Source organism: Capra hircus, chromosome 4 (genome assembly GCF_001704415.2).
Source record: "Capra hircus breed San Clemente chromosome 4, ASM170441v1, whole genome shotgun sequence".
NCBI classification, from domain to species: Eukaryota; Metazoa; Chordata; class Mammalia; order Artiodactyla; family Bovidae; genus Capra; species Capra hircus.
This window is the reverse complement of record NC_030811.1, coordinates 64,642,336-64,784,100: the sequence shown is the minus strand read 5'-3', so window position 1 is coordinate 64,784,100 and position 141,765 is coordinate 64,642,336. Positions and strand designations below refer to the sequence as shown.

Sequence of the window (141,765 nt, the reverse complement as noted above, 5' to 3'; positions counted from 1 at the left end):
CTTGAAATTAAGAATGGTGTCTTTTTCATCTATATCATTCCCATGTGTGTCTAATACTATACCCTGGTACATAATAGATATTTAGTAAATATTTCCTATGTGAATAAATTTAATGTGTGATCATTTCTGTGATTTGTTTGACATTGTCTTCTCTTGACTTCTCTCTTCTTCACACTTATCATCCATAAAATTGGGGCAATAGAATAAAGAAATGTTAAGTGTGAACCAAACACCAGGCTGTCACTGTTCCCCCCACACAATGTTCTCACAGTGTCCAGTGTTTTAAATTCTCCATGATCTGTATTATTTTCAGAATGCTTAGAAGTATTTTGCATACCAAGCGGGAAGAAAACAAAGAAACTGCAGGATTTTGTACTTTGCAGAGCACTACATTACACTTATATCATCACATCTTATTTCTCCGCACAGTGCAAGAGAGAAAGTCTGTCATCAAATAAACATTTAGCAGTTTCTGCAACACTGTACCCAAAATATATAGCCATAAGGAATAACAATGATATGTGAAAGTGTAGATATAATTCTCTGCTCATGAAGTAGTATTTGCCTGACCTGGAAAGTATACAAGGAACATAGTCAATGGGTTTTTTTCTTCAAAGAAAAAAATACCTTCATGAAGCTATCAAAAACACTGTATTTCTATTTTTCATGAAATATTTACAGATAATGACAGGTTTAGTGAAATCATGTAATCAGCAATTTCTAAATTGTTACCATTATAATTACTGTTTATTTGAAAATCCTCAGAGAAAGACAGAAGACAAGTCTCCAGTTTTGTAATGATCTGAGATAGTCCTGCCGCTCTTCTACACACCTGGGCTGATACCAATGTAAATCAGATAACGCTAATTTGAGCATATTGATGAGGGTCAAGCATTACTGTTCCTTTAGCTAATTTTTAAAAAAAATTTCCTCCCCTTGGCACTATTACTATCAACAGATTCTCATCCTTGCAAACACAAACATAACGCTAAAGAATAGAAACCTCCTCCATCATGTTTCTAATGTCTCATCTCTCTTATTTTAAGATCCTCTTGATTGCCATTTCTAATAGCTTTGTCTGATGGATTGTGAGAATCCTTCTATAGTATATAAACCCTTGTACTTAGGTTCTAAAAACCTGAGTTCAATCGTTTAGCTACTGTTAACGGGAATCACTGCTCCTTTGAACTACAATCTCCACATCTGTAAAGAAAAGGCGATAGTTTGGTGAAAGGGACCTTTAAAAGTCATTGCTAGAGCTGCTATCAAAACAAAACCAAACTTCAAAACAATCAGAATATAAATGTTGGCAAGGCTACAGAAAAATTGAAGCCCCTCTTCTCTGTTGGTTGGAATGTAAAACAGTGCAGCTACTATGTAAAAACACTATGATAGTTCCTCAAAAAAATATAAATGTAATTACAAAATAATCTGACAATTCCACTTTTAGGTATATACCTAAAAGAACAAAAAGCAGCATCTCAAAGAAATATTTGTACACCCCTATTCACAATAGTCAAGAGATGGAAACAACCGAAGTGTCCATTGACAGATGAATGGATAAACAAAATGTGATATACACATATAATGGAATACTACTCAGACTTGAAAACAAAGAAAATTCTGACACAAATAAATAAATCTTGGGGATGTTATGCTAAGTGAAATAAGCCAGGCATACACTCAAAAAACCAAAACAAAACACTATGTTATATGAAGTATCAAAAGCATTCAAATTCATAGAAACAAAATGTATATTATTTCATACTTGCTACAAAATGGATGAAACTGGAAAACACTGTGCTAAGCAAAAGAAGCCAGTCACAAGAGTTCACATACTGGTATAAAATGTTCAGAAAAAGCAAATCTATAAAGACACAAGACATTAGTGGTTGGCCGCAACTGGGATGGGGGAGTCAGATGGTATGATCGAAGCATGATCATTAAAGGTCATATTTTTTTTAGGTGATGAAAATTTTCTAAAATTAATAGTGGTAATGGCTGCACAATTCTATACTAAAAACCATTAAATTGTACACTTTAAAAAAGAAGTAGAATGGTTGTTGTCAGTTGGTAGGGGGAGGAGGAAATGGAAAGTAGTTGTTTGATGGGTATAGAGTTTCCGTTTTGAAGATGAAAAAGTTCTAGAGCTTGGCTGCACAACAATGTGAACATATTGATTACTGAACTGCACCCTTAAGTAGTTAGGAACTAGAACAACAATAAGATATCACTACACACCCATTTCCTGGAGAAGGAAATGGCAACCCACTCCAGTGTTCTTGCCTGGAGAATCCCAGGGACGGAGGAGCCTGGTGGGGTCCCGTCTATGGGGTTGCACAGAGTTGGACACGACTGAAGCGACTCAGCAGCAGCAGCACACACCTATTTGGAAAAGGGAATGGCAGTCCACTCCGATATTCTTGCCTGGAGAATCCCATGGACAGAGGAGCCTGGCAGGCTACAGTCCATGGGGTTGAAAAGAGTTGGACATGACAACATACACACAAAACCCTCCCACCCACATGCCTGTTAGAATGACCAAAATCTAACACTCATCTGCTCTTCTTTTGCTTCTCACAATCCCTTCCTTTCCCCCAGAATGAAGGTCTTATGAATGGAAAAACCAGCATAAGGAAGGAAATTTTCTCAAGGCTCCAAAGGCAAGCAGGGTGACAGTTAAGCTATTCTCTGGAGAGTTCAATAGACAACCAGTTGGAAGAAATGTTCCCCCCCTTTCAGCCCTCTTTGCCATAAACAGAAAGCTAAGGGAGTAGGTCGAACTAGTTCTCTTTCTTTCACATGTGGACTAAATTGTAAAAGAGGTCCAACTTCTCCTCAGTTGACCCTATACCTCCACCTGCCGCCACCACAGCCAAAACCACCTTCTCTATGCTGGCCCCCCTTATCAGAGAGTGTCTCTCCACTGACCAGCCCTCTCCTCACTGCTCCTAAGATTCGAAAAACCAACATTCCAGATTCTAAACATTTTCCCCCTCCATTCCTCATCCCTCTTCTTCAGAAATCAAAGGTTTTTCTTTCTAAAGCTCTCACACTGATGACAAACTAGCTAACATGCCATACTGGTTGACGCTAGGTTTTATCTCCAGAATAACTCCCATTTTAGTTACTCCCAGTATTCAATGCCCAAACACAAAGTAAAAAATTGTAAACCAAAGGCAAGAATGCCAGGCACTATGTTACATCTGCCAAATTAAGGGACCAAGCAGTCTTTACACTGCCTTTCAAATCACATCAAGCAATTAGCAGCCTGCTTTGCTATGCATGAGCTGATTTTACTCTCTTAATTTTGCTCAGGCAGTTATTTGCTCATCACCAGAAAAACCAGCTGGGTTCCTGAGAAAAATAAGATGGTAGTTAGTGATAAGATAAAGTCTAACCTCTTCTTAGTCCAGTTTCATCTGCCTATAGCTGGCATGTGCAGAAGCTTTGTGCATGTTGCTTCAGAGGTAAACTTCCACAGCTGACTTCTATGTAGACACCTCATTCAAGATGGCAGCAGCATATTCTGCATACAGCAGCCACTCGGAGCACCTCAGTCTGAAGTGTGGCATGACCAGCAGAGCCACACCTGAGCCACAAGAACTCGCCCCTTCTCCCCACAACCCAGGAGAACCCTATAAGGCAGCCTCGCCCATGGGCTATTGGGAAGAGCTGTGCTCTATTATGCAAGCTCGTATCTCCCTATTCTTTCATTGAAGAATAAAGCTTTCTTATATGTATACATAGGGACTTTCCAGGTGGCTTGGTGGTAAAGAATCTACCCCAATACAGAAGACTCAAGAGACATGGTTCTATCTTTCTGTTGAGAAGATACCCTGGAAGAGGAAATGGCAACCTCTTCCAGTATTCCTGCCTGGAAATTCCCATAAACAGAGAAGCCTAGCAGCCTATAATTCACAAGGTCACAAAGAGTTGGACACAATTGAACACACACACACACGTATACACATAGCTGATCCACTTTTTTGTACAGCAGAAACTAACACAACATTGTAAAGCAATTATGTTTCAATAAAAAATAAACTAGTATGTAAAAATAGAAAAAAAGAATAAAGCTTTCTTTTGCTACCAAACGGAACTCTGTCTCATTCTCTGGGCTCAAATAACACCAAGCAGGAGGACCATTGTTGGGGAGTGACTCAAGAGGGTTGGTAATCCTTTCAATAAATACTTATTAAGCCCATGCTGAGTACAGGATACTGTGCTTTGTGCATTTCCTCAGCAACTCTACACAGAGCCTTTCCCCACTGCTCACCAAAATGCCAAAATAGACACAGAAAGAAGAAAGCAACTACCACACTGGTAATCAAGACAGTAGCTGACCTAACTCTGGTATGTGGGGAAGAGTAATGCTAATTTCAAAACAAGGAGAACTTGATAGAGGCATTTTCTCAGAGAAAAGCACATAACATTTACCACCTTCATTATGTGAAAAAGATGTTCTTAGAGAAAGCTGGGGGGAAAGCAATGAATAGTGCATTGCTTTTAAGGCCTGGATCCTAACAGAACTTAGCTGTTATTCAGCTGCTAAGTAGTGTCTGACTCTTTGTAACCCAATGAACTGCAGCACACCAGGCTTCGCTGTCCTTCACTGCTTCCCGGAGTTTGCTCAAATTTATGTCCACTGAGTCGGTGATGCCATCCAACCATCTCATCCCCGGTGGCCCCCTTCTCCTGCCCTCAATCTTTCCCTGTATCAGGGTCTTTTCTAATGAAGTTGACTCCTAGCATGAGGTGGCCAAGGTATTGGAGCTTCAGCTTCAGCATCAGTCCTTCCAATGAATATTCAGGGTTGATTTCCTTTAGGATTGACTGCTTTGATCTCTTTGCTGTCAGGTGACCTGGGTTTGATCCCTAGGTCAGGAAGATTCATTCCCTTGAGAAGGGAATGGCTACCCACTCCAGTATTTTTGCCTGGAGAATTCCAAGTACAGAGGAGCCTGGTGGTTTTAAACATAGAATACAGCAAATTTTTTGCACAAGTAATTATGATTCATGATAAAAAGTGTTTTCCTCTTCAATGTTACCATTATCTCCAAATAGAGTTTATTTACCTCTGGGTTGAAAATATACAATTGAACGGGATTTACTTTCTCAATTTTTATATTATACTGCTTACCTAATCCTGTATAATAAAATGATAATAAATTCAACATATTGAAGCCAGATTTGCATAGATAATTGCCTAATTTATGCATTCCTTTTTTGATAACAGCATTTCATGGCTGACTCACATCCAGTTTAAAGTATGCTAACACTCCCAGGGCTCAGTTTCTTTCCAATATTGCCATTGAATATTCTTTTTCTGTAACTGATTTTCACTGATTTTGCCAGTCCTAGGCTTTAAAAATAGTATCTGAAGTGCAGAACAGTTGCACAGTCAATACAATTCAAATAAATTCAGCTTTTTTAAAAGAGAGAACATCTCAAAAATGTAAGCAAAAAAAAAATTTGCTCTGTTCTCAAGCAAATTTCATGTTTAAAAAAATTATCCTGATGCATTTGAACAAATTAACAACTCCCAAAGATGAGAGTTAACTGGCATAAAAATCACTTGAATTATTCCACCTGTAGAAAAGAAAATGCAAGAAAGACAATCACAGATTTAAGGCTTAAAGGATTATTTTTAAATGTATATCAAATAGCAAACTTGTCCAAAATGTATGCTCATTTATAAATGAAGAAACAGAAGTGTAAAATAATCATTGATCAATATAGGTAGAAGAATAGAAGTTTCTGAAGTTAAGTCTTTTTAGTTTGTTTTGTACTCCAGCCAGTATTCCACTTCTCCATTTAAAATGCATTGCCAAATAATCAGAATGCAAAGAAAAGGAACGTGAAGACTCCAAGCTAAAAATGACATAAAAACAAAACAGGAACATATAAGCTAGTAGTTTAGGCATAATCATGTTTGCAAGTAACAATTTTGTGGAAGATAATGAACTATCATATGGGTACAAAGAACTAAATGTTCAATACTGATTCTCTAAAATAATGTTATGAAAAATGCTCATTTTGACAGCCCTGTGTCCTTTATTAAACACTGTCTGCCATAACCCAGATGTAAATCTGACTTAACTTTTGATACAAGATAGCCTATGAGAATGCTGCTGCTGCTAAGTCATTTCAGTCGTGTCCGACTCTGTGCGACCCCATAGAGGGCAGCCCACCAGGGTCCCCCATCCCTGGGATTCTCCAGGCAAGAATACTGGAGTGGGTTGCCATTTCCTTCTCCAATGCACGAAAGTGAAAAGTGAAAGTGAAGTGAAGTCACTCAGTCATGTCCGACTCTTAGTGACCCCATGGACTGCAGCCTATCAGGCTCCTCCATCCATGGGATTTTCCAGGCAAGAGTACTGGAGTAGGGTGCCATTGCCTTCTCCTAGAAAAGCTAAATGTCAGGATTATGCAGAGCCAAAATTAGCTGAGCATGGATTAAAGTATGGAGAGTTATACCCCAAATTACTAATAGTAGTTGCCCCTGCACAATGGAAATAGAGATGAGGAAAGAGAATTATCACTTTTAAATTCATGTATTTCCCATTTAAATTTTTTGTTTAAATTGATTATAATAGTCACATATTACTTTTATAATTTAAAAGGTACATTACTGAAATTTCTGACCAGGTATCAAATAATGTTGCTTCTCAGTTGAAACAGTTTTGACTTAGAGAAATAGCACTTACTGATGATCCACAAATTCCATTCCCTGAATCCTATCTCAACCTTTCTCCCTCCAGCTGGACATACCAGTGCCCCCGTAGAAAAGTCCCAGAACTGTTGCCAGGTAAGCTATCATAGCATGTGAAAAAGGAGGAGTACAGGTAGGAGAAATTCTTTTAGACAATCCTTACATTCAGAAGAGTGAGTAAGAGAAGCAGTTGTGAAGACAGTGAATGGACCCTGAATCCAGATTGCCAAACAGAACTTCTTGCTTAAATATTGTCCTGCATGCCCAAAATACCTCCTCATTTGTTTGGGTTTTTTATACTTCAGTTATTACACCATAGAATTATACTATAGAATCCTCCCCAAAAGATCTTCCTCTGGCTTATATCTTTCCTTAAAACACAAATTCTTCTTGAAAGGGTAAATGTCTCTCCACTCTCCACACATTAGCACATGTTAGCTTAAACACATGTGCTCATGACATCCAGATGAAACTAGACTTCCTGATGAGACAAAAAGCATGAGAGAAGGTAATTGACAATGGGAAATCTAGATGTTGAACTGAAGAGGACTTGGTACAACTGAAAGCATATTTGCCTGGGACTTATAAAAAGGACCTCAGAAAGTTATTTTAAAAAATAGATGTGCCATAAATGAAGGTAGTGGATACCAAAAAAGCTGTGGACTGCTGAAAAAAGCACCTAGTGGGAAAAAATGCTCTTTCTGTTTCCTTCCCTTTCTTCCCTTCTTTCCTCTCCTTCCTTCTCTTTTACTTCAAATACTAAAGTGAGTATTGTGCCATATGTGAGTTAGATACAATGGCCTAAATAAACTTCAGCTGAAGGTCCCTTTTCCATCTCTAGATCTAAAATACTCACCATCACCTCCCACAGCCTAAACACACAATCGTTTGGCCACTTCCAGGAAAGGGTTTGAGAAACAGCCCATTGAAGCCTGCCAGATAGAAATAGATTTTGTCAACGGTATATCTGTGGACTGGATGTTTATGTTTCCTTCCCAAAATTTTTATGTTGAAGCCTAATCCCCAGTATAATGGGATTTGGTGATAGGACTTTGGGGAAGTGATTAGGCCATGAGGATGGAGCCCTCATGAAAGGAATAAGTATCCTTATAAAAAGGACCACAGACAGCTTCCTAGCTCCCTCCCCCAGTGTGAAGTTACAGAGAGAAGCTGCCATCTATGGACCAGGAAGAAGGGCTTCACCAGACACCAAATATGCCATTGTTTTGGTCTTGGACTTCCTGCCCTCCAGAACTGTTAAGAAATAAATTTCTGTTGTTAGAAGTCATCCTGCTGCTGCTGCTGCTAAGTCTCTTCAGTCGTGTCCCACTCTGTGAGACCCCATAGGTGGCAGCCCACCAGGCTTGCCCATCCCTGGGATTCTCCAGGCAAGAACACTGGAGTGGGTTGCCATTTCCTTCTCCAATGCATGAAAGTGAAAAGTGAGAGTGAAGTCGCTCAGTCATGTCTGACTTTTCATGACCCTATAGACTGCAGCCCACCAGGCTCCAGTTAATGGCATTTTTTCATAGTAGCCTGAACGCAGTAAGATAGGCATGAAATTTACTTTGAGAGGATAAAATTACACCCCAGAGGGACACATCTGAAAAATAATAGATGGCTGATCATTTTGCCATTGTGGAAGTGAAAACCAAGGAGAAGAGCCAAGAAGCTAAGGCTAGCTGGGGGTGGGGGTGGAGGGGGGGGCAGGGGGCGGGGACTATACCGGGATGGGATGAAGGGACCAGAAGAGAGAAGAAACCTTGAGCAGGAGACAAGAATATGGAAGATGCTATTATGCAATCTGAGTCCTCTTCCTCAATTCCCTACTACATCCTTAGGAAACTATCCACTTCTCACTATTGGAATTAGCTCTATTTTTTTCAGGTAAAAAGTTGAGGGAGGTAAGCATAAGGTAAAACAAAGGCTTTCTCTTGGGGGCCTGCAATATTCCACTTAAAGATAGAGGAGTATTAATATTTATGTTTGTGACAAGATAAAAAGTTGTTTTTATAGGGTGATGACAATTTAAGTAACTTTTCCAAGTATTGTTTTTACAGTGTTTTACAATACAACAATATTTTGTAAATAGGAAAGAACTTTGAATTCGAGTTCACATATATATTGTCCAAGGCATGGGAGGTTTCCAGCAAGGTCTTCTCTCCAGCCTGGCTTGAGTCACAATACCTCCGCCAAAGTTTCATATTACATTCGCCCACAGGTTTTAGAGCTCTTCAGAACAGAGAGATGAAACAAGACTCTGAGCTGATCCTTCTGCGCATCCCAGAGAGAAACTGAGTCATCCAGAACCAGAGATGGCTGTGTCTTGTAAAACTGAGGTCATGAAATTCAATCAGGACAGCCAGGGACAGAGAACTCACTATACACACCATCAAAAATGGTTGATAAAGTGAGCTGAATGAAAGAGTGACATTCACTAGAGGTGTTTTCTTGGTTTCCCTGAGTTGCTTCTCAACTGAGGACACCTAATACTTTTAAAGAGGATAGGGAAGAAAAGTGGGGTGACATACGAACTAGAACAGTCAATTCAAATCCAGGCATCCCGGGAGTAGCTAGGAAATATTTACCTATAATATATAGGCCATGGAGCTTAAATACAGTTTTTAAAAATAAATTTCAAAAATCTTTGAATAATTTTTGAACACCAGTTTATATTAACTTCCCTCAAACTTATGCTTTCCCAGCTATTTCATCTTTCTTCCTCTCAGTATGAGTGCCCTAGAAGAACACCAGCATTCTGTTGAAGCAAAAGTAGTATTAAAAGCAGTCTCATAGACAATGACATTTATTAAAACAAAATCCAGATGACTTGGGGGAAAATGGGGCTTAGGCAGCTTCGGGGGACACATCGGTTTCCCTTGTAGCCTTTGTGATTCCAATTTCAATTTTTGTAATTCATTTAGCATATTAAGATAATGTGAGAATTACAACTAGAGTTTCGTAAAGCGTGCATGCTAAGTCACCTCAGTTTTGCCTGATTCCTTGCAATTCTATGAACCTTAACCCTCCAGGCTCCTCTGTCCATGAGATTCTCCAGGCAAGAATACTGGAGTGGGTTGCCATGTCCTCCTTCAGGGGTTCTTTCTGACCCAGGGGTTCTTTCTGATCGAACCCACATCTTGTATGTCTCCTGCCTTGGTAGGTGAGTTCTTTACCACTAGTGCCACCAAGAACCCCCTAAAAGGAGCATTAAAATGTGTGAATATCATGGAATTGTGGAATAATAGAGCCAGATGGTCTAGATTCAAAATCTCAGCTCTTCCCCTCACTAACTGCATGGCTGTGGACAAGTTACTAAACCTCTATGTGCCTCAGTTTATTCATTTATAAAGTTGGGATAGTAAGTTCAGTTCAGTTCAGTTCAGTTCAATCGCTCAGTCATGTCCAACTCTTTGTGACCCCATGGACTGCAGCATGCCAGGCTTCCCAGTCCATCACCAACTCCTGGAGCTTGCTCAAACTCATGTCCATCAAGTGGGTGATGCCATCCAACCATCTCATCCTCTGTCATCCCCTTCTCCTGCCTTCAATCTTTCCCAACATCAGGGTCTTTTCCAATGAGTCAGTGCTTCGCATCAGGTGGCCAAGTACTGGAGTTTCAGCTTCAGCATCAGTCCTTCCAGTGAATATTCAGGATTGATTTCCCTTAGGATTGCCTGGTTTGAGCTCCTCACAGTCCAAGGGACTCTCAAGAGTCTTCTCCAACACCACAGTTCAAAAGCATGAATTCTTTGGCACTCAGCTTTCTTTATAGTCCAACTCTCACATCCTTACATGACTACTGGAAAAACCATGGCTTAGACTAGACAGACCTTTGTTGGCAAAGTAATGTCTCTGCTTTTTAAAATACTGTCTAGGTTAGTTATAGCTTTTCTTCCAAGAAGCAAGTGTCTTTTAATTTCATGGCTGCAGTCACCATCTGCAGTGATTTTGGAGCTGAAGAAAAAAATCTGTCACTGTTTCCACTGTTTCCCCATCTATTTGCCACAAAGTGATGGGACCAGATGCCATGATCTTAGTTTATTGAATATTGAGTTTTAAGCCAGCTTTTTCACTGTCCTCTTTCACTTTCATCAAGAGGCTCTTTACTTCCTCTTCACTTTCTGCCATAAGGGTGGTGCCATCTGCTTGTCTGAGGTTATTGATATTTCTCCTGGCAATCTTGATTCCAGCTTGCACATCATCCAACCTGGCATTTTGCATGATGTACTCTGCGTATAAGTTAAATAAACAGGGTGACAATATACAGCCTTGACGTACTCCTTTCCCAATTTGGAATCAGTCTGCTGTTCCATGGCCAGTTCTTGACTGTTGTTCTTGACCTGTATACGGATTTCTCAGGAGGCAGGTAAGGTGCTTTGGTATTCCTACCTCTTGAAGAATTTTCCACAGTTTATTGTGAGCTAGTTTGTTGGGATAGTAAGTACCTACTTTTTAAGTTTGAATAAATTTAATAAATTCATATCAAGTGCTTAAGACATAGTCTATCATGTAGTAAGACCTCAACAAACATGACCATTAATATTGGAAGCATCAGATTGACTTTTGTGGCACTTTAGAAACTCATAGTGTGATTTACTTGGAGTTGTAACCGGAAGGTAGGAAATAAGGCTGCAGAAAAGGGCTATCTTTACTTTCACAATTATTTTGAGGGTTGTTCAGCTTGTAAATGGAAAAATATAAAGGCTTCTTTATAATATAATGATCCTATAATAATAACCATGCACAAAATTTATAATTTACTTATGAGTCACTGAGATTAAATTATCAGTGTGAAAATTGAAGGAAAAAAGAAATAGAAATTTTATTTGCTGTTAATGAAGTGAATTGTAGTGTTGGAAATGACTTTCCACTTGCTTGCATAACAATAGCAAGGGCATAAATATTAAACAATTTCTAGTCTTGTATTGTGGAGAAGGCAATGGCAACCCACTCTAGTACTATTGCCTGGAAAATCCCATGGACAGAGGAGCCTGGTAGGCTGCAGTCCATGAGGTCGCTAAGAGTGACTTCACTTTCACTTTTCACTTTCATGCATTGGAGAAGGAACTGGCAACCCACTCCAGTGTTCTTGCCTGGAGAATCCCAGGGACGGGGGGAGCCTGGTGGGCTGCTGTCTATAGGGTCGCACAGAGTCGGACACGACTGAAGCGACTTAGCAGCAGCAGTCTTGTATTGGAGAAGGCAATAGCAACCCACTCCAGTGTTCTTGCCTGGAGAATCCCAGGGATGGGGGAGCCTGGTGGGCTGCTGTCTATAGGGTCACACTGAGTCAGGCACGACTGAAGTGACTTAGCAGCAGCAGCAGCAACAGTCTTGTATAATTTTAGGTTCCACCATAGTTAAAGGAAGCAAAAAGGAAACGTATTAAAAACTTTGCAATAAGCAAAGAATAATTTTTAACACTAGAAGAATTGTTCGTTTTACCTGACAGTTTAATATCCTACATAAAAGTGAGATAGAACCTAACACATGCCGGTAAGACTGGTTGGGTGAGAAAAGCTGATATTGAACAATTACATAAAATGACTCTTGGCAAACAAAGAAAAACCAAAGAATGACTGCAAATGTTCCACTGCCGGTAATTTGATGCTCCTGCAATAGGTGAATAAAATAAGAGAGGAAATTGGGATGCTCTTAAGGAAACGCTAGAGCAGAGCTGTGAGTTAGAAATACGAGGTTGCTTTTAAAAAGAAAAATCAGAAATTTTCCAAATAACATGGATTCCCAGTATTGCTTAATAAGTACTCTGGATGGAATAATACTATAATCATCTCTAACTTCAGGTTTTCTTGCTGTTCCCAAAGACAAACACATGGGACTTCTGGTTTAAGGGGATAGCAGAACCAAAACGCATGGGAAAATCACCCATTTGAAAGGCATTATTGCAACTGCAATATGTGTTAACTTTTAAAAAAACACAAAATGATGAAAATAACTGGATGTTATCAAGTTCAGATAGTCTAAACTGTGCTCCCAAACTTTGAATTGATTCATATTAAATGATTATTTTAGTAGTTGAAGTAGGAACTACAAGTGTAGTAATACAATAGAACAGATTTTAATTAAAATATCTCAATAAGAAATCTAAAAGTTAAAAATAAGCAAAATAACAAAAAGCATCTAAAACCAGAGTAGTCTTCTCTTTAGTTTAATCTCATACTGATGTCTTAAGTGTACCATCTTTATGCTTCTGACCTGTTAATATTTCTGTTTTGTCTCATTTTTGCCTCTTTGACTTAAAATAAATTTTAAATGTAATATTTTGATTTAAAATTTTTCCACTTTCACATTTTTACAACTCTTTTAATTTGTGCTTGAAGTTAAGGAACCTTCAAAAATGTTTTCATACCTTGAATGAGTAGCATTCCTCTTATTTACAAAGGGTCTTTACTCTGAGATAGTTGATACCAGAATTATATTTAAAAGAATCCAAAACCCAGAGTACCAAATGAATAAACATGCATTTTCTACAATTCATCATAGATCTTAGGGAAAACAAATAAAAATTTTCTCTAGGAAGATAATTAAAATAAATTGAATAATTAATAGTTATATGGGTTCATTTTATCCTATGATTCATAACTTTTTTCTGAGCCAAAACTTTTACTTTGGAAGGTTTTATGATTAACTTCATCTGACCTAAATCAAATTTATCATTCTGAATTAAGATATCAGTATAAGAAAATTTAGTAATCAATCTTTAGTTTATTGCAGTTATCAAATCATTTATCAATGAATAATTTAGGTCAGTTCAAAAGAATCATACCTTTCGTCTATTCATTTCCCAAATATATATGGTAAGGAGTAGCAGTAATTGTAAAATATGCTACCAGTAACTTAACTTTATTTTCACAAATATCAACTTTATATCAAATTGTTTTTCATTTTTATTCTTTTCCTCACCTGTTAAAAAATAGAATAATATACACTGTCAGTTACCTGCATTCATGGCCAGATATTTTAATGTCGGTTAATTAGTGGATCCATATATTACTTGAGATCAGCATCAGCTTCTTCTTATTAGGCATATATCTCATCAAGGTAGGTATGTCAGATGATTGCCAAAACAATTAAGTGTCTTGAGGGCAGATTTAATGTTTCCTTATAAAATAAAATGCCACACAGAGAGAAGTCACTCAAACAATAAAACAATACAAATTTGAAGCTAGAGTGTTTTAAATTCTAGGAAGAAATAGCATGAAATGCAAAAATGTATAAATAGAATGTCTTTTATGTGAAAATACTGCAGGCTAAAACAGCTATATTGAGACTTGATATTTTATAAGTTAGGGCCCTTCTGTAGGTATACAGCCAATAATCTCCATATTTCAATATATTAACAGTTTATATCCATGAAACCAAAGTCATAGAAGATAAATGCGTATCAGGCGCAAGTAGACAACTCAATAGGTACAATTCTTAAGGCAATTAGAATTGGTACTATCCTGAGGGAAAAGGCGGTTGCCAGGGACATAAAACCAACTGACTGGCCATGTATGGCACTCAGATGCTTTATGATAACCCTGAGTGCATGAGGGCACACACAGAGGAGCACACACAGAGGTACACTGATGTATGTGCAAGAGCTCAATGGATGTTGCCATGGAGGCAGCCAGGAACGGTGTACAGGGAACAAACAGAAGGACATGAAAAGAGATGACTGTGCCGCACGTACTGAGAAAGACACCTGTGAGCTCCTCTCTGCTCATTGGCCATCACTATGGAGACAGCCCTTCAAAGCCCACAGGAAACAGAAATTTGATTCTGGTTTAAACATGCACACACACACACACACACACACACACACACACACACACTTCATAGAGGTGAGTATCATCATAAAATATATTTAAGGTCAATTTCATAAGCTGTTTTCAGGAACAATTACTAATGTACAGCAAGGAAAATCCCCTTAGACAGAAAACATTGACATTATTCAATAATGATGGAGAGAATCTTTTCTTCCTACCCTGCTATTCATTTTGAAAAGTTACCCATTTCACTCAATTTTATCTCTAGCTTACATGTCAAATACCAATACCACTGAATCCCATTAACACATCATTCTTTCAAGTAATGAATACAACTCTGTGCTGCACAGAAAGTACTTAGAGACCTTGAAACCTTGATGTTTGGCCAGTAGATATAGTTCAAGTTTTATCAGCTCTGTATGCATTTGGTAAATGTTTTTCAGTGGTGCATTACCAACAAGGCTCCCTGGTGCTTGGTATCCTGTTATGTAAAAAGAAAAAAAAAAATCGGTTGAGCTTTAACCAGCTGCTCAAGAGGCATAAAGGAAATCATTGTTTCCCAAGTTATCCTCTTCTGCTTTTCTTTTGAATGATAGTAGTTTGCCCTTACTCAATTAACAGTATAGCTATCATCTCTTGAATTCTTTCCCATTTTTCATTTGCTAAATCTCGTTATGTTAAACTGCCTAAGCTTAGATTTATCCTGGTCCCACAAAATACATAGACACATACAACTTGGTATAAGAAATATACATATTGCAGAGAAAAATACAAAACTGATGTCTTTTGAAAATATGGAAATTAATCACCACTGTGCTCAGTCATCATTCATGCCCAGCTCTTGGTGACCCCATGGACTGTAGCCCACCAGGCTCCTCTGTCCATGGGCATTCTCCAGGCAAGAATACTGGGGTGGGTTGCCATACCCTCCGCCAGGGGGTCTTCCCAACCCAGGAATCGAACTGGGGTCTCCTGCATTGCAGGCGGATTCTTTACCACTGAGCTACCAGGGAAGCCCTAATCAGCACTACTTATTGACTTTAAAAAGTACTCAGAAATTAAAAAGTGGAATACCTTATGTGAAATAATTAAAGGATATTTCCTTCCCTTTGTGACACAACACTGTTAAGTAATAAATTGAGGAAAGTGCATGGGTTTGAATTTTCTTGACATTTCTTATTAGGTAGAATTGCCCCAGGGGCTGAATTCTTTAGAAGTCTGAAACAGGCTTACAATACTTATATTTGAAGTGACTTGGAGGTAGGACACAGGGGTGTAGTTTATTACTCTTTACAAGGACTATTCTAACCATGGAATGGAACTTGTTCAGTTCAGTTCAGTCGCTCAGTCGTGTCCGACTCTGCGACCCCATGAATCACAGCACGCCAGGCCTCCCAGTCCATCACCAACTCCCGGAGTTCACTCAGACTCACGTCCATCGAGTCAGCGATGCCATCCAGCCATCTCATCCTCTGTCGTCCCCTTCTCCTCCTGCCCCCAATCCCTCCCAGCATCAGACTCTTTTCCAATGAGTCAACTCTTCGCATGAGGTGGCCAAAGTACGCTTTAGCATCATTCCTTGCAAGGAAATCCCAGGGTTGATCTCCTTCAGAATGGACTGGTTGGATCTCCTTGCAGTCCAAGGGACTCTCAAGAGTCTTCTCCAACACCACAGTTCAAAGGCATCAATTCTTCGGCACTCAGCCTTTTTCACAGCCCAACTCTCACATCCATACATGACCACAGGAAAAACCATAGCCTTGACTAGACGGACCTTAGTCGGCAAAGTAATGTCTCTACTTTTGAATATACTATCTAGGTTGGCCATAACTTTTTTTCCAAGGAGTAAGCGTCTTTTAATTTCATGGCTGCAATCACCATCTGCAGTGATTTTGGAGTCCAAAATAATAGAGTCTGGCACTGTTTCCACTGTTTCCCCATCTATTTCTCATGAAGTGATGGGACCAGATGCCATGATCTTCGTTTTCTGAATGTTGAGCTTTAAGCCAACTTTTTCACTCTCCTCTTTCACTTTCATCAAGAGGCTTTTTAGTTCCTCTTCGCTTTCTGCCATAAGGGTGGTGGCATCTGCATATCTGAGGTTATTGATATTTCTACCAGCAATCTTGATTCCAGCTTGTGTTTCTTCCAGTCCAGCGTTTCTCATGATGTACTCTGCATAGAAGTTAAATAAGCAGGGTGACAATATACAGCCTTGATGTACTCCTTTTCCTATTTGGAAGCAGTCTGTTGTTCCATGTCCAGTTCTAACTTTTGCTTCCTGACCTGCATACAGATTTCTCAAGAGGCAGGTCAGGTGGTCTGGTATTCCCATCTCTATCAGAATTTTCCATGGTTTATTATGATCCACACAGTCAAAGGCATTGGCATAGTCAATAAAGCAGAAGTAGATGTTTTTCTGGAACTCTCTTGCTTTTTCGATGATCCAGCAGATGTTGGCAATTTGATCTCTGGTTCCTCTGCCTTTTCGAAAACCAGCTTGAACATCAGGAAGTTCATGGTTCACATATTGCTGAAGCCTGGTTTGGAGAATTTTGAGCATTACTTTACTAGTGTGTGAGATGAGTGCAATTGTGCGGTAGTTTGAGCATTCTTTGGCATTGCCTTTCTTTGGGATTGGAATGAAAACTGACCTTTTCCAGTCCTGTGGCCACTGCTGAGTTTTTCAAATTTGCTGGCATATTGAGTGCAGCACTTTCACAGCATCATCTTTCAGGATTTGAAACAGCTCCGCTGGAATTCCATCACCTCCACTAGCTTTGTTCGTAGTGATGCTTTCTAAGGCCCACTTGACTTCACATTCCAGGATGTCTGGCTCTAGATTAGAGATCACACCATCATGATTATCTGGGTCGTGAAGGTCTTTTTTGTACAGTTCTTCTGTGTATTCTTGCCACCTCTTCTTAATATCTTCTGCTTCTGTTAGGTCCAGACACTTTCTGTCCTTTATTGAGCCCATCTTTGCATGAAATGTTCCCTTGGTATCTCTGATTTTCTTGAAGAGATCTCTAGTCTTTCCCATTCTGTTCTTTTCCTCTATTTCTTTGCACTGATCGCTGAAGAAGGCTTTCTTATCTCTTCTTGCTATTCTCTGGAACTCTGCATTCAGATGCTTATATCTTTCCTTTTCTCCTTTGCTTTTCGCTTCTCTTCTTTTCACAGCTATCTGTAAGGCTTCCCCAGACAGCCATTTTGCTTTTTTGCATTTCTTTTCCATGGGGATGCTCTTGATCCCTGTCTCCTGTACAATGTCATGAACCTCATTCCATAGTTCATCAGGCACTCTATCTGTCAGATCTAGGCCCTTAAATCTATTTCTCACTTCCACTGTATAATCATAAGGGATTTGACTGAGGTCATACCTGAATGGTCTAGCAGTTTTCCCTACTTTCTTCAATTTGAGTCTGAATTTGGCAATAAGGAGTTCATGATCTGAGCCACAGTCAGCTCTTGGTCTTGTTTTTGTTGCCTGTATAGAGCTTCTCCATCTTTGGCTGCATAGAATATAATCAATCTGATTTCGGTGTTGACCATCTGGTGATGTCCATGAGTAGAGTCTTCTCTTGTGTTGTTGGAAGAGGGTGTTTGCTATGACCAGTGCATTTTCTTGGCAAAACTCTATTAGTCTTTGCCCTGCTTCATTCCATATTCCAAGGCCAAATTTGCCTGTTACTCCAGGTGTTTCTTGACTTCCTACTTTTGCATTCCATTCTCCTAGAATGAAAAGGACATCTTTTTGGGGTGTTCTAAAAGGTCTTGTAGGTCTTCATAGGTCTTCATAGGTCTTCTTGTAGGTCTTCATAGAACCGAATGGAACTTGAGAGAGAGGCAAAAGAGAGTCACAGGTAGCAAAACTCCCTAATTTACTCCTGGCAACTTTAAAATAGAAATTCTACAACCAAGGGAGGCACATGTTCTATTGCAAAAGTAAGAATATTAATAGAGGTATAAATTACTGTGGAATGTTCTGACTCTTCCCTCTAGCTAGGTGGAAGGGTTATGTCTTCTGCCTGAGAAAGAGAGCACTAGAGAGAGAAGGCAAAAATAAGGGTAAACTTGTCCACCAACTCTATGCAACCAAACATTTAATACAAACACTTCTGTCATCCAAAGGCATAGCCAAACAAGATAGTTGATGACAATGTAGCTGAGTCCTCACTGAAAGTCATGATGTGCTCCAAATTATAAATTTTCTTAACTTGGGATCAGCCTATATTTGGAAATGATAAAGTTCTATTCATGTACTTGGGGTTAGAAGCATCCGTGATCCCGGGGTTCCTCAGCATTTGCCAAATATATCTGCTACAAGCTGCCTACACAACAGTGGGACAGATTAGGAAGCAACAGAACTATTAAGAGGATTAAGACTGAGAAGTGTGCCTACATGGGCTCTGAAATATTCCGCAGTACCTAACTTTATTTATTTGATGCCTAAAAATTTTGACTCAACCTTTAAACATGTCTGGTATGGTATTTTTAATCAGAGGGGGATATCGGGTTCAGTGTAAATATTAAGTATTATTGTCTATACAGGTCCTTTTATACTAGGATTTGACCCAAACGTTTAGCAAGTTGAAGAATGGATTGTGAAGCATATTATCACATTCCTTTGATTCTACACACTATCCTCAGAAATTTCATTTGCAGAGTAATCTTTATTTTCAAGAACTTATTATATTAATAACAATAATAACAACTTATTTCATGCTATCATAAAGCTGTAAGAAAAACTTTTAGGGAATTGTTTAACTTTCCTGTAGGGGGTCTAACACTCTTATTTTAAGTTATTTTGCACAAAGATCATTGATATTTTCTAAGTTAATTGGCTTTTCATACTCTAAATTTAGTTACCACTATAGATATTTTCAGTTGAAAAAACAAATAAAAACCCTCTAGTGGTTATTTCCAAGTTACATATCTGAAATTTTTGTAATTAAACAGCCAATAAATGGGAGTACCTAGGCTATGGCTTCCAGATCCAAAAACTCTGACTTTCCATTACTGTATAATGAAAATAAAACACTTATTTATAACAATTATGTTACTTCTATAAAACATTTACACACATTATGATGTTATCTTTCATGTGTAAATATAGCAAACTGTCAATATTCCTACAAATATGTTCGTCAAATCAGTAGGAAAAGACACAGAAATCACAATAACAGATAAGAAAGGGCACGAATGAATCAACAGTTCACATAACATGATGACTGGAATACTGTTCAACCTCACTAAAATTTAAATATGAAAAATGAAATAATATTTTAGCATATTATAGTTAAATCATCCAAAATAAATAGTGGTGTATCTTCAGTTCAGTTCAGTCACTCAGTTGTGTCCGACTCTTTGCAACCCCACAAACTGCAGCACACCAGGCCTCCCTGTCCATCAGCAACTCCAGGAGTTCACCCAAACTCATGTCCATTGATTTGGTGATACCATCAAACCATCTCATCCTCCATCGTCCCCTTCTCCTCCTACCCTCAATCTTTCCTAGCATCAGGGTCTTTCAAATGAGTCAGCTCTTCACATCAGGTGGCCAAAGTATTGGAGTTTCAGCTTCAACGTCAGTCCTTTCAATGAATACCCAGGACTGATCTCCTTTAGGATGGATTGGTTGGATCTCCTGGCAGTCCAAGGGACTCTCAAGAGTCTTCTCCAACACCACAGTTCAAAAACATCAATTCTTTGGTGCTCAGCTTTCTTTATAGTCCAACTCTCACATCTATACATGACTACTGGAAAAACTATAACCTTAACTAGACGGACCTTTGTTGACAAAATAATGTCTCTGCTTTTTAATATGCTGTCCATGTTGATCATAACTTTCCTTCCAAGGAGTAAGCCTCTTTTAATTTCATGGCTGCAATCATCATCTGCAGCGATTTTGGAGCACAGAAAAATAAAGTCAGCCACTGTTTCCACTGTTTCCACTGTTTCCACTGTTTCCCCGTTTATTTGCCATGACGTGATGGGACCAGATGCCATGATCTTAGTTTTCTGACTGTTGAGCTTTGAGCCATCTTTTTCACCCTCCTTTTTCACTTTCATCAAGAGGATGTTTAGTTCTTCTCCACTTTCTGCCATAAGGGTGATGTCATCCGCATATCTGAGCTGATTGGTATTTCTCCCGGCAATCTTGATTCCAGCTTGTGCTTCATCCAGCCCAGCAATTCTCATGATGTACTCTGCATAGAAGTTAAATAAGCAGGGTGACAATATACAGCCTTGACGTACTCCTTTTCCTATTTGGAACCAGTCTGTTGTTCCATGTCCAGTTCTAACTGTTGCTTCCTGACCTGCATACAGGTTTCTCAAGAGGCAGGTGGTCTGGTATTCCCATCTCTTTGAGAATTTTCCACAGTTTATTGTGATCACACAGTCAAAGGCTTTGGCATAGTCAATAAAGCAGAAATAGATGTTTTTCTGGAACTCTCTTGCTTTTTCGATGATCCAGCAGATGTTGGCAATTTGATCTCTGGTTCCTCTGCCTTTTCGAAAACCAGCTTGAACATCAGGAATTTCACGGTTCACGTATTGCTGAAGCCTGGCTTGGAGAATTTTGAGCATTACTTTACTAGTGTGTGAGATGAGTGCAGTTGTGTGGTAGTTTGAGCATTCTTTGGCATTGCCTTTCTTTGGGATTGGAATGAAAACTGACCTTTTCCCGTCTTGTGGCCACTGCTTAGTTTTCCAAATTTCCAAATGGTGTATCTTAGAGCATACAAATTTATAACCTATGATAAAATCTTTTTAAAGATTGGATTATTTAGATCAAAGTCTGAAGAAGTACAAATACTTGGGTAAAATTTGAGAGCATCTTTGTTAAATATAGCAGTTATGAACCTTAATCCAATTATATTCCCTACAGATTTTTAAACATTTTTTCTTTTTTAATTTATTTCTTAATTGGAGGAATGTGACACTCTTGTGTTGGTCTCTGCTGTATGATAACACAAATCAGCCATAATTATACATATATCACCTTTTTCTTGAGCCTCTCTCCCCTGCTCCACCCCTACAGATTTAATCAGAGTATTCATATTCTCAAGTTTTGAAAGTCCAAATTTCCTCAACTGTTGGAGTTAAAATTTTACTGCACCTTTTCTCATTTTAATAGTTATCTATGATCTCAGCCTACCTTTGACTTAGCTAGTGAATTCCCCAGAGGCTAAACTCTTTTTGCTTCAGAGTTCTAACCCTTCCTTCCTTACAGGATTTGACAGAAAGAGCCCAAGGTTGAATATGTCCTATATTTCCCATTATAACTTCCACATGACAGCATTTTTCAAATCAGCAGAAAAATTTCCTCTTCTGACCATGTTTCTTTTTCATGCCCATTCTTTTCCCTTTTTGAAGCCAGGGTTTGTTTAAATCCAAATGTGCACTATACTTTGGCTCATGTTGCATTTTCTCTCAGTAATAGGTATAGCAGGCTTTAAATCACTCATAAATGTACTTGTTTTTGTCGTCATTTAAAAGGGCATGTCCTTCTCATTTCAAAACAGACTATAACATACATTTAAACATATATAACATGGTTTCTTTCTCTATAGCAATTAAATAAACTGTCCTCACAGTTACTCAAAAGCACAGATTCAATCTGGAGTGAGTAGTCTTTCCATTCTCCAGGGGATCTTCCAACCCAGGGATCAAACCCAGGTCTCCTGCATTGCAGGCAGATTCTTTACCAGCTGAGCCACAAGGGAAGACCAAATCAGTGCTACTAGAACACAAATTACAAATTCAGAAATTTCATCATATTTCTTAGTGATATGGCTATATTAACTTTTGATATTGATAAAATAATGTTGCTTACTTGGAAACAAGATAAAATATTTTTGAACCCACACTAGCTTACCAGATACTTTCAGTGATTGAAAATAAGCTCTGAATTTTCAGTAGCTAAGTTATTTTTTAAAATCCTTATTTGCATGCATGCATACTAAGTTGCTTCAGTCGTGTCTGACCCTGTGTGACCCTATGGACTGTAGCCCACCAGGCTCCTCTGTCCTTGAGATTCTCCAGGCAAGAAATCTGGAGTGAGTTGCCATTTTCTCCTCCAGGGGATCTTTCCAACCCAATGATAGAACTGCATGTCTTAAATTTCCCACATTGACAGGCAAATTCTTTACCACTAGCACTACCTGGGAAGCCCCCAAATTCCTGTTTATATAGCATTTAATAGTAAAATTAAAGATTCAGATTACCAGGTGGGTATTCTACAATTCTGATTCTATCCATTGAGAGATAGGCTCAGATTCCACAGTTAAGAGCCCAGCCCTACAAGACTGCCCCTCCCCTCATCTGAGATACTGGTCAGTCACAGGTTCAAGTTTTTACCTGTGCTTTTGACAAATTGGCTACAAACAGGAGGTTCCAACAACCTCCTCCAACTCAAGAATGCCAATCACAAGCCCGGGTTATCGTCTGTATGTTTGACCAAGGGGCTATAGACCAGAGGCTCCAAAAAGTCTCTCCCTGAGTTTGAATGATTTGCAACAGTGCCTCACAATACTCAGAAAACCTGTTTACTCACTAGATCATTGGTTTATTATATAGGATACAATTCAGGAACAACCTGATGAAAGTGATGCCACATGGTAAGGTATGGGAAAAGGGCTCAGAATTTCCATGCTCTCTGGAAGTGCCACTTTCCCTGAATCTCCACATGTTTACCAACCCGGAAGCTCTCCAAACCCCATCCTTTTGAGTTTTAGGAAGGCTTCATTACTGGGAGATGGTGAAGGACAGAGAAGCCTGACATACTGTAGTCCAGAGTCAGACACGACTGAGTGACTAAAAGCAACATTACATAGACATGATTGATTAAATCATTGGCCATTGAACTCCAGCTCCTCTCCCCTCCCAGCAAATCAGGAGGGGGAACAGAAAGTTTCATCCCTCTGATCACCTGGTTGGTTCACTTAGCAAACAGCCCCCGCCTCAGGTTAGCCAGCCAAGTTGCTTCAGTCATGTCCGACTCTGTGTGAACCCACGGACTGTAACCCACCAGGCTCCCCTGTCCATGAGATTCTCCAGGCAAGAATACTGGAGTGGGTTGCCATTTTCTTCTCCAGGGGAATCTTCCCAACCCAGGGATTGAACCCAAGTCTCTTGCATCTCCTGCCCTGGCAGGCAGGTTCTTTACCACTAGTGCCACCTGGGAAGCTAGGTTACCAATGGCTTTCCAAAAATCACACCAAGAACTTAACAAAAGACACCTTTACTGCTTTCATCATTTAGGAAATCCCAAGGGTTTTAGGAGCTCTATTCCTTTATTCCAAATGAAAACTAGATGTATATTTCTTATTATTAATCACAATATCACATAGTTTACAAGTTTCAGCCAAAATAAATATTCAGTGCCCTTGAAGAAGAAAAAGATACCTGCATGTTTACATATTACAGGCATTCAAGACTTCATAGACTCTTTGTTTCTCGATTCTAGTCCTAAAGTAGGATTAAGCTGAGTATTTCCATCCTTAGGACAGCCTGATCTGATAATGGATGGGAAGATAATCACCCCCATTGAACTATTCTCTAATTTCCAGAATCACATTCTTCATTTATCCCTGGTTCATGGAGAATATCTTGTAAAATTTTATTTACAACTATCAATATTTGTAGCTTGGCCAAAATAAAAGTATGACTACTTAGGACACAAATTCATAATTAGCTGGACCAGTTTTTTTCCCAAGATTTTTTACCTTACCTTTGAAATGGTGGGAGCATATTCATGAAAGACCAATACTACATATGTACAACTTTATTGCTTCTTATTTCAGAGGAAGATGAATTTTGCTTCCCTTCTAGGTTTTACCAGTCTGCCTCTTTCTAATCTCAGTAACTTATTTTTTCATTAAATGTTTATGTGACATTATTTTATATCAGCTACTTAGCCAAATCCTGAAAATATAAAGGTAAACAGGATATGAGGCTTGCTTTTAAGGCTCTTAGAATCTAGAAGGAGATAAAACATGAACTGTGGTGTTGGAGAAGACTCTTGAGAGTCCCTTGGACTGCAAGGAGATCCAACCAGTCCATTCTGAAGGAGATCAGCCCTATGTGTTCATTGGAAGGACTGATGCTGAAGCTGAAACTCCAGTACTTTGGCCACCTCATGCGAAGAGTTGACTCATTGGAAAAGACTCTGATGCTGGGAGGGATTGGGGGCAGAAGGAGAAGGGGACGACAGAGGATGAGATGGCTGGATGGCATCACTGACTCAATGGACGTGAGTCTTAGTGAACTCCGGGGGTTGGTGATGGACAGGGAGGCCTGGCGTGCTGCGATTCATGGGGTCGCAAAGAGTTGGACACGACTGAGTGACTGAAATGAACTGAACTGAACTGAACTACAATAAAAGATAACAGGTTTTTGGCAAGAAATGTGGACAAAGACCTAGGAGATCACAGATAGTGCTATAAGAGAATTAATACACAGAAAGCTCAGTTAAATAGAGTCAGAAAATTCCCTGGCAGTCAAGTAGTTAGGACTCCCCATTTTCACTGTACAGGGCCCAGGTTCAATACATAGACGGGAACTAAGATCCAGCAATCCTCCAGATGTATTGTACAACATGGAAAATATGGCCGAAAATCTATAATAACTGTAAATGAAGTATAACCTTTAAAAACTGTATAAAATTTTTTTTAAAAACCCATGTTCCTATGTTCTGGTGAGAAGTGGTCTTACAAAGGTCCATTGCCTGATTCTCAGGGACTGGGACTCACTTTTTGGTCCCTACTTCTACCCAGGCTTCCTAGGTGACACTCCTTATACAACAGACCCTACCTTGATTTCAGTCACTACAGGCTGAAATTTGCTGCTCCCCATTATAGATCTGGGCTTTCCCAGTGGCTCAGCAGTAAAGAATCTGCCTGCAATGCAAGAGACCATGAGATGCGTGCTTGATTCCTGGATTGGGACGATCCCCTGGAGGAGGACATGGCAACCCACTCCAGTATTCTTGCTGGGAAAATCCCATGGACAAAGGAGCCTGGCAGGCTACAGTCCATAGGGTTGTAAAGAGTCTGACATGATTGAGCACATACACATTATAGATCTATTTGGTGGGAGATGGAAGGAGCTGTCTCTTCTCTCTGTTCAGTTGTAACCTGGGTGCTTGCATTTTATGCTCATTTTTTTCCCTTAGCCCACGGTAAAAGCAAAGAAATCTTGTCTTCAAAAGGTCCAATTAAAAACCTAGAGTAAGGCTAATGGACCAATTAGGTTATGTTCTCAGACTTAAGTCTTGAAATAATATGTCAGAAAGTCTGACGAATCGGTTAACTTATTACTTCTTCCTCAAACTGTTCACAAAATTTCAGTGTTTCATAGTTACAAATGCCAAGCTTTTCAAGACAAAGAGTTCAACCACAGTAAAATGCTGTAAACTGTCACAATTCTCTTTCTCTTTTGTCCAATATGGCACTGGCAGTTTGGTTGCTAAGTCATGTCCAACTCTTGCGACCCCGTGGACTGCCAGGCTCCTCTGTCCATGGGATTCTCCAGGCAAGAACACTGGAGTGGGTTGCCATTTCCTTTTCCAGGGGACCTTCCCAACCTGGGAATCGAACCCAGGTCTCCTGTATTGCAGGCAGAGTCTTTACCAACTGACCTACAAGGGAAGCCCTATAGCCATTATGTAAATAAAATATACATAGCTAGTTTGTCCATTCTGCTTAAGGTGGAGAAAAAACTTTTATAGGCTACCTTATCCTTTTACCACTGATTTTGTGGAGATTCAAAATGTGGTACATATGTCCGTATATCTACTGACCATTTCCATGTCAGGGCGTGCATATATGTTTAAGATAACTGAAAACTGTTAGAAATAACATGAAAATTTGTAAGTCCAAGGGTTACAGAGTAAATATTAAAAACAATGTTAGCTTTGCAATATTTCAGAAACAACCAGATAGAAACTGTACTGGAAGAAATTATCCGATTTACAAGAACAGTAACAAGTTTAAATATTTAACTATAAACTTTCAGGAAATTTACAGAATCTATATGCCTAAATGTAAAACTGCACAGGAGAGTATATGGAAGAGTTTAAATAAATTGTTATGCACACTATTCACTTGTATAAAAAGGAGACGATATTGTCATTTCCTTTCTAAATTACTCTGTAGGTTAAATGCTGTCATAAAACACCAAACAGATTTTTTTTTTAAGCTGGACAAAATTATACTAAAGATCATTTGGAAAAATAAACACAAAGATGATGAAGAAAATCCTAAAAGGGAAGAGTAAATGGGGCTAGCCCTATTAGCTCTTAAGACAGTCATGTAGCTTCCATAATTAAACAGATTGGAACATGAGAAGAAATAGATCAATGAAACAGAAAAAGTCAAGTAGTGCACAGCGTGCATAGAGATTTTCCATTATGTTAAAGTTGTGTTTCAAATCAATGTGGAGTAACTTCTGAATGGTAAAAACTAAAATTATAACTATAAACAAAATCAAAGAATATGTAAGAAAAAATATGTGTAGCATATTTACAAAGAACTCATAAATTAATAAGGAAAAATGATCATTTTGTGAGAGATAAGTGGAATGATTTTATTTTTCCTCTAGAAAAAAGCAGCAAAATGATGCCTATCATTATTTTACACAAAAACGATTGTGGCCATGAGTGAAGATGCTTAGAGAGAGATGGGGAAGGGAGTCTCTCCCCTGGTCCCCTGGAGAAGGAAACGGCAACCCACTGCAGTATTCTTGCCTGGAGAATCCCGTGGACAGAGGAGCCTGGAGGGCTACAGTCCATGGAGTCACAAAGAGTCAGACATGACTGAGTCACTAGCATACGCTTCTATGGTATGTATTTTTCCAATCATATTCAAGTATTTATTCATTTAACGTGTCAACATATTACCTGGGTAATGGAATTTTAGGTCAGCCTTTCTTTTCTTCATTTTCATTATTTATTTATAAATAAATGCATTTTTTTAAATTAGTTACTTCTTCTCTCCATTTATTGAGGTGCTCATGTTGTCAGAGAAACACTGATTACAAAAAGACAGCCACACAGCTGGAGAGATGTATCAGGAAAGGGAGTTTGTTGCCTTTATTTTTATTTCTTCTCAACTGGGCTTGAAGGAGACCGGACAGAAGGGTTACAAATTTGAAATTAGAAGGTTCAATGGGGGTGCAAGAGAAACTGTGGGAAAGAAAGAAAAAGCTGAGTGCTGATGAGTGGCACCCCCTTCAAAGAGTATTGTTTCTGGAGGAGGGCATGGCAACCCACACCAGTAATCTTGCCTGGAGAATCCCCATGGACAGAGGAGCCTGGAGGGCTAGAGTCGATGGGGTAGCAGAGTTGGACACGACTGAGCGACTAAGCACACATGTAACTGTTATTTTTAACATTTTAAGGAAACTGCTCTATATTGTCTGTAATTTACCCTAAAATACCCCAATGTGGATGGAGAGATATATGAATCTCAGTTTAATTTTACCCTAGAAGTAGGTAGAGGTGTTAGTCACTCAGTCGTGTCCAGTTCTTTGTGACCCCATAGACTCTAGCTCACCAGGCTCCTCTGTCTGTGGGATTCTCCAAGCAAGAATACTGCAGTGGGTTGCCATTTTCTATTCTAGGGGATCATCCTCACCCAGGAATGAAACCTGGGTCTTCTGCATTGTAGGCAAATTGTTTACTATCTGAGCCATCAAACAGGTAATTATCACTGAAGTGTCCCAATAAGGAACATACACTTCATGGGTGGTCAGCTGGATTTTAATGGCTCTAATCAAAACAATCCAGAAGCATCTACACTAGCCTTTCAAATATCTTTATCTCCAATCAGCACAGCAGGCTTTGTCAGAAGTAGTTTTTCACTGTGAAATGAATGGTGTTCATGGTATGTGCATTGGCTACAAATGTACAGATTTTCATAACCTAATATCTAAGCAACCCAATATCCTACGCCTTTTAGAAGAAAGCCCTGATTTATGATTTATGAGTACATTGTTTGGCTGCCTAATGGCAGATTTTCTCACCTAACTCTAAGTAAAAGTTTAGCTATATTTGGCATTACAATATAGCCATATTCATCTATATTGAAGTTTATATGCAAGATTCTGTCAGAGTGCCTAAAATGATGCAGTTTATAAAGCATCATAACTTTTTCCAATAAACATTGCTATGTAATGTTTGTATTTGTGACAAATTTGGACTTGCCTTCACTGTGACATTTCACTACACAGTGAAGCTATGGGGGAAAAGACCTATAGTCTCACCTTACTTATCTATACCAAAACTTAATTATTATGTATGGCCAAATTTCCTTAGGTCAATTTACAACAAATTTATAAAAGGGGTCATAGGGGTCAAAGCTCTGAGAAGGAGAAAGCTTGGAAATAACCTCAGCATGGTATCCTCCTTCCCAATTATTATAATTAGATTCCAGAAATATAGACATAGGAAATCTCAGATTTAATCATGACATTGATGAGGGTCTTTGTAGCTGTTTATTAAGCTTCTGAGATATCTATCCTCCTTTTTCTATGTCATTTGAGATCACTATTACATTCCCAATTCTCCATCCCAATGAGCCTCTTTGTCAGGTGTATTACCAACTAATCTCTGGAGATAATGCTGAGTATTCTGCTGATTTCTGAATTTGCAATATTCAAGGGCTTGTTTAGGGCCTTTGATCATTCTGCTAAAAGCCCTGAAAAACTCTGCTGGCTTGAAAAATGTCTGAATTAGCAGTCAAAATAGAGCCTTCACAATGTAAATTTCCGTTATTCCAATTATCCACATTTAGCATTGCCAAGCAACCTGAACTATCTGAAATAATAGCTGAACATTTGGGCAAAGTTTATTTTCTTGCTAACTTTATAGGTATGTGTCACTTCTTAATCCCCATACAACCATCCATTAATAACTTATCCATTGTACATTTATTAATTAACTCTTTATTAATTAATTTCTTTTAGGTCTGTTAAAAAATTATTTTTTTCAAATCTAATGTAGTCTCTAGACTAGCTCACAAAAATTTGAATACCCTGCCTTTGCAAATCTAAATCTTCTGTGTACTTGATAGTACTAAATCACTCCAGCATTATTAATTCAGAATTATAATCAGACTTGTTTCAGCCTCATATCATCCTTCTCTAGGTCTCTTCACAAAATAAATTTAATGTTTTCATCTAGAAATAATTGATTCCATACCTTGCCATGAAAACAGAGGTCTAACAATTATTAGAAATAAAATCTGCAGAAGACTGCAGAGATATCTAGTTCAATATCCTTCTTTAGAGGTAAACAGTGTTCTCAGAGAGGTTTAGCAAGCTTTTCAGTTATTCAGCAACTTAGTATCAAAGTTGAATTATTCAGAACCCAAATTTCCTTCCTCCCTTAGGCCATCTCCCCAAGGATAACACAGCCCTTCCTTTTTCAATTGTTTCAATCACTAAGAGCCAACATTTCAGCAATGGAAATATGGTGAAATTGAAATAAAATCTATATCAAAATTTTAAACTTTATTGACTATATCTAGAAATATACCCTAAGGAATAGCAATATTAATTTTCTGACATTTTTAACAACAACAACAACAAAAATGCTATCTCGTCTATACTCTCTTCTGTTTTTTAAAAAATAATTTTATTTATTTATGTTTGGCTGTGCTGGGTCTTCATTGCTGCATGGACTTCTCGCTAGTTGCAGCAAGCAGAGGCTACTCTCTAGCTGTGGTGCACAGGCTTCTCACTGCTAATTCTCCAGTTGCAGAGCACAGGCTCCATGCCACACTGGCTTCCAGTAGCTGGCACGTTGGCTCATTAGTAGCGGCTCCCCAGTTCTAGAGAACAGCCTCAATGGTTGTGGTGCCCAGGCTTAGTTGCGCTAAGGCGTGTGGGATTATAGGAGGTGGAGAGAGCCATAGTCTTATTCTCTTTGCTTTCTTTGGAGTCATCACATAAAGTTAGGAACCCGAAAGATCTTGCTCTGATTGAGCCACTCCCGAAGCATCCTTTTCATGTTCCATTCATCGTATAATAATTTTGCTTCTAACCCTAAAACGGTCCATTTCTTTCCCTGTCCTTTTTTTCAGCTTTATATAAATTGAAAAAGAATGAACAAATAGGTTCATAAACAAATGAGACTGTAATCTGGGTTCTTCCATCCTGAAGGTAATTTTTCAGTTATATTCATGCCTTCTGATAAGTGGCAAAGAACCTGAATGGTACTACTGTATCTATATGACTAACTGACTCCATAGCATCAGAAATGATGGTGATAATATAGGTTATGGGTGTGTGGTAAATCACTTCAGTCCGTCCAACTCTGCAACCCTATGGACTGTGGCTCACTAGGCTCGTCTGTTCCTAGGGTTATTCAGGCAAGAATACTGGAGTGAGTTGCCATACCCTTCTCCAGGGGATCCTCCCCACCCAGAGATCAAACTCACATTTGTCTCCTGCATTGGCAGGAGGGTTCTTTACCGCTACCGCCACCTAGAAAGCCCAATATAGGGTATGCTACCCAGAAGAATCCCATGGGCAGAGGAGCCTGGCGAGCCACAGTCCATGAGATGACAAGAGTTTGACACAACTTAACGACTAAACCACCACCCAGAAAAAACAAGGGTTTTACATCTACCAAATTATGCACAAAATCTAACATCTGCTAGAACCTTTCAAGGTGCAAAATAACTTAATGTGTTAACATATACAATAACTTAGAAATGTCTAAATATTGTTAAGTATTGCTGATTAATTTTTTTAAAATTTAGCTTGGTATTTTCTTGTTTTATTTGATCATGCTTTTATTTAGCTTTTTAGTACCCCTCTCTAAAAAAATTCTGCTATTTTTGCTATGTAATCTGCACTGTCAATGCAACCCCATCTCCCATTCTCATAGTGTAGTCTTTATCATCTTCAAGTACCAGAAATTAACATCTAACATTTTCAAACAGAAAACTCTGTGTTGCTACATGCATGAGACATGATACACTTGGAGAAATGACTACCAACTGAATTCATATATGGGGAAATGAAAGATGTCAGTTTAAAAATAATTTCTTTCACTTCTTTAAGAACTTTCTGTGAACAGCTTCTGTGAACTTTCCTCATCTGTATAACAGGGATGCTAAACTATATAACCTAAGATCTAATTAGGAAATTAAAATAGCCACTTCAATGTCTATACCATGATATATCATGTTAATATAATCAGATAATAATATGGTCCAACAATTTGTTATGCAGCAAATGCATCTCTCCTTATATGCTGCTTTACTAAATTCAGTTTTTTAATAAACATTCATTTGCAAAAGCTCTATAAAGATGTAATTATGAGATTTTCCCATTATGGTGGCAGGTCTACAGAGGAATGAAGTGATATTCTCTAATTATAAGATTATAACACATGTGAGGTGAGAGACATTATGGTAAGCCTAACAGGTTGCTGTAAAGTATTCAGAATTTTAAAGATGACATAAGGTGGACATTCTATGAAGTCGCAACTAATACACATTATTTCGCTTAGATTTTTGAACTATTTCCTTTGTGTAGTTAGAACTGGAAAAAAAAAAAACTGACAATAAATCAGCATTATCCCATATACTGGAATACTCAGGGGTTCCCAGGTGGCTCAGCAGTAAAGAATCCACCTGTCAACATGGAAACCGCAGGGATGTGGGTTTGATCCCTGGGTCAAGAAGATCCTCTGGAGGAGGAAATGGCAACTCACTCCAGTATTTTTGCCTGGATAATCCCATGGACAGAGGAACCTGGAAGGCTATAGTGGGTGGGGTTGCAAAGAGTCGGACACAACTGAGCAACTGAGCCCAGAGCAGACACAAACAGTAAGCAAAACATCATATATTACTATTACAAAATTATATTAAATCAATTATAACATTGGGTTATAGATTCTTATGATAAAATATTTATTTTGCTAAGCAATACTAGCAATATAGGAAAGTGAACTAAACAGGAAAAACTAAAACTCCCCCCTCCCTTTGTCAAGAGTACACATAGGAATGATGGTAAAAGATTCTTTATTCTGTAATGTTTGGCTTTTAGTGATGCCTACCTCTGAAGATAATCTTGAGTGGCACACATGAATCTAAAGTAAGTTTGATGCCACATTTTGAAATACAGTGAGATATTTATTGCATTTCACTGTCAGTCCATGTTTCTAGAGAATTTCAGAATCATTCAAGAGTTCTAAAGAATCAGATCCTATCTTCTTATTTGTGAATATGAATTATTTAAGAATAAAAAGAACAGGGAGAGGACAATAAAACTTAAGAAAAATGATAGTATTACCTGGTCAGAGAAATCTAAATAGCTTTTAGTTAGAAACCCTAGTAATTAACATCATGAGTTTAATAATGAATAGTCAACAAGTTTTCAGTCTTGATGTATCAGACCTCTTGGGCTACCATAACAAAGTACCACACTGGTGCCGTAAACAATTCATTTTCTCTCAGAAGTCCAGGAGCAAGGCACTGGCAACTTTTGATTTCTGGTGAGACCTCTTTGTTTGACTTGCTGAGAGTCACCCTCTCCATGTATCCTCACATGGCCTTGCCTCTGGGCATGTGTCTGCAGGGAGAGTGAATGAGCTGTGGTGTCTCTTCCTGAAAGACACAGTCCTGCTGGACTAGAGTCTCACCCTTGTGACCTCACTTACTCATAATTACTCTTTAAAGGCCATATGTCTAAGTAGAGTCACATTGAAGGTTAGGCATTTTTTTCCTTTTGGGCCACACTGTGTGGTTTGTGGGATCTTATGTCCCTGAACCTCTGCCCTCTGCTGTGGAAGCTCGGAGTCTTAACCGCCGGACCATCAGGAAAGGCCCTGAGGATTAAGCTTTTAACCTAAGAATTTTGTAGGAACATGATTTAGTTTTTAATATCTGGTATCCATTGGAAATCCCTCAAGATATTGATCTCTCTACTTAAGGTCAAGCTAGCAATAATTGGCATGAGACACCTATTAACTGTGACAATCACAGGAAGTTTATTCTCAACTGGAAGAAACATCTCAGTATTCTCATATTATGACTTTTATCCTTTACCCCCAGAAGAATAATACAGAGGCATTACAACATAATCTAGAGGAAATACATTTTAATACATTTTTCCTATTGCTTAGTAGTATTCCACTGTATAAACAGATCATAGTTAGTTATTAAACTGTTGTTGGCCATTTGAATTATTTCTGCTATTAATATATGTGTTTGTAAGTATTTGTATGGATATGTTTCCATTCACTTGGTTAATTATGTTTCCATTCTCTTGATTAATTACTTAGAAATAGAAATACTAAGTCACAGGATGTGTATATTTTACTTTATAAGAAGCTGCCAAAACTTTTTTCAAAGTGGCTCTATCATTTAACACTCCCACCAGTAATATTCCAAAAGGATGGTCTATATCCTTGTTGACATTTGGTTGTCATCTTTTAAATTTTGGCAATTTGGGGATATGAATGTTATTTCATTGTGTTTTAAATTTGCATTTTCCTGATGACTAATGAAATTTATCACTTTTCATATGCTTCTTGTACTTTTTACTTATAGAATTTCCATTTGGCTATTTTATATCATTTCACTTCCCTGCTGAGATTTGCTTATCTATTCACTCATTTTGATCACCTGTTTCCTAAACCACGAACATCTTCATAATTATTTCTTTAAAGTACTTGAAAGCTAATTTTAACATCCAGATCAACTTGGGATCTCTTTCTATCGATTCTTTTTTCATTTGACTAGGGATTATACCCTTTGTTCCTTGGTGTGCCTATTCCTTTTTTATTGCACACTGGATATTGTGGGTGATACATTCTAAAGACTCTAGATTTCATTATATTTCTCTGAGAACTGTTAATTTTTGTGTGACTAGACAATTAGGTAACTGGCTTATATGCATGAATTTGTAGAGGCTTGATTTGAAAGAAGCCAGACACAAAGGTACATTTACAGTATGATTCCTTTTATAAGAAGCTGAAGGACAGGAAAAATATTCCTAAGATCACACATCAAAGGAATGTGAGCACATTCAGACATCAGTTGTATATGGGAAGTGAAGACTGACTGGAAGGGGAGCAATGTAATTTCTTAGAATGATGAAAATATTCCATAGTTTATTTGAATTGATGTTTACATGGCTGCATCCATCTATTGTAACTCACCAAAGTGTATGCATATTTTCCTCAATAAAAATGGGTGTCAGAAAGTATCTGGAAACTACATGTTAACTTGCAAAATTTAAAGACCTCAACACCATTAGAGAACATGGACCTGTTGCATCTAATTATCATCTATGAATAATTATCACTGAGTATAGTTTTCCATGCAATAAATAGAAATAGTAAATGTAGGAAGCAATGAGGGGAAAAAAGGAACAAGAAATTTTCCAGTCTTACACAGCAATGCTTACTTGGAAAAGGGAAACTCCAGATATTTTCTGTTCCTTGTTCATATTCTTTTTGCCTTCATGATTCAAATTTACATCCTAAGTGGGAGAGTTTCAAATCATTCCTCTCCTCTGGGGTGGATTCTGTGTCTAGCTAAAGAGAATAATTCATTAAAATATGGTTCTTTATCTTGTATATTTGTTTTATTCTAAAATACTTTAAGTTAAAAAGGCAAGTAATAAAAAAAAAAGCAAATATTGACACATTGAAAGTAAACTTACACTCTGATAGAATAAAATGCCGCTAGAGGTATATGGTCAGGGAAAAAAAAAAAGTAATAAGGAGTATTCATCCTAAAGCAATGGTTCTTAACTCCTGCTGTACATTAGAATACTAATTTAAAATACTAAATACCAAGGCTTAAGACTCACTAATTGAAGCAGAATCCTTGAGTTATTATTCTCACTGAAATAAAAGCTTCATGAGGGAGAAGTTGTTTTTCGTTGTTTTATTTTTCTTTCTTTTTTTCATTCTTATATCCCCAGAGCTTAGAACAGTGCCTGGCACTATTATGCTCTCAATTTTTGATGTACAGATGAAGGATACACTAGTTATTATAAACCAAGGACAATCTTGGTATTGTTCATACAGGCAGGATTCTTCTAGATGATATAGAACACAGAAATGTAAAGCAGTTATTTTATTAAAAAATAGCTGGTGATTTGTACTCATTTTAGCCAAAAATTACTAAGCATTTACTGAGTATCTCCTATGTGTCAGGAATTATGCTCAGAGTAAGGTATACAAACGTGAATAAGGCATGGCCCTGCATTTGAGAAATTCCCAGGCTTTTGGGATTCATGGTAAAGAGAAAGTCTAGTACAATAACGTTCATCTGTTTATTCATTAATTCATTATACTGGCTAAGTATTTACTATGCGCCATGCACATATGTGCCAGGATATGCTGTGGCAAACAAGGCAAATATGATCATTCTCTTCCCATTTACTGAAAGAGAAAGATAGTAAACAGGGGGAAATACGTACTTGGTGATAAATATCATGAAGAAAATGATAATGATGCTGCGATAGGGAATTTGGTCAGGTAAAAGGCACTGTTTTGTACTTGATGGTCAGGAAATACTTTTCTAGGGAGAAGCTTTAATGACGAGAGGAAGCCAAAAATTCAAAATGCATAGAGAATTTCTAGCAGAGGAAATATGTTCAAAATATTTGAGGTTGGAAAGAGTTTAACATGTTTGAGGGCCTGAAAGAATCCAATGGCTAAAGCATAAATGAAAAGTAGAACAAGTTAAAAGAGAAATAATAGATGTTGTTATTAAATTCACAGCCTGGTAGGTCATGGTAGAAAGTTTGAATTTTATTCTAAGGGCAATATGAATCTATAAAATGGTTTTAAACAATAAATGGCATGATACAACTTATATGTTTAAAAGATTAAAAGAATTTCCTTTTCCAAATGTAAAATAGATTGGAAGGTGGACAAAAATAGAGGCTTCTTAAAGATTAGTTAGGAAGTTTTTACAGAAGTCCAGGTGATAAATTATAAAGGCAGTGAATTAGAAAGTTTCCAAGGCCGATGGATAAAAGTGGGCTGCTATGAATATATCTGAAGAGAGGTTTGACAGGAGTTGGTGAGAAGTTAAAATGTGAGCAAGAAAAAGGGAAGAATCAATAAAGACCAAAGCTTTCAGATTTACAAGAATGGGAGGATTGAGGAAATAACTATATAGATGGGGAAGAATAGGTCAACTCCAACATTTAAAGCTTAGGTAGAAAACGAACCAAGGGGGAATAAGGAATAACTAGAGAGGGAACAGAGAGTTCTACAGCATGAGGGATCTCAGAATCCAAAATTCTCCCTAAAAGAGGAGAGTATTTCAATAAGGAAGAAGTGATTAAATATGTTCAATGGGGCTAAGGGCAGAGAAGTAAGTATCCACTGGATATTATAAAACAAAAGTTGGTGATCTTGACTAAAGCAATTTCCGTAGAACTTTTGAAACAAAGTTCAGATGAAGGAGGTGTTGTGTTCAGTTGTGTGCAACCACATGGACTGATGCCGACTAGGCTCCTCTCTGTCCATTGAATTTTCCAGGCAAGAATACTGGAATGGGTTGCCATTTCCTACTCCAAGGGATCTTCCCAACCCAGGGATCAAACCTGCATCTCTGTGTCTCCAGCCTTGGCGTGTGCATTCCTTATCACTGTGCCACCAGGGAAGCCCTGAAGAGTAAATAGGAAGTAAGGCAATGAAGGGGCTTCCCTGGTAGCCCAGCTACCATGGGCTTCCCTGATCACCCAAGGGGCTTCCCCTGGCTCAGATGGTAAAGAATCTGCCTGCAATGCAGGAGACCCAAGTTCAATATCTGGGTTGGGAAGATCCTCTGGAGAAGGTAATGGCTGCCCATTCCGGTTTTCTTGCCTGGGAAATCCCATGGAGAGAGGAGCCCAGTGGGCTAGGGTCCACAGGGTCCCAAGGAGTTAGATATGACTAAGTGACTAACACTAACTAGCTAAGGCAATAAAAGAAGCAGGAGTAGATAACATTTTCAAGATGTTTAGTTTTGAAGGGAAGCATAAGAATGGAATGAAAGTTGGAGGAAAATATTCAATCAAGAGGAGATATGAGAGCATATTTGTACAGTGATGGGGATGTCCTAGTTCAGACAAAGAGATTGATGGTTCAGAGAAAGAGGGAGTATTAAAGGGGAAGTCTGAGAAGGGAGCATGGTAATTGAGGAAGTCCTTGAGAGAATGATGGCCTGTGGAATCTAAGTTGGACAAGGAAGGGAATGAGGAAAGTAGGAGATTGCAGTATGATAAAGCTAAACAAAGCAACAACAAAAATGAAAACTAGAAAGAGCAATGAATACCTGTCCCTCTGAGAAGCAAGCGTACTTGGAAAAGGAAGAGGACAATCCCATGGAGACATAAGATTGAGCCAATGTTGTATTGTCTTCTGAGGCTATAATGGAGAGTGGAGGCGGTGAAAAGAGATGAAACTTGAAAGCTGGTTTTTGGAGGGTACTGCGTGCCTGCCAAAGAATTAGAACTTAATTTGTTGACAACCGTAATTATTAAGACTCTTTGAGTTGCAATATAACAGATATCTACTTGGGTGATATCTATAATGAAAGGGGATGTAAAAATAAAGATACAAATGTCTTACAGAATTCAAGAGTGGAAAAGCAGTTACAGCCTGGGAAGGGCTGGAATTTAGCATGCATATCGTCACTCATTTCTCCTTTTCTTTCCTAGTTTATTTCTTCTCCATTTCACATATTAGAGCATGGTGACTCCATTGCTCAGAAGTATAACCTTTTTACAGGAGGGAGAGAGATTGAGCCAGTTCAGGTATCTACTCCTCCTGTTTCAGCCAACTATAGCTAGAGAGTGGAGTGTCATTCAATAAATATAGTTTCTCATGGCCCATTCTTGTGGATCAATAGCTGAGCTCATAGAAGATAATGTTTTTAGAAGTTAAGTAGGCAGCCCTCAAGTCATCAAGATATGTGAAGATTTTTTTAATATGAAGTAATATGATCAAATCCATCATTTAAAAAGATAACTCTGGCAGCAATATAAAGAATATATAGAAACAGAGACAAGTTAGATTCAGAGGTAAGTCCAGTTAAGAAAATACCAAGAAAAATGCCAAGCAAAAAAATAAAATGAATCTGACTTGGGATAGAAATAGTAGCAATGGAAAGACGTGTATGGAACCTTAAGAGGCAGAATGGATCAAACTTTAATATAAGTAGTGAGGAAAGGTGAAAAAGAAAAGATTACTCCAAGATTTCTAGCTTGGGCAATAGGGTAAAATGATTGCTGATAACTGTGACCAAAAAAAAAAAAAAAAAAAAAGTCGAACAATAACAACAACAAAAAACAGGTTTTGAAAGGGTGATATGAAACCTGAAGAGTTACAGTTAATCCAATGATACATCCGAAAGTCAAGAAAGGATTGAAAAATCAGTATTTGAGAGATACAAAGACAATATCTGAAACACCAGTACTGCATGACATCACTCGGGAAGATCATGTAAAGTGGGAAAAGATAGTGGTTCCTTTGGAAAACTCCAGCAGAAGAGATGAAACTAGGAGAAAAATAAAGAGGAGGCAGAAACATAACGGAAAAAATAAGACATAACTGTGTCTGAGAAGTCAAGAAAGAGCTTTACAGGAAAGAAAAATGATCAACAACATCAAATTCTGCTGGAAGGAGAAATAGGCTGGGAGCTGAAAAGAGGCTAATGTATTAGGTGATCACATGATTGCTAACCTCTCTCAGAGCAATTTCAGTAGACTGGTGGGGGTGGAATCCAGATTGCAGTGGATTGAGAAGTGACTGAGAGAAGAGGAAGTGGAAGCAATACTTATGACCTGCTCTTTCCAAAAGTCATCTATAAACTAGAATATATATCAGTATAGAATGATTTATTCTATTAATACTTATTTTATCACTATACTGGATTGAATGAAAACTAAATAATTGACAAAGGTACAATTGAACCATGAACTCCTTTCTCCCAAATATCTAGAAATCACTTTATCTTTAAATAAATTAATTCTGTGGCCTTTTAGAGAGGTAGATCCAATGGTATTATATCTCATCTTTATTTTCACTGGTTTTCATGCCATCCTCTTTAATGATTTCTCCCATCATCATTCCTTTTTACTCCATCTCAGCTCTCAGACACATGACCTTTTTGTCGATCTCATTAAAGCTTGTGCTCATTTTCTCAAGTTTCCTATCAATCGGGGTAATTGCTTCCTACACAAAACCCAGTCTCCTATTAACTGGCTCATTACCTTGAGTTAAAGGTTCAGAAACTTCTTCAAACTGAAATCACTGCAGTGTCCTGAAAAGAAACTACTTTTGAAGATGCTGACACATCTATAAGCCAAGACATTTTTTTGGATTGAATTCACTGTTTTATAGATCCAACTTATTCTTTGTCAAGTTCTTATATTCACCGGTTTTCTTTCCTCATTGTAATGGTTTCATTTTTTACTCTCCAAGTCATAACAGTTACAAACATATGGAGTAGTAGAGGACACGGTAAAGTGTCTGCCTGCAATGTGGGAGACCCGGGTTCAATCCCTGGGTCGGGAAGATCTCCTGGAGAAGGGAGTATTTTTGCCACTCCAGTATTCTTGCCTGGAAAATCCCATGGATGGAGGAGCCTGATTACAGTCCACAGGCTACAGTCCATGGGGTCGCAAAGAGTCGCACATGACTGAGCAACTTCACTACTACTACTAAAGGACAAAATCAGTACAGCTCTGCCCGATTGTACCTTTGCCTGTGGTTCAGAAAAGGTATCCTATTAAAATTCCTCTGTCCAGTTGAAGACAATTGGGTTAATAAGTATTTCTCCTCATTATTTGCAGGCTAACTAGTTTTATATTTGCATTTTCTAGGCTTACCTCCAGAGAAGGAGATGGCACCCCACTCCAGTACTCTTGCCTGGAAAATCCCATGGACGGAGGAGCCTGGTGGGCTGCAGTCCATGGGGTCGCCAAGAGTCGGACACGACTGAGGGACTTCACTTTCACTTTTCACTTTCATGCATTGGAGAAGGAAATGGCAACCCACTCCAGTGTTCTTGCCTGGAGAATCCCAGGGATGGGGGAACCTGATGGGCTGCCGTCTATGGGGTTGCACAGAGTCGGACACGACTGAAGCGACTTAGCAGCAGCAGCAGCAGCAGCAGCAGGCTTACCTCACTGATGCTGAACATCCTAATAACCATTGCTTCTTTGGATCAGTGAGAAAGACCAAGAGACATAAAGTGAAAAAAGAAAGATTGAAAAAAAAATGTAATAAAATAAATGATCCAAGTTCATTATATCTAATAATTAAAATTATTCTTTAGCAGCACAAGTAAACATCTCATCAAATAGAATTTTTTACACAGCATCTATGTAAGTTCAAGACTACATCACTTTGAGCAGTATAATATCTCCTAGAAAGAACTAAGAGCTAAGATGCCCCAGTATTCAGCTGCCCTTACTATCAAATCGTTATTTAGTATATAGCATATGGTGGGCACTGTGATATAGAGATATGGACCTTGGTTTGTGGTTTCAAGAACTATCCAGTGTGTTGAGGAGAAAGAATATGTTGTCTATAGGAAAGTAAATAATAATATAAGACACTATATTTTCAATGACAAATGAATATTACAGGTTATAAGAGCTACCAGGTTTCAAAAGGAAAGGTTTACCATACCAATATGAAATAATTAGAAAAGGTTTCACAAAGGAGAGTGCTTCTTGTGTAAGATATGGGAGGAAATATAAGACATAGGTTAGCAAAAAGGCATGGGGAAGGCCTTATAGGCAGAGAAGATAGCTCAAACAATGATCCAGAGGAGAAGTAGAACTACTCAAGATTACATTAGACCAATCAACCCTGAAGAAGGCCTGGAAGTGTCTTTTATGCTCTAGAGGAAGTAGCAACCAAGAAATAAGTCTAACTACCCTGAGCCTGCTGCTTCCCAGTGGGGCTAGTGGTAAAGAACCTGCCTGCCAATGCAGGAGACATAAGAGACGCGGGTCTATCCCTAAGTTAGAAAGATCCCCTGGAGGAGGTAATGGCAACCCACTCCAGTATTCTTGCCTGGAAAATCCCATAGACAGAGGAGCCTGGCAAGCTATAGTCCATAGGATCACAAACATGACTGAAGTGACTTAGCACACACGTTCGCACCCTGAACCTGTGATGCTGTGAGAAGCCCCAGGTGAAACAGCACCAATTTGCCAGGAACATGTGTGAGGTCATCTTGGAAGTGGGTTTTCTCCCAGTAGTTGAGCTATCCGCTTGATACCATCCCTCAGCCCTGCCTAAATTTTGGAATTTTGAGCAAAAATTTATTGATACTATTTAAAATCATTAAATTTTGGAATGAACCACTGCCTCTTTTCTTGATATGGGTTAAAATTATAACAAGCAAAATGGCTTCACTATTATTCACTTTCCCACCTTTGTCTTCTCCATCACATAGCATTTAGTCTTTATCCTCAAAATCCATATCATATGATGACTGGTTAATTTATTTTTTAAAAAGGTCAAAATATTCCTTCTAATGGTATTTATCTTTTAATAAAGGAAGATAGGAATTAGGGATATCTTTAAGATGCAAAGGCTGGAAAGGATAGAGAGTGGGAACATAATAAAAAAGAAAGAAAAGGAAAAGTATAAAATCACCATATAAAAGCCCCAAGCATCCAATTTAAACTATATGGCTTTAAATTATCTAGTTCACAATTTTTCTTTGCTTAATTTCTCTACTTCAAAGTGCTGTGTCACTGAATGTAGGTTTTTTCAATTGAGCAAAGTTAATTACTAACTATGACTGTTTTATAAACCTCAAATGCCAATTTTTTATAGGCTAAAATCAACTTAGATAAATAACTAACAAACAAAAGATTTTCCCCATCTAATGCTTTTCCTAAAACATGTAAAGTGAATGAAAGGGTAAAACAGAAATGTATCATACTTCTCTTCAACTAGTCTGCCATTAGTTATCTTTAACTAGACTGATACTTTAATGGGAATTTTCTTTCTCCATTTAGGAAAACATATTCTCCTAAAATTAACTAGCACATATTTTAATTCAACACAAAAATCCAGTCTCTATCACTATTGACTTCTAAGAATTAATCCAAATTATGAATTTAAAACGCTGCCTGTCATTTTCTATCTTAAAGTCATGGACACTGTTAAGAGACATATTTAAGAATTATTTGATATCTCTTTCAATTTTATATATCTTCTCATTTAATGGATATGCCAAGCCCTTTCTATTTTTAAACTAAATTTATCTAGGTAGCAACATAAATAACTAGTTTGTATCAAATTTCCACTTGCTTTATTTTATAAATAGTACATAAATAAGAATTCCAATGGTTTGCATCCTCTAACTAGTAACTTCAAACTTTATGAAAATACAATCTCTCTCTTTTTTTGCAACCGAAGACACAACACCTAGCAGAATGTCTGGCATATAATAGGTGCCAAATATATTATTTTTAACAGAATATACAATAGAGAACATGCATTTAAAGTGTATAGTGTGATAAATGTTTATGTCTGTATAGACTCATAAAACTACCACCAAAATCAGGATAATAAACATATCCATTGCCCTCAGAAGTTTCTTTATGCTCCCTTTTAATCCCTCCTATCGGAGAAGGCAATGGCAACCCACTCCAGTACTCTTGCCTGGAAAATCCCATGGATGGAGGAGCCTGGTAGGCTGTAGCCCATGGGGTCGCTAAGTTGGACACAACTGAGCGACTCCACTTTCACTTTTCACTTTCATGCATTGGAGAAGGAAATGGCAACCCACTCCAGTGTTCTTGCCTGGAGGATCCCAGGGATGGGGGACCCTGGTGGGCTGCCGTCTATGGGGTCGCACAGAGTCGGACACGACTGAAGTGACTTAGCAAAATCCCTTCTATCATGACTACTGATCCACTTTCTGTCACTATGGATTAGTTGCATTTTCTAGATTCCTATGTAAGTGAAATAATAAAGTATGCTTTGTTTTCTCTCTAGCTTCTTTCACTCAGCTTTATTATTTTGAGATTAATTTGTGTTGTGTGAATCAATAGTTATTTCTTTTTACTGCTGACTAGTATTCTATTGTCTGGCTAAATCATAGCTTGTTTATCCATTTATCTGTTGAGAGACATTTGTTTCATTTGGGACACTTGCACATAAAGCTTCTGTGAACATTCATGATATGCTTTCATTTCTCTTGGGTAAATACTTAGGAGTGGTATGGCTGGGTCATATGGTAGGTGTATGTATAGTTTTTTAAGAGAGTGTCAAACCTTTTCCCAAAGTAATCACATCATTTAACATTTGCACCTGCATTGTGTGAGAATTCTCCTTCCTCTATGTTCAAGCCGATACTTGGCATGGGCAAACTTTTAAAATTTAGTCATTAGCACTGATGTGTAGCAGTAGCTCCGTGATTTTAATTTGCTTTCCCCTAATGACCAATCAAGATTGCTGGGAGAAATATCAATAACCTCAGATATGCAGATGACACCACCCTTATGGCAGAAAGTAAAGAGGAACTCAAAAGCCTCTTGATGAAAGTGAAAGAGGAGAGTGAAAAATTTGGCTTAAAGCTCAACATTCAGAAAACTAAGATCATGGCATCTGGTTCCATCACTTCATGGCAAAAGATGGGGAAACAGTGGAAACAGGGGCTGACTTTATTTTGGGGGGCTCCAAAATCACTGCAGATGGTAACTGCAGCCATGAAATTAAAAGACGCTTACTCTTTGGAAGGAAAATTATAACCAACCTAGATAGCATATTAAAAAGCAGAGACATTACTTTGCCAACAAAGGTCCATCTAGTCGAACCTATGGTTTTTCTAGTGGTCATGTATAGATGTGAGAGTTGGACTATACAGAAAGCTGAGCACCAAAGAATTGATGCTTTTGAACTGTGGTGTTGGAGAAGACTCTTAAGAGTCCCTTGAACTGCAAGGAGATCCAACCAGTCCACTTAAAGGAGATCAGTCCTGGGTGTTCATTGCAAGGACTGATGTTGAAGCTGAAACTCCAATATTTTGGCCACCTGATGCAAAGAGCTGACTCATTTGAAAAGATGCTGACCCTGAGAAAGATTGAGGGCAGGTGGAGAAGGGGATGACAGAGGATGAGATGGTTGGATGGCGCCACAAACTCAATGGACATGAGTTTGGGTAGACTCTGGGAGTTGGTGATGGACAGAGAGGGCTAGCATGCTGCAGCCCACAGGGTTGCAAAGAGTTGGACATGACTGAGCAACTGAACTGAACTGAATGACCAATGATATTGAGCACTTTTCCATGAACTTTTTGCCAATTATTAGCCCAATTCAAGGTCATAAAGATTTTTATCTAAAAGTTTTGGTGTTAGGTTTTATATTTAGGTCTGTATTCTATTTTGAGTTAATTTTTATAAATGGTATGAGGTAGGGATTGAAGGACACTGTTTTGCACATGGATGTTCAATTTTTCCAGTAACATTTGTCAAAAACACTATCCTTTCTCCACGAAGTGAGCTTTGCAACTTTGTGGAAAAATCAGTTATCTGTACATGTATCTGTCTATTTCTGAATGTTCTTTCCTGTTTCATTGATCTGTTTGTTTCTCTGTAAGCCAATACACACTCTTGATTATTTTGGCCGTATACTAAGTCTTGAGATCTCCAACTTTGTTCTCCATTTTCAAAGTTGTTCCGAATCTTCTGGTTTTTGCTGTTTTTTTTTTCCCCCATATGAACTTTAGAATCACTTGTCAGTTTCTACCAAAAGAATGGCTTGGACTTTGATTGGGGTTACCTTGAATCTTTACATCAATTTAGGGAAAATTGACGTCCTTAGCAATACTGAGACTTTTGGCCTGTGGCTGAATACATCTTTACTGAATAAAAGAAGAATTGTTAAAGTTCAGTTTAAAAATAAAGAATTTTCAGAAGTCTAGGTAAATTAGAAATATCATTTTTATTAAAATTTTATGGCTGGAACTTTTGATTTGGCTTTCCAAAAAAAATTCTAATTGTATTTTTATTCTGAAGGAGATCAGCCCTGGGATTTCTTTGGAAGGAATGATGCTAAATCTGAAACTCCAGTACTTTGGCCACCTCATGCGAAGAGTTGATTCATTGGAAAAGACTTTGATGCTGGGAGGGACTGGGGGCAGGAGGAGAAGGGGAAGACAGAAGATGAGATGGCTGGATGGCATCACTTACTTGATGGACGTGAATCTCAGTGAACCCTGGGAGTTGGTGATGGACAGGGAGGCCTGGCGTGCTGCGATTCATGGGGTCGCAAAGAGTCAGACACGACTGAGCAACTGAACTGAACTGAACTGAACAGTTGACTTTGGGAAATGTATTGCGGTTGACATATAACATCTTGTAATCTCAGATCTAGTATGAGATCTGTGTATGAGATCTATGGATGAGATCTGTGTTTTCTAAAGATCTTTTCTTTAGGAAAAGAAAAACAAAAGATGATTCAGTGACAAGCTATTAAAATCTAAAGGGAGACTGATGCACATTCGATAAAAGAAAGTCTAAATCTAGCTTCCAGCATCCAGGAAAATTTTATCAAGTCCCTTAAAAACAAATGATATCTATCACATTTATTTGCTTTTGTAATTCTTTAACCATTCAAAACATTTTCAGTTTATGATTTTCTTTTATTCAGACAACTGTGAAGTAAGAACAAGTCACCATCATTGGCAGTAGAGGAAGGTGAGGAACCCAGTAGAGAACAGATCACCAAAAGTCACAGTGAAGGCTAGTGAAAACTGCCTTCAGGTCAACTAATTCTCTTCTGAGATGTTTCTTCACTAGACATTTCTATACAAAAAACAGGGCTCACTCCAGTTGTTCAAATAGACAAGGTACTTCTTAAAGGATGTCAGTTGTCCCCTCAATCTCCAGAAGGACCAGTGAGGAAGACTTACAGACCACCCAGCCTGGATCTACACCTAAGTCAGACCCAGCAACTAATGTGCTAGGTCAGATCTCACTGTCAGCTACTAATGTGTTAGCTCTCACCTCACTGTTTTTTGCCTTAAAAGGCAAATGTTGGACAGTAGAAGATAGGACTTCGGTTGCTATTATCCTAAAAGACCCACACCAGCACAGTCTCCCTCAAAAAATCAAAAGTTTCCCTGTAGCTTCTGCTTCATCGTTCTGCTCTTTTCTGAACAGACAGCTCATTCCAGAGAATATGATTAGCAGAGTCTAGTCATTTATTTGGGCCTGCATTCATAATAGTGGAAATTCTACAGACATAAAAATGATGTTTAAAAGGCACTGAGTAGCTTCAACATGGCAAGGTACATCTCACAAAGCATTCTTAAAATCAATGTGAGTCATAGAATTACAGTGGTTTCGGGCTGAAAGGGATCTTTTAAATTGCCAGTGTTTTCCAAATTTTAAGCCATGACTCATTAAAACACTATAAAAATCAATGGAGTATGCTCCAAAGTTTTAAAAATTAAAATAGAATTGTAAATATCACCAGGGATTGCACTTAGGGAAAGTAAGTACTGTCTGGTGATAAAACATTTGTCCTAATTATATATGCATGTCTCTATATATGTATATGTACAATATAGATATACTTATACATATGTATAATATATATTTATATTTGTATATACAGTGTATATTTATATACACACATTTTACATCAGGACTTGGGATATGTGTGTGTGTGTATATATATGGGATATATGTATGTACATATATCCCAAGCCCTGATGTAAGATGCGTTTTTTTTACTATGAGTCATGGTGAACACAAAAACTTGGAAAACACTAGTCTAATCCAACCTCTTCATTTACATTAAAAGGAGAAAAAATAAGGCTCAGAAAATCAACCACCTTGCTCTGTTAGTTAACATAAAGATGGAATCAAGATTCAGAAAATCTCTCAGTCCTACTCTAAGGACAACATCCATCAACTGGAAGAATGCTTCCCATTTCCTAGGTAAATCTCCTCCTACATTAGCCTTGCTGTGGTAATTAAATGAACTGTATAATTAGTATCTCACAAAAATATTGTGAACTTTATAGTTGCAGTTGTGAGGCAATAGTTAATGGTTACCACTTGCTGTAATTAATACTAGCCAAAACATTCTACATATTAACTCTGGAAAGACAGTTAATCTGTGTTATTTTAAAGATTTTTATGTTGGTAGATATGTTAATTACAGGGAGGACATTATACCAGTAACTATAAACAAATATTTAAATAAAATAATTTTATTTTCAATAAATAGAAAGAAATCTAAAGTTATGATCTGTCATGCTGAAGGAAAATACACCACTGAAGTTTTTTTTCTTTTTCTTCCCAATTCTCAGCTATGTTTGTTTCTATCAAAAACATTAAATACATTTTCCAAAAAAAAGTTTATATAATTTGAAATGAAATATGAAAAGCAAAAGCTTTTCAACATTTTCTCTACATGTACCAAATTAATGATACATCTACATTTTGAAAGCTCGAATTACTAGAAGAAAAGTACTTAAACTTCATGGATATTTTTATATTAATAGATAAAAGCTATAAAAATAAGATATAAATATTTTTAATAACACAGCTTTTTATTTTTCTTGTCCTTATTTTAACTGAATTGCTAAAAATTCTTTTCTAAATAGCTGTGAGCTGAATATTTGCCCAGCTTGGAATATCTCTTTCTTCAATAATAACAAGTCTTTTGCACTATTGTACACCATTGTGTATTTTATAAATATAAATTTAATATGAATACTTCTATTATACATTAAAACCTAATTGCTTTTAAGATTTTAGTACCAAGGATTAAAGCTTTCGATAAAGAACCCTAATTTCCATTGTGAAACCTCCCTCCTATAGGAAAACTCAATAAATGTAGCAATGAAAAGTACAACACTTTTGCAAAGTATGCCCAGAATCTTTCTATTTGCTAGTTCAGTGCCACCACCCAGATTTTGATGTGAATTTTACAAGTTTACTTTTCATCATCAATTAATATGTTTTGAATTCATACTGAAAATAGAATGCACTTTATTTTTACATCTTGACTCTTCTCATTGTCTATGGGAATTTAGTTTCCTTACAAAGAAGACATACTGTTCATGGGGTTCTCAAGGCAAGAGAATCCCCTTTATTTTGGGGGGCTCCAAAATCACTGCAGGTGGTGACTGCAGCCATGAAATTAAAAGACACTTATTCCTTGGAAAGAAAGTTATGACCAACCTAGACAGCATATTTAAAAGCAGAAACATTCCTTTGCCAACAAAGGTCCATCTAGTCAAGGCTATGGTTTTCCCAGTAGTCATGTATGGATGTGAGTGGGATTGTAAAGAAAGCTGAGTGCCGAAGAATTGATGCTTTTGAACTGTGGTGTTGGAGAAGACTCTTGAGGGTCCCTTGGACTGAAAGGAGATCCAAGCAGTCCATCCTAAAGGAGATCAGTCCTGGGTGTTCATTGGAAGGACTGATGTTGAAGCTGAAACTCCAATACTTTAGCCACCTGATGTGAAGAACTGACTTATTGGAAAAGACCCTGATGCTGGGAAAGATTGAAGGCAGGAGGAGAAGGGGATGACAGAGGATGAGATGGTTGGATGGTATCACCAACTCAATGGACATGAGTTTGAGTAAACTCCAGGAGTTGGTGATGGACAGGTAGGCCTGGTGTGCTGCATCCCATGGGGTTGCAAAGAGTCGGACACGACTGAGCAACTGAACTGAACTGAACACAGAAAACAAGTTATTTTTCTTGCCAAGGATATTTTTCTATACACAGTTCAATTCAGTCACTTAGTTGTGTCTGACTCTCTACAGTCCATGAGGTTGCAAAGAGTCGGACACAACTGAGTGCACACACACACACACACAAATTCATGTGCTAGTAGTAGCATGGAGGGAAAAATTCTTTTAACTACAATTCAGTACAAATGAAATTTAATACTCTCTTTATGATTGTGTGTGTGTTAGTTGCTCACTCATGTCCAGCTCTTGGTGACCCCATGAATTGTAGCCCGCCAGGCTCCTCTGTCCATGGAATTTTACAGGGAAGAATACTGGAGTGGGTTGCCATTCCCTTCTCCAAGGGAGAAGGGATTGAACCAACCTAGGGATTGAATCTGGGTCTCCTGCATTGCAGGAAGATTCTTTGTGGTCTGAACCACCAGGGAAGCCAATTCAGTACAAATGAAATTTAATGCTCTCTTTACTATGATTATAACTTTCAAATATTTGCACCTCTTTTTGCCTTCAATAAATATTAAAATATGGAAAGAGCAAAACAATGTTGTCTTTTTAAGTTCCTCTTTTTCCCAAATGAAAGTATTCCCACCCCAAATAAGATCGCATATTCTCATTTTATTTGGAGAAGGGCATGACAACCCACTTCACTATTCTTGCCTGGAGAATCCCATGGACAGAGAAGCCTGGTGGGCTATGGTCCTCAGGTTCTCAAATAAAAGACTCTGACACAACTGAATCAACTTAGCATGCATGCATTCTCATTTTATTAGGCATGTCTGTGTAATTCCTCCTTATAACTACACTTAGTTCTTATGAAGTTTATCTGTGTTTGATCTGTTTCTTCACTAAGGGTAGGGGCATATCTTTCATCTTAAATTTCACCTGTCTTCTTTCACTTCCACACTCTCGGTCCTCCTATGTTCTGGAGACTGTATAATGCTACTACCTTTTTCAAGATCTTCATTATTCAGAAGGTGGCATACAAAATGGTTACACAATGCAGGCCTCATTTATATTTATAAAATTACTGATCAGATTGTTATTGCAACAATTTCCAAACATCAGGTAACCAACAACTGCAGTGCGGTGGATGGGGTGGGAACGCTACAGCCTAACACAATTCATTAAGGGCCCTCAGCTGGTTGAATCTCTGAAACTCCAGCACCCTCAGTACCACCTGAAAGCTAATGCGCTCTCTCTCTCTCTCTCTCTCTCTCTCTCTCTCTCTCTCTCTCTCTCTCTCGCACTGTTCCTCCTTTCTGGGACAGAAGTCAACACCCATATTCCCCATAAGCTTCCCATGAGAAGAGTGAAGAGGAGGGAGGTAGAACAGGTTGCCAAATCCTCTTAAGCACTCTGCCTAGATTAACCTAACCATTTAAAAGGCGGCAAGCTACCCATGCCAACATTAAAAGTGCTCAGAGTTCTGATGCGAATTAGACCAAGGCAGACTTTCTCGGACACCCAGGCCACCACAGACGTTCTCAAGGACATCTGTTATGGACTCTCTAGCTTTCCTTTCCCCTTTTCCATCTTACATCGCTTTTTATTGCCCCTCTCCTCTCCCCGGTTCCCGTGATTTTCCGCCCAACTCTAGCACTAGAGGCATCATTCACTGCTGGCTCTTGAATTAAACAGTGCTTGGGCTTTCCAGGTAGGACAGTGGTGAAGAATACGCCTGCCAATACCAAAGACTTAGGTTCGATCCCTGGGTCGGGAAGATCCCCTGAGGTAGGAAACGGCAACCCACTCCAGCATTCTTGCCTGGAAAATTCCATGGACAGAGAAGCCTGACGGGCTATATAGTCCATAGGGTTGCAAGGAGCCGGGCACAACTCAGGACGCACACACTTGGTAGCCAGACCTCGTTTTGTGCCCACCAAACCATCCATGCCTGGGTTCCTTAAAATGTAAAATTCTCGTGTTCCCAAGTCATCTAAATGCTTCTCAGGGCCACGCAGCTAAAGGGAACCTACAACTGACAGCATCACACCAGAATGTAACTCTCAGGAGGGGAAATGGCTAGAAGTCGTGAGAAAGCTGGGCGGTAGCAAAGATGCCCAACCTAAGCAAACTCAGTCGCGCAAGCGCATGGCTTTGCAGCGCGTCTCCCGTGGCCTCATCACAGCGCCTGCGCACAGAATCCCTGGAGCGGCGGGGAAGGGAGAGGAGCTGTCGGGCCTAGAGCTCGCACTGTCTCAGCAACCTCAGCCTGCAAGCCCCGCCTCCTTCAGCTGCTCGCCTTCCCAAACAAGCGGGTGCGGCCTAGCGCTCTCCGTCTATTGGCCTTTGGCCTTTTCCGTTTCCGCCCAGCCCTCCAGAGTCCACCAATCAGCTTGTGCGCTTGAGTAAGTGGCCACCTCCTAGGCAGCCGCTCTGACTCCTCTGCCTCCTCCCGCTGCTGCCTCCGCTGCTGCCTCCTCCTTCCCCACCTCCTCCGTCAGGCGGGCGTCTGCGGGGGCCCGAGGGGCGGCGGCGGCGGTGGCAGCAGCGATATGGAGCCGGGGCCCGGCGGCCGAAGCGCTGCTCGCGAGCACGGGGCCGGACCCGCGAGCACTCCGCCGCCTAGGGAGCAGGAGCGGAAGCTGGAGCAGGAGAAGCTCTCCGGGGTGGTAAAGAGCGTCCACCGGCGGCTCCGCAAGAAGTACCGGGAAGGTAAACAGCGAACGGAGCGGGGGGAAGGGGAGGCCTCGTCGCCCCCGGCCCCTTGTCAACCTCTCCCCTCCCCCAAGGGGCCACCATTACAACCTGAAGGAGCTGCACGTCAGCCCCTGCCAGGGCCGCTCTCCCAGGCCAGGACGCCCCCTTCTCGGTCGAGCCCTCGGTTCGGCTTCAGGCGCCCTCCTCCCGCCCCCTTTTCTTCGAGGGCCCTTCAGGAGAGTTCCAGGCCTGTGGAGGAGCCGAGTCCCCACCTCTCCCATCCCCTGTCCCCAGCCTGGGTGCTGAGATTGTCACCACACACAAGAACCCAGACCCTCACACAGGAGGTGGCGGTCTATCGTTACGAGAGACTAGAAGCTCAAACACGAAGTCAGGTAGAAATCCATTCGAGAAAGATGAACTGGAAGAAGCGCGAGTTGACCACCCTGCGCTTTGATCAGCCTGTTTGATTTGTTACCGCGTTTGACCCCCTTCTTACTACCTCATTCCTGCGGGTTTAGCCCGGGCCGGAGCTTCCTCGCATTGGCTTCCAGGGCTGCGAAGTCAGCAGGCCTTTTAGCTGACTGGACTTCACCTAAGGGGGAGGGGCTCCATCCTTGCCACCCCCGGCCGGCCCCCCCCCCCTCCACCCCGTTCTTTAAATGCTGGATCTTAGTGTTTATTTAGGCGGGAGAGAAAGAGATCTGGGGCAGATTCTTAAAATATTCTTTAGATATGAATAGTATGTAACGACTAAGCCTCCTAAGGGTACCCCGCGAAACAGCCATCGCTGGGAACCCCTCTTACGGAAGATCTTGAGCAAAGGAGAAGCCATAGTAGCTTTTGCTTGGGCCTGATAACTGTTTATAGTTGGGACCTCAGTTATATTTGGTGTTTTAAAATACAAGCTTTTTTACAGAACTATTTTATAAGAAACTGACAGTGAAAACTCCCAGTTTTTTCATGTGCTCAGGAGACATTTCTTCTAAAGATCAAAACGAGGGATAATTTTTTTCTTGCTTTCTTCTGGCTTTAGCTTAATTGCACGTAGAGAAGTCGGCAGTCTTCTAGTGGTTGTCTTATACTTAAGCTTGGATTAAAAGCAAAATTATGACAGTGGGAAGGAACAGATAGCTAAGATAATGTTACTTTTGAGTTACAAACACTTTTCAATTACTCTGGAAGAGTAAAACTAAGTATCTTTTGTTCTTTTGAATGTAGGTGATGTGTTTCATTTTTCAAACTTTAAAGTTTTTTTCCCCTTGACAACTCAAGGCTCTTATTTTTTAAAGCTGCTTAAATAGTAATCCTAAAAAATAACCTATAGTTATTCTTTAATAGTTAGCAATAGAGACTTATCAGGCATATTGAGACATTGAAATTTTTTTCAAGAATGCTTTAACCCCAACCCACAATTTATTCAATAATGAGTAGTTACTATAGCAACGATTGCATCATTCTTGATATTCAGAGAATGCACTTACATAATGGCATTCAGTAGGTTCTTGTGTTATTTAGAAAAATGAGGAAATAAATGGACACACTTTATCGTGTATTTTGTACAAACTTAAGTATCTCTTTTTAAAGAAAAAAATGGATAGCATATAATTCAATTTCCATTTTTACCTTTTTATAATAATTTGATTATTCATTATTAATTCATTCAAAAATTAGGTGTCATCATGTCTGCTGTTTATTCTTAGTTCCCGCATGTTGAAGCATGTGTTTAAGCCTGAATATTAACCAAGGGAACGCTTGTTTGTAACGAGAATTAGTATTTGGAAATTACCAGAGCTAGGATAGATACATGTAGTTCATAAGTGAATGATACAGTTTGCTTTAGGGCAGGTAAAGTCCTGGCAGTCTGTAAGCATATGAATGAGACTGTTCTTTAGGTGTTTTAATGCCCTGAATTCCACCAATGATCTAGACTTCTCTGGGTTTTAATGATATACAAAGCCCCATCAGTGAACTAGCAAAGTAAAAGGTCCTAAAAAGCATGCCCTTTCTATCTTTATTTCTGACATGTAGGTCAAGAATTGTGATTTGACAAAAATCTGTGAAAGCACCACCTGAAAAAGTCTGATTTTTCATATAATAATACCAAAGAATTAGTGCTTTATTAATTTAATGCTTTACTTTGAGGTCTTACTGTCATTAAAGTGTCATTTACAGGTCTTCTCTGGTTATAAAATAATAATACAAATGGTGCTGGGTCAGGTTACAAAGGCCTATTTAATCAGTAACATGCCTGTACTGTTATACCAATAATTATGGAAACTGTACTCCTTTTATAAAAATATTCCTATCAAAAAATACAGTGAAAATTCCAGCATAGAATCTTTGAATGTTAAACTAGAAGGAACTTTAGTGATTCCCAAACATGAATAAACAGTAAACTCATATGGGTGCCTTTTAGAAAATTACTCCATTCCACCTCAGATGTACAGTTTTAGAACCCCTGTCAATGGTGCTTAGAAATTTGTCAGCCAGATTTTCAAGTGATAATCTAAATGACTTCCTTCGTTTTTATACATGAGTGAGCTGAGTCCTAAAACTAGTAAAATAACTTGCTTGAAATTTGGATAGTTCATCATTAGCACCAAACATATTTTATGAGATTCTAACAGATTTAATGAGATTAATGCCCACCCCCCCAACACAGTTCAAAGCCTAATGGTGTCTCCAGATGTTCTTGGAGTGAGAGGGAAAATGAGAAGCAGGAAGTAGCCCTAGAATTTGTGTTGGGTAAAAGGATGTAAATTGATGAGAATGGGGCAGTCCCTGGAATAATAAGTATGATTTGCTGAGTTAGAGCTATGTGAAGCGTGGGTTTCTTCTGGAGTGACAGCAGAGAAGAAAATAAATTGGGATAGAATGAAGGAAGAGGCAAAAACATTCTCTAGATAGTAAAAGACAGGAGTGAGACCTGGATAATGAGTGTAGTGTTGGATAATAGTTTTCCCTTTCCTTATCTTTGATAGTGGAATTGAAAATGAAAGAATAATATTGAAATTGAAAATGAAGGAATAATATTGAAAATAAGGTTGGTAGAAAAAAGTTTCTCTCCACCTTTCCCAGTGCATTTGTGCAAACTGATGCTTGTTGTGGCAATGAGCAGGCTTGGGGTTGGGGGTTGTGGATAAGATTGTGAAGCCTAGCAGTTAAGTTTAATGCACTCTTTTAACACTTTTCCTCTCTCTACTCCATTTTACTGCCTGTCCTCTGTCAGCACTTAGAGATCCTTTGCCTATTTGTATGAGTAAAGTGAGAATTGGAGATAAAGGTCAGTATTCCAGGCAGTGCTGATATCTGAAGTAGTTACCAAAAGGAAATGGTCAGGAAATGTTTAGCAATGGAGATGAGAAGGAGTGTTTTTGGTGTCAGTCATTTATAGATAAAGGATTGAGTTTATATAAATGGAAACCTTTATTTTTTTTAGCCTATTTTGTGAATGTCTTTAGCAGTTTTCATCAATTTAATTGTCTCTGAATTTACTTTTTCTGCATGCCAGAACAGGTTAAAACAGTTTGCCACATAGACCCGTGCAGATTATCAATCAGAAAAAAGTTAAAATGCATGTTAACCTGTTAACAATGATATTCTCAAAACATAGGTTAATGAGTGATCTTTATTATACTTTTCTACATTTAAAAAAATCAGTGTTACTAGTAGCAGTGATAATATTTTAAAAGTAGTTAGAATAAATAGGATAGGTTACTGATACTGAAACAGAAAAGAAGAACACAGTATAGGTTGATTTTGTAGACTTAAGTCAGGAAAAAAAATTGTGTTACAAAGGTTAACAGCTCTGAGCAGCATTTTAAGAGTCAGCTACTAAATAACCTAGTATAGATGTTCAATTCTTATTGATTATTCAAATTATTCTCCTTGTTTAAGACAAAGGGTACTGCAACAGCAGTTTAGGATAAGCTGCTCATTTGTGATTGATTTTTCCTTAGCATACAGCTAAAACAAGAGAATTGTAGGGGGAAGGGAAAAACCTTTGAATTAGAAATAATTTTAAACTAAAATCAAAAGGTCTAAAAGTGAAAGAATAAATGTATTGTTAGTGTTTTTTCATGAAACAAAGTTTTGAAATTACTTTTAAAATTAGAATAACAGACTGTGTTTTTAGTTGCACTTTCCTAATTTTTTTCTCCTTTGGGGGCTTTCAATACTGCTTTAAATTACTGACCAACTCTTTGACCCCAAGACACTTTAACAGATTCCCTTTGTTTTACTTTTTTTTTTTTTTAAATCAAGTGACGTTTAACTCTTTTTTTCTTCACGTGTTCTTTTCTGATTCTGATACAGAATCTGAAAGCCCTGTTTTTTAGTGATGGAATCTTTGCTCAATCACCAAATGAGTAAGTTGAAAACTGTCCACAGAACGGAGACTCTCCTAGTTGCGCTAGGAGAGTTTGAACTGCATTTCTAGCAGGGAAAGAAAAATGGGAAAAAAAAAAAAACAAAAACAGTAATCGGTAACACTGGAAGATAAAGGGAACATGGATAAACTCAGTGAGGGACACATAGTAACTATTTGATTTTGTTATTTTTAGTCACCTTGTAGTAAGGTATCTTTTTAGGAAATTTTTACCTTTTAAAAGATACAGTAAAAATCAACAGTATTGGTATACATCCTTTGATTTTTGGGGGAAAAAATGTAACAACAAATGCAGTGGGTATCAACCTTGATCCTACATTAGTATTGCCTGTGGAACTTTGTGGAGCACAGGCATCTGTATTATTTTAAAACTCTGTAGATTATACAGTGGGCAAAGGAGTTGAACAGCTAGCTAAAGTACAATAGATTGAAGTAGGAAGGAATCTAGATGAAAGTAAGCTAGGAGACTTACACCAATGTATTTTTTAAAGGTTAATAATAGTATAAGTAAAAGTAGTGTTCATGAAAATAGAGAAAGATAAGTCAAATACTTTTTGAAAGTCTGAGTGAACAGTTTTAGTGAAAGTAAAGGGAAGAGTCAATGATGATGCCAAGATTTCTTGCCTGGAAAAATATAAATAGCCATTTCCAGCCAGTTTAGAAATGTGTGTGTTGAGATGGAGGCATGGAGAAAAGAGTAGATAGGCATGTTGGCTGGTCATATGGTAATGGTAATGATTTAATTCAGATGTATCCCTTGGTAGTAAAGGATTGGAAGCTCTGTTAAAGTTTTGAGGGCAGATGAACAGGCCAATGGAGTGATGATAATGTATAATGGAGGATAGACTCTTGGAAGATACCAGTAGTATCTTACTGGTTTTACATAAGTAAGTATGCTCCTTTATGCTCCCAAGATACCATTACCTTTCCTTTATTGCAGTTATCACTTGCGGCGTGCTCAGTTGTGTCCAACTCTTTTGCGACCCCGTGGACTGTAGCTATCCCTTTGTCCATGGGATTTCCTGGGTAAGAATACTGGAGCAGGTTGCCTTTTCCTCCTCCAGGGGAATCTTCCCGACCCAGGGATAAAACCCACGTCTCCTGCATCTCCTTGCATTGGCAGGTGGATTCTTTACCACTAAACCACTTGGGAAGCCAATAGTTATCACTTACCAGTTCAGTTATCTGTCTTTCCCACTAAATTTAGTTCCTTGAGTAGGAGTCTGCCTTTTTATCTTTGTGTCCCTAGTATCTAGCACCTTGCCTTGTAGATTTAAGGCACACACACAAAAGAAGGAAGCTGATATAGAATATATCCATGTGGTTTGAATCTAATCTTTTTATATTCATAATTTTTAAATTTTAATTTTCAGTACAAAATTTTTGTAATGAATTTATGGTCATATCTTAAATGAGTGTATTAGATTAATTTAGCCTTTTGAAATGGTCCATATTATCATTATTAACATCAGTCCACTTTTAAAATTAAAACTGTCAGTAGTGAGTATGGGTTAAGAAAATTTTTTTCTCAAAAAATGTGAACTAATAAGGATGTTGTGTGTGGTGTAAGTGTCTCTGTGTGTGTTGGTATGATAATAATTTTGTATATGTCTTTGTATTTATTTATATACTCTAACTTCACACACAAAATTTTTCAACCCCAATATTCACTTCCCAAATTTTTGAGGTGAAGTTTGTGCTGGTTTTAAAATCTAAACATCTGAGAACCACTGATGTAAACTGTACTCATTTATTGTGCTTTATGTGTAGAATCACTGATGCTCATTGCACAAGTTATTTTAGAACCCCATGCCTTTACAGGGACATCTGAGTATTACTTATTTATACAGAAATTCTTCTATTTATACGGAAATTCCTGTTCCCAGTTACATAAAAATTAAGTCCCAGAAGATTCTCCATAAGTCCTTTGTTTACACTAAACAAGATCTGTGTGGTGATATGCATTTAGGTAAAGTTGTTTCACAGGGGAATAACAGATACTGATTCTAACTTTTCTTGATTCTTTCCATCTCTTGTATAGGGTGTATTCAGAGTTTTACAGTTTGAATTAACTTTTCATCATAAATATGTTTGCAATAAGAAACAGAAAATGCACCATGGGTCAAATTATATTTATAAATGTAAACGTTTATCCATGCAGTGTTTTGTTTTTGAATTAAATTTGTCTCTTCAGTTTGCCCCAAGCCTCAGTTGCTCTATATATTTTTTCACCAGGCTTTTGAGTTTACAGTCTTGCCATAAACCCTTGGTTTTAAGCCATGACTGCACAGTGGATTCATCTGGCGAGCAGTAAAATAAATGACCAGTTCCCACTTCAGACCAATCAAATGAAATGTCCAGGTGAAACCATTGTGCAGCCAGAGTTGAAATTGCTGCCAGGAATCTAACAAACAATGCAGTTGGAGAGGCTAAATCACCACCACCCAGAGACTAAGTAATTGCATTTGACTGACAAAAGACCATTTGTGTGTGGCTAGTAGAGTCAGTGTACTTTGCTTTAGTGCAAAGCTTTGTTCATATCCATGAAAGTTCATAAATTAGAAACTCATTATGGGAAGCAAGGTGGTACAGTGGTGAGGAGCATGGACTTTGGCACTTGACTGCCAGGTTTGATGTGTACCTTTGAGAGGGTTACTTAATCTTTCTGTACTTCAGTTTCCTTATCTGTAAAGTAAAATATCTGTCAAAATGGATTGGTGTTAGAATTAAATGAGTTAATATTTGTAAGGTACTTAAACAGTATCTGGCATATAGAAAGCATTATTTGTGTTAAATACATACTTTTAAAAATAAAAGGTGTAATTGTTACTACCACTTGAATGCATTTAGGGGTATTGAAGATTGAATGGTTCCTGGAATTTCTATCTAGACTGTTCTATAGTGTCTTTCTTCTTCAGTATTAGGATTGCTGAAGCTTTTGTTCTTTATCTTTTTTTTTTTTTTTTGCCCCCGTTGCTTCTTATATTTCTGTTAATAACATTGTATATGAAAGATCCAACCTTTTTAACACATTAGAATATTGGATTTTTCCCCTTATCCGAGAAATGACTAGTAGCAGCACGTTAGGTGTATATGCAAGTTTTTCAGGTGGTTCGTTTGATTCTCAGGAACACATCAACATCAAACATCTTGGATGTCTTTGTGCCATCTTTAGGTTTGCTACTATATAAAATGCTCAAGAATACTGAGAAAGCTGGTCTGTGTGTGGTTTAACTATGTTTGTAAATAATCTGTTCCTGATCACTTTGTTTTAATGTCTTGGAATGACTGCTGAACTTGTTTCCACCTGGTCGTGAGTTTTTCAGCTTACTTCATTTATTCTGTTAACCGTCTGTCGTGACCTACTCTTTGCGATCCCATGAACTGTAGCCTGGCTCCTCTGTCCATGGAATTCTCCAGGCAAGAACACCGGAGTGGGTAGCCATTCCCTTCTCCAGGGGATCTTCCCAACCTGGGAATTGAACCCAGGTCTCCTGCATTGCAGGCCGATTCTTTACTATTTGAGCCACCAGGGAAGATCCAGTGGGAGGGAGGTAAACCCTCTTGAAGAATATGGGAATTCTTTTATGTTTTGAAAGAAAGAAATTTTCTATTCTAGATGGCATGAGAGAAGTTAATTCAGAAAGAAGGAATAGTATCCATTCTAAAGAGAAGGTGTAGAGATTCCATTGGTTCACTCAAGTTTGGACCTATAATCTAACTGTTCTTGAGGTTATTGAGTAAGAGCAAAAAGAAATGACTTTTTAGCTTCTTATTCTTGGTTCTTACAAAGATCATTGCTATCAAAGTAATAATATCTTAAACTAATCAAAATTACTAAAAATGGAATTCTTTTTTTTTTTTCAAATATCAAGCTGGAATCAAGATTGCTGAGAGAAATATCAATAACCTCAGATATGCAAATGACACCACCCTTATGGCAGAAAATGAAGAGAAACTAAAAAGCCTCTTGATGAAAGTGAAAGAGGAGAGTGAAAAAGTTGGCTTAAAGCTCAATATTCAGAAAACTAAGATCATGGCATCTGGTTCCCATCACTCCATGGGAAATAGATGGGGAAACAGTGGAAACAGTGTCAGACTTTATTTTGGGGGGCTCCAAAATCACTGCAGATGGTGACTGCAGCCATGAAATCAAAAGACGCTTACTCCTTGGAAGGAGAGTTATGACCAACCTAGATAGCATATTAAAAAGCAGAGATATTACTTTGCCAACAAAGGTCCATCTAGTCAAGGCTGTGGTTTTCCCAGTGGTCATGTATGGATGTGAGAGTTGGACTGTGAAGAAAGCTGAGCGCTGAAGAATTGATGCTTTTGAACTGTGGTGTTGGAGAAGACTCTTGAGAGTCCCTTGGACTGCAAGGAGATCCAACAAGTCCATTCTGAAGGAGATCAGTCCTGGGTGTTCATTGGAAGGACTGATGCTGATGCTGAAACTCCAGTACTTTGGCCACCTCATGCGAAGAGTTGACTCATTGGAAAAGACTGATGCTGGGAGGGATTGGGGGCAGGAGGAGAAGGGGACGACAGAGGATGAGATGGCTGGATGGCATCACCGACTCGATGCACATGAGTTTGGGTGAACTCCAGGAATTGGTGATGGACAGGGAGGCCTGGCGTGCTGCGATTCATGGGGTCGCAAAGAGTCAGACACAACTGAGCAACTGAACTGACTGAACTGATGGCATATTTATTTAATAACTGAAAGGTTGCACCTTTTGACCTTCTTCACCTATTTTGCCTACTCCCCAACCCCCTTCCCTTGGGAACTACCAGTCAATTCTCTGCATCTATGAGCTTTTTTTTTCCTTCTTATATTCCATGGAACTCTGTCTTTTAATCCACTAATGAATGTACTATTTTTTCCTAGTTACTGTCTTTTCATTGGAAGTAACTTATATTGAATATTCTTTAGTTGTGGCTTAGGCTTATGAAGGTGAGTTCAGTCAATAATTACAATTTAATCTTGAGAGTAAGACCAAGTTTCAGAGTAATTTGATTCATTGATTTTCATGCTGAATTTGGTTTCACAACTTTAAGTTGGCTTCACTTGTGTTTTGAATTATTAATTAGTTTTTTAATTAGTGTTTTTAAAAGTCTAAATGTAAAGAAAGAATATGATAAATAGTCCTGTTAATGCAGACTTTATTTTAGAATTTTATGAGACAGTCATGGGACTTTAAAGATTTGGCAGAGCTTTAACTTGATCTTAAAATGATGTATTTAAACAAATGAATACTGATGTCTTCTCTACATTTATTATTTTAGTCTGACTAGAAAATGTTTATTAATGATTAATTTCAGGTTAGGCTGCAGAACATCTAAATATAATTTTTGAATTGCCCAGATTTCTCTGTGCAGTTCTTCCCTTTCCTTACCTCCCCCCTTCTCTCTCTCTCTCTCTCCTTTTATAGATGCCTGTAAGAAATAAGTAAGAAAATAGGTTATTAATCACAATGATTTTGAGTTGTCACAAGTGCCAGTATATAAAAATCATTATAAGGCTAATTATTAATTACTCAAAGGCACTGATTGATTGAACTTAAATAAAATACTTAAGCATTTCTTGTTGAGTAGATCTTTGACACAGACCTCAGGAAGTTCTTCATTCTTGATTTACCTTTTGATAAAGAAATATTATCCTTTTAAATAAGATCATCTTTTAAGTGCAGTTGACGTAATGACTAAAAGGTAGCAATAACAACAAAAAATCCTCAGAACTGAGCTTCACCATACTTTTCTGCATATGCAGCTCACTGGTCAACCTTAACTTTTTTTGACTTTTAGAACACAAATCATAAATTATTTTGAAAATATACTACTTAAAACATAAACAGCATCATTTTGAATGGTGTAAAAACAAACAGTGGACTGTTGTGAAAAACATGGGATTGTCCCATTCTGTTTTTAATAAATTAATTTATTTTAAAAATAAGTTTTCATGAGTATTCTGGAAAGTGGAATTTTCTAGTAACTGAAGGCTAACTATGTTTTTTGTTCAACTTTGTAACCACCAGACATGCAACATAGTGTTATACCTAGTAGTTGGGGTTTGACAACTTGAATAAATACATGATTTAAAACTTCTGAGTGTGGAATGGCCTATGTGAACCATAGGGAATATGTCAGGTTTATATCTCTATGAGAACAGATACCACATTTTATTACATGTCTTCTCCCTTTTGTTTGATGCCAGTGCTTGCTCATTAACTTTATTATTCTCTGTAGTATTAAACATAGAGTACTTTTTCAGCAAATCTGGTAAAGAAAATGAAAATTATGTACAATTGCATTTAGTCTTGGTTATATTTTAAATGTACCAACTATTAATCATGTTAGTCTCAGTATCAACATACTTGGAGAATCTGGAGACTCTTAAATGTTAGTGATAACATTAAATTGAAGTTTGCGAACAGTTTGAGTTTATAGGCTTACAGACATTTGAATCCTTCCTCAAAATTTTAGTAGAGCAAATATTAATTGTAAGCCTTAAAACTTCATAAAAAGTTGTCAGCATTTAAGAGAATTTTGAATATAGTTTCACAGTATACAATGACATAGTAAGGACTCAGAGAATTTATAGTAGTTGCCTTTGGTGGCTTAGGAGTGTAACGTAACATTGGTCCTCGGGTGTAATGGTCAGATACTGTGAGCTCAGAGGGACTAGCCCTGACAGAATCCCCATTTAAATGCTGCTTTCTTTTCAGCTTTTTCCAAAACTGCTGGAGCCCACTGAGGGCATCCCCTTTTTCAGTGCCTTAGTGTAGAGTAGAAGTACAGATTGTTAGCAACTCTTAATTAATGGGGGATAGTAACTGTAAAATAAATGCTCTAGCCTCCCATCCTTTGGGTGCACAATTCCTGAGGTACACTCTATGCTTCCATGTTGTCCAAAGCAGCAGCCTCAACTATGCATCCTTGCATTAGCATTTTCTCCTCCCTTAACTTGTTCTCCCCAACTCCCTCACTCCTGTCTCCTAGGGCTCCCTTAGTTGTACCTTCTGTAGAATCTAAACTAAGTCTTGAAAAAAGGAAATCTTTTTAAGTTAAACATAGGTTTTCCCAAAAATATTTGATTATAGAACCTTTGTTTGAATGACTTCTATTATCAGAAAATATAGTAAGTTTATGTATTTACTTGTAATATGTAAATTACATAGGACAGTGAAACTTACATGTTCAAACAAAAGGGTCTTTTAGAATTCATAATTGTTGTTTAGTTGATAAGTCAAGTCTGACTCTTTGGAACCCATGGCAGCATGCCAGGCTTCCCTATTCTTCACCATCTCCTGAGTTTGCTCAAATTTAGATGCATTGAGTCAGTGATGCTATCTAACCATCTCATCCTCTGCTGCTCCCTTCTCCTTTTGCCTTCAATCTTTCCCAGCATCAGAGGCTTTTCCAATGAATTGGCTCATCGCATCAGGTGGCCAAAGTATTGGAGCTTCAGCTTCAGCATCAGTCTTTTCAATGAGTATTCAGGATTGATTTCCTTTAGGATTGACTGGTTTGATCTCTTTGCTGTCCAAGGAACTGTCAAGAGTCTTCTCCAGCACCAAGGTTCAAAAGCATTAATTCTTCAGTGCTCAGCCTTCTTTATGGTCCAGCTCTTACATCCATACGTGACTACTGGAAAAACCATAGCTTTGACTATATGGACCTTTGTCGGCAAAGCGATGTCTTTACTTTTAAATATACTCTCTGGCGTTGTCATAGCTTTCCTTCCAAGAAGCAAGCATCTTCTAATTTCATGGCTACAGTCACTATCTGCATTGATTTTGGAGCCCAAGAAAAGAAAATCCGTCACTGCTTCCACTTTTTCCCCTTCTATTTGGCGTGAAGTGATGGGACCAGATGCCATGATCTTAGTTTTTTGAATGTTGAGTTTTAAGCCAGATTTTTCACTCTCTTCTTTCACCCTCATCAAGAGGCTCTTTAGTTCCTCTTCATTTTCTGCCATTAGAGTGGTATCATCTGCATATCTGAGGTGGTTGACATTTCTCCCGGGAGTCTTGATTCCAGCTTGTAACTTGTCCAACCCGGCATTTTGCATGATGTACTCTGCATATAAGTTAAATAAACAGGGTGAGAATATACAGCCTTGCTGTACTCCTTTCCCAGTTTTGAACTAGTCAGTTGTTCCATGTCCAGTTCTAAGTGTTGCTTCTTGATCCACTTTCAGATTTCTCAGGAGACAGGTAAAATGGTCTGGTATTCCCATCACTTAAAGAATTTTCCACAGTTTGTTGTGATCCACACAATCAAAGGCTTTCACGCAGTCCATGAAGCAGAAGTAGATGTCTTTCTGGAATTGACTTGCTTTCTCTATGATCCAGTGAATGTTGGCAATTTGACCTCTGGTACCTCTGCCTTTTATAAATCCAGCTTTTATATCTGAAAGTTCTCGGTTCAAGTACTGCTAAAGCCTAACTTGAAGGATTTTGAACATAAGCTTACTAGCATGGAAGTGAACACAATTGTCTAGTGGTTTGTACACTCTTTGGCACTACCCTTCTTTGGGATTGGGGTGAAAACTGACCTTTTCCAGTCCTGGGGCCACTGCTGGGTTTTCCAAATTTGCTGACGTTGAGTGCAATACTCTAACAGCATCATCTTTTAGGATTTGAAATAGCTCAGTTGGAATTTCATCACCTCCACTAGCTTTGTTCATAGTAATATTTCCTAACGCCTACTTGACTCTACACTCCAGGATGTCTGGCTCTAGGTGAGTTGACCACACTATCGTGGTTATCCAGGTCACTAAGACCTTTTTGGTACAGTTCGGTGTATTCTTGCCACCTCTTCTTAATCTCTCCTGGATCTGTTAAGTCCTTACTGTTTCTGTCCTTTATTGTGCCCATCCTTGCATGAACTGTTCCTTTGATACCTCCAGTTTTCTTGAAAAGATCTCTCGTCTTTCCCATTCTGTTGTTTTCCTCTATTTCTTTGCATTTTTCATTGAAGAAGGCTTTCTTATCTCTTCTTGCTATTGTGTGGAACTCTGCATTCAGTTGAATATATCTTTCCCTTTCTCCCTTGCTTTTTGCTTCTCTTTCTCTTCAGCTATTTGTAAGGCTGCCTCAGACAACCACTCTGCCCTCTAGCATTTCTTTTTCTTTGGTATGGTTTTGGTCACTGTCTCCTATACAGTGTTATGAACCTTTGTCCATAGTTCTTCAGGCACTCTGTCTACCAGATCTAATCTCTTGAATCTATTTGTCACCTCCGCTGTTTAATCATAAGGGATTTGATTTAGGCCATATCTGAATGGCCTAATGGTTTTCCCCACTTTCTTTAGTTTAAGCCTGAATTCTGCTATAAGGAGCTAATTATCTGAGCCACAGTCAGCTCCAGGTCTTTTTTTTTTTTTTGCTGACTGTATGGAGCTTCTCCATCTTCGGCTGCAAAGAATGTAATCAGTCTGGTTTCAGTATTGTCCATTTGGTCATGTCCACATGTAGAGTTGTCTCTTGTGTTATTGAAAAAGAATTGACAATATCCATTTCAAGTAATGATAAAGCATCTTGAAAATGATTCTGTACCTTAATGAACCATTTGGCATTAAATCTGATGAGTAAAGTCAGGAATAGTTTTATGAACATAATAGATAATATTGAAGAATCATTAATCAGTATATTTGTTTCAAAGACTGTACTTCCTGTAGTCCTACTTAGAGACTTAATAAGTACATCTGAAAGATGTTACTAAAACTGGAGAGTTTTTCTTTGAGAATTTAGAAAAGTTTGTTTGCCTGCTTGTTTCTAATGGCCAGTTTTTGCCAGTTTGCTATATAGCAAATTGAGGGCCCTGTTACTACACAAGTATTGTTTCTGCTGCTGCTGCTGCTGCTGCTAAGTCACGTCAGTCATGTCCGACTCTGCGACCCCATAGATGGCAGCCCACCAGGCTCCTCCATCCCTGGGATTCTCCAGGCAAGAACACTGGAGTGGGTTGCCATTTCTAATAGCCATTTATTGCCAGTCTGCTATATAACAAATGAGAGCCCTATTACTATACAAGTATTAGTGATTAATGAAAATATTACTGTATAAGAACATAATCTCACACAGAAAAGAAACAGCTTTTCATCCTTTGTGGGTTTAAAAGGAATATTCAGACCAAGTTTGAGACTGATACACATTCATCTTAACTGAGCAGTGTGTGTGTGAAGGCACGTTTGTACCCTTAATTGCTTTTTCTTGTATTGGTCAAACTAGAAGGATAATAGTTTGGTTTTGAACTCTGTACCTGCTGAACTGGGTGCTTACAGTAACCAATAAAGGTTTGCAACTTTTTAATAGATAAGTACTGTTTTAAGTTTGAGCTATTATAATTCCTTTTCTATTTAAAAAAAAAAAACCCAAGTCTTACTGAAACTAATTGTCTTGCCTGGAGAAAGAACTTAATATAATTATCACCCCCCAAATTTGGTTGTCATATTTATGTTTCTAAGTTTATTGTGTCACTAAACAATTGCCTGTACTTGAGCACATGGCAAGAGAACCTAAATTATGTCTAAGAGCATTGATTGAAGCCACATTGATAATTTTTGTTTACTTTTTTACCTTTGTAATTGTTTTAATGTTATTTATTTGGCTGTGGCATTTTCATACCTTTGTTAGAACTCACATTGGTTTTTCAAATTTCATGTTAAATGTGATCACTAGTTTAATTAAAAAGAAAAAGGTAGTAGATGGAAGTAATGCTGTGGCCAGATAATGTGTCACCTTACAATTTTTATTCATCTTATATAGACTCAAAACTTTGGAGAGGTTTCCAGGGTAATTTCTCTAGCAACATTTTGCCCTAGGAATATAATTTTTTAAAGTGTAGTATTCCTAGAGCAAATCCAAGTATATCAATGCAAACGTTTAACTTGCATGCTAATGTATGTTGCCATCTCACCTATCAACCTTTTTTAATACAGGACACTGATAAATATTGAGAGCTCTAGCATCACAAATCTGTTTAAAATGGTAAATTTTATTTGCTTGTCAAATCATCATGGTTAAAATGGTGAATCTATTTGCATAAAAGAGCTTCAAATTTTATAAAGTTTTAAACTTCATGAAATTTTGCTTCATGACTTTGCTTACACTCATCGTTAAATAATAATTTTAGATTATGCTGAAACTTAAGAGCTTGACATATTTTAAGTAAACTTTTTTTTTCCTTGTTTTTAGTGGGAGATTTTGATAAGATCTGGAGAGAACATTGTGAGGATGAGGAAACTCTTTGTGAATATGCTGTTGCAATGAAAAATTTGGCAGATAATCATTGGGCAAAAACTTGTGAGGGCGAAGGTCGTATTGAATGGTGTTGTAGGTGAGTGTTTCTTTGAACTAACATTTTTGGTTTCTGATGTCTTATTTAAATTCTTAAGTCTAAGTAATGCTGTATATGATTCATTGTACCAAAATAGAAATTTTTAGAACAGATGATGTCTTTTAAATAGTTTCTCCCCCTTGCCTTACTTTCTCTAGGTTTATTTCATTCATCTCTTTTAATCAAATTGTTTTTCTTTGATACAACTTAAAATTTTTTGTTTCAACTTTTTAGAAGTATACCTTTAAGTACATTTAATATATTTAAGTATTGCTACATTTAAAATATGAGATTTAATTAGCACTTGAGTCATCATTCATAGGTTATAGCATAGAAATTTCTTTAGATAATTATATTTGAATTCAAGTAAAAATTAATATTTTCCATTCTTTAAAGCTGAAAACATCTGTATAAGTTTCCAGTTTCTGAATTTTTATATGTGATTCAGGGTATTCCAACTTTTATATTGACTTTGGATAATGTTTATTTTCTCATAGCAAAGCTTCTAATGTTATAAACATCAGAAAATAGAACACTGCTGATGATTTCTCTCAAGGGGTAAAATTATGAGAACAGATTTATATGTTGACTGACTTATGAATTCTCGAAAGCAAAACATTATCTTTCTTCTTGGACAATAAGTTTATGGTAACTTTAGGTTTATATTTCAATCCAATTATTTTTTATTCAAAGTTTTTGTTTTAATATAATTTAAAAATTACGTAATAATTCATATTTCATCCATTCAACAGATAGCCCAGATAAAAATATGTATTTTACTTAGTTCTTTTATTTATTCATTTAATAAAGAATTTAAGTGTTTGTCCACTGTGTATCAGTCACATCAGAGGCACTGTAAGTACAACAACCAACCAAACATAAAATGCTTGCTCTCATGGAACTTAAATGCTAGTGGGAGTTAGAAGCAAGAAACAATTCATAAACTAAATATATACAGGTCAGATAGTGATAAGTGCTATGAGAAAAGTAAAGCAAAAAATAAGTAAATAAAATAAAGTAAATAGAAAAGAAGGCCTCACTGAAGTGATGTGTAAAAGACACGAAGGAAGTGAGAGAGCAAGCCTGAACAAGTCCAGAGGCCTTGAGACAGGAGCTCGCTGGCATGTTTCAGAAATAGCAATGAGACCAGGGTGGCTACAGAAGAATGAAAAGGGGAGAATGGTAGAACATAAGATAACAAATAGCTAGATTTTGTAAAATCTGGCGGACCATTATTAAGTCAGTGACCTTTATGCTGCATGAGATCAACAGTCATTAAATGTTTTAAGAAGTAACCGACTCTTATTAACATTTAGAAATGTGTCAATAATTTTTTAAGAATTAATTGTAGTGTTAAGATAGACTATAGAAAAGGCAAGGATGTTAGTAAGGAAGCCAGTTAGGAAGCTACTACAATAATCAAGGCACAGAGTTATAGTGAAACAGTTTTCTTGGAGAGGGAGAGAGTGAGGACAGATGGTGTAGTAGGATTAATGTTCACATGAGTGTAATGACTTAAGAGAGGAGCAGGGGCGATGCTGATGTATACATGTGGTGATCATGATGATGTGTAAGAAAGGAGCTGGAAATACGAGGTTGGTGAGGAACAGTGAAAAGATGGGTATTGTCAGTGGATTGTGGAGCCAAAGAATTATGGAGTTGGGGAACTAAAGGAAGGAGCCAGAATCATAAGAAATGACATGCTTGAAATTAAAATGTTTGGGTGTCTTGTGTTTTCTTTGCCTCTTCTAGAGCAGAAATTGGTTATAAACCTGACTGTTCTACAGACTATACATTTTCTCCTTCAAGCTAAGAAGCGCAATTTGAGACATGTCATTTCCCTTGTGACACAAAGTAATAATGTGATCCAGTCAGGAAATCAGTACTATCGCTACTGAAGACCATCAGCTCTTTGCTCTTAGCAGCACTGTTTTTAAATTAGTTTTCCAGTACTTCAGGCAGGCTTTTAGACTTTATTTCAAATACCACTTTGATATGTGGTGTTCTCACAGGAGCATTTACTTGTACCTTCCTCTTGAATAATGAATCTGCCTCACACTTCACTCTTCCTTCTTTTTCCTCAGATTTGTGTTGTTATCAATAGTTATTGTATCTCCATGTGTTCTGAAAGAGGTCATTTTTAGGTCAAACTGCTAAAAACAAACATTGATAAGAATTTAGATCAAACTGCCAAAAAAGAACAGTGGCAAAATATACTAAAAAGATTTTACTATGGGAAGTAAACACAAGAGAGGTTATAGTGGCTTTACCTTAAACTTAAAACTTGGGAGTGAAAAAAGACTTCAAACAATATAGAATTTGGAAATGAGTTATCCGTGATTCTAACTGGGGTTATATGTATTTCCTTTCCCTACTGACGATTCTAAGAGGGGCAGTGTCAATCTGAAAGCTAAGATGAACTTTAAGTGGGGTTTGATAAAAGTTTGCTTCCAGTATTTATACTTAAAACTTAAGAGGAATTTGATATGTGAAATAAGACTTACTGACATTACCCTGCTGAGATTTTTGTTGACTGTTTAGCTTGAAAAAATTTATACATAAGATTTCCTTCTAAAAATGAGTAAAATTTTATTTGTAATATGAAGTATTTAAGTTAGAAACAAAACATTATATAAAGCTATAATTGTATGTTTAATAAAAGAATTTCCCTTTTCTAACTCTCCACACAGAGGAACCTATAAACACACCATTTCCTGAACCATTTGAAAGTAAATTGCAGATAACATGCTATTTCATCTCCATTTTCTACATAACCATAATACTGTAAATACATTAAGACAATCAACAGTGATTTCCTACTTTCCTAAAATATCTAGTTCATAAATTTAGATTTTTGGTATTATCCCCAAAACATTCTTTATAATATTTTCCCTAAATCTAGCCTCATGTATGGTAGTTAGATTTTTTTAGGTTCTTGTTTTTGTTAGTTGATTTGTAAAATATACCACATTCTGTATTTTTTTTATTGTTGGTTCAAAGTGATTACTGGCATTTTTCAAATATTCTACATATCCTTACCAATTTTTTCTTTTTGGCTTTTTATTCTATTTTATTATTACCAAGAGAGATGTTTTCAAGACTTCTCTTGATTCTTCTATAATAATTTGGCTATTCTTTAAAGATTTCATTTTTCTGTTAAAGTTCTCCATGTTTTCATCTCATCAGTTAATATTTTCCTCCATGTAATTTAATTTATAATAGTTATTTTTAAGTCCTTGTCTGCTTATTCCAACATAAAGTTAATCTGTGGGTCTGTTTCTTTTGGCCATTTTTTCTTTTGGTCAGGGATCATTTTTTCCTGCTTCATTGTATGTCTGGTAATCATAAAAATATATACACTAGCCTAGTATTTAGAAGAGTCTGGGGTAAATATTTAAATATTATTTACCCAGAGAGGGCATGCTTTTTTCTGATGGCCAGCTGAGATGAGAGATTGAACACTTTGAACTCATCAGGAGTTAAGCTGGGTTGAAACTGGATTACCTCATTAGATAGTTCAGTTCACTTCTGGCTTTAAATGCCATGAGAGTGAGTCCTGTCGTGTGTATATTCCAGGTGCCATCGTCTAGCAGGACTCTGGGACGTACACCCATGGAAGTGAAGTGAAGTGAAAGTTGCTCAGTCATGTCTGACTCTTTGTGACCCCATATACTATATAGTCCATGGAATTCTCCAGGCCAGAATACTGGAGTGGGTAGCCTTCCCTTCTCCAGGGCATCTTCCCAACCCAGGGGTTGAACCCAGGTCTCCCTCATTACAGGCGGATTCTTTACCAGCTGAGCCACAAGGGAAGCCCAAGAATACTGGAGTGGGTAGCCTATGTCTTCTCCAGGGGATCTTCCTGACCCAGGAATCAAACCAGGGTCTCCTGTATTACAGATGGATTCTTTACCAACTGAGCTATCAGGGAAGACGCCCATGGAGGAGTGCAGAGAATTTTGCCTGTTTAGTCCCACTCCAAGTCTCCAGTGAGTCCTCTCTCTTCCCCACCTTTTTCTTACTTGCAAAAAGACCTAAGGGGGAAAGCAGGAGAAGGGGGAGAACAATCTCTGCATTTGAGTTTCTTAAAGTTTCCAGTCTGTCACATCACTCTAAGCTGCCATTGAAAGCTTGGCTGCTTTTCCTTTAAGCAAACAAAATTCCTCTACTTTGGAAGGCTTGATCCTTTACCACTCGCCAGCCCTTTCTGCAAATGCTAAGTGCCTCTGATCCCTTCACCTAGGAGGGCTTGTCACCTTTTGAAATTTAGTTCCATTAGATCTCGTTGCATCCTCAGTTCTCTTGGTTTCTTTTTAATACATTATTTTTTAGATTGTATAGGTTTCCCCACCCCCCACCCCCCTAGTTATAGTACAACCAGGGGCCTCTTGTGATTGTCTGTATCCTACTCCAAAACTAGCTTTTTGTCTTTGTTATGAATTTATTTGATTATTTTCTCATGGTGCCATTTAACTATTTCCTCAATCTCCTTTTATTTCTTTTAAAGTGAAAGTTGAGTCTAAAATGTTGATTCAAGTCTCAGATTATTGCCAAAATATTTATTAGGTGGACTGCATACTTCATATTGCATTACGATAGCAAGTTCTTATTCAGGTTATTCCACAGTTGGAGATGCTAAATTTTGCCATTTGGTTACGGTGGTAACTACTAGATCCTTCCATTGTAAACTTATGTTTCCCCTTTGTAATTAGCAAGTAATGTGTAGATTGGCATTTTTGGCCTGTGGATCAATTCTGCTTCTCAACAGTCTTTCAAGTAACAGGTTTATTTTGTTTATTAAATAAATTACTCCATTTGGGGTTGCAAAATGTTTTTTTTTAATCATATCATTCCTTTCATTTATTAGCGGTCATTCTTCTGTAAATAAAAAAACCTTCCTTTATGAACAGGGAATGATTATAGAAAGGCTAGGTAAAAATAAGCATATACTTGTGATTCTTTCTGTTTAATTACCGGTTTTCAATAATAGTTGATTGCAATTGTAACAAGTAAGTTTTTTGTGACTTTTTTTGTTTGGTTTGGTTTTGGGTGGATTTTGTTTGTTTTTGGAATATTATTGTAGCTTCCTGGGTTGTTATTTATTTGCTTTTTCCATCAGTCTTTGATTTGTCTGTGAATGTGTATTTTTAAATTATTCCATATTTAGCCAGTGGGAGCCTCTTCAAAGCTGGCTTCTGTGTATTGACATTACCTTTGAGCACTGTCTTGGTAGCTATTACAAGATAAATCTTTACTTTCCCAGTCAAGACCTAGAATCAAGGAGCCTTAATTTCTTGTAGTGGAAAATAGTAATTAGAAATTAAGATCTGGGCACGAGATGTACTACTGGGGTGTCCTTTCTTCTAGAATTTTTCAGTGAACATAGTTAAAATATATATATAGTCTTAAATTCATAACTGATATTTTCTATTCAAATGTAATATAGGTTTTTTACCTAACTTCTTTGTTTTATCTTATCTCTCCTGTTACACTGAAGGACTTAGTTCTGAATAACAATAACATGTTTGCTTTGTTCTATAGTTCACATAAAATGGTATCAAAATTACAGTACCAATTTTACTTCTAACAATAAGCTGAATGAAGTGGCTCAGAGGTTAAAGCATCTCCCTCCAATGCAGGAGACCCGGGTTCAATCCCTGGGTCGGGAAGATCCCTTGGAGAAGGAAATGGTAACCCACTCCAGTATTCTTACCTGGAGAATCCCATGGACGGAGAAGCCTGGTAGACTACAGTCCATGGGGTCGCAGAGAGTCGGACACGACTGAGCGACTTCACTTTCTTTCACTTTCACTTTCACTAAAAGTCAGAATACTGTTTGAAAGTTACTTTAAACAGTTCTTTTGTTTATAGTTATGTTACCAATTTACTATGCAGTTAGTTTCACTTTGTTTTATGGGGTTTTTTCTTCTTTTCTTTTAACTTGGGGAAATATAAGGCATTTACATGGTTCAAAAGTCAAAACTTTACCAAAAAAGGAATACTCAGAAAAGGCTCCCTTCCATTTTCTTTCTTTTTTCTCCTTTTTGCAGAAATTCGCAAATTCATACAATGTGTATACATGGATACACCCTGTCTTATCTCTGCAAATGGTACATGTCATGTACTCTCCCTTGTACCTTTCATTTTTACATGCCAGAGACCTAAGAGAACCAAACCAGTGATATAATTCCAATTCTAAGGCCAGCAGGCTTGAGACCAGGAAGAGCTGCTGTTTCGGTTTGAGTCTGAAGGCAGGAAAAATTCAGTGTTCCAATCCAAAGGCAGTTTGGCAAGAAGAATCTCATACTCTGGGAGGGTCAATGTTTTTCCTTTATGCAGACCTTTCAGTGATTAGATACAGCTAACCCCATTAAAAAGAACAAATCTTTACTCAGTCTACCCATTTAATGTTAGTCTTATCTAGAAACATCTTTGCAGAAACACCCAGAATGTTTGACAGATATTTACTGAGCGACTGAACTGACTGACTGACTGACTAGGCACCTCGTGGTCCAGTCAAGTTGACACATAAATTGACCATCACCAGTATATAGATATCTTACTCATCTTATGTTACTTACAAGCTTTTTCTCTTACAAATAGTGCTGTAATGAATAACCTTGTATATATTCATTTTGTATTTTTGATGTTGTATCTTTATAGATGTGGAATTGCAGAGTAAAAGAGTAAATACATACGTGATTTTCTTGGATATTGCCACATCACCCTCCATAGAAGTTATATCATTTAATTCCACCAGCAAAAATGAGAATACCTCAGTGATGTGTTTAAAGTTCCATTTTAGTTGTGTCTGTTTCTCCATGCATTTCATGGAGTTTCTGCTTTGTAAAGATGGCTGCTGTGATACATAGCACATTGCTTCATTGGGAATTGTGGCCTTCAGCATTATAAACTATCTTTTAAAATTCATTTAATGCTTTTTATTTGCCTCCAGCCTTTTCACCAACATCTCTGAAGTCATAGATGAAGCTCATGCTTTCAAAACATCTTATAATTATAATATTATATGAGTTATTACATACCAAAAGCTATTTTTTAATAGTTTTGTTACAAGATGCATAGCTTGGCTAGATATAAAACCTTTGACTCACTTTGTTTCCTTCTGTTTTGAAAAAAATGTTGGGCTATTTTAGTCTCATTTTGTATCTTTTTTTCTCTTTTTCTCCCCGCCTCCACTATTCCCTCTCCTTTCCCCTTTACTGTATTGAACCATTTGAAGTCAATTGAAGAAATCACAATACTTTTGTTCCTGAGTACTTCAGTGTGTATTATTGCACTTAGTTATTACCCATGTGGTCGTCTTTAATCTAGGAAAAATTCTTTAGGGATTTGGGTTGTTTAGGATTTTTTCTTTTTTGGTATTTTATGACATGGACATTTTATAAAGTCAAATTATAGACTGTCCCTCAGTTTGGATTTGTATGGTTGTTTCTTTGTAGTTAGGTTCAAATTAAGCTTATTAGTAAGAATATCACATAGGTGACATTGTATCCTTCTTAGGGTACTATCAGGAGGCAAATGATATCTATTCTGTGTTCATTTTTTCCCTTTCAAATAGTCTTAATTTTGTTTTCGAGCAGTTTTAGGTTCACAGCAAAATTGAGCAGAAAATTCAGGTAGTTCCCATATATACCCTGCCCCACATTCGGGCAGTCACACCACTATCAACCATCCACATACAGTGCTACCTTTGCTGCAGTTGATGAACCCACACTGACACGTCACTATAATCCAAAGTTCATAGTGTATATTAGGGTTCACTTTTGGTGTTATATATTTCATGGGTTTTAACAAAAATGTGATGATAAGTATTTACCGTTATAGTATCATACAGAATAATTTCATTGCCCTAAAAATCCCCTGTGCTTCAGCTCTTAATTCATTCTACTCCCATTTTCCTCCTCCCCAAACAACCACTTAGTTTTTTTTTTTCACTGTCTCCATAGTTCTGCCGTCTCTACAATGTATATATTTGGAATTACAGTATTGAACCTTTTCATAATGACATCTTTCATTTAATAATATTCATTTACAGTTCCACTGTGTCCTTGTTGGCTTGATAGCTTATTTCTTTTTAGTGGTGAATAGTATTTCCATTGTCTAGGTGAACCACAGCTTATTTATCCATTCAGCTACTTAAGGATATCAAAGAGACAGAGGAACCAGAGAACAATTGCCAACATTCGGTGATCATGGAGAAAGCAAGGGAGTTCCAGAAAAACATCTACTTCTACTTCATTGACTACACTAAAGCCTTTGTATGGATCACAGCAAATTATGGAAAATTCTTAAAGAGATGGGAATACCAGGCCACTGGTATTACCTGTCTCCTGAGAAACCTGTATGAAGGTCAAGGAGCAACAGTGAGAACCGGACATGAAACAAACGGACTGGTTTAAAATTGGAAAAGGAGCACCACAAGGCTGTAGTTGCCATTCCGCTATTTAACTCCTGTGCGGAGTACATCATGTGATGTACTGATGTATGGGCTGAAAGAATCAACAAGCTGAAATCAAGATTGTTAGGAGAATTATCAGCAACCTCAGATATACAGATGGTACCACATTAATGGCAGAAAGTGAAGAGGAACCAAAGAGTCTCTTAATGAGGGTAAAGGAGGAGAGTGAAAAAACTGGCTTGAAACTCAGTATTCAAAAAACTAAGATCACTACAGACAGTGACTGTAGCCATGAAATTAAAAGACGCTTATTCCTTGGAAGAAAAGCTGTGACAAACCTAGACAGTGTATTAAAAAGCTGAGACATCACTTTGCTGACACAGGTTGGGATAGAGAAAGCTATGGTTTTTCCGGTAGTCATACATGGATACGAGAGTTGGTCCATAAAGAAGGCTGAGCACTAAAGAACTGTTGCTTTCAAATTATGGTGTTGGAGAAGATTCTTGAATCCCTTGTATTTCAGGGCAATCAATCCAGGGAATCCTAAAGAAAATCAATCCTGAATATTCATTGGAAGGACTGTTGATGAAGCTCCAATACTCAGACCACCTGATGCAAAGAGCCAACTCATTGGAAAAGACCCTGATACTGGGAAAGATTGAAGGCAAAGGGAGAAGGGGGTGATAGAAGATGAGATGGCTAGATAGCATCACTGACTTAATGGGCATAAATTTGAACAAACTCTGCGAGATAGTGGAGGACAGAGGAGCCTGGCATGCCATAATCCATGGGGTTGCAGTCATACATGACTTAGGAACTGAACCTCAACAACTGAAGGATATCTTGTTTGCTGGCATATTTTGGCAGTTATGAATAAATGCTATAAGCACCCATGTGCAGGGTGATTTGTAGAAATAAGTGTTCCTTTTTTGGTAAATACCACAAAACTTGATTGCTGGATTATATGGGAAGAATATATTTAGTTTTGTCAGAAGCTACCAACTATCTTCCAAAGTGACTACCATTTTGCATTCCCACTAGCAGTGAATAAGAGTTTTGTTCCACATCTTCAACAGCATTCGGTGTTGTTAGTGTTCTGGATTTTGGTCATTATAATAATGTATTGTAGTAGCTCATTGCTATTTTAATTTGCATTTAGTTCTCCAATGATATATGACATGGAGCATCTTTTTTTAAGCTTATTTGAAATTTATATACCTTCTTCACTATGGTGTCCATTTAGGTGTTTTGCCCATGTTTTAATCAGGTTGTTTATGTTCTTAATGTTGAGTTTCAAGAATTCTTTGTATATTTTGGATAACAGTCCTTTATTAGATACATCTTTTGCAGATATTTTCATCTATGACTTGTCTTCTCATTCTTTTGACATTGTCTTTTGGAGAACAGAAGTATTTTTATTTTAGTTAAGTCTAGCTTCTCAGTTTTTCCTTTTATAGATTGTGACTTGCATTTGACCATGACTTTTTAGATACAACATCCAAAGTCATCTAGATTTTCTTCTGGAAATTTTTAAAACTCTCTGAAGAGTTTTATAGTTTTGTGTTTCACATTTAAATCTGTAATCCACTTGGAGTTAATTTTGTGAAGGTTGTATTGTCTGTCTAGGTTCATTTTTGGTATTCAGGATCCAGTTTCAGCATTATTTGTTTAAAAGACTATCTTTACTCCACTATATTGCCTTTGCCCCTCTGTCAGAGATCAGTTAAGTGTATTTACATGTACCTATATCTGGGCTCTCTATTCTGTTCCCATTGATCTATTTGTCTATTGTTTTGCCAACAATATACTGTCCCTGATTACTACTAATAATAGTATAGTAATGGCTTTATATTATGTCTTGAAATCAGAATGTATCAGTCCTCCAACTTTGTTCTTCTCCCTCAATACCGTGCTGGCTATTGTGGATCTTCTGCCAATCCATGTAAACTTTAGAAGCCATTTGTTTTGTCCATATGGTATTTTGCTCTGCTTCTGATTGGGATTGTGTTGAGTGTATAAATTTGAGAAGAACTAACATAGTGACAGTATTGAGTCTTCCTATTCATATTCATGGAATATCTGGCTATTTATTTAGTTCCTTATCCTCAGCTTTTTAACCTCTGATTTGAAATGTTTTTTCATATCTGCAATTATTTGATTATATATAATTAACATTTAAGTATTACATTACAATTTTCTTCTCTTTTATAGCTGTTTTTTTTTATGTTTTTAAGAATTTTCATCTACTGAAAAGTTTCAATTTGTCTTTCCTTCTAATAGAAACTTGTATGGTTACTGGGTTTATTGGACATTTTTTATGTGTTTTGACTATTATGTTGGAATGTCTCTGGACGTATAGATAGGGGTTTGTGTGACTTACTTGGTTTCTTAAATCCATAGAGCCTTGTTTGATTGCTACAAATATATAAGTGGAGTTCCTTTAATAAATACAGTCCTCTTTTGGCTGATGTATGAATTTTTTAATGGGTATAACTTATGTCAGTATGCTCTTTATTCTTCATTGCTTCATTCCTTCCCTTTATCAGCACACCTCCAGAGATACCCGCTTTTTGCATGGTGCTTCCTTTCTCCCTCAGAAATAATACCTTCTCAAGGCTTTCACCTTTGGCGACAGCCCTTCTCATTCACCTTTCAAACTTTTTCTTTTTGGCCTTCCTGTGGCTAATGCTTTATTTCACTGCATTCTGCATTCTTAAGGTTTCTCCACTCAGAGTTGGACTGTCTTGGTAGTAAACCTTAGCTAGTATTATCTGTTTTGGGTTTTATTTGCCACGTTAGAGATCCCACCATACCTTCCTCTTTTACATAGTCCACATTTGACTCTGTACTTGGATAATTCCAAAACCAACTTAGTTGGCCTCAGATTTTTATCTCCAAATTACATGTATGCTGCTGCTGCTGCTAAGTCACTTCAGTCGTGTCCGACTCTGTGTGACCCCATAGACGGCAGCCCACCAGGCTCCCCCGTCCCTGGGATTCTCCAGGCAAGAACACTGGAGTGGGTTGCCATTTCCTTCTCCAATGCATGAAAGTGAAAAGTGAAAGGGAAGTCGCTTAGTCGTGTCCGACTCTTAGCGACCCCATGGACTGCAGCCTACCAGGCTCCTCTGTCCATGGATTTGCCAGGCAAGAGTACTGGAGTGGGGTGCCATTGCCTTCTCCAATTACATGTATAATTAGGTACTATTCCAGTTTCCTAGTTATGCCATAGGTATGAGCTGTGTGTGCTCTTATCCTAATGATTTGTAAATTTTTTGGAACTTGTGTATGGAGATTGGTATTTAGATAGTGGTTATTATCCTGTGAGTATCTGGAATCCTAGCCCTTTAAGTATTTTGCCATCTAGCTTCTGGGTAATTATGAGATTGAGCCATATAAATTTGGTTCAGTTTTGCAGTGTTTGTGGATCAAGAACTATTGAATATCAGCAATTCTGTATGGTTCCACCTAATAGAAAGGTAAGCAATCTTTTTACCCTTGTGTATATGATAAAGGTATTATTTTTAGTATTCCAAGGTTTTAAGGCTGTATTTAATTAACCCTACAGAGGTTTAATTAACATACAATAAAATACACCCATTTTAGTGTACAGTTCAGTGAGTACTGACAGTTGTTTACACTTATGTACCACCACCATGTCAAGACATAAAACACTTCCATCACTCTAAAAAGCTCTGATGTATACCTTTGTAGTCAGCCTTACCCCCCACTCCAAGAAACCAGTAAACTTCTGTCATTAGGTAAGATTTCTAAAGGCCACATTCCTACATTGGCCTGTCAGTCTTTCATGATCTCAAGTTTGCTTATCTCTCCAAGTGTCACCTGGCTATCATCCCTCTCTTTGGCCTCAGGGCCTTTTCATTTATGAGTCCATCAATGCGTTTTCTGCCTGGCACTTTAAATTTCACATGCCTTGAAGTGATGTCTGTCTCTGCAGGATCCATGATGCTTTTCTCTTCCTTGACTTTGCTCATGCTGTTCTCTACCAGGAAAGGACTTTTCTCCTTAACTAACGTTCTTCCTAGCCTGATTTATTCCTCCTCATCTTTCTAAAATCGATTTTATACTACTGATTTTAGACTGGATGATAGATATTTATAAATTGTATTTTCTTTATTATATAATTGTCTCCTTCACTAGTTTGAGCTCCTTGAAAGCAGCAATGTCTTCTTCAATTTGCTTTCCCATCACCTGTGTGCCTGGCACATGATAGGTAGTTAATAAATGTTTGATTAATGATGAATGAGTTTCAACTCTTGTATATAATTTGAGTTAAAATTAAATCTCCATAGGATCAGTTAAAGACATCTTTAATAGATATTTAGGCAAACTGAAATTGAGCTAATAATACTTTTTAAGTGTGAGGAGAAATGGGCATTGTTTCCTTAGACACCAGAGTTGTACTTGCAAAAATTAGTTTTAAAGTACTTTTTCAGTTCTTCTCTAGCTATGTGTTTATGGAACTGTACCAGGCAGTGTCTGTGTAGAAAAATAGTCCATCTTTGTTCAGAGAATGAGCTGTATGGAATAATAATGGTTTGAAGTGAAGTGAAATGAAGTCGCTCAGTCATGTCCGACTCTTTGCAACCCCATGGACTGTAGCCTATCAGGCTCCTCTGTCCATGGGATTCCCCAGGCAAGAATACTGGAGTGGGTTGTCATTTGCCTACCCAGGGGATCTTCCTGACCCAGGGATCGAACCCAGGTCTCCCGCATTGCAGGCAGACACTTTAACCTCTGAGGCCACCAGGGAAGCCCACCTTTAAGACTCTGTAAAGAAAGATTTGTTTAGCTTCCATTCACATTCACTTTAAACTTTGATAAATATATCAGTTAATTGTTTAATTGTGTGTCTCCTGTCATATAATAAGCTCAAGGGCCAGAGGTAAATCACAGCAGTCTTTTTTCCTTTAAGTTTCTTGTCTTTAATAGCTAGTGAATATCTTGAGTTGATTCTGTGGTTCATATTTATTGCCCTGTTACATACCCAGGCATGGTACCCTACTATATTCATCCTAAAATTGCATTGTGTATTAGTCACTCAGTCATGTCCAACTCTTTATAACCCCTCGGATAGTAGCCCGCCACGCTCCTCTGGATTCTCCTAGCAAGAATACTGGAGTGGGTTGCCATTTCCTTCTCCAAAATCATATTAGGTATGAAGAAAATCATTTAATATTTAATGTTAATACCAGTCATTAGTGTCTGATTCTAGATAACAACCTGATATGGGCTTATATTTTCCAATATATCTTGAAAAATCTGCATTTATATTATATTATTCATTTATATTATAAAAATTGGGACAAACAGTAATGGTCTCTTGATGGGTAGGAATAATTTCCAGGTATTATAAAAATCACTATTATATTCAAACCTTTGTTCTTTCTGAATGTATACCTTTATAATATGATACTTTTTTACCTGAACTAGATTTTTATGCTCTTCTTTCTATGTTGGCAACCTGATTTTGTGCCTTTGTCTTTATAAACTAGGAGGGATCTGAAAAACAGCTGTGCTACCAGCAGAGCTGGCTCAAAATTAACTGTGACTACTGTTCTTTTTGAATGTGTCACTGAATAGCAGAGTTATCTAAGCTCTTCTGGAGGAACTATGTTTTAGCTAAGAATAAAGTTCAGCAAAACATATAGGTATTGTGCTTCTGAAAAAACACTTCTAATTTATTAAACATAATCTATGATCATGCTTTGTTGTATGGTAATTTTAAAAATTTGAAAGTGCTACAGGTACTCAAACTTAACCTCTATGTGACATTTTAAAAATATGAAACTATAATTTGAAAATTTCCCATTTTTATTAATAAAGGGTAATATTTGTCCATTTTTATTTTATATCCATACCTATTGTTTAAAATATAACTTTATTTTGCATTGTAGTGTGTGCAGAGAATATTTCCAAAATGGTGGGAAGAGAAAAGCACTTGAAAAAGATGAGAAAAGAGCTATACTCGGCACTAAGACCACCCCAGCCTTAAATACGCATGAATCTTCTAAACTTGAAGGTCGTTTAACCAACCTCAGCTTTACAAACCCTGAATTTATAACTGAGTAAGTATATCTGTGTTAATAATGTAAAATAATGGTTTACAACAGGTAGTGGGCAGTTTGCTTCTCTGGTAGTGTTAGTTTGAGAAATGTAAATTTGTTATACTATTACATAGGAAAGTAGCATAAACTTTTAAGGGACATCTGGGAAACTAATAGTTCCATAGCATAGATTGGTCTTACTAAAACTGAGAAAGAATCATTCATTAAATGTTATAATAATTATATTTATGGTAATACAAAATATGAAAACAGCAAAATCCAATTAAATTAAATTTAAAGTGGCTGTCCACTAACAAAGAAATCACAAGTAAAGAATTGATAGAAGATGATGATGATGACTTATCCAGTAGTCATGTATGAATGTCAGAGTTGGACTGTGAAGAAGGCTGAGCGCCGAAGAATTGATGCTTTTGAACTGTGGTGTTGGAGAAGACTCTTGAGAGTCCCTTGGACTGCAAGGAGATCAGCCCTGGGACTTCTTTGGGAGGAATGATGCTAAAGCTGAAACTCCAGTACTTTGGCCACCTCATGAGAAGAGTTGACTCATTGGAAAAGACTCTGATGCTGGAAGGGATTGGGGGCAGGAGGAGAAGGGGACGACAGAGGATGAGATGGCTGGATGGCATCACTGACTCAATGGACATGAGTCTGAGTGAACTCCAGGAGTTGGTGATGGACAGGGAGGGCTGGCGTGCTGCGATTCATGGGGTTGCAAAGAGTCGGACACGACTGAGCGACTGAACTGAACTGATGATGATGACGATGATGACGATCGGGCTTCTGTGGTGGTTCAGCTGGTAAAGAATCTGCCTGCAATGCAGGAGACCCAGGTTCGATTCCTGGGTTGGGAAGATGCCCTAGAGAAGGGAATGTCTGCCCACTCCAGTATTCTTGCCTGGAGAAGTCCATGGACAGGAGAGCCTGGCAGGCCACAGTCCATGGAGTTGCAAAGAGTTGGACATGATTGAGTGACTAACACATAGATTATTAATAGAATTAATTGCCATTATTTTATTGTCAATATAAAAACCTGCCTGCTGGTAATACATATGCATATAGGCACAAATTTTATTTAATAAATACATGAGTATTTTCCCAGTTTTATTGAGATATAATCGACATATAGGGGCTTCCCTGGTGGCTCAATGGTAGAGAGTCCACCTGCAATGCAGGAGAAATGTGGATTTAAGCTCTGGGTCTGGGAGATCCCCTGGAAAACGAAAAAGCAACCAACTCCAGTATTTTTGCCTGGGAAATCCCACAGACAGAGGAGCCTGGCAGGCTACAGTCCATGATGTCGCAAGAGTCAGACATGACTTAGCGACTAAACTACTACCACCAGTCGGCATAGAACATTGTTTAAGACATAGAACAAAATGATTTAATATGTATATAATGTAAAAAGATTACCACAGTGAGTTTAGTTAACCATCCCTCACCTCACCTAATTACCCTTTTTTCCTTATGAGAACTTTTATTAACACCAGTTATCAAATATTCAATATAGTATTGTTAACCATAGTCACCATGCTGGACATTATATCTCCAGAACTTAATTAGAAATACCTTTCACCCAATCTCCTACCTTCATATCCTTAGCTCTGACAATCACAAATCTGATTTCTGTTCCTATCAGTTTGATTTTCTTTGCTTCTCCATAGAAGATCATATAGTATTTGTCTTTTCATGTCTGACTTCACTTAGTGTAATGACCAAGGTCCATCTGTATTCTGAAAATGGCAAGATCTCCCCCCTTTTTATGACTAAATAGTATTTCACTGTGTATTCAATGTAATTAATTACTAATAGTATTAAAATTATTTATATATTGTAGTATCAGAATAAGTTTGCGGAATCAAGTAATATTTTATTACTCCCTTAGAATAATTCTAGAAACATTCCTGACAGACACTGAAGGCTAAACCATGGAAATTAAATTAGATTCTTTAAATAGTTACACACCTGTGATTTAATAACATTTCCTTTGGTTATTTTGATTTTATACCATGTTGAAATATCTAGTTGGGTTTTTTTTTTTTTTTTTTTTTGCTTAGTCACTCAGTCGTGTCTGATTCTTTGTGATCCCGTGGACTGTTGCCCACCAGGCTCCTCTGTCCATGGGGATTCTCCAGACAAGAATACTGGAGGGGATTGCCATGCCCTCCTCCAGGGGATCTTCTCAACTCAGGGATTGGACCCAGGTCTCCCACACTGCAGGTGGATTCTTTACCATCTGAGCCACCAGAAAAGCCCAGTTAGATATAAACAATTTCACTAAAAAATTAACACATTTTTGATTAATTCGGTAGGAATAGATCTTTACCTTTATTCAAAGGTTACTACAAAGCTTACAAAGCATAATGAGTTGCTAAACAGCTTATACCTCAAGTATTCATTCTTAAGTATTTAAAAAATATTGACCAGTGTAAGAAATTATAGGGACTTCGCTCGTGGTCCAGTGGTTAAGTCTTTGCACTTCCAGCACAAGGGACATGGGTTCAATCCCTGGTTGGGGAACTAAGATCCCACATTCCACATGATGTGACAAAAAAAAAGAGAGAAAGAAATTATATAGTTACACAACTACCAAAAAACCAGGTACATATGGAAAATATGAATCTTAGCATTTTTATATGATTCTTTATTACAGGCTCTGTTTCATTGTTGAGATAACCCTGTTTGTTACATCATTGTCATATTTTCCTTTAATTCTTTAAACATGGTTTCTTTGAATTTTTTGAGCATTTCTATAATAGCTGATTTGAGGTCTTGGCTAAATGCAGCATTTGGGCTCACTCAGAATCTTTCTATTTACTGCTGTTATTCTAGAATTTGGATTACACTTTCCTATTTTTCCTGCATGTCTCATCACTTTTTGTTGAAAACTGTCCAATATATTTTTGATCATTTGTTATAGGAATGCCTGTTTGGATTTTTCCCGCAAGGAAGATGGGTACTGATGTTTTTTTTAGAAGTCTGCCTGCACTTAGTTTGTGGGATCTGTTTCCCTGGTAGTTTGTACATTACTATTTTTAATTTTTTAGGCTGGTTTGCTAGGGTTGCAACTGTGTCTAGACAGATTAGGGGTCAATGAAAAGTCAGAAGTTGTGCTCAGACACCTCTCTAAACCTGTGAGGCCTCCAGCCTTTGCCAGTGGATGTGTGTTGATTTGGGAGAGTACATTTAAAATTAAGGCAGTTTTCAAGTCTGCCTCACCTTTTGCTTTCCGTCAGGCCCTCATGGGTCTCCCTTACACGTACATGTTCATTTAGCCTCCCAACCAGCCAAGGCTATGTGAAGAGTTTCTGTAGCCCTTCTGTGTGTGTCTCATTTCCGGAATCTTTGTGGAATTTCTAAATTTCTAACCAGCCTTCCAGTCTACAGTTCAGGCCAACCAAAACTGCAACCTGAAGCTAGCATAGCTGCTTACATTCCCTGTTTGTTCCTTACCAAGTTTGTTACTTAATTCTGTGTGTGTTTTTCACTCTTTACTCAAAATCCCTTTAACCGTTTCCAGAAGTGAAGTTGCTTTTTTTCACAGCCAGCCCTATCCTCAAATAATTTCCATACCAACTGAGCAAAGGGTGAAGGTAATGAGAGTGGCTTAAGGCAAAGGCACCACAAATCCCCACTGTTGTTAACCAAGTTCAGCTAATTTTCATGAATTAACACTTAGCAACATGTTTGTGTATGTTTGAGCCCTCAAATGGTTGTTTTCCATGATTGTGTTCTTTAGTTGTTTCTTGAAGAGTGTATTTGCCAGCTTCTCCCTTGCTATAGTCAAATTTCAGTCTCTGGTTTACTTTTAAAGGAAAAAGAGTAGTTTTAAGTATTTAAAAGAAATATGATTGTTTATACGTCATTGTTTAACTATTAATGTCATTGTTTAACTATTGATTGTTTAATATTGAAGTTAAGCATTGAAACATCTTAGCCTAAGATGGCTAGGTTTAGATTTTCTTCATTCTAGAAACTATTTCATACAGCATCTGGCCCCAGTATGTTCAAGTATATTTATTCTTCCTATTCCTCTTACTCTTCTTGCAGCCTGTATTCTAGTATTGTGGAACTATTTAAATTTCCCTAGTGGTATATGCTTGGTCTCACTGGCAGTTGCAAGTGCAGTATATCCTTTTTCTGATCAACTATTGCTATATTACATTAGGATATATTTGAAATATCTTCCCTTTCAGAATTTAACTTGAACGTCTCAAAAGAATTGATACTCTGGTACCAAAAGCAAACTTTTTATAGCTCTATTACAGTACTTCTCAGGTTGTATTAAAGTAATTATTTTTCTGACTACAAATTAAATAAGATAACAGTATGAAAATGTGGAAAAATTATTACTCAGTTCTGGTTACATTTAGGTATATTTCTTTCCAGTCCTTTTAATAGGCCTCATTTCTTACACAATAGAGACCATATAGTATAAAAATTTTTATGTCAACTGCTCTTCCTATGCTATTGAAACAATCATTCTGCATTATATTTTATCATAAATAATCTACCACTATATGCATCTAAATATAAGGTGATCCTCAGTACAAAATAATACTCAGTTTTCCCAAAGAGAATTTCTGCTCTCTTATACATAACACTTTCAGAGAGGTAGATGAACTAGTCAAAGGTCAGATGTTTATTTATAGATATTATTATAGGATTATATGTGCTTACTGCTATCTGAATCTGTTTGACTTGTGATTTTGCATAGCAAGCTGCTCAGTCGTGTCTGATTCTTTGTGACCCCGTGGACTATAGCCAGGCTTCTCTGTCCATGGAATTTTCCAGGCAAGAATACTGGAATGGGTTGGGATCTCCTCCTCCAAGTGATTTTCCCCACCCAGGGATTGAACCTGAATCCACCTGCATTAGTAGTAGGTGGATTCTTTATCACTGTGCTACTTGCAAATGTAGATAGCAAAGATTATCTTTTTCCCCCGTCTTAACCCAAAATAAAGTCATTTTGATTTCTGGGTTCAGATAAGTTCTCACATAGCAAAAATACCTTTGGTCTTTTTTCACTTACATTTTATGAAGACCAAAAATTTATTGTTGCTAGAGTCACTTTTTAAATAGCATCTATAGTTCAGAATTAAGATGTTACTTTTTGAATTTTATCCCAAGCCCCAGTTACTGCCATTCTTTCTAATAGTAAGATAGCTCTGTCCCAGCCCTGCTTCATCTTGTACATATATACTTGTAAATGATATGAAATAAGTACTTTGATGCCTTTTAAAAAGTTTGATTTTTTTTTCAAAACATTTACCAAATAAACCATATTCTGAGTTGTAAAACACACCTTAACAAATTTAGAAAGATTTGAGTTAGCAGGTATTCTATAGAAGGTATTCTCTCAAACCACAACAGAATTAAACTATAAATCAATAACAATGAGAGCTCGAAGGGCCCAAAATGTTTGTAGACTATCTAATTAGCATATGTGTCAAATAAAAAGTCACAGTAGAAATTTTTAAATATTGAAACTTTGGACTAAATGAAAATGCATCTTATCACAATTGAAGAGCTCTAGTGAAAGCAGGCTTAGAGGGAAATTTTTAACATGGAATGCATATATTAGAAAAGAAGAAAGATGTAGAATCAGTAATATAAGCTTCTACCTTAGGAAACTAGGAAAACAAAACCAAATTAGATCTAAAGTAAGAAGAAAAGAAATAATGAAAATTAGAACAGAGATTAATGAAATCTAAAAGAAAATAGGGAAACCACAGAGAAAATCAGTGAAACCAAAAGCTGGTTCTTTGAAGGGCAGTAAAACTAATAAACCTCTGGTCAAACTAACCAAGAAAAAAAGACAAATTACTAATATTAGAAATGAAAGAAAGCAATCACTACTGATACCATGGATGGTAAAAGGATAATACAGGAATATTATAAATAACTATGCCCACAAATTTGATAACTTAGATGAAATGGATATGACTGTATATATAAAAATGATGACCAAAAATTCTTTTTGGAGGGCTTCTTAAACTAAATATGCTTCCTTGGTAAGATATAAAGCATTCCCCCCAAATTCTGTTGAACTCAGTTTATAAGATTTCTATTATAGTTCTGTATATTATGCCCTCAATAGATAGTAAATTAAAGATTTACTATCTAAAACAGTTTATTATCTTAGTAATTAGAATTGAATTGAATTTGATCTAATAAAAATATAAAGCTAGTTAGACTTATGTAGAATTACAGAAAAGTAATTTAGAAAATAGGGTCTTTGGTGTTTTAACTAACAATTTACCATTTTCTAATGAGTTACTGCTGCCGCTGCTGCTGCTAAGTCACTTCAGTCCTGTCCAACTCTGCAGCCCCATAGATGGCAGCCCACCAGGCTCTCCCGTCCCGGGGATTCTCCAGGCAAGAACACTGGAGTGTGTTGCCATGTCCTTCTCCAGGGCGTGAAAGTGAAAAGTGAAAGGGAAGTCGCTCAGTCGTGTCTGACCCTCAGCGATCCCATGGACTGCAGACTTCCAGGCTCCTCCATCCATGGGATTTTCCAGGCAAGATTACTGGAGTGGGTTGCCATTGCCTTCTCCGAATGAGTTACTTAAAGCCTAGTAAAACTCATCCTAAAATATCAGTGAATGTTATTCCCTTTATAGGGTTGGCAGCTGCTAAGTCAGTTCAGGCGTGTCCGACTCTGTGCAACCCCATAGACGGCAGCCCACCAGGCTCCCCCGTCCCTGGGATTCTCCAGGCAAGAACACTGGAGTGAGTTGCCATTTCCTTCTCCAGTGCACGAAAGTGAACAGTCAAAGTGAAGTCGCTCAGTCATGTCTGACCCTCAGCGACCCCATGGACTGCAGCCTACCAGGCTTCTCCATCCATGGAATTTTCCAGGCAAGAGTACTGGAGTGGGGTGCCATTGCCTTCTCCAAGGGTTGACAGAGGCATGTCCTATTACCTGTTGTATAATTCTTAATGATAATTTAGTGGTTATTAACAATCAACCTCTTCCATTTCTTCTCTTTATCTTTTAAAAAAAAACTCTTCGTCTTAATACATGTACTATATAAGGACATGTCCTTTTATCAGTCCATTTCTTGTCCATTCTTAATATTAGATTGGTGTAAAAGTAATTGTGGTTTTGCATTGTTGAACTTTGCTGTGTGATACTGGAATACATTCTTAAATAAATATGATTATTTTATACGTCATTTTAATTCACATTTCTCACTTTATGTTTTTTTGCTAATGACTTATTACTTGCTGTTTGTTTTATATTTATTTTAGACTAGGGAAATGATGTTAGACAAAAAGCAAATTCCAGTGATTTTCTTATTAGAGTTCAAAATGGGTTGTAAAGCAGTGGAGACAACTTGCAACATCAACAGCACATTTGGCCCAGGAACTGCTAACGAACAGACGTACAGTGCAGTGGTGGTTCAAGAAGTTTTGCAAAGGAGATGACAGCCTTGAAGATGAGAAGTGAAGTGGTCATCTACTGGAAATTGACAGCAACCAATTGAGAGGATCATCAAAGCTGATCTTACAACTACATGAGAAGTTGCCAAAGAACTCAGCGTCCACCTTTCTACAGTCATTCCTCATTTGAAGCTAATTGGAAATGTGAAAAAGCTTGATAAGTGGGTGCCTCATGAGCTGACTGCAAATCAAAAAAGTTGTCATTTTGAAGTGTCATCTTCTCTTATTCTGTGCAGCAACAATGATTGGATTGTGACATGCAATTAAAAGTGGATTTTATACAATAACCAGCAACAACCAGCTCAGTCATCAGACCAAGAAGATGCTCCAAATCCCTTCCCAAAGCTAAACTTGCACCAAAAAAAAATCAGGGTCACTTGTAGTGGTCTCCTGCCCATATGACTCACTACAGCTTTCTGAATCCCAGTGAAACAATTACATCTGAGAAGTGTGTTCAGCAAATCAATGAGATGCACCAAAAACTGCAAAGCTTGCAGCCAACTTTGGTCAACAAAAAGGGCCCCATTCTTCTCCATGACCATGCCCAACCGCCTGACAACAACCAGTGCTTCAAAAGTTGAACAAATCGGGCTATGAGGTTTTGCCTCATCCTCCATATTCACCTGACCTCTCGTCAGCTGACTACCACTTCTTCAACCATCTTGACAACTTTTTGCAGGGAACATGCTTCCAGAACAAGCAGAATACTTTCCAAGAGTTCATTGAATCCCAGAGGACAGATTTTTATGTTGTAGGAATAAACTTATTTCTCACTGGCAAAAATTAGTTTACTGTAATTGTTCCTCTTTTGATTAATAATGATGTGTTTGAGCCTAGTTATAATGATCTAAAATTCACAGTCCAAAAGCACAATTACTTTTTCATCCAAAAACACAATTACTTTTTCACCAACCTAATAGCAGCACATCCCCTTTTTTCCCTTTTACATGTGGTTCCTGTGTTCTCTACTCTTCATTTTCATATCATCCTTTGGCACTTAATTTACTTCCATGATTTTGGTTACCATGTATATGATGATGATACCAAACCTGTATTTCCAAATCAGAGCTCTGATCTGATCTTCACATATCTAGCTGCCTGCTAAACTTCTCTGGTTGTGTTATTGCCTGTGAGATACCTTTATATCATGAGCAAGCTAATATTCTCCCCTTTTCTACTGAATCACCCAAATTTGTTCCTCTTCCAGTATTCCCTGGTTCATTAAATGTGTTTGTATGCCTAAGCTAGAAACTTAAAGATTTTTTTCTTTACTCCTTCGCTATCTCAAGGCTTCCCTGGTAGCTCAGCTGGTAAAGATTCTGCCTGCAATGCAGGAGACCCTGGTTCAATTCCTGGGTGGGGAAAATCCCCTGGAGGAGGGCAGGGCAGACCACTCTGGTATTCTTGCCTAGAGAATCTGCATGGACAAAGGAGCTGGTGGGCTGCAGTCTATGGGGTCACAAAGAGTTGTACATGACTGAGCAACTAAGCACAGCACAGTGCAAGTTTAACAGTTCTCTGTATCAATGAGTTACTTCAATGGAGTTATTTACCTATTGTTGAAAAAGCCTGTGAGATACCTTTGTATCATGAGCAAGCTAATATTTTCCCCTTTACTACTGAATCACCCAAATTTGTTCCTCTCCCAACGTTCCCTTTTTCATTAAATGCGTCTGTATGCCAAAGCTTGAAACTTAAAGATTTATTCTTGACTCCTTCCCTATCTCATTTTGCACATCTAGTATCACCAAGTCCTGTTATAGTTTCCAAGTTATCAATATCATTTCAGTCTGTCTGCCCCTCTGTGTCCTCTTCTCCCACCAGGGCAATTACAATAGACTCCTGTTTCAAGTTTTACTGCAGTTCATTCTCCACAGTTCAACCTGAGAATTTTATCTGAAACATAAACCTGATGCTCACTTGGCAAACTCTCCTGACCATTCAGGGATTTTCTTTTGCTCTGAGATAAAATGCAGGTTCCTTAGCATAACATAAAAAATCCTTCATTATTGACCTTTGCACCCTTCATTTCCTTAGTACCTTTTCTTTTTAACTATATGACTCGATAATACTGATCTTCCTTTTATTCATATAAAATTCTAGCTTCTGCCTGGTGTTTTTCCTCCCTCCTACAAGCCAGCATTTAACCCCTTCAACCTGCATAATTTCCTTTTAATCCTTACATAGTCTTAAACATTCAACACTCTGAGGAAGAACTTCCTTTACTCCTAGGTTCGGTATCATCAACAAAGCTACATACTTCTCTAACTAACAGCAGATCTCAAAATATGATCCATGGATCTCTAGAAGTCTCTGAAGCCCTTTTGGGGAGGTCTGTGAGTTTGAAGTATTTCATGTTAATATTAAAATAGTATTTGCCTTTTTTACAGTGTTGCTATTTGTACTGATAGTTTAGAAGCAGTGGTAGATAAAATTACTGGCATCTAGGCAGTGAAACCAAGTTATATTAATAGTCATTGTATTCTTCATCATGAACCCACAATTTTTTTTAAAAAGCCAGTTTCAATTTAAGATTGTTGGTGATGAGACAATAAAAATTATAAATTATATTCAGTGTAACTCTTCAGTAATTATCTATTATGTCATATGATGAAATGGGAAATACACAAAAGGCAAACTAAAACATCATGGCATGATTAGCTATTATCTATTTAGCCAGATTTGCAACAACAACAACAAAAAATGTTAAACAATGTCACTTTTCTCATTAACATTTTTATGTTGAAAAGTAGATTTTTTTTCAAAAATATTATGTATGTTAACCTATGATGATTTTTATTTTTGCTGTTTTTTAAATAAATTTTTTTCTCAGCTTGTTTTTATACAGTAAATATCAGTTGATATAATCTGTATGAACAAAAGTTCTTTGAGATCTTTAGTAACTCAAGAGTGGAAAGGAATTCTGAGACCAAAAAGTTTGAAAACCCCTGCTCCAGTGCATTATATTTTTCTTATTCTGTGTATGGTTTATCTTTCCTCTTAGACCACACTTTGTAAACCCTATGAAGGTAAGGTCTACATCTGCCTTGCAGCTCAGCTCCTAGCATAGTGAAAACACATACAAGGTCCTCAGTAGATACTTGTTAAGTTAAATAAATGAATTCAACAGGATATATTTATTATCTTGCATATTATTGAAAATGTGAGTCTCAGGCAAAGAAGATATTTTAAAAATCAGAAAATAGATATAGAAATATAATCTGCATCTGGGATTATTTTGATTGTTGGAAATACATAATATCATCTGGATATACAGAATATCACCTGAATCAGTCTGGAGAAAAACTGTATAGTAGAAGGAGAGAAAGGAAGAGAGAAACCTCAGTTATGGAACTTTAGGTAGTGCTTATGTATAATAGGAATGAAAAGGAAACTATAATGAACATAATAGTTCAGTATGGATTATCCAATTAAAGATAATCATTAATTGGACACAGATTGAGAAGATGTTCTTAAGAGAACCATAGTAGCAAGTGAAAAGGTTAAGATAGGATAATGTCTTTTGGGAAGTTGAGGAGTTTCCCCAAATGACTACAACACATGTATTATATTGTATTTGTTAAGTCTATAAATTTTTTTATTATCTTGAATCACCTAAGTAGAATTTAACTGAATTTATTTTTAATGCTAATACAATAGCATTAACTAAATTAGAGAATGGAGAGATGCTGGCAATTGGCTAAAATTAAGGAACAGAAGGCATATGTATATATAGAGAATTGAGTGGGTTGAAGAATAAATTGTGTTGTTTTTGCTGCAGTTTTAAATCATCACCCCCTTCTTATCTCCAGGAAAATCACTTTCTTAATAAAAATCCCCTCTATAGTACTTCTCCAGAAGAAATGCTTTACTTGAAAGCTTTGTTCTTATCCCTCCTCCTTTTGTAGATAAGTCTTTCTGGTACAAAATTTTTAAAATCACTCCTGACACTCAGAGAATGGATTTTTCGTTAGTTAATGCCATCTTTTCTAGTTAACTAGAATAACTTGCTCTTTTGGTATTGAATCTTAGAAAACATTTACTAATTTTTTTCATTTAATAATTTTATATGGAGTGTTGGAGGGTGATAGTACTTATGTTTTCTTTGCCATTTTTAAATCACTTGCATTTTGCTAAGTGTAACTCATTCTTTGTCATAGCATTTTGATAGTGTCAAAATATTGCTGTAGTAAGTCATGGTTAAGGATACTACTATGCATATTTTAACTGTTAAACATATAATAGTGATTTTCAGAGATTTCATATAAAATAAAGCACATTTCATGATAAGGTATATTGAACATAGTTGGATTCTTCATTGTCTTATTTAGAAGCATCATAGCCAGTTACCAAGAGGGAAAGTCAGTTGAGACAAATTTTATTTTAACTGGTGGAATGTTTAACCTTCAATTTGCACTGTAATTTTTATTTTGTTACACACAGTCCGAAAGTCTATATTTGAAAGGCAAAACTAGTGACCAGTACGGTGAAGTCTAAAGTAGCCCCAGCAACCAGAACACTTAAGCAGGTATATTTTCAGTCATTCAAAAAAGTAATATTTACTAAATGCTTCTGTATTTCTAACTCTATGCTAGATACATGGAAAAGTGAGGTTTTAAAAAATATAGCATAATACCAAGGGGGGTAAATGTATGTAAATGTAGTAGGTGGCTTAGCTTACTTCTTCAACTTCATATTTCTGTATTTATTACTCTTGGTTGTTTACTTGGTAGTTTAAAAGTATAGGGTGGTCCCAGAGCAAAGCCATTGTTTTTCATGTCTTATTTTTAAATATTAACAGTATTAAGTCACCAAAGTAGTTGGCTTATTTGCATTTTAATTTAAATTCAGTTCTTTTTTGCTGAGTATAAGAAAAACAGATATTGTGCTTTTCAGAATCAGTATACCCTGTTTTATGATTTGTCCAAGGAGGAGTGTTAATTTTTTTTTTCGAAGTTTTGGTACATCAAAATATACACAGGAGCAAGGGAAAAGAGGTGGGACAGATTTAATTTCACTTAGACTCTCAGTGTGCTCAATGGCATTGGACCTGTAGACACTTAGAAACTCTTTGTGGGCAGGTAATTCCTTTTCAAAAGAATCAAGTGGATTCATATGAGAAAGTTGGAAAATTGTAAGAGATCTTTCATTCCCATTCCCTTAAAAAATAAGATTATTATACCTCGTTTTAATCAGCATTGGTGATAATATATTTACAGTATGTTTTACATGTTCTTTAATAATTATAAAATTGAGTACACAGTTTAATTTTAGCTTTTCTGTTGTTTGCATGCCCAGTAAGTATGAAACTGGGAGGTTGAAAATTCACAGCTTTAAGCAGGTTTAGTGAATTTTATCTTTGTCCCCATTGTACTAAGACTGATAACTAAGCTCGTTATCAAAGTATTATTTTAATTTTTCAGTTATTTTCATGAAGACAATAGTGCAACAAGTGGTGTAACTGATAATGGCATGTGCAGGGGAAAACATGAATCCCAGTTTTTAAATACCTTCATCTCGTGTTATTTAAGTTTCCCTACTTTGCTTACACGCTCATTCTTTTGAGAAAGTATAGCTGTAATATTGTTTGAAAGCATATTTAAGAGGGGGAAACAAAAGTATCGGTAAATTAGAAGACTGCTGTTAAGTGAAACAAAGGAAATATAAAATTCTTCTGAGATCTAGTACTTAGGCCTAGACAGGATTTATGGTGAAGAAGAGGGCTAGTGTCTTTGACTTTCTAAACCTTCTTTGAAGCTTATGGGGAAGCTGCTGTTTAAAAGAGATAAAATAGGAGCTGAAACTCTGTAATCAATAAACAACTGCCTTCTTGAGTTTCAGCCCACTCCTGCTTGACCACTTCTGTTTCACCAGGCAATAGCTATTGTAGCCACAGGCTGCTGGGTCACTGGAGGGCATGGCTTTTCCCTGATTCTCATCCATTTCCTTGCTTCACTTGGCCCATGGAAACTGCCTGCCCATGGAAACTACCTACCCATGGATCTGCCATAGACAGCTGGAATCTTTAGATTAGTCCCAGTGTTACACAGAGTTCTGAATATTTCCTTGCACCAAATTTAATAACACATTGTTACTATGCTTATTCTTACTATGCTGATAATAGCCAAATTAGTCCTATTGAGAACAGTATGTGGAGGAGTGAACAGATAACCTCAGTTCCCAAATCATATATTATTTATGATGTTTTCTGAAGTGGCAGTCAAGAGTTCCACACGACTGAGCAACTGAACTGAACTGAACTGAACTGAGTCCTCGTGTAGTACTATGTATTTATTATATTGTGTGTATTTCCCATTCTCAGTTCAGCTTTACTTATAGAAAGGCATGTGAAAATAATTTGTGATATTTTATTAATAGAGCAGTTACCTAAATTATATTCCTGCTGTGTAAATTTAAGGTCAGTAACTTTGCCTTATAACTATATCATCAGTACTTATGAAATACCTGGCATACCAGGTAAAGTCACTCAGTCGTGTCCAACTCTTTGCGACCCCATGGGCTGTAGCCTACCAGGCTCCTCTGTCCATGGGATTTTCCAGGCAGTAGTACTGGAGTGGATTGCCATTTCCTTCTCCGGGGGATCTTCCTGACCCAGGGATTGAACCCGGGTCTCCCACATTGAAGACAGATGTTTAACCGTCTGAGCCACCAGGGAAGTCCTACCTGGCATACAGTAATTAGTATATATTTGAATAAGTGAAAGAAAAATATGGAAACAATTGAATAATATGATATAGAAAGTATGAGAATAATTGCTTTAATTCTGGAGAATATGTTAAAATTAAGAGTGTGGTCTTAAGAACATGACCATAGATGTAATATGAACCTCGGATGGAAGCCTTCTTTGAAATATGTAAGTTGTTGAAGAACCTTAGCCAGCTGGATTCTTTTCTACCTCAGTTTGCCAATGCAGTGGTTTTTAGCCTTCAAAGAAACATTGTTACCTATGTTAACTTTAATCTAAACCAGTAGCAGTAGAGGTCATAGCATAGAGCTTTTAAACTATAAATATGAATGTAGAGTAGTAAGGTATTTCAGAATGACATTGTCTACCTCACACAATCTCTAAGCTTTTAGGCAATGTTTATTTGCATTAAGGACTGCTAAGAGGGAAAACCTGTTCTTCCCAGGATCTGGGTACTTTTATGATTAGCTCTAGATTGAATACATATTCCCAAAAATAGAAATGGTTTTGAAAACCAGAGAAAGTCTGTATATTTGACAGAATTCACAGTAAATTAATCTACTCTGTCATGAAATCAGAAGAGAACGTGTGTCTGTGTCTAAAAGCCAGGTTTTCTTTAGGCTTTAATAATGGTTGAGAACTTTAAGAAAGGATTAGAGAATTATAAAAGAATTAAGTTAATCACTTTAGTAACTTGCCCAAGGGTCATTATAATAATCTTCCTAACCATTATAATTTTCCAAACCATGTACTAGTGAGTACTTCAGGAGGGCAGATGTTCAAATTCTGTTATTCTCTGCTTTAACTCAGGGGCTTAACACAGTAACCTTGCACATAAATTGAAAAGAAAGTGCTAGTCGCTCAGTCATATCCGACTTTTTGCAACCCCAGGGACTGTCGTCTGCAGGATCCTTTGTCCACAGGATTTCCCAGGCAAGAATACTGGAATGAGTTGCCATGTCTTTTTCCAGGGCATCTTCCCAACTCACATAAAGTGAAAGTGAAAAGTGAAGTCACTCAGTCGTGTCTGACTCTTTGCAACCCCATGGACTACAGCCTACCAAGCTCCTCTGTCCATGGGATTTTCCATGCAAGAGTACCGGAGTGAGTTGCAAACACATCAAATCAATGAATGAATGAATTCTCTTAAAAGAGACCATAAAATGAATTTTAACCAAAACCCCATATAGTGCCAATCTCATGATTAAGTTAACTGTGATTTTAGAACAAAGAAAACTTCATTGAGGTTAGAATCGGGAAATTAGTAGTACTTTGTTTCCTTTATTTTCTTGTTTTCCCTACAATATCTTTTCAGTTCTGTGTACTATTGAGTACTTTGATGTTGGCCCACAGTATCTAAAAGGATAAATACAACATTATGGGTGCTCTTAATAAGAAAAACAAAGGATTAAAATGTTAGAAGCAGACTAAGAAAAGGCTTTAGAAAGGGGGGCTCAGGTGGTGGAGGGATTGTGTGGGATACTTTATATCTTGAGGAAAACGGTGAGAATCTGATATCTCTATCTATTCTTTGGCTTCTTACCCTGGTTAATAAAAGACAATGTATCTAGTTTTAACCCACTTGAGTTTAACCACTCTGAACAAAGATGAGATCAGTTCAAGTAATTGCCATGGAAGGAGGCCTTCATACACAAAAATGAAAAAGAGGAAATAAAGGGGAGAATTTTTCAAAGCATAGTAGATTAGAAACCTTAAGAAAACAGAAGAGTCTGTTACATAATAACAAAATGTGACACTGAGAGAAAAGACAACTATCTTAGAGGAAAACAAATAATTCTAGAAACAGGCAATTTTTTTTGTAGGAATAGTCCTATATATCTGTAAAAATGATGAACAGTCATGATGAATATCTCTCATGTCAAGAAAAGGTATTAAGTCATTTTTAAGAAGACAGGTAAGAGTATAGTAACTCTTAAGATTCCTATTACATATAAAGTATATTCTCACTCAAGCACTAGACCCTTGCCTTTAAAGAATCGTGCCCAGGCATAAAATTTTGAGTGGTTAAAAAATGTAGGTTAATCACTTAGGACAAGGTCATGAGTGAATATAAATCTGCATTTCAATTAACTTTATTTATAATTTTGAATTTTTCTAATCTTGCCAGATCTGATTTAGTAATTTTTTTTTGCTTCAATCTAGCTGAAAATGTTTTTACTAGAAATAGAAGTGTCAGATCTGTTGTGTTGTGTTGTTTCTAACTCCCTTGCATTCGCATTTTTAGAGTATCTTAAACCTTTGGGTTTCTTTGCCAGGAACCTTGATAAGCTTCTCTTTCATGAGGTTTAGTTTGATTAAGACCAATAATTCAGTCTATCTGTTGACTTATGTGGGAGCAAGGAAATTCAGTATGTTGTGGTATGCTGCTAGGGAACAGTTAGTAGGGATATGCCAGTGGTATTTCTCTGTGTTTTGAAACTCCTTCTCATCTCTTCATCATTTCATGTAGGGTAGCCCTACATGAAAATAGGAATCTTGACCACCAGATACATAGGATTCTATTGGGAAGTGTGTACTAGTGTTCTCCAGAGGAATAGAACTAATACAGTGTTTGGGAGTGTATATAGAGAGACAGACAGATGTATTTTAAGGAATTGGCTCACATGATTGTAGGGGTTGGCAGGTCTAAAATCTGCAAGATGTTGCACCTTGAGTCTAAAAGTGGTCTGAAGGAGGCAAAAATCCCTCTCCATATCTGTCTTTTTTCTGGTAATGTTACGGATCAATTGACCAAGACAAGATTATCTGGCTGGGTCTAATCTAATTACATGAGCCCTTAAAAACAAATAACTTTTTCCAAATGCAACATAAGAGAAGAGGGACAGAGTGTCTCAGGAGGATTTGAAGCATAAGAATAAATGTGCTATTGTTGGCATTGAAAATGGGGTGGGCCATGAGCCATGGTGTACAGGTAGCCTCTAGAAGCTGACCAGTCAGCAAAAAAACAGTCCTGCATCCACATGGAACTAGTTTCTGCCAACAACCTGAATAAGCCTAGAACTGGATTCTCCCCTCACAAAACTCTTAAATAAGAGCCTAGTTCTGCTGAAACCTTAATTTCAGCTTTATCACACCCAGAGCAGAGTACCAGCCAAGAATGCCTGAACTTCTACAAAATTAGGTTGTATTTTTAAATTAACTTTGTGGTAGTTTATTACAAAATAATAGAAAACTAATACATATGATTAGCTTGTTTTTAGAATGCGGACCTACGATTATAGTAAATATTTCCATAGCATGTTTATTTTATGCATGGACAACTGTTAAGTTGTATCCACACTGGTACTTCCTTCTGTGGGAGACATAGTGGGCATAATTGTTAAAAACTCAGACTACATATCAGATTTTAATTCCATCTGAAATCACTTAACTAGCAAATGACCTTCAATATGTATTTAACTTTTCTAAGCCTCATTCCCCTCATCTGTAAAATGAGAGTAATAGTACCTACTCATAAGAATTTTCGGAGAAGGCAGTGGCAACCCACTCCAGTACTCTTGCCTGGAGAATCCCAGGGATAGAGGAGCCTAGTGGGCTGCCGTCTATGGGGCTGCACAGAGTCGGACACGACTGAAACGACTTAGCATAATAATTTTACATTACTGATATAGTGGCCATTGTTATATGATGACAGTGATCACCATGATGGCAACACAAAAAATGTTGTCAATAAGGGCAGCAATCTAAGCATTCATGTGAAGCCATGGCTGAGATCTTTCCACTTACTTCTTCATAAGCCTGCTGTGATCTCTGTATATGGATTTTCTGGGTTATCCTTTCAGTTTTTTTCATATGTTTTGCTTAAAAACTAGATATCCATGCCTTTCTTATGCATTCCTTATCTCCAGTCTCAAAGTTTTGTTTTCCCAAGAAATTCTGTAAAATGAGTAGGACATAATTTAAAAACGGGTTTGTCAACAAAGTAAATTTGGACATTAAAGCTGAGTTTTTTAATTAGAGAGCTATTATATGGTTACATGCCTGTAGCTCTTCAAAAAAGAGACTATGTTTTCATTTGACCTATCGACAGAAAAGCATCTTCTGAGACTATTTTGTGAAATGCACTTTGGGAAAAACTGTCCCTTCAGATATAAATCATTAACTCCCTGAGCTAACACTTTTCTTTATTAAAGCCTGACTTCATCTACATAGTGCAGATTGTTTAGCCTATAAACAACCTTTACACACACACTTAATCTCCTTCTAGTACATTTTTTTTGTTCTTTACTACCTAATGTGAAGAAGCTATTGTCTGGTTTTACATATGCCATCAAAATCAGTAATGTTTAAGAATCATTTCAAGGATTTACGATACATATAGAAATGAAACAGACTATATGAAATGCTAAGAGCAAGTTGCTAAATGCTGGACTTCCCTGGTAGCTTAGATTGTAAAGAATTTGCTTGCAAAGTGGGAGACCCAGGTTCAATCCTGGCTTTGGGTATTCTCTAAATATTAATAAATGATAATAAACCACACCATCAATCAGAATCAAAAGTTTTCTGTCTAACAATTTTTTTGCTTTTCCTTGAAGAAATGATTAAGACAGGAAGATGGGTGGAACTAAATGATTTTTAATGTGATCCAGGGTATCTAGTAATAAATTTTACCCACTTATTTGTTATCTATCACCCCTAAAAGTTGGATTGCGAAAAAATTTCTCATATATATGATTGTCATGAATTCAGAGTGACAGTGCTATTTTACATACTAACTCTCAATAGTGCATTTTCTTCTTTTCTTTCTCCTGAAGAAGATACTGTATGGAAATCTAATTTCCCATTCCTCTATATCAAACCAGTAGGGTAATAAGCAAGGCCTGGATTATTGATTTCAGCATTTTAGCCATAGACTATTTTCTTCAGAGGACACTTTGTGGTGCAGGCAAAAGGTATAGCAGTCGTCACTGTTATGCCCAAGTCGCAAAATCTCCCAATGACCACCAGGGAGCCAATATCCGATGCAAAAGCAAGAGAGTTTTTACTACCAAGTTTTTACTCGAGCTGGGGCTCCCACCGATACCGACGCAGCAGCTATAGGGAGGAGCCCTGAGCTCTGGGTTATATTGCTTATATAGGGTATTATCGTGTGAAAAATTCAAAAAACGGGAGTCTCCGGGTCTGATTGGTCACCTTCTGGTGAAGGGTTAGGTGTTGAGTTCTGATTGGTTCTCCTTTCCCGGGCTTGACTCGAATTTCCCGGGCTGGCCAGGGGTTCTGATTGGTTCACAGGTGGTGGGGTGAGGTCAGGGGATTTCCAAAGGCTCTTTTCCCGGAACCTTACAAAATGGAGTAGCTTTGATTCTTCATTCCCCCCTTCTCTAGGATCCAGGACAGACCCAATCATGGGTCTGAGGTCAGCTCTATATTCTCTCCTGCTAAGGGGACCGTTGGTAGGGCCGCATATTGGGATCTGAGTATCATGAGCTGCACCGTGTTGATGCAGTTTTTAATGAAGGCCACTAGTTAGTTTAGTAAGCATGGCCTGAGGGTGAGTAGTAGTAACAAGATAATCAGGGGCCCCACCAAGGAGGGTATGAGAGTTGTGAACCAGGGGGATGAGTTGAACCAGGATTTAAACCAATTTTGAGACATTTTTCTTTTTTTTTTTTTTTTTTACTCAGCCCTTTTTTTATCTTGGCCAGGGACTCCTTGACTACCCCTGAGTGATTCACATAAAAACAACGTTCTTCCCCTAACGCAGCACATAGGCCTTCTGAGAGACTTCATACTCAAGATTCTTTTTGGGAATTGGGGCGGAGGTCTCTTTCTTCTGTAACTTCTTCCTGCTGTGCATGGGCGTAGGCCTGCCTAATAGAGCAGAAGTCTCTCTCTACCTGATCTAAGTTGGGGTTTTCCACATCTGAAACCAGCTTCTACCCTTGTAGTAACATCAATTTAGTTGGCCCCTCTCAGAGATGAAATAGACAAGGGCCAAACAGGAGACCTAACAGGATGGTCATCTCTGGGCCCCGGAAACAGAAGGCAACATTTGGGGTGAGGGTTGCAGGCTTTGTGACCCCTTCTGATGGGCTGGTGGTGAGGCAACAGAGCTGTGCTCCAGGAATCTTGTGTTCAGTCTGAAGTTACCATCTTCCACCTGAATGGGGGCTCAAAGACATTGTTATGCATATTTTTTTGAGTAGGAACCAGGACTCTGTCTGGAGGCTGTACCAACCTTTGATTGTTTCTGTTTTTGTAGACCCTCCCTTCCCTGATTAGCAATTGTTTGAATCCAGGCTTTGGAATTTGGCGAAGGCCAAGGAGGCTGAACAAAGTCTATATCCTACAGATAAGAAATGGAGAACACAGAACAGATCTGCACTCCAGAGCCCCACAGAGTCCTGCTCAGTTTTAATTTTAGGGAACTAGGCAACTATGACTGTGATAACTTCATGTCAAAATGGGGCATAGGACTGCCCCAGCTTGGAGTATAGACACTGAATTGGAAGTATTTGAGTTCCAAGTTTTAGATCTGAGTCTTGTATGATTAAAATCTTAAACCCAGTCTGGACCTGGCACTTCCGGGAAACTTGTAGCCATGTAGCCAGTTGCCTAGTTTTATAAAAAGTAAGGTTACTAGCTTTCAGCAGACATTGTTTTGAAAATGGTGGTATCCAAGCCTGACACGACTCAGAAAACTGAAGTGTTTAGCAATACAAGGTCTAATCTGAAAGTACACCCATAGTATCACCTAGTTATTTCCCAGGATATCTGAACCATAGCTACTCTATTTTGACTTTTAATTGTAAACTTTTCCTTAGTAGCCAAAGCAGATTTCACTGTTAATGACGTCAGTGTTTCTCTAGGTATGAGAAGACGCAAGAATTGGGACTCATAAAATCTTTTCCTGAAAAGATCTAACTATCTGAAGGCCTGTTCTGCCAGTTTTTCCCAGAGCACAGAGTGCCTCATTCCTGATTTTCACCCTGAACTCCTTTCAGGGGCGTTGAAAGTCAGCAGTTGCAGCGGCCATGATTTAATCTTTGTAGATGCAGATGGCGAGGGTCAGTCTTCAGTTGGCAGAGCCCCTTTTTGCTCATAAACTTGATCATGATTATGAGGGGGGCAGTTCATGACCACTTTATCCCATGGTGCTGAGAGTGTCCATTCTCAGGTAGACAGGCCACTCAATGTGCTGTTACTGGACTAGGCCATAAAACAGTATCTAAAATTCTCTGGACCACCTGTCTTACTAGCTTTTTGGTCCAGGGGAATATTCCCTCTTGTTGCTTCTTGCCATATCTAGAGTTACACTGTTACCATCACTGCTCTCATATGGGACTATATATTATTTTATTAGAGGCCTCACACACATACAGTGTAAGAAACAGCAATTTTGTAAAACAGGTGAAATATAAGTAACATAGCCAGCAGTATTAGTAAAGTCACAAGTAATACTTATGTTAAGAACTTCCATTAGATGTAGCCCAGTATATCTTCAGGTTATCTGACTTAGTCTGCCCTGTAGAATCTTTATCTTCCAGGGAAATTATATATTGGCACCATCTATAAGGAACATAGCCCAGTTTTCTAGTGTCACTAGACTGATTATCTTTAGTATGATTTAATTTTTTAAGTAAATTTTCTCAGGGCCAACCAGTTAGAGTCTGGTAATAGAGAAATTTACCAAGGTAACCCAGAACTAGACACAGGTTACTGGCCACAAACCCAACAATTGGATTGATTTTGAAACTAGCATAGGAGCAGGCCTATGATAGAAAAGCGTTTGACTTATATGCAAAGGTCTAAGAAGTCAAGAAAACATAAATGATCATACGAATCAGGTCCAGCATCTTGGGGAAGCTGTCTACCTCTGATGTCGTCGTCTTCTCATCCTGGTGTAGTGTAGTTTCTCCTGATAAAAAAAGTCCTTCCATCCATGTTGGAGATGACAGTCCCTTAAATTATGTCTTTTTCCAGTCCTGGTTGCAGGTCATGAGGCATCTGATCTTCATCCAAAGATAGATTACTGAGATAAGCTTCAGAAACAAACTTAGGGTGTTCTTCAAGAATTAAATTAAATTTTACATTAACATTATATAACAGCAAAGAACTATCTAAGAGATGAGTCTTACTAGATGCAGACCTCCATTAACAAACTGGTATTTAACATTTCAAAATATCTTTTTTTCTTTAAAGTTACCCTTATTTTTATTAAATATAACCAAATTAAGGCTAGTTTGTTTGCAAAATAGGTCTGTTTTCACTGATTTTGGTCTGATTTTTATAACCATAATTGATTATAGGCTTTTTATTTTGCTGGAACATTTATAGAGTCTCAGATTGAACTTTTAAAATAAAACAGGGCTGGGAAACTCACACCAAAGGCTTATCACAGATTTTGCATAACAAATCTAGGTCAATTTTTCCCTTTTTAAGGTCTCAAAAATTTCCTGAGATTTTGTATCCATTAGAAAACCTTTCTAACTCATTTGATAAACTTACTGGAAACCTAAGAACTTTTAATTTTTGGAGGAGTCAGATAGAAAATATAATTGTTTTGTTTATAATGTTTAATTTTACCAAAGTATTGTCATAATTAGTTTGAGAGGAAGATTTCCGCTACTCCCTGAAAACATAAGATTTAACCCCATAATTTTTCAGATAGAAACCATAAAAGTTATAAGCATATTCACTGGTTCATTTAGTCCTTTTGCTAACTTTTGTGAAGTCATCAGGTTTTCCATTAAAATACCCATCAGAATGTTAAAAACTCCATATAATTTTTAGGATATCTGTATTAGTAACTTTACCCGACATTATAATATAAGCAGATTTATTACTCATTTGATAATCTTTTTTTAATGTAATTTAACCAACCAAATAAACGCAGTTTAATATCTCTTCGGGATGCTTCAGGGGCCCTCTGAAGCACCCCAAAGTTAGCTAGAAGCCAAAAGTGCTTCATAGAATGATTTAGGAAGTTTTGTCAACAAATATCAGAAAGGTTTTGAGCAGTCAGTCAGATGGGACTGTAGGTCACTGTAAAACAATAGCTATTCACTCAGCCAAAGTAACAATATGGGATTTCAGAAGCAAATACAGAACAGACCATTTAAGAAGCAAATGAACTTAAATCTATTGTCAAATGCAGTTCAACATCTAAAGAAAGTGTATCCTTCTAACAGAGAGAAAAGCCAAATTCAGGTTTTTGCGCCAGCTTATTTTTAGTCATTAACAGTCCCAAATTTCTTTAGCTTCTTTGTAAGAGGAAACTAATGTTCAATAATAAATGTTTCAAAACTTTACTCTATTTGGAAATGAGCTAGCTAGTCAGTGAACTTCCATCACTTAGTTTAGCACAACCCAATTTAAGTTACCCCAATTTGGACAGACTATTTTAGACAGACATTCCTAAAGCATAATTATTTTTAATAGAGTTTATCTAAATGCTCATATCTCATTTACATTTTTTTCAAAGTTTTTCTTACTTGAGGTAATTTTCTTGTTGACAAACTTGTAACAGATATAATATTTAACTCATATTAAACCCAGGTACAATGAAAATATTTTACTTAACGTTAAGTACTCTAAGACATGTCTATATTAAATAGGTCAACAAACAAACATTAATATCAGGTATTTAACACTGAATATTTCCCAGTTACATAAACCTGGAATTTATTGTTTAATTTAGAATTACTTGATTTGTAAGCGCTTACCTTTTTTTAAGCCGAATAAATAGAGATCACATACAAAAATATTACCAAGACATATTTAGACAGACACAGTGTAAGATCTAGCTTTAAGTCTTTTTTTTCCCTCAGTGTCAGAAGTTAGAGATGGTCTAGATAAGTGTTCCTGAGAGCCCTGGTCTCAAGGCACAGAGAAAGAAAATCAAGTTTTAACAAAATGGCGGCAGGTCTAAACCACATGGTTGCCAGACAAAGCAAAATTTCCTTTTCCAGGGGATCTTTTCAACCCAGGGATCAAACCCAGGTCTCCCATATTGCAGGCAGACGCTTTAACCTCGGCTCCACCAGAGAAGCCATTAAATACAAAAATACAGTTTCTCAGAAAACCTCCTATAGAGACACAGAACTTCAGATCCAAGTACTAACATCAAAGATTTCGAGGAAGGAAAGGAAGCCAGGTTGAAAAAGAAGGGAGAGGAGGCAGGAGAGGGGGGGCAAAAGGGGTGGCCTTACAGACGTCTCCTGCCACCTACAGATACCCAGGCGTTACGGGACTTTTCCCTGGGCCTTCAGAGAAGGGAGGACTGGAACTCGGCCCTACCAGAAATTAGAACCAGAATTCGAGTTCTCTGCCAAGAGGAGGTGATCAGTCTCCAATCCTCAGCTCAGGCTGAGGGCCCTTCGACCAGATTCCTGCATCCAAGACCGGGGGACTAGAAAAACAGGGAAGGATTGGAAGGGTTAAGGAGAGGAGACAGAGAGGGAAGGGAAGAGAGATCAATAAAGTCTCTGGTTCCTTACCGGTCGGGGCACTCTGGCCAGTTGTCCGCGTCAGGAGGAGACCAGGGACAAAAGGGTCCCAGTTGGCGGCCGCTGGGTCTGGTCCATTGGCAGGCAAGCTGGCCCCTGAGTACCCCGAGTGGTCAGGATGTCAGTCTCAGTGAAGAAGAGTCCCCGCCAGAGTCGCCATTTGTTGCAGGAAGAGGGACCCCTTCCAGGGCCCGAAACTGGGCTCTTGTCTAACACTCGGAAATGAATTGTCCGAGGAGACACAAGTGCTGACAAAGGGAACTTGGTCAGGGTGTCTCGGTCAGAAGATGATATCTCGGACTCTGTGTACAGTTCCCAAGTCAGAGGTGCCTTCTGAGGGCCAGCCTACATGGAAGGTTGGCCATTCTGAGCTGCAAAAAGTGATTAATTTATTCCTTTTAATTTCTACACTGAGGTCATGAGCGCGCATCTTGACCTCCTTAAAATTATCGGTAACCAAGGATAGAGGTGTGGGGCTAGAATGGTGTTGCCCCATCGTCCCTGGATCAGTCAGATGTTGGTAGATTAACACAGACAATACGAACAGCCACACAAACAGAAAGAGAGACAGGAGAAATACACCCGCTGTCGTCTACAGAGAACAGGGGCACTCCATCCCCCCACGCCGGGGTCGGGGACGTCTCCCAACGACCCCCACCGGTGACTCTCCGGTGCGTCCACCTGAGTCATATACCGGTCTCAGATACCAGGCCCTACCAGGAGTGAAAAGAAAGACAGAAAAAAGCTTACCGGCTGCAGATGACTCTCCGGATCGGTCTTCCCGTGGAGCCGGTGGGAGATCCTGGACGAGCCCCCAAATATTATGCCCAAGTCACGAAATCTCCCAGTGACCACCAGGGAGCCAATATCCGATGCAAAAGCAAGAGAGTTTTTATTACCAAGCTCGAGCTGGGGCTCCCACCGATACCGACGCAGCAGCTATAGGGAGGAGCCCTGAGCGCTGGGTTACATTGCTTATATAGGGTATTATCGGCGCGAAAAATTCAAAAAACGGGAGTCTCCGGGTCTGATTGGTCACCTTCTGGTGAAGGGTTAGGTGTTGAGTTCTGATTGGTTCTCCTTTCCCGGGCTTGACTTGAATTTCCGGGGCTGGCCAAGGGTTCTGATTGGTTCGCAGCTGGTGGGGTGAGGTCAGGGGATTTCCAAAGGCTCTTTTCCCGGAATCTTACAAAATGGAGTAGCTTTGATTCTTCAGTCACCACCCAGTATCTCCCACGTCTGTCTTTGCTGGCCCTTGAATGGACTCTGGAAACACTGATGGCTTTGAAGAGAGCACTTTGAAAACCTGCTTAAAACTGTATACTTGGGTAAATATTGCCAGATTTTCTTATGTAACAAGCAAAACATTTTACTTAGAGTTTATAGCTCCCTCTTAAAGTGTCTTGAGGTGTTCAAGATTCTGTTGTTGACACTGGCAGCATGCCAGACAGAAAATTTTGTAGGAAATAAAATCCAGTATTTTCCTTATTAAGCTCCTTAACCAACAAGATGGGAATTGAGGGGGAGGGAATAAAAAAATGTGATCTTTTACTTAACTATTTTGAAAAAGAGAACAAAAGCAATGTTAAGTAAAACTCAACATAGGAAATTTAAATAGAAAGTTACCATTTGAACAGCCTAGGTAGACAGGAGTAAAGAAATACAGTCTTTTAATATAACTGATTTAGAAAAGAGAACAAAGGCAGTATTGAGTAAAAATCAACATAGGAAAGAAATTTAAATAGAAAGTTATCATATGAATAGCCTATACATTTTTACGTGCAAGATTCTTACTTAACACTTTTGAGAAACTAAGTGAAGTTGAAGACTGAATTCTTAAATTTTAAAATGTTTCCAAATAATACAGTTTTAAGGTTCTCTGCATAAATCTATCTAAAGCAAAGTGAAAATTTACTGAGGAATGTAAATGAACATTTGAAAGAGGCAATAAAATGTAGAGAAACCATAACAAACTTTCTAACCAAACTTTGTCTTTTAATCAGTATGTTTTATCACTTTACAGAATGTAAATGAAGAGGATTCCTATATATTGAAATTAGAAACCAGTCTTAACTGTATTTCAATTAGCTGTCCTGTAGAAAACTAGTTGTTTCCTGACTGATCAGACTGTTGATCTGTTCTATAGATTTTCCTGGTCAGAAAAACTAATATCTTCTAAATATTTATCTTACCAACATTAGTAAATTCAGCCATTTCTTTCTGTTTTGTTTCTCATAAGGCATAATCACTTTGTTTTTCCTCATTCTCTTTGGAATCACATTTGGCGTGTCTAAAAAAGGCTTGCTTTCTTACAGCCTAGTGCACATTTAGAAAAATGTGTTGAAATGCCTCAGAGTAGTCTCCAGAGAACACTAACACGTTCCAGCAGTGCTGCCGTAGACCACAAAATTGATTACAACTGTTTAATGAAGTTACAGAGCCTACATCACATTTCTTTTCAACATTCTTAATGGTGGCAAATTGTATATTGTGGTTGAATTTGATGTTTATTTTCAGAGAGATGTTTCAGTAGAAAGTGATATAGCTGTAATAAGTCCTAGGTTTCAATGGAAAGAGAGAGAAAGCATGAAAAGTATAACCTGAGAAAGGCTATCTGAGTCATAGGTGTCTTGGAAGGGAATTTAAAGAGCATATTCTAACAAAGAATGCTAAACTCAGAGAGGCGTTCACAGATGCTATTTATTAATCTAACCCATATCCTGACTGTGTATATAAATACTAAGTACTCTAAACTGAAATGAAAAATAGTTATACTTTAATAGTGTAGTTCACGGGTACAGAACTGTCAGGCAAGTATATTCGCCTCGGTTCTGTCTTGTCTCAGCAAAAATTTGAAGTGACGGACGTTCGAGCCCTCGGCATGTCATAGCTCTCAGACAGACCATGTTATAGCTCTCAGGTCTTGGACAGACCGTGTTATAGCTCTCAGGCCTCGAACAGACCTTGTTGTAACTCTTAGATCAGTGTTACAACTCCATGTTACAGCTCAATTTTATTTAGAAAATAGCAGGAAAATACATCCTAGAGGCGTGAGGGCATGCCAACCAAAAGACTTGAAGAAAGGAGGGAGCCCTGGCCCTTCGGCTCCTCTTTTTACGTGTTTTTCCCTCCCCCTGGGCCTGCCCTATGTAAATTGGGCTAGCCAGGAAGCTGTTTGTTCTCCCTCGGGTCCTCTCTCCAGTCCTCTTTGTTCTATTTTCGCGGGCTTTTCCCTTCGTTGTCTTTTAGCCACCACCATCCTGGACTCCTGTTTCCTATTCTAACCTAACAGAACCATGTCTATTTTAATCATCAGTGTCAGGAAATTTTTTGTAGGCAACTAAGGCAGTTTTCTGGAAAGAAAGAGGAGACAAAAAAGTATCTCCTTGATACCTTTTCTGTTCCCATGAAGACCAACTGTGCTTCTTAAAGTTGAATTCCGTGAGGCATCTTTTCATATTTAAGATAAATTTGCCTTTTACTTAAGCTAGTTTAGGTGGTTTTCTGTTCCTTGCCACTAAAATGTACCAGACCAAGACAGTGATTCTATAAAACTTTGTCTTCATCATCACTGCATAAATATGGAAACTCAAGATAATCCAAGCAGAGTCTGTGAACCACCCTGAAAAGTGTGACTTGTGTATCATATATGTATTGTTTTCTAGGGGGAAATGGCCATAAATTTAATCAGATACTCAAAGAAGTATATTACCCAAAAAATTAAGAACTGCTGGTAGAGAGTCTCAAGCAGAGGTATCCTAAGTGACAAGAGTCCCTTTCCATTCTACCTCCAGTGAAAGACTTTGGTTCATTAGAATTGTATCTGACAGAGTGCCGTAATTATGACAGTTTTTATCCTATATATGACACATCGAAAAAAGTGCCCCTTAGAGCTTTGCTGCTCTTAGATGTCCATTAACAATCTGACAGAATAGATTTTCATGAAATTTAGACCTCAAGAGAATTCACTAGATAGTAGTATTTTTAAGTCTTCAGTTCACTTCAGTTCAGTCACTCAGTTGTGTCCAACTCTTTGCGACCCCATGAATCGCAGCACGCCAGGCCTCCCTGTTCATCACCATCTCCCGGAGTTCACCCAGACTGACGTCCATCGAGTCTGTGATGCCATCCAGCCCTCTCATCCTCTGTCGTCCCCTTCTCCTCCTGCCCCTAATCCCTCCCAGCATCAGAGTCTTTTCCAATGAGTCAACTCTTCGCATGAGGTGGCCAAAGTACTGGAGCTTCGGCTTCAGCATCAGTCCTTCCAGTGAATATTCAGGGTTGATCTCCTTCAGAATGGACTGGTTGTATCTCCTTGCAGTCCAAGGGACTCTCAAGAGTCTTCTCCAACACCACAGTTCAAAAGCATCAATTCTTCGGCACTCAGCCTTCTTCACAGTCCAACTCTCACATCCATACATGACCACTGGAAAAACCATAGCCTTGACTAGACGGACCTTAGTCGGCCAAAGTAATGTCTCTACTTTTGAATATACTATCTAGGTTGATCATAACTTTTCTTCCAAGGAATAAGCGTCTTTTAATTTCATGGCTGCAATCACCATCTGCAGTGATTTTGGAGCCCAAAATAATAAAACCTGACACTGTTTCCACTGTTTCCCCATCTATTTCCCATGAAGTGATGGGACCGGATGCCATGATCTTCATTTTCTGAATGTTGAGCTTTAAGCCAACTTTTTCGCTTTCCTCTTTCACTTTCATCAGGCGGCTTTTTAGCTTCTTCTTCACTTTCTGCCATAAGGGTGGTGTCATCTGCATATCTGAGGTTACTGATATTTCTCCCGGCAATCTTGATTCCAGCTTGTGTTTCTTCCAGTCCAGCATTTCTCATGATGAACTCTGCATAGAAGTTAAATAAGCAGGGTGACAGTATAGAGCCTTGACACACTCCTTTTCCTATTTGGAACCAGTCTGTTGTTCCATGTCCAGTTCTAACTGTTGCTTCCTGACCTGCATACAGATTTTTCAAGAGGCAGGTTAGGTGGTCTGGTATTCCCATCTCTTTGAGAATTTTCCACAGTTTATTGTGATCCACACAGTCAAAGGCGTTGGCATAGTCAATACAGCAGAAATAGATATTTTTCTGGAACTCTCTTGCTTTTTCAATGATCCAGCAGATGCTGACAATTTGATCTCTGGTTCCTCTGCCTTTTCTAAAACCAGCTTGAACATCAGGGAGTTCGCGGTTCACATATTGCTGAAGCCTGGCTTGGAGAATTTTGAGCATTACTTTACTAGTGTGGGAGATGAGTGCAATTGTGTGGTAGTTTGAGCATTCTTTAGCATTTCCTTTCTTTGGAATAGGAATGAAAACTGACCTTTTCGAGTCCTGTGGCCACTGCTGAGTTTTCCAAACTTGCTGGCATATTGAGTGCAGCACTTTCACAGCATCATCTTTCAGGATTTGAAACAGCTCAACTGGAATTCCGTCAACTCCACTAGCTTTGTTCATAGTGATGCTTTCTAAGGCCCACTTGACTTCACATTCCAAGATGTCTGGCTCTAGATTAGAGATCACATCATCATGATTATCCAGGTTGTGAAGATCATTTTTGAACAGTTCTTCCGTGTATTCTTGCCACCTCTTCTTAATATCTTCTGCTTCTCTTAGGGAGTCCAGACCATTTCTGTCCTTTATTGAGCCCATCATTGCATGAAATGTTCCCTTGGTATCTCTAATTTTCTTGAAGAGATCTCTAATCTTCCCCATTCTGTTCTTTTCCTCTATTTCTTTGCATTGATCACTGAAGAAGGCTTTCTTATCTCTTCTTGCTATTCTCTGGAACTCTGCATTCAGATGCTTATATCTTTCCTTTTCTCCTTGGCTTTTCGCTTCTCTTCTTTTCACAGCTATTTGTAAGGCCTCCCCAGACAGCCATTTTGCTTTTTTGCATTTCTTCTCCATGGTGATGGTCTTGATCCCTGTCTCCTGTACAATGTCACGAACCTCATTCCATAGTTCATCAGGCACTCTTATCATCAGATCTAGGCCCTTAAACCTATTTCTCACTTCCAGTGTATAATCATAAGGGATTTGATTTAGGCCATACCTGAATGGTCTAGCAGTTTTCCCTGCTTTCTTCAATTTGAGTCTGAATTCGATAATAAGGAGTTCATGATCTGAGCCACAGTCAGCTCCTGGTCTTGTTTTTGTTGAATGCATAGAGCTTCTCCATCTTTGGCTGCATAGAATATATTCAGTCTGATTTCGGTGTTGACCATCTGGTGATGTCCATGTGTAGAGTCTTCTCTTGTGTTGTTGAAAGAGGGTGTTTGCTATGACCAGTGCATTTTCTTGGCAAAACTCTATTAGTCTTTGCCCTGCTTCATTCCACATTCCAAGGCCAAATTTGCCTGTTACTCCAGGTGTTTCTTGACTTCCTACTTTTGCATTCCAGTCCCCTATAATGAAAAGGATATCTTTTTTCGGTGTTAGTTCTAAAAGGTCTTGTAGGTCTTGATAAAACCGTTCAATTTCAGCTTCTTCAGCGTTATTGTTTGGGGCATTTCAAATAAGTAAGAAGGTAATATTTTATTCTATCAAGAACTGATCTAAAATTATAGAATTAGAATGGCCTTTCATTTTACATATGAGGAAACAGACACAAAATGGGTAAGTAAAATTTCTAAGGTCACTTGGTAGTAAAGCACCAGTAAAAATAGAGTTCTGTTATCTTTTTCCAGAGCCTTTTTTTTAAAAAACTATACTGAACTTTTGGTAATTATTACTTCTTTACTCCTTGTCCTTATGTATAGTGTGTAGTTAACTCATTTAATCTTTATACAACAGTTTGAAGGTGGTGCTATTTTATCAATGTATAGAGATATTTTTCTGCTTCTTTAAAAAAAATTTGAGATCTTCTCAATAACAGAGAGCAGACATTCACAGTAGAAATTTGAACAACATAGTTAACAACCTAACAGCCCTATGTAGAATAGGTAATTGAAGTCGCTCAGTCATGTCTGACTCTTTGCGACCCCATGGACTGTAGCTCACCAGGCTGCTCCGTCCATGGGATTCTCTGTGCAAGAATACTGGAGTGGGTTACCATTTACTTCTCCAGGGCATCTTCCCAACCCAGGGATCAAACCCAGGTCTCCTGCATTGCAGGCAGACGCTTTAACCTCTGAGGCCACCATGTACTCCCCTCTGGCCTGAGGCACCTGGCTCACTTGCAGGTTAAACCAGGCCCAGGGAATGAATCCTGTTTCCAATCAGTTCCTTCCCTTGGCCTGCCTTAAACAGCCCCATATATTGATTCTTTCTCTGAAATGTTATTGAACACCCCTGCTCTGAAGAAAATGCTTTCCATTCCAGTCTAAGTGACAAAAACTCTAAGCTCTGCATGCATGCTAAGTTTGAGAATTTACTAATAAATAGTGAAGTCGCTCAGTCGTGTCCGACTCTTTGCTACCCCATGGGCTGTAGCCTACCAGGCTCCTCTGTCCATGGGATTTTCCAGGCAACAGTCCTGGAGTGGATTGCCATTTCCTTCTCCAGGGATCTTCCCAACCCAGGGATCAAATCTAGGTCTCCTACATTGCAGGCAGACGCTTTAACCTCTGAGGCCACCAGAGTGGCTCATATGTAAAATAGTGTACCCCAAAACTACAAAATAATTCATTTCAACTATACTGTACAGATAACATTTACCAAAAATGTTATTTAAAAATTATAGTAAATATTTTAAATGTTATTAATTTATAAAAATTTAAAAGACAAATGTCAGTAAGACTCAAAGGGTTGAATTATACAGACAATGCTGTTAAGCAAGAAATTGGTACCAAATGGGAATTAGAAAGTACCCAAAGGTTTAGAAATTAGTAAATAACCTTCCCCAAAAAACCCATGAGCTGAAAAATTATAATAAAAAGTAAAAAATATTTTCAACTAAATAATATTTTTTGTGAAGAATTTTTGTCCAAAAATGTCACAAAAATGCTTTTTATTAAAACTTTGGGGTATAGCTATAGCATCACTTAAAGGAAAATTTATAGCTTAAATGCTATAGTATAAAGAAAAACTGAAAACTAATGAATTAAGAGTCTGTCTCAAGAAGTTAAAGATGGGCTTCCCTGATGGCTCAGTGGTAGAGAATCTTCCTGCCAGTGCAGGAGACACGGGTCCGATCCCTGGTCTGGGAAGATCCCACATGCCACAGAGTAACTAAGCTCATGAGCCACAACTGTTGAGCCTGTGCTCTATACCCCAAGAGCTGCAACACAACCACAGAGTCCATGCTCTGTGGTGGCGCTGAAGCCACCACTGTGAGAATCCTGCACACTACCACCAGAGAGGATCCCTTGCTCACTGCAACTAGAGAAAAACCTGCAAAGCAGTGAAGACCCAGCACAGCCAAAGGTGAATAAATAAATACAATTATTTTTAAAGAATTAAAAAGAAAAAGTCAAAGATAATTCAGCAAATAAGCTCCTTCCCCACAAAAAAAGTGAAAAAAGTAAACAGCAGGACGGTAGAAAAAGTCAACAAATATAAAACCTGGAATTTTATGATGACCATTAAAATTAGAAATCTCTGGGTGAGGTACATCCCAAAAAACAAAAGTCACAAATAACCAATTTCCATATTAAAAAGGGTGAATATAGCAATACATACTGAAGACATTAAAAGATAGTAGAAGGATACTGAATAACTTTGTGGATGTTAATAATAAAGAAATTAAATTAGTGGTTAAAAATCTTTTCATAAATAAGACTCTAGGCCTAAATGGCTTTACCAGCAAATTCTGATAAGCATTAAAGGGAAAATGAAATCTATTCTTACACATACTCTTAAAAATAGAATGAAAAGAATACTCCTGCACTCACCTTAAGAGTCTAGCATAAACTTTGCATGAAAACTCTTGATAGTACAAGAGTGGAAAATTATAGTCTGGTGTCACTTATGAACATAGATGCAAATATATATGTGTGTGTGTGTGTACACTGTTTATCTTCATTATTCAAAAATTCCATATCTGCAAATTCACCTAATCAATAAAATTTAATTCCAAGATCAGTACCCTTGGTATTTTCAGTCTCATTTGTGAACATGCTCAGTGTGGCGAAAAATTTAAGTCATCTGACATACACCTTCCTAGCTGAAGTTGAGCAAGGCAAGCTCTTCCTCATTGTTCAATTCTCAAGTATAAAAATGTCCCTTTTTCAGTCTATTTAGAGTACATTTTTTGCAGTTTTTATTGATTTTACTTTTTAAATGACCCCTAAGCATAAACAACGTATATCTAAAAACAAGGCTGTATTATGCCTTTCAGAGAAAGTACTGTATTAGATATGCCTCCCTTAGGCATGAGTTATAATGGTGTTGGTTGTGAGTTCAGTGTTGATGCATGTAATATATATTAAATAAGGTATTTTTAAACAAATACATGTAAATCCAAGTTATATGTTGATCTGATAATTAAAGTATTGTAATCAGAGGCATAATCTTCTGTTTCCCTTAGGAGCATGGTTCAGTGATTGTGATGACTTTATAGACCAGAACCACCACAGATAGAACCAGCTATATATACATATATAAAACAAATCCTTTAATATATAAAAAGAATAATTAGTCAAAACCAAATCAGATTATTCCCAATAATGCAGGCTTGATTTAACACTACAGAATTGAGTGTACTGTATCACATAAACAAATTAAAGTCATATCTCAGTAGCTGAGTAGAGTGCATTTCATAAAATCCAACATAGATTTCTGTGAAATTTTTTTTTAACAAAAGGAACTAGCAAAGTGTAAGAAGAGCTTCTTCAGCTTTATCAAGATTTCTATATAAAACCTGCAGCAGTCATTGCGTTTAATAGTGAATTATATATTAATGGTGAACTTATACTTAATGTCTCTCCTGAGACTGAAAATAGTAACTGCTTGTATTAGTCCTGTTTAGTACTGTATTAGAGGCCTGAAGTTTGAGCAAACACTGGGAGATAGTGAAGGACAGGGAAGCCTGGTGTGCTCTAGTCCATGGGGTTGCAAAGAGTCAGAAACGACTTAGCAACTGAACAACAACAGAAGTCCTGGGAAAAGCAGTGAGGCGAAAAATAGATGGATGGGTGGGTGGGGGATGGGTAGACAAGAAAAGAAATAAGAAATGTTGTTTCTCACAGATTTCATATAACTATGTGCCTAGACTAGGATACTCAAAATAATATACAGATTAGCAGTTGAAATAACAGAAACTTAGTCAAGCTGCTTGATACAAATCATTATACAAAATGAGTTGCATTTCTGTAACAAACAATGAAAAATTAAATTTTTTAAAAAAATAAGAGGGTTTATCCATAGGGGGAAAGCAGTAATAGCATCAAAAAATGATGCTAACAAGAAATTTCTTGAGCTAACAAGAAATATAAATCCAATAAAATATACATGGGACCTTTTAGAGAAATTGTTAAAGCTATTTGGAGACAATGAAAGAAGCCTAAGTAGATGGAGAATAATAGCATGTCCATGCATTAGAAGACTTGATATCGTAAAGATGTTAATTCTTCCCAAATGATCTTTAGACTCAGTACCATTCTCATCAAAATCACAATGGGATGTGTTATGTAAAAGGTACTACCACACAGCAATGAATCTGAATTAAATTATAGAAATACAGATGACCTTCACAAGTTTATATTAAGTGAAAGAATAAAGTCACAAAAGCAAATGTGTAGTGTGAAACAGTTACTCAGAAAACATTCATGGTGGGAAGACTATAAAAGGAAACCAAGGGGATGTTTATCACTAAAACCAGGAGAGTGGCTGCCTTTATAGAATGGGTTTGGGGATGTTGTCAGGGAAGATTGTGTTTCTAGGATGCAGAGTGTTATTTCTTGACCTGGGTAGTATTTATTTGATGTTCTGTTCACTGTGTGATTAGTGTTTAAACTGTAAATATATGTTTGATGTAAAAAAAAAAAATTGCCGAGCTAAACCAAAGAAATTTGAAATGGATTGTGTATTACTGAGAGCAACAACCTCAGATATGCAGTTGATACCATGCTAATGGCAGGAAGTGAAGAGCAACTAAAGAGCCTCTAGATGACGGTGAAAGAGGAGAGTGAAAAAGCTGGCTTAAAACTCAACATTCAAAAAACTTAAGAACATGACATCTGGTCCCATCACCTCATGGCAAATAGAAGGGGAAAAAATAGAAGCAGTGACAGGTTTTTTTTTACCCCCCCCCCCCTCGGGCTCCAAAATCACTGCAAACAATGACTGTAGCCATGAAATTAAAAGACGCTTCCTTTATGGAAGGAGAACTTTGACAAACCTAGACAGCATATTAAAAAGCAAAGACATCACTTTGCCAACAAAGATCTGTACAATCAAAGCTATGGTTTTTCCAGTAGTTGGGTACGGATTTGAGAGTTGGACCATTAAGAAGGCTGAGCACTGAAGAATTGATGCTTTCAAATTGTGGTATTGGAGAAGACTTGAGAGTTCCTTGGACAGCAAGGAGATCAAACCAGTCAGTGCTAAAGGAAATCAACCCTGAATGTTCATTAGAAGGACTGATGCTGAAGCTGAAGCTCCAATACTTGGGCCACCTGATGTGAAGAGACAACTCATTGGAAAAGACCCTGATGCTGGGAAAGATTGAAAGTGAAAGGAGAAAAGGGCAGCAAAGGATGAGATGGTTATATAGCATCACCAACTCAATGGACATGAATTTGAGCAAACTCTAGGAGATAGTGAAGGACAGGGAAGCCTGGCATGCTGCAGTCCATGGGGTTGCAAAGGGTCAGACATAACTTAATGACTGAACAATGTTATTAAGTTATTCCATTATATTAAGTTATATTAAAAAGTGTCTCTTTGCAGCTCCATGGACTGTAGCCTGCCAGGCTACTCTGTCCATGTAATTTTTCAGGCAAGAATTCTGGATTGGGTTGCCATTTCCTTCTTCTGAGGATCTTCCCAGTCTAGGAATTGAACCCACACCTCCTGTGTCGGCAGGCAGGTCCTTTACCACTATCACCATCCACTATCTGGGAAGAGCTGCTGTGTGGGCAAGAGACAAACTGGAGAACAATTATACCAAAGAAGTTCTCGCATTGGTGTGAAAGTTCTAGGCTCCACAACAGACTTCCCAACCTGAGGATTTGGCAAAAAAAAAGACTGAGAATCCCCAATGGATTTGACTTTGAAGGCCAGTGGGATTTGATTACAGAACTTCCACAGGGCTGGGGAAACAGAGACTCTTAGAGAGCACAAACAAAACCTTGTGTACACCAGGACCCAGGAGAAAGGAGCAGTGAGCCCACAAGAGACTGATCCAGACTATCCTGTGAGTGTCCAGGAGTCTCTGGCAGAGACGTGGGTTAACTGTGGCCTGTCACAGTGTCAGGGGCACTGACCACACCTGGGAGCCACCAGGGAAACTCCTCTTGTGGCTCAGCTGGTAAAGAAACCGCCTGCAATGCATGAGACCTGGATTCAATCCCTGATTGGGAAGATCCCCTGGAGAAGGCAAAGTCTACCCACTCCAGTATTCTGGCCTGGAGAATTCCATGGATTGTATAGTCCATGGGGTTGCAAAGAGTCAGACACAGCTGAGTGACTTTCACTTTCATATTTAATGTCGAATCAACTTAAATGATTCAGAGTACTCTATTCAGGTAGAAAGTTTATAAGAGGCACCTTTTAAAAGACTTACAAATTTTTTTTCTACCCAGTTTACTAGATCTATCAGAATAGTGTAAGGCAAATTCTGTTTTTACTATGTTTAGGAAGGTCATTAGTGGACAAACCACATAGGATTTTATAATATAACAGGATGTTAATAGCTAACAATATCTACCACTTTTTTGAGCATTTACCATGTACCACATACTAGGTCAAACATTATAAATGTATTATCTCATTTAATCCTGAAAACAACTCTTAAGTGCGACTATCATTGTTGTCTCCATATCACACAGATGAAGAACTGTGTGATATGGAGACATGAATCACGTTTTAAGTCTCTGATTCCAGAACTGCTGTTCTTAACCATAGCTCCCATGTAAAGATTAGAATGGCAATCTAGTGATGTATTTAGCATTACATATTGTTACAGGTTCTCATTTAGTCTAACTGGTTATGATTTGAGTATTCATATTTGTTAATTCAGCAGTAAATGTCAAGTATATGCCAGGCATTTCCATGGTTTATATCTACTCAGTCTTTTGCCCCATTTGACAGCTTGCAACCTATACCATAGAAGTTCGCTTGTCACCTTCTTCCTCGGAGCTAGGGTATTGTGATATTTCAAGTATCACTAAATTTAATTCAGTTTTACAGATGATTGTTATACAAGTCACTTGGACTACACAATAATTGACTTCTTGATTTTGTTGCAGTACAGAAAATTACCTCTTGAGCCCAAGGAGCAGCTCTTTTTGCTGAGAGTGCTAATTCTTTTATTTCTTTATACCCCATAACCCCCTCTTTAGATGAGTTTTTAAATAAAATTTTATTGATAAAAATATTTTAATATGTTCATACTGTTTTTACAGTACTATAACCTGCCATGTCCTGTACCAGACTGATCCTGTATGGTTTATTTATGATCAGATGGTGATTCTGGTCATTTCTATAAAATGTTAGGACATCAGGCTCTTGATTAAAAACATACCCCTATTTATTACATTCATTTATGAAAAAAAATCTTTATATTATTTTGACTTACAGTGCCTTTTCTAGGAGCTTAACCTAGTATAGTTTAACACCTCTCTAATGAATCCTATGGCAGTATACTAGCCAAGGTATAAGGAACAGAAGCTGGGCAGATTTTTTTGTGCCCTATAGACTTTAAAGAACCCAAGAGTCCATTTATTTACTCAGTTATTTCACTATATTTCTTTCCTTTATGTTTCCAGTATCTACTCATAATTTTTTCAGAAAATTTTTCTAAATATCACTGAAAATGCATATGTCTGAAGTAGGTTTTTATTATTGCTTTACCATCTGAAAACTAGACCAACAAAATTCCACTGTTTTCCTTCATCCTTATTTGCTGCTCTGTAGATCCCTTGTGGCTCAGCTGGTAAAGAAGCCGCCTGCAATGTGGGAGACCTGAGTTTGATCCCTGGGTTGGGAAGATCCCCTAGAGACGGGAAAGGCTATCCACTCCAGTATTGTGGCCTAGAGAATTCCATGGACTGCCCATGGGGTCACAAAGAGTTGGACACGACTGAGCAACTTTAACTTCACTTGTTCAGATCCATATTAGCTGCATTTGACTAACTTTAATGATCATGTATAGTTTGGTCACCTTCTTTTTTCCTACTACTTTTGTAAATGAGGCATGCTCCTGCACAAAATAAAATTTTTTCATTACTTAAAAAGTACTATTCTATTTTTTTTTTAGATATTTGTTCACTTTCTTTTTTTAAAATTTTTTTAATATAAACTTATTTATTTTAATTGGAGGTTAATTACTTTACAATATTGTATTGGTTTTGCCATACATCAACATGTATCCGCCACAGGTATACACATGTTCCCCGTCCTGAACCCCCCTCCCTCCTCCCTCCCCGTCATCCCTCTGGGTTGTCTCAATGCACCAGCCCCAAGCATCCAGTATCATGCATTGAACCTGGACTGGTGACTCATTTCATATATGATATTATACATGTTTCAATGCCATTCTCCCAAATCATCCCACCCAAAAATACTATTCTATAACAGCTTTTCTCTTTGGTCCTTAAGTCATTGACATCATTATATTGGCAACTGAGAATTAAATTTGTGAATGGATTCTCTCATCTATAGTTTTCAAAATGTGATCTGGGAATCTGAGAGCCTTCCAGGGTCTCTTTGGGGAGGAAATTATTTTCATAATAATACTAAAATATCATTTGCCTTTTCTACTTTCAGTCTGTCTTGAATCTAGGGTTGAGTTTTCTAGAAATTTCATGGCATGTGATATTACAACAGCTTGAATGAAAAGCAGATAAAGAGAATCCATTTGTCTTCTATTAAGCCAGACATTAAAGAGACTTGTAAAAATGTAAAACAATAACTCACTTTTATTACCTTTCTAATTTAGATTTTCATTATGCATTAATGTTTTTAAACCACTGAGTTTTAATTTCAAACATGGTATTATTGGTAGATATAACTTGCATAAACGAAAGAGTTCTTCAAGGCCCTCAGTAATTTTTAAACATGTAAAAGGATCCTGAGACCAAAAAGCCAATAGTCTATGTATCTTTTTTATTCTCAAACGTTTGAATTTTTCTTATATTTTATTTCATATTATAAAAGGCATACACTGAAAATAATCTATTTTTAGGTTGCTACAAACCTCAGGAAAGATCAGATTACTTGACGTTGGCAGCTGCTTTAACCCATTTCTGAAGTTTGAAGAATTTCTAACTGTTGGCATAGACATTGTACCTGCTGTAGAGGTATGCATAGTTCTGTTTGTTTTGTTCTGAGACTTGAACATTTTATATATACAAAGGAAAGCACTATCTTTACATTCCTGAAATAGCAAATATATTTCCTATGTACAAGTTGATAAGAGGCTCTTTCTATTCAAAAATAAATGTATAGTCTATGAAAATTTGAGCATTTCTTTAACTAATATTAATTTGACCAATACCATATTTGTCGTTTTGTTTCTTGTTTATCATCTGTCATTGGAGTCAAGAAATTGTAGTAGGTTGCAAAGTTCCCAGATAGGTGTAATGTTTCAGCTTTTTATTTTTTATTTTGATTTTTTAAATGCATCTCTTTCTGAAATGTACTGTGATGTAGAGCTAATATGGAATAGTAAAGAGCAGGGTCTTGGAGACTGCCAAATTTGTACTTAGTAGATAAAACTACTTTAACTTTACAAAGAATGTTTCCTCTGCTTTTAAAATTAGATTTATTTCCCTCAGTGACATAAATTCATAACTTTTGCAGTCTTAACTTTTGATATGGCACTAGGTACAAAAATTTTTTTACTAATTTTTATTGCGATGTAACAGTATAAACAGTATAAACTCTTAGTGTCAGAGTTTTTTTATCCCCACCATTATGCTCCCAGGATCTAGAAGAGTGCCTGGCTTATTAAGTACTCCATAAGAAGTTTAATAAGAGAAAGAAATCTTACTTTCAATCTCACTTTGACTGTCTGAGCCTCAGTTTTCTCATCTGTTCAGTGAAGTTTGTAATGGACCATACCTATAAGATTGTCACATTTACTTGAGAAAAAGTACTTAAAGCACCTAGCAAAGGGCCTGTTATATAGTAAGTGCTAAAGAAAAGTTTGCTGTTATAATTGAAAAATTCCTGCCTGAAGTGTCAACTTTTAAATGAATTTATTCTTTAATTTTAATGAGCTTGAAAATCTTTATGACTAACATTGACAAGAAAATGCTAGAAAGCTTTACTATTATCTCTGCTTTATAAAGGTAGACAAATACTTTGCAGAGAATTCCTGTGCCATCAGAAGCTATAGTCTTATTTTATTTTCTTTTAAATATTTACTTATTTATTTGGCTATGCCAGGTCTTAGTTGTGGCACACAGGATCTAGTTCCCTGGGCCCCCTGTTTTGGGAGCACAGAATCTTGGCCACTGGACCACAGAGGAAGTCCCAGAGTTATAGTTTAAAGTGCAGGTGGATTTGCACATGGATTCTCTCCCCTTCCTTCCTCAAGACACACATTAGAGATATCCTTCAGTGACTGCTAAGACATGATAACCATTTAATCTAGACCTCAAGCTTAAATATTATTCTTAAAATATTAAATTGTTTATAGATAGGGCTATAAATTTTCAACTGCAAAGCCATTAAGGAAGGCAGAAGAACATAAGTTTAGTAGTAGAATCAGACTTTTATAGTTCCCAGAACCCTATAACTAATTTTAAAACAAAAGGAAGGGACTTATACTTCCAAGCAAGATGCAGTGACAGGGACCAGTCTGATCCTCTTTCCTCCTGCCTGCAGCAACTAACATGTTGACAAAATATTCAGAATAATATACAAGAGACTGTACATCAGGTAATGAAGGACAGTGATCCCCAAGAGATGGAAAAACAAATGAGGCATACAGTTTTACCAGCACGTAGCCTTCAGAGAGTTTCCAGTATGTGGCACAAACAGTGGATCCCAAGCAGAGCACAGCTGGTAACCCTGAATTATGGAGGCAGAGGTGAAAGGCGTGGGATATCAAGACAGCTAGGGTTCATGGACAAAGTACCAAAGATGTGAGAGCTCCACAAAGAGAAAATTCCAGAGGTCTGCAAAGTATTATTCTTGTGTACTCAACTGAGTACTTACCAGCACATTTCTGTGAGAAAACTATATGAACCTGGAGGGTGTACCACTTCAAAGGTCTAAGAGTTATATCGTCTGGTGCACTCACACAGGCTGGAAAGCAGTACCTGTTCCCCCTAGCCACACTGAAAACCTCAAGAATCACAGTGTCTTGGGTAGAGTACACAAAACTGCCTTACCTCAGTGGTGGTGGCGGTTTAGTCGTGTCCGACTCTTGCAACCCCATGGACTGTAGCCTGTCCATGGGATTCTCCAGGCAAGAATACTGGAGTGGGTTGCCATTTCCTTCTCCAGGGGGTCTTCCCTGACCCAGGAATCGAACCCAGGTCTCCTGCATTGCAGGCAGATTCTTTACCAACTGAGCTACAAGGGATGCCCAGTAGTGGAGAATAATTAATAATTGCCTCAGTAGTGGAGAATAATTAACCTTCGACTGAAGGCTGCTCTAGTCCCATGTTTCCCAAATCTGGAAACAAGAACCAAAAAAATCAAACTGTCTCCAGATAATTCAACTATTAATACATCCCAGAACAAAGTTAGAATATTTATAGCAGTACAGAGTAATCCAGTACACAGCAAAGTAAAATTCACCATACCTGACATCCAATAAAAAAGTAATCAGCCAAGTAAAGAAGCAAGAAAATAGGACCCACAATGAGATCACTCTTCTAACAGAAAGCAACTGTGAACTGCCACAGATGTTAAAATTAGGAAACAAGGACATTAAGATGGGAATGTTATAACTATATTCTATATGTATAAAAAGTAGAGCCATGAGAGATAATTAAAAATAGCCAATATAACTTCTGAAGATGGATACTATGGTGTATGATATGAAACATGTACTAAATGGGACTAATAGTACATTAGATATTAGAGAAGTTAAACTGAGGACATAACAATTGAAACTACCCAAAAGTAAACAGACATTTTTTTTTTAATGGAAGAGCATCAGCAAACTGAGTCAATTTCAAGTGGCCAGATATAAGCACAATTGGAGTTCCCTCAAAAAGGGGGAGAAGAGAATAAAAGAAAAAAAATAATGGTCAGAATTCTTCCAAATTTGATAAAAGCTAATAATAGAGCTGGCCTTGAGCATCCCAGGGGAATGGTTCCAGGACACCCCACCACCACCACAGATGTCAAAATCTGGATGCTCAAGCCCTTAGAGTCAGGTCTTCCCTGGGTTCTCTGTCCACAGATACAGAGAACTGACTATATTTCTTAAAAATAACCCCATGTCTAATTGGACCTGTGCAGTGAAAACTCAGGGTGTGTGTTCAAGAGTCAACTGTAAAATTGAGTTTATAATCTATATAAAAATGTATGATAACAATAGCACAAGAGAGGAAAAAGGAAAATATACTATATGTATAGTAATAGGTTTTTATACTACATATTAAGTGGTAAGATATTATGATAGGTAAAAGATGTAGACTATAAATTCTAAAGCAACTAGTAAAATAAAGAGTTACAGCTAACAAATTAGCAAAGGAGATAAAATAGGATCATAAAGAAATTTCTTTAATCCAAAAGATGGCATATAGAGAAGAAAGGAAACAATGAACAGATGGGAAACATAGAAAATAAATAGCAAGATTATACCTTTAAACTTAAGCTTCCCAATAATCACATTAAATAGACATGGCTTAACCACCCAATTAAAAGGTAGAAATTGTCAGACTGGATAAAAAAACAGGATTCAAATACATGTTGCCTATAGGAAATGCACTTCATCCCACACAAGTAGGATGGTCAAAAGACTTAGAATGGCACTATTAAAATCAAACAAAGTAGATGTTAGAGTAAAATACATCACTAGCAATAAAGATGCTTATTTCATCATGATAAAAAGATCAGTTCATCAATAGTACAAAACAGTCTTTAACATTTATGCATCTAATAAAAGCTTCAAAATACATAAGCCAAAAACTGATAAAGTAGCAATTACAGACATTTATAAAATTATAGTTGAAGATTTAATCAACTTTCAATAACTGATGAATAATTAGAACATCAGTGAAAGAAAAACTCACTAAGAAAATTAGATATTTTGGAATGAAGATAAATAAAAATATAAGCTATCAAAAACATAGGTATGCATAGGATGCCTCTAAAATCACTAAAGTATACTTAGAGAGACTCCCCTGGCAGTCCAGCAGTTAAGACTCCATGATTCCAATCCAGGGTGCGTAGGTTCAGTCCCTGGTCAGAGAACTGACCCACATGCCATGTGGCTCAGCCAAAAAATAAATTTAAAAATAAAGTAATACTGTACTTAAAGGAAATTACATAATACTAAACACCTTTATTATAAAATAAGAAATGTCTCAGAGCAATGACATCAATTTTCAACTAGAAACAAAAACAAAAAAGCCCATACTAAATCCAAAATACAAGAAAGAAAATAAGATTATAGCAGAAATCAATGAAATAAAAAACTTTCAGAAATATAGTAGGGAAAAAATTGAAAGCAAATGCTACTTGAGAAGAACAATAAAACTGATTAAATCACTCAGCATACCAATTAGGACATAAAGAGAAACATGTGACATCCTACATATTTTACTAATATTAAAAGAAAGGATAATAAATATTGCAAAAAAAATCTACACCATAAATTCCACAAATTAAATGGACAAATTCATTGGAAGACACATACTACCAGAGCTCACTCATAAAGAAATAGATAACCTTAATAGCTCACAATGTATTAACTAAGTTTTAATTGGCAGTTAAAAACTTCCGCATAAAAAAGAAGACTCCAGGCTCAAATCACTTCACTTCTCAACGTATTCTGTGAGGCCATTCAGTTCAGTTCAGTTCCGTCGCTCAGTCGTGTCCGACTCTTTGCGACCCAATGAATGGCAGCATGCCAGGCCTCCCTGTCCATCACCAACTCCCAGAGTTCACTCACACTCACGTCCATCGAGTCCGTGATGCCATCTAGCGATCTCATCCTCTGTCGTTCCCTTTTCCTCCTGCCCCCAATCCCTCCAAGCATCAGAGTCTTTTCCAATGAGTCAACTCTTCGCATGAGGTGGCCAAAGTACTGGAGTTTCATCGTTAGCATCATTCCTTCCAAAGAACACCAGGCCTGATCTCCTTCAGAATGGACTGGTTGGATCTCCTTGCAGTCCAAGAGACTCTCAAGAGTCTTCTCCAACACCACAGTTCAAAAGCATCAGTTCTTCGGCGCTCAGCCTTCTTCACTGTCCAACTCTCACATCCATACATGACCACTGGATATAAAAACCATAGCCTTGACTAGACAGACCTTTGTTGGCAAAGTAATGTCTCTGCTTTTGAATATGCTATCTAGGTTGGTCATAACTTTCCTTCCAAGGAGTAAGCGTCTTTTAATTTCATGGCTGCAATCACCATCTGCAATGATTTTGGAGCCCAGAAAAATAAAGTCTGGCACTGTTTCCACTGTTTCCCCATCTATTTCCCATGAGGTGATGGGACCAGATGCCATGATCTTCGTTTTCTGAATGTTGAGCTTTAAGCCAACTTTTTCACTCCTCTTTCACTTTCATCAAGAGGCTTTTTAGTTCCTCTTCACTTTCTGCCATAAGGGTGGTGTCATCTGCATATCTGAGTTTATTGATATTTCTCCCGGCAATCTTAATTCCTGTGCTTCTTCCAGCCCAGCGTTTCTCATGATGTACTCTGCATATAAGTTAAATAAGCAGGGTGACAATATACAGCCTTGACGCACTCCTTTTCCTATTTGGAACCAGTCTGTTGTTCCATGTCCAGTTCTAACTGTTGCTTCCTGACCTGCATACAGATTTCTCAAGAAGCATGTCAGGTGATCTGGTATTCCCATCTCTTTGAGAATTTTCCACAGTTTATTATGATCCACACAGTCAAAGGCTTTGGCATAGTCAATAAAGCAGAAATAGATGTTTTTCTGGAACTCTCTTGCTTTTTCCATGATCCAGCGGATGTTGGCAATTTGATCTCTGGTTCCTCTGCCTTTTCTAAAACCAGGTTGAACATCAGGAAGTTCACGGTTCACATATTGCTGCAGCCTGGCTTGGAGAATTTTGAGCATTACTTTACTAGTGTGTGAGATGAGTGCAATTGTGCAGTAGTTTGAGCATTCTTTGGCATTGCCTTTCTTTGGGATTGGAATGAAAACTGACCTTTTCCAGTCCTGTGGCCACTGCTGAGTTACCCCAATAACAAAACCAGAGACATTACAAAACAACAAAAATCTATAGGTCATATCCATCATGAACATAAACACAAAAGTTCTCCACAAAATTTTAGCATATTGAACCCAACAATATTTCAAAAAGGATAATACATTATGGCAAAGTTTGATATATTCCAGGAGTGTAAGACTGGTTTAATGTTCAAAAAAATGCTCAATGTCTTTAACATCTATACAAAATCTACTCAACATGGATTAAAGACCTAAATATAAGACCAGATATTATAAAACTCCTAGAGAAAAACATAGGCCGAACACTCTCTGACATAAATCACAACAATATTTTTTTAATCTGTCTCCTTGAATAATGGAAATAGAAACAAAAGTAAACAAATGGGAGCTAATTAAGCTTAAAAGCTTCTGCACAGCAAAGGAAACCATAAGTGAAACCAAATAGAACCTACTGACTGGGAGAAAATGTATGGAAACAATTCTACTGATAAGGGATTAATTTCTAAAATACACAAACAGTTCATGCAACTTTATATATATTTTTAAAAACCCAATCAGAAAATGAGCAGAAGACCTAAAGAGACATTGTTCCAAAGAAGACATACTGATGGCCAACAAGCACATGAAAAGATGCTCAGTATCACTAATTGTTAGAGAAATGCAAATCAAAACTACAGTGAGGTATCACCTCCCACCAGTCAGAATGGCCATTATTAAAAAGTCTACAAGAAATAAATGCTGGAGAGGGTGTGAAAAAAAAGGGAACCCACCTACTCTCTGTTGGAGGTTCCTTAAAAAACTAAGACTAGAATTACCATATGATCCTGCAGTCCCACTCTTGGGCATGTATTTGGAGAAAACTCCAATTAGAAAACATACATGCACCCCAATGTTCATAACAGTATTATTTACAATTGCAAAGATATGGAAGCAACCTAAGTGTCCAGCAACAAGATGAATGGATAAAGAAGATGTGATATATATGCACAATGGGAATATTTCTTAGCCATAACAAAGAATAAAATAATGCCATTTGTAGCAACATGGATAGACCTAGAAATTATCAGATTAAGTGAAGCAGTGGACAGAGAAAGGCAAATATTATATGTTATCACTTATATATAGAATCTAAAAGATAAATGAATGTATATAGTAAAGCAGAGACAAACTCACAGATATAGAAAACAAACTTGTGGTTACCAGTGGGGAAGAGGGAAGGGAACAAGGGCAAGATAGGAGTATATGATGAAGAAGTATAAACTAGTATATATAAAATTGATAAGCAACAAGACTATATTATACAACACTCTGGAATATAACTATTATTTTGTAGTAACTTTTAATGGGATATATAATCTATAAAAACACTGAATCACTATGCTAAACACCTGAAACTATTAATAATAAAATATTGTAAGTCAACAATACTACAATAAAAAAAAGACATCATTAAGAGAATGAAGGGACATAATCTGGAGAGAAATATTTTCAAACAATATATCTGATTACGAACTTGGATCTATAATAAAGAACTCTCAAAATTCAACAAGAAAATAGGTTTTTAACAATCTAGTTATTTTTCAGCATGCAAAAGGTTGAACAGATACTTCACCAAAGTAGATACCCAGGTAAACATCACTACTTATTAGGAAGAGCCAAATTCAAACCTCAGTATACTACTACACACCTATGACTATGATTAAAATTTAAAAGGCTGGCCATTCCAAGTGTTGAGGAGGAGGTGGAGAAACTGGAACTCCCATAAACTTCTGGTAGAAATGTAAAATTCAGTGTAACCACTTTTGAAAATAGCTCTGGAGTTTCTTTAAATGTTAAACGTGCACATGCTATATGATCCAGCCACTACTTTCCTCGATATTTGCCAGGACAATTGAAACATGTCTGTTCAAAGACAGGAATGCTCATAGCAGCTCTAGTTGTTACTGCCAAAAATTAGAAACAACTAAGTTATCTATGAAAGGTATATGGAAAAACAAACCATGGTATATCTTTTATATAGTATCATACCTCAGCTATTGAAAAGGAATAAATTATCAATACATGAAAAAAAAAGAATGAATCTCAAAATAATTGTGCTGTATGAAGGAAGCCAGGCAAAATAAGAGTACATTATTCTATGCTATTCCACTTATGTTAAATTCTAGAAAATATACACTTGATCTATAGTGATAGAAATCACATCAGTGATTGCCTAGTGACAAGAAAGAACAGGGACGATAAAAGGAAGGGCTATGTAAGGGGCACAAGAAAACTTTAGAGAGTGTTGGATCTGTTCTTAATTGATTACAGTAGTGGTTTCAAAAGTGTATAAACATTAAAACTTATTAAAAACGTACACTTTAAATGTGTTGGTTATTACTTCAGGTTGTACGTCAATTATACTTCAATAAAGCTATCCCAGTCTCCCCTCCAAAAGAAACAAAAGAAGAAAAACAATCTTTTTCCATATAATAGAACTTTATGTATTGCTTTTCTTGATAGATAGTCCAGATGCTAATGTGACCAGCTTGTCTATACACTAACAAGGGACTAAGGTATTAGCTCATATCTTTGATAATTAACTATTGTTTTATATAAGGATAGCTACTTTTATCTAATTTTAAAACTGCATTCTTATTCTGGATTATTTTCATACAATTTTAATATTCAGCGAATGATGCAGTGCTGTTTCTTGTAGTGTACTTCACGGTCACTTGACTCAGTTAAATTTAATGTGTAGTTTATTTCAATAGATATATTATTAAAACTACTTTGAGATGGTTAAAGTTAAGGATTGAAAAGGTGCTTTACATGACTTTAAAAAGATTTAGTATTTTGCTTTTTTACGAATTTATAAATCCACTTTCATTGTCCTCTGACTTCTTTGGTTCATCTTCATTTCATAGTATTTTTTGTTTAAAGTTATTTTTATACTAGCCTGTTTTAGGTAACTATAAATGTTTAAGTGAATATAAGTATGGCTAAGTATAGAAATAAATCATCCCTGTAAGTTCTTACCCAAGTTAAATTTCAAACAAAGCCTTAATATTTTAAAAATATATTTATTTTAAAAGTATTTTTAACTGTTTCTCAGAAATTCATTTTTTTAAATGATGACTAGAAATTCTCTAGGCTTAATTTCTCTGAGATTTTTCTGAATAAAAGTTTTGGTTGAATAACTGTGTAAGTGGAATAATTTAGACGTGAAAGGTACATACTTAAAGCTTGAATTATATAGAAATGCTGTGAAATAGTTTGGTTTAAAATTTGTGTAGTTCGATGCAAGTAATCTTAAAATTCTCAATATGCCTTGTTTTTTTCTTTTTGCAGAGTGTATATAAATGTGACTTCTTGAACTTGCAGCTTCAGCAACCACTCCAGCTTGCACAAGATGCTATAGATGCCTTTTTGAAGCAGCTGAAAAACCCTATTGATTCTCTTCCTGGAGAACTTTTCCATGTGGTTGTTTTCTCTCTTCTTCTTTCTTATTTTCCATCACCTTACCAGCGATGGATTTGCTGCAAGAAAGCCCATGAACTGTTAGTGTTAAATGGTTTATTGCTTATCATCACACCTGATTCCTCCCATCAGAACCGTCATGCTATGATGATGAAAAGCTGGAAGATTGCTATAGAGTCCCTGGGCTTTAAACGTTTCAAGTATTCAAAATTTTCACATATGCATCTGATGGCATTTAGAAAAACCTCCCTAAAAACCACAAGTGACTTGGTTAGTAGGAACTACCCAGGGATGTTATATATTCCTCAAGATTTCAACAGTATAGAAGATGAGGAATATTCTAACCCTTCCTGCTACGTTCGATCAGATGTAGAAGATGAACAACTAGCATATGGTTTCACAGAGCTCCCTGATGCTCCATATGACTCAGATTCTGGAGAAAGTCAAGCCAGCTCTATTCCTTTCTATGAGCTAGAAGACCCCATATTACTTTTAAGTTAATATAAAAGCAAAAGACCCTTTCAGTCCAGATTCCTAAACTTAATTGCTTACACTAATCAGAAATACTAACATGAACTCAGTACTTAAAACCTGGTTTGCATAGAGGAAATGCAAAGGTTTACAGAGTTTGCTATTTTTTTCTACTTCTGGATTTTAAAATTTATTCTTATAGAGAAAGCTTAATGTTTCATGCAGAGTGACTCCTGTCCTAGCAGAAACCACTGTTACTTAGCATTTAGCACTAAGATATTATAGAAAGGTACCTTTTTCTCTTTAGTGCTATTGTGAAAAATGAAGCATAATTTGCTATGTATTTTTATTTTCATCCTCTCAGTGTTGACTTAAACCATTGCAATGAGAAACTAAAATATGTATGTAGAAAGCTGTAGATTGCACTTTGATGACTCACAAGTTAAATGTGACAGAGATAGATTGGTTTAGTAGTTTTGTGATGCACTTATCTTATTCTTTTTTTCTAACTAAATTGTTACCTGTTATAGAAAGCCATTTTGGCTTTGATGATTCAGCATTCCCTAGACCTTTTGGAATTGATGATGATTCTTTTTCTTTCTTGTTCATTTGGCAACATCAGACATTGGGGATCTATTTCCCCTAACGTATGTATTCTAATTTGATTAGCACAGTACAGTAAACACCATTGCCAAAATAGAGTTTCCATATCCTTCTTGTTGATTTGCGCATTGGTGGTAAGTATATTTAACTGTGAGAATTCACTTTTACTTTTTTAAATTTAGGTTTCATTACAAAATTTTCTATTTAAGCAAGGAACAATATAATACTCGATACTGACCTAACTCACCTTTGTGAAAGGGTTTGCACTTGTAAGAGAGCTTATGTTCTACCTAGACCAACCTTAATAGGGTCCTCACCTTTCCGTTAAGGAGGTGCTGCACTACAAGTCTGGAAACTATATAGAAAAATTTTAAATTAACCCTCTGCTGGTAATCTCATAAAATGGTTTTGACCTTTTGGTATTCTAGTTTCTATCTAAAGCCCTAGCAGAAATTTGTCTTTGAATATATAAACATTAGTTGGCTGTGGGAATTTTCCCTTTCCACATTGATAAATGCCTTTCTGTGTTTCTGAATCAGAAGCAAATGATTAAGGAGAAATATATGTCCAACAAGACAAGATCAGTTTAAATGTTTAAATGGCTAAGAACATTTAGTCCACATTGTCTTGTCAGCCAGCAATTGTCATGTAAACTATCATTTTTAAGAGTGCCACTGTGTGGATTTTTTTTTTCAAGTGGTTATTACATTAAAATTACCTCATACTGAGGTTTTTGCACTGAAATATCACAGTTTCAGATTTCATGGTTAATGTTATGTGTGTGTGTTTTTAAAGGAAACTTGCATTTTCAGTAGTTGATCCTAAATTCATAAACTGCACTTCTTTACTCTGGTAAAAGTGTTTTTGTGCTTATTGTGAATTGCTGTAGTTAACTTTGAATGTCAAACTTTATTTAGAAATACAAAATTTACCCTGTAAGATATAAATGGCTGAGTGTGTGTACCCAGTATTTCAAATTAAATTTCAAATTCTAAATTAATGGAAGTAACAAGATTGTAATTAACCTATAAGTCAGTTGAGTAAATGCAATAAATATTGGTTGCTCAAATGTGCCAGAAGTAACTTGAAGTTTTGCATTTACTTTCAATAACTGAGATTACTTAATTATAAAGAAAAATTAGGACTTTCTTTCCAGTTAAGTACTACAGGTCAAATCTTGTAGCTCACCCAAAAGAAGGAGGGGAAAAAAAAAGTACTGTGTTCAGGGTAACATAGAAATGTGTGTTGGTAGTACCCCTTTTAGCATACAGTCATTTTCTGTGATTGGGCTAAATGCCATTTTAAGGGCAAAGAAAACAACATACGAAACAAAAGTGGTTTGAAGGTAAAACCGTACTTTTGAGAGACTGGTATAAGTATTTGACCTTGGATTTAGCCTTTGTGTTACAGCTAAAATGTTGGTGCTATAAAATCTTCTGATTGTTTACAGATGTTGATTCTGCTTATGCTCCAAAGTGTGCATGGTGTATTTTAAATAGTACTTTAAAGAAATATCTCTTTATAAAAACCTATACTCTGATTTAGTATAAGTTCATTTGGATATATAAATCTCATTTGTTACTGTAAATTCATCTTCAGAATTAGGTTGGCGCAGAATTTAAACTAATATGTATTAATATCCACCAAAGCCAATTTAACATATAAATGTTAAAGTGTAAGCATTCCTGTGGCTTGGAGCCAGATTCTCTACATAATGACAAGAGAAGTCCATAGAGCCTTCTAATACTGTATGGGTACTCTTGAAAATTATTTCATTTGGATATAAAGTTAAAGGGCCTCCTGTCACATTCACAACAGTATTCTCCAAAACAATTTGATGTTTCAAAAACAAATGATCATTTGCTTGGTTTCTTCAGGATTATGACTAGATCAAGTGGTTTATATGGTAGTTGCCAAGTGGTGGGAGGTGGCTTACCTGAAAATGTATGTTTGTGTTTGTTGTATTTTTTCACATTTTGTGAACAAAGCACATTTATTAAAAATTTTAAATTTTCTAATATTCATTGTCTGTTATTTACAAATTGAAAGTTTTGTGGTCTTGACCTAATCTCACTAAGTGATTTCAGAATTAGGGAGCAATTTGAAACTTAAATGACTTAGAATTTTCTAGCTGGTTTCATCTAGTCCAGTCCCTTAATTTCATAAATTAATTCACTGAGATTCAGAGAGCTAAAGTGACCTCCCTATTGTCATACTATTTACCAACGAGCAAGGACAACCAACAACATAAATTCTTGTTCATTATTTGTCAACTATATCATATCCTACTTTCTTTGAAAATTACATCCGAGATAAATTACCTAAGTATATCAGTTATTTTAGGGCAGCAGATGGTTTTCTCACGATGTGAAGGAATTCTTTATTCATGGAAGAAACATTTGAATTCTGCCATGTACATGCTGGGGAAATAGCAGGGCGTGGTATGTTCACAGGCCCCTAATTTCATGGAACATGATCTAATGACGATGACAAGCATTCTACATGGAGTTAATATCAGTATCTAGGAATGATTGCCTACTGCTCCTATACCTTTGCCCCTGCTTAACTCCATTAATTTGCTTCATAAAAATTGAAAAGGTTAAAAAAAAAGTTGTAAAACAAGACAAAAACTGTTTAGCAAATCACAAACATATTGTAGATAAGAGAGATATGTTGTTCATCCCTCTAGAAAAGTGCAAACTAAAATTCTGATTGTAAAAGGCAAGAAAAAAATAGAACTGAGCTCTTGCTCCATTTTCCCACACTTTTCTGATCACAGGGCTGCAATGGTATTCCTCTTCAAGAGTTTACATACTACGTAAGAGAAATGTAGACAAGATTTGGGTCCTTGGTGTTGGAAATTATTAGCAAATAACTCAGATGGTAAAGACTCAGCCTGCAGTGCAGGAGATCCGGTTTGATCCCTGGGTTGGGAAGACCCCTGGAGAGGGGAATGGCAACACATCTTGTGTTCTTGCCTGGAGAATTCTATGGACAAAGGAGCCTGGTAACTACAGTCCAAGGATCGCAGAGTTGGACACGACTGAGCAGATAACATACTTAAAGGTGAAAAACATTCCTCTAAATTACCAGTCCAAAAAAGCATAATACAAATGTTTATTCAGAGAATGTTGGTATCATGATAATTTTATTCTTCCTCAAAACCAGAACGTCCATAACAGTTTACAATAAAAATTCAAATCCATGATCCACTGAACACAAAGCTCCCCAAGATTATTAGTGGTGGCCCATGTGGTTGCAAAGAGTCGGATGAGACTGAGCACTCACACACATACACAAATTACATACTGCCCAACAAACCACCATGCTACAATAGCTAGCATTTTAGTGAAGGACATCCAGATGTTACCAAGGGAGAAAAGTAATTAGGTTTGTGAGAGTTGGACTGTGAAGAAATCTGAGCGCCGAAGAATTGATGCTTTTGAACTGTGGTGTTGGAGAAGACTCTTGAGAGTCCCTTGGACTGCAAGGAGATCCAACCAGTCCATTCTAAAGGAGATCAGTCCTGGGTGTTCTTTGGTAGGAATGATGCTAAAACTGAAACTCCAGTACTTTGGCGACCTCATGCGAAGAGTTGACTCATTGGAAAAGACTCTGATGCTTGGAGGGATTGGGGGCAGGAGGAGAAGGGGACAACAGAGGATGAGATTGTTTAATGGCATCACGGACTCAATGGACATGAATTTGAGTGAACTCCAGGAGTTGGTGATGGACAGGGAGACCTGGCGTGCTGCAATTCATGGGGCTGCAAAGAGTCGGACACAATTGAGCAACTGAACTGAACTGAAACCCTAATTTGTCTTCAGTTCAGTCACTCAAGTCATGTCCGACTCTTCACAGCCCTATGGACTGCAGGACGCCAGGCCTCCCTGTCCATCACCAACTCCCGGAGTTCACTCAAACTCATGTCCATTGAGTCAGTGATGCCATCAAACAATCTCATTCTCTGTTGTCCCCTTCTCCCTCCTTCAATCTTATCAGGGTCTTTTCAAATGAGCCAGTTCTTCGCATCAGGTGGTCACAGTACTGGAGTTTCAGCTTCAGCTTCAGTCCTTCCAATAAACATTCAGGACTGATTTCCTTTAGGATGGACTGGTTGGATCTCCTTGCTGTCCAAGGGACTTTTAAGAGTCTTCTACACCACAATTCAAAATCATCAATTCTTTGGCACTCAGCTTTCTTTATAGTCCAACTCTCACATCCATACATGACTACTGGAAAAACCATAGCTTTGATTAGACATGCCTTTGTTGGCAAAATCATGTCTCTGCTTTTTAATATGCTGTGTAGGTTGGTCATAGCTTTTCTTCCAAGGAACAAGTGTCTTTTAATTTCATGGCTGCTGTCACCACCTGCAGTGATTTTGGAGCCCAGAAAAATAGGCTGTCGCTGTTTCAACTGTTTCCCCATCTATATGACATGAGGTGATAGGACCAGATGCCATGATCTTAGTTTTCTGAATGTTGAGTTTTAAGCCAAATTTTTTCACTCTCCTCTTTCATCAAGAGGCTCTTTAGTTCTTCATTTTCTGCCGTAAGGGTGGTGTAATCTGCATATCTGAGGTTATTGATGTTTCTCCCAGCAATCTTGATTCCAGTTTGTGCTTCATCCAGCCCAGCATTTCTCATGAAGAAAGCTGAGTGCTGAAGAATTGATGCTTTTGAACTGTGGTGTTGGAGAAGACTCTTGAGAGTCCCTTGGACTGCAAGGAGATCCAACCAGTCCATTCTAAAGGAGATCAGCCCTGGGTGTTCTTTGGAAGGAATGATACTAAAGCTGAAACTCCAGTACTTTGGCCAACTCATGCGAAGAGTTGACTCATTGGAAAAGACTCTGATGCTTGGAGGGATTAGGGGCAGGAGGAAAAGGGGATGACAGAGGATGAGATGGCTGGATGGCATCACGGACTCGATGGACGTGAGTTTGAGTGAACTCCGGGAGCTGATGATCGACAGGGAGGCCTGGCGTGCTGCAATTCATGGGGTCACAAAGAGTCAGACACGACTGAGCAACTGAACTGAACTGAATCTGCATGTAAGTTAGATAAGCAGGGTGACAATATACAGCCTTGACGTACTCCTTTCCTGATTGGGAACCAGTTTGTTCTTCCATGTCCAGTTCTAACTGTTGTTTCCTGAGCTGCATATAGATTTCTTAAGAGGCAGGTCAGGTGGTCTGGTATTCCCATCTCTTGAAGGACTTTCCAGTTTGTTGTGATCCACACAGTCAAAGGCTTTGACATAGTCAATAAAGCAGATGTTTTTCTCAACTCTCTTGCTTTTTCGATGATCCAGTGGATATTGGCAATTTAATCTCTGGTTCCTATACCTTTTCTAAATCCAATTTGAACACCTTGTTCAAGTTCACAATTCACGTACTGTTGAAGCCTGGCTTAGACAATTTTGAGCATTACTTTACTAGTGTGTGAGATGACTGCAATTGTGTGGTAGTTTGAGCATTCTTTGGCATTACCTTTTTTAGGGATTGGAATGAAAACTGACCTTTTCCAGTCCTGTGGCCACTGCTGAGTTCTCCAAATTTGCTGGCATATTGAGTGCAGCACTTTCACAGCATCATCTTTCAGGACTTGAAACAGCTCAACTGGAATTCCATCACCTCCACTAGCTTTGTTCGTAGGGATGCTTCCTAAGGCCCACTTGACTTCCCATTCCGGGATGTCTGGCTCTAGATGAGGGATCACAACATTCTGATTATCTGGGTCATGAAGATCTTTTTTGCATAGTTCTGTGTATTCTTGCCATCTCTTAATATTTTCTGCTTCTGTTAGGTCCATACCATTTCTGTCCTTTATTGTGCCCATCTTTTCATGAATTGTTCCCTTTGTATCTCTAATTTTCGTGAAGAGATCTCTAGTCTTTCCCATTCTACTGTTTTCCTCTGTTTCTTTGCATTGATCACTGAGGAAGGCTTTCTTATCTCTCCTTGCTATTCTTTGGAACTCTGCATTCAAATGGATATATCTTTCCTTTTCTCCTTTGCCTTTCACGCCTCTTATTTTCACAGCTATTTGTAAGGCCTCCTCAGACAACCATTTTTCCTTTTTTGCATTTCTTTTTCTTGGGGATGGTCTTGATCCCTGTCTTCTGTGCAATGTCACAAACCTGTCCATAGTTCTTCAGGCACTCTGTCTACCAGATCTAATTCCTTGAATTATATTGTCTTAGAGAAATTCAAACCATAACAATTGGAGTCAATTTATTTTAAAGTCAGATTTAAATGTGTGTTTCATCCCAGATTTGTTTCAGAATGAGCTTGGTAGTTTAGTATGTATTTTTCAAATAGGAATTTTTTTACAGATGGCACTACTGAGTAGTAATTTTGAGTCTATATAAGCAGTGTTCAACTGTGAATTTTATTTTTAAACATAACACCTTTGCTCAATTAATAGAAAGCTATTCCACTTTTTGCAATAATATAAAACATTTATTATTAATGTCACTGATTGTCTTTAATAATTGAATATATTGGTAACTGTTTTCCATTGTGTGTGTGTGTCTGTGTGTGAGAGTCACTCAGTAGTGTCTGACTATATGTAACCCTAGGGTCTGTAGCCCACCAGGCTCCTCTGTCCATGGAATTCTCCAGACAAGAATTCTGGAGTGGGTTTCCAGTCCCTTCTCCAGGAGATTTTCCCAACCCAGGGACTGAACCTGGGTCTCCTGCATTGCAGGCAGACTCTTTACTATCTGAGCTACCAAGGAAGCATTATATTTTAACAATTTCTAAGATTGGGCCTATCAGCAGTACCAAAAATTAAACCTGTTTTTGAAGTTAAAAGAAAATATGAAGAATTAGGCTATAAGCTTATATGCAGAGTACACCTTGCGAGCCGGGCTGGATGAAGCACAAGCTAGAATCAAGATTGCAGGGAGAAATATCAATTACCTCAGATATGCAGATGACACCACCTTTATAGAAGAAAGTGAAGAGGAACTTAAGAGTCTCTGGATAAAGGTGAAAGAAAGTGAAAAAGCTGGCTTAAAACCCAACATTCAAAAAAACTTAAGATCATGGCAAATAAATGGAGAAACAATGGAAACAGTGACACTTTATTTTCTTGAGCTCCAAAATCACTGCAGATTTTGACTGAAGCCATGAAATTAAAAGATGCTCACTCCTTGGAAGAAAAGCAATAACAAACCTAGACAGCATGTTAAAAATCAGAGATGTTACTCTGCCTACAAAGGTCCATAGTCAAAGGTATGGTTTTTCCAGTAGTTATGTACGAATGTGAGAGATGGACAATAAAAAAGGCTGAGCACTGAAGAATTGATGCCTTCAAACTGCGGTGCTGGAGAAGACTCTTAAAAGTCCCTTGGACTGCATGGAGAACAAACCAGTCAATCCTAAAAGAAATTAACCCTGAATATTCATTGGAAGGACTGATGCTGAAGCTGAAACTCCAGTACTTTGGCCACCTGATGCAAAGAGCCAGCTTATTGGAAAGACCCTGATGCTGGGAAAAATTGAAGGCAGGAGAAGGAGACGAGAAGGGATGAGATGGTTGGATGGCATCACTGACTCAGCAGACTTAAGTTTGAGCAAACTCTGGGAGATGGTGAAGGACAGGGAAACCTGGTGTGCTACAGTCCATGGGATTGCAAAGAGTCGGACATGACTGAGCCACTGAACAATAACAGATGACTTGCAGAACCATCTCTTGACTTTGTCATCAATAATTAGAAGACTGTAAAGCATAAATTTGTTCTTATTGTTGGTTCGAATGCCCACGTAAACCATACCAGTAGTAGGAAACATTACTCAAAAGACAAAAACAATGCCTGAAAGTGTTTCTTGGCTCTGGACCTATTTACAACTCTTCACAAAGAGCCAGGATAATACACATACATTTTTGAATTGAATGTATATCTAACCTGTTGAAGGGGCAGTCACAACCAAGTAAATCAGTATAGTCTCCTTATGACATTTTTTCCATATACCTTTGAGCTGGTGTGGGGAGATTCAGATATTGAGGAGAATGACTAGTCACAGAGACATATTCCGCTTGAGGCTATTATAGATCTCCATAAGTTATTTACATTTATACCCTAGACCTACAAATCTTTCTTACAGTTAACTAATGCCACTTTAGCTATTCCCATTCTCTTCTTCTAAGGAAAAAGAATACAAACATGGCAACGGCCATTATTAATTTAGTTCTCCCTCAAACTCCTGTCCCCTGTTTGGATGTGAGTTTGCCCAGACATGCTGAAACATGTAGGAGAGATGAAGTAATTCAGAAACAATTATAGTTTTTAAATCACCCCAGGCCTTTTCACTAGGAATCTAGGAGATAACACGTTTCCCAAAGCAGGCCTAGAAGTAAAAATTCATGCTTGCTGGAAAGAAGAGAAGTAAGCAGGCTAAATCTCTGGAGCCTGCCTATAAGTAGAAAGATGCTTAGGAAACAGACTTGAGCCAGAGGGTCTAATGGCTTGACTGTAAAAAGGAACTTACATGTTTTTTTAGTTTCATTGAAATATGAGTATAGATCAAAGTACCAGAGTACAGGTTACTTGGAAAGTAGGAAGTCAGGAATTTGAAAGTTAAGAAGATAATACTTTGACAGAGAGCAAAAGATCTGGAGCTTGTGTAAGCACAAATATTATCAAGGTAGGAGGGACCCCAGTGACCTGGAGAATGATGCCAACTGGAATGAGCTACAGAATAGGAGTTAGAATGTCAAACCATCTCCTTAGCCTTGCTTGATTCATCAATTGAAGCTTCATTACTACACTATTACACTAGACTAGGTACTGTAAGGAATAAATGTCTGTGCTCTTTAGGACTGAAAATGTAACTGAAGAAAAGAAATTCATTAGCATTAATATAAAGCCAGAAAAACTTTAAAGAAAAAATTTTAAATTGAAGAATAGCATATCCTGGCACTGTTGCATCTAGTGGTACATATCAATGAAATCTGTTCATGAAATTGTGGCACACTGTTCAGAGCCAGCTTAGATGCAATTTATCTAAATATGGATATCTCTCATCATGGAAGTACTAAATGCAAGTGATGCCCATCCCTGCATT

General features: G+C 37.5%; 1 protein-coding gene across 2 annotated transcripts; it reads left to right on the top strand.

The window, feature by feature from the left end:
* On the top strand, positions 51,528 to 134,710 carry BMT2 (base methyltransferase of 25S rRNA 2 homolog). Of its 2 annotated transcripts, XM_018047178.1 has the most exons (5): positions 51,528 to 51,858; positions 67,435 to 67,576; positions 81,914 to 82,084; positions 122,008 to 122,122; positions 131,488 to 134,710. In XM_018047178.1, exons 1-5 carry the CDS (start codon positions 51,699 to 51,701, stop codon positions 132,115 to 132,117), a joined length of 1,218 nt encoding a protein of 405 aa, XP_017902667.1. In that variant the 5' UTR covers positions 51,528 to 51,698; the 3' UTR covers positions 132,118 to 134,710. The 2 variants fall into 2 exon arrangements, with proteins under 2 accessions (XP_017902667.1, XP_017902668.1); XM_018047179.1 differs by lacking the exons at positions 51,528 to 51,858; positions 67,435 to 67,576 and adding an exon at positions 71,463 to 71,565.

What these genes read in the sequence shown, in the direction of transcription:
- BMT2 (XM_018047178.1), top strand. Translation starts at nt 51,699, where the DNA reads ATGGAGCCGGGGCCCGGCGGCCGAAGCGCTGCTCGCGAGCACGGGGCC. An exon ending in AACCCTGAATTTATAACTGA is followed by an intron (nt 82,085 to 122,007) that starts GTAAGTATATCT and finishes ATCTATTTTTAG; the next exon opens with GTTGCTACAAACCTCAGGAA. An exon ending in ACATTGTACCTGCTGTAGAG is followed by an intron (nt 122,123 to 131,487) that starts GTATGCATAGTT and finishes TTCTTTTTGCAG; the next exon opens with AGTGTATATAAATGTGACTT.